This window comes from Lygodium microphyllum, chromosome 4 (genome assembly GCF_053477565.2).
Source record: "Lygodium microphyllum isolate KBCC chromosome 4, Lygodium_microphyllum_v1.1.10, whole genome shotgun sequence".
Classification (NCBI taxonomy): domain Eukaryota; kingdom Viridiplantae; phylum Streptophyta; class Polypodiopsida; order Schizaeales; family Lygodiaceae; genus Lygodium; species Lygodium microphyllum.
The window spans coordinates 15035432-15179610 of NC_141138.1; the positions used below are offsets into that span (position 1 = coordinate 15035432).

Genomic DNA, 144179 nt, shown 5'->3' on the forward strand with positions numbered 1-144179 from the left:
CATGAGGTACTGGTAGTAGGGTTTTGAGGAGTCTTTGTAATCACTGCATAAACAGGTTGGGCTGGTGCAGAGGGGTCTCTGTTCTGATTCTGATTCTGATTCAGAGCTCCTGTTTGAATTGTTGGCTGTTGGCTCCAGTTGGTAGGGTTCCACTGTTGCTGCTGATTTGGCATTGGGGAAATTGGTTGGGACCATTGGTGTTGTGGTTGAACCATCATCTGAGGCATTGATTGTGGCCACTGTGGATTTGGTGCATTGTACTGTGATACTGGGGGTATCTGTTGGTAGGGGTAGGGAACTATCCCTGGGACTGCATTTGGTGGGTACATCATTCCTGGCATCAGAGGAGGTAGGACTCCTCTTCCTGTATTCATCGCCAATCTAGCTTCCACTTCATCGTACAGTCTTGCACCTTCTGTTGCAGCTTGCAGTGTGGCTGGTCTTTGCAGCTCCACAAACTTACGGACTTCTAGTTGTAATCCTCTGAGAAACACCCCCTTCTGAATGCCATCATCTAGATTATGGTTAGTCCATCTCTTCAGGATGGATTCCATTCGTGAGACATAAGCTTCTACTCTTTCTCCAGAGGACTGACTTAGGTTCATAAATTCCTCTCGCATTCGCTCTTCAAAATCTTCACGCCTGAATTTAGTGAGGAAGGCCAACTTCAGGTTGTCCCATGTGCCAAAAGTTCCTGCTGCTTGTCTCTCATACCACTGAAATGCCGCGCCCTTGAAAGTGGCGGGGATTATTGCTAACCAATGCTCAGGGGTTCTGGCATTGTTAGCCACACATGCTACCATAAACTCTGCTACATGAAGATCGGGGTCTTCATTGTACTCTCCCTTAAAAACTAGCAACGGGATTACATTCGTTGGCCTGTGATCAATATTTCCAGGACGGATCTGGCTTGGAAGTGGACCTCCAGCACAGGAGGAGGAAGGGCTTGATGTGCCATTGGGACTTCTGTAAAGAGTTCTGCAAGGGCGTCAAAGGCGGCTTCTGCTGCGAGCTCGTTCTCGGCTCTGATTTTTGCTCTCTCTCTTCTCACGTACCTCTGGACTCATTCTAACGCTTGCCTCTTTATTGGGTCATTCATCAGAGGGTTGGCTCCACTATGTTGTTAGTGCTCCACAGAGGGTTAATAGAAGGCTTCAGTCTCTGGAGGACTGTCTTGCCAACATTTCTTCTACTTCTTCATTTTCAACGTCTCTGAATTCTGCTTTGATGCCACTGCACAGAGGAAGGTATTCGATTCTGAAGGTGTCAAAATGCATACGTCTGAGCATTGTGGTGGTGCCATCATCATAGTAATGCCAGCTTCTGATGGTCTCAACAGTGTATGTTGTAAAGAGCACTCTGTCTACCAACTTCCAGTGAGTTGCTAATTGAACAAACAGAAGATTATTAATGCACCAAGCATCCCATGTATCTTGCTGTTGAGCATCTACGAACAAATTCCAACTCTTTTCCTTCTTGTCTTTGTGAACCTCCACAGACCAAGACTCCTGAAGCTTCTTCACAATCTCCCACTTGATGATGTCTGGAAACTTCTCAATGAATGCCAAATTTTCCATGTATGGTCATTCTCTCTGTTTCTGCTCTTCAGTTTGTTCCCAAACAGTTTGCCACCAAGATGCAAGTTTCTGCTGCTTCAACAGGAAGAGGAAATTGTCCACTACATAGAGCATGCATCATGATGGTGATGTGTTTCCGCCATTGTGGGATGAACTTCTTGTGGAAAGTGGCTTTGATTATGAGAAATTCCAACTCTTCAGTGGAGGAAGAAACTTTCCAAACATCCATTGAATTCCTCTCTTCTTGGCAATGCCATTTCCTTCATTTTCAGCCTCTTCTGGTGCTTATATTGATGGCAAGTTTCCCCGGCTGTGCACCAAAAACATGGAGCCCCAAGAGGAACACCAAGGAAAAGGGAATTCTCTTGCAAGAAAATATATCTTGTAACATCAACAAGCTTGTTTATTATGTTTCATATGATCACAATGAAGAAAAGAACACCAAGCACAACAAATTTTCATGCAGCATCATGTAGATCTCCCACGGATTTGATAGAATCAACCATATTCTTCAATATCTTCATAAAATCCATCAATATAACAAAGAAAGCAAAGGAATACACCACCTTTGAATGGAAATACATCACATAGTATTCATCTTCAATATCTTCATAGTCTTCTCTCTCATTCTCTCATATACAATCACTCTGTTTTAGTAGAATTGGCTATCTCTGACTCTCTCTCTCTCTCTCCATCAATAATACATCATATCCTCACTACAATCTCTCATAATCATTCTCAATAATCCTTCTTAGGTCGTGGATACCCCTCCCAAGAGGTATGTCTAATATGAAAAGTCACCAGAGCCACTACAGTGTCCTTTCATAGCTTACTACTGTCACTTCACTTCAGTCTTTACTTGAGTCTTTAGCAGCTACTTCTTTCACTTCTTTTAGCTCTTTTGCACTTGCATTCATCTCTTTCCAAGGCTAGAAAACTTTCCCAAGCTATACTCTCATCCAACAGAACACATATAGAAGCATACAGAACAGTCTACAGTACAGTACCAGAACAGCTACAGTACAGAGACAGTACAGTTATAGAACAGAGACAGAAGCTCTACAGAAGACCTACAGAAGGTTACAGAAGGTCATCAAAACCACATAACTCATACTAAAACCATTCCAAAGCATCAAAAACTATTCAATAAGCTTTTACAAGATCTCAATCTTCATCAATCATCAATCCATCCCTCCTTACAGAAGACAATCAGAACAAACAGAACAAAACAGAAGGTATACAGAACCAATCAGAACCTATCAGAACATCACAGAACCTCATATCTCCACTGAAAATCATCATGAACTCAATAAAACCATTCCAACACATCCAAAACACTCTCAAACCACTTCCAAACCAATCATTCATCTCATAAAATCAACCATTCAGCTCTCAAAAATAACAAAAATCAGCCAAAAAACAAGTCATTTCAACACTCAACACTACATCAATATTCTTCTTTTTTAACTTTCTCAATGAGTAAAGATCCCTCTACATTTGAGCATTTAAAACCAGCGTTAGGAGCATTAGTGTTAATGGCAATACAAAAGGTATCCCATGACTCAGGTAGAGTGAGAAGGAAAAACATAGACTTAATATTATCATCAAAGATGATCTTCTATGATGTAAGTTGGGTGCAAATAAAGTGAAACTCATTCAAATGAGTAGACATAGGAGCACCTTCCTTCATACAAAGGTCCACAAGCTTCTCGAGTGAGGACAACTATGAAGTAGGGCTTTGCTTATCATAAAGATTGCATATTTTCTCCCATAACTGCATGCACTACGAGTACTCTCAATGACATTACAATATACTTGCTTAGACAAAGGCAAAATGATAGTGGAATTGTATAACTCATCAAGATGCTCCCAAACATCAATATCTATATCTTTTAACTTTATACCTTTGTATTTCAATGGCTTAACTTGCTTCTTTTGCACCAAAACTTGCCAAATCTAGGTCTTTCAGTTATTGCCATCCAACTTGTCAATGCTAACGTTAGCATTATCCTAAGAAGCACTAGAAGCACTTGCCATTATGATTACAAAATAAAGAAATTATAGACTATTGTAATTTCAGTAAAAAGTCCCCCAAAATTGAGCAAAAAAGATATGCAGCATGAGGATTACAAATCAACGCAGTGATGTCCACAAAGTAGAAGCATTAGAGTGCCTAAAACAAATGTTTGCTCTCAAGAAAATAGCTCAAAGCTCAATTACAAAAATGTTGTCCATAAATTTGTAGTAAATGGCTAATCAAGTGTATGCAAATGTCTAAGATATGATGCTCCCACTACCAGGGAAGTCTAAATAGCAATAGGACTTACAATGCAACTAGCAATGTCCAAGAAAGAGCATGCAACCTCAAGCACCAAATACTATCAAAGAATCCAAAGGTGTTAGGTATATAGATGCATCTGGTAACTAAGTACATAAGTTAACTATGCATCAGAGATCTCCAAGAAATGGTGAGATCTATCAAGTTGCAACCAACTTACTACCTATGAACAATAAAGCTTAGTACAAAACAAAGCATGTATACATGACTGAAAACCTATGTGATGAGAGGAAATACAAAATCACCAAATATCAAATAAAGATCAGCCCATAGTGATCAATGATTGCAAGGATAATCTCTACATAAACCAACGAGCATATAGAGAGATCCCACCTATCTCTAAGAGCCAAGCTCTATAATCAAGAACTGAGAGCTCTGGAGAAGATTGCCAGAGCAGATGCAAAGGTAGGAGCAATAGGGAAGCCCCCTAAAAATGCACTAGAGAATGTGAGGGGGGCTGCACCTAGGTCTTATTCTACTATGGCTGACCTTTAGAGGTCACTTGGCAATGGTCAAATGCCCTCCTAGAGCTAGGAAAGAAGCCGAAGAAGGTGGAGAGCATATGCTTATCTCAAATGGATGAAGACATGGCTGCCAAAGAAGCTTGATTGAAGCTCTCTTTCCTGTGCTAAAGTAGAATGGCTAAAGCTCCTTGAATACACACTCTAATATCATTGAAAGGGTGAGCAAGAGTGAGAGTGAGAAGAGCACAAGTGAAGCAAGAGCTATGGCTACGTAGGTTGAACTCAAGAGAGCAAGATTGGTGCATGGTAACTCTAATAGCCACAATGTGTGACTTGCCTTCCCTTTATTATTCTATCATAGTAAAGAACAAAGAATATAGATGACAATAATGGGTGGCCTCCATCTGCAGTGTATAGATGTGTGGACACTGAGTACAAGGTAAGTATAGGTAGCTAGGCATAGGAGGCCTTTAACCCCCAACATCTCATACCTACTTGTAGCTTGAAGGCCTACCACGATCTGTAACCATAACATTATCAAGAGAAGATATCTATCTCTCTACTGGTCTAAAAACTCACATAGAGCATCTCAACACTATCTCAACTTGAGCCCTTGGCTATCCCCAACTATCTATTGATCTCAATGTGAGGCTTACTTGTCTAAGCCCTAAATCGTGTGGAATTGGTTGTACCTTTTATTCATGTGATGGTTGTCAAAGATTTAGGATCTCAAAGATGATATCCTATCTCAGCTAAATCACCATATCCAAGAAAGATACACTTCTTGGGTTTAGGATTAAGCTTGTTTTGCATGTCCCTTGAAATATGCATATATGCCTCACAACCAAATAGCCACAAGTGATCATAAGAAGTTTTTTTACCAAACCACATCTCCTTGAAAATTTCCCCATTAAATGGTCTGCTAGGTAACATGTTTACCAAGTGAATAGTTGTACTTATAATTTTAGTCCAAAAATTGTGTACGAGAATGTCATTAGACATCATATTACAAACCCTCTCTTAAGTAGTGCTATTCATTTTCTCACCCACCCATTTGATCCCGGTTTTCTAGAGCTTTCAACTCTCTTATAATGCTACTCACCTCATTAAAGTTTTGAGATGCATGAGAAGTATACTCTCCACCATTATCAACAATTAGCAAAAGTTTAACTTCTTTCCTACTTGACTCTTAACATAAGGCAAACACTTTTGAAATATATTCAAGACATCACTCTTTTTATGAATGGGAAATACCCATACCTTTTTAGTAGCATCGTGAATGAAAGTGACCAAATAAGAAGCTCCACCCAAAGATACCATGGGTATATGTCCACACACATCACTTGTATCAAATCAAAACAATCCAATCTTATAGTACCAACATGCTCATGTGAATCTTTAGTTTGTTTAGCAAATACAGAATGCCCATAGACTCCAAAATCAAAAGAGTTAAAGGATGATAAGTATTGCAAATGAGAAAGATGTTTCATTCTAGTAGCTAATGTGTGGCCTAAGCAATGATGTTAGAAGGTTGTCCTATGATAGCTACAATATTTCCTTTTACATTACAAACCTGCAAAGAGTACAATGTGCCACATTTTGGCCCTTTAGCAACTATGAGAGACTCTTTGCTTATCTTCCATAAATTATCACCAAAAATAGCTTGGTAGCCATAATCATCTAGCTATCCAATGCTTACTATACCTTTTTTGAGATTTAGTACATGTTTCACATTCTTAAATACAAAGGAAGAACCATTGGCCAAAGATAAGTATATATCTCCAATGCCAATAATGCTACCAGTGTCGAAGTGTTTGGAGTCGAAAATCTACCACAGGGATAAGAGACAGTAGGGTGAAGGGAGATTCAGGGAGAGGAGTAGAAGGAAGAGAAGGGGTTTAAAGAAATAGAAGATGTAGAAGAATACTCATACTACTCAGATAGCCAATCTGATGCTTCCATTGGCTCCAAAAGGGGGGCAAAATACTAGGACACCTAGCTAGAATTCTCCCTGGTCACTCCTTCTTCTTATCCCAGTTCTGACTGTTGTTTACTACATGAAAATTGCGATCGTGCATTGCGCGATTTTGCCAATCCTTATTTTTGCATAAAATCCCCCAAAAATGGTTGAAACTCACTTGCTTTTTCTTACATGTCATCCTGTTCTAGAAGTTGTTCTACAGCTTTTGGATATTTACAAGAGATAATATCTAAAATATCAAAAATTGGCTAAACTTGTCCAAAAATCTAGTATTGTTGAACCATCCACACTACAAACACTGACATTAATGACTAATATGGCATTGGCTCTCTAGATCAATAAGAAAGCCGAACGACGATACACTCTAGAGTTTTTCACACTGTGACCGTGTAGTAGCACGACATCGGCATGATTATTGCCCAAATACACACATCCCTTTTCTACCACCATCACGTGGCAAACCACTCCTTATGCAAAGTAAGATGGAATGATGCATCAAAGTCAAGAATTGAATCCCAACATATCCCATCATGACTAAAAACCAAGAGTGCATCTTGAAATGAAGAGACATGAAGTAAATCACCATCATGATTGCTAATCATGTTCACATCTTCTACCTTGGTCTTCTTGTTCTCCTCTTTCTTTCCATCATTATCACCATTTTTCTCGCCCTTATTTTTTATTTTCCAATTGAAACAATCCTCCTTTATGTGACTCTTCTTGTTGTAGTAGTAGCACTCCACATCCTTTTTGTTGTGTGATTTGCTTCTAGAGTTCTCCCTGTCATGGGACTTCCCCCTTATGTTAAATCCCCCTCTAACTACAAATGCACTACTAGAGCTCTCAGTATTCATATTCTTTTTCCTGATGACCTACTTGCAACATTTGCAGTTATTGAGCCACTACCAAGTGCATAGATACACATGTTAGTCCTAAAGTATTCCAAGTTCCAGGTAGAGTGCAAGCATGGCTTTCATTGAATCATGAAAAGTAATCTTTTGTACCATCAACTAACTAAAAATAGTATTAAACTCATTGAGATGATTAGACATAGAGGTAATGAGTTTTTTCAACCAATATATCTATGAAAGTAGCACTTTCTTTTTCACACAAGTCAAGTAGCTTCTTCCATTGCAATATGCACCACCTTCCTATCCTTAACATTACAAACTACATAGATTTAGAGAGTATCAATATGATGCTAGAGCATGCAAGCTCATTCGTCTCATCCCAAGCATCCCATTCCATGTTCTCGGGTTTTACACCCCACAATTTGATTGTGTTGATGTGCCTCTTTTCAACCAATTCATTATAAATTTGATATTTTCAACACATAGTATCAAGCTTTTCAATATTGAACAATGCATTTTTTGAAATAAAAAGGAAGTAATAGTCATTGCAATATGTGCAAAACCACTAAATTTAACTACGAGTACATAGAGACAAGTATAATTGGAGCTAACCAAAAGCAAAAGCAGTATCAAAACAAACCGAGCACTTTTCATTACATACCAATCCTTTTGCAAATTTTATAGTAGTTTTTTTGTGTTTATGTCATGCAAAACAACCTTTGAACCACTTATATATTTTGTTTGCTATGTGAAAACAATTCTAGATTTTTTAACCTTGATCAAAAGGTTACACTAATAAAAGCAATGGCATATACCTTCCATAATATGAAATAAGTGGAAAAATAGCACGTATGGTCCAACTCATCAAAATACATCAAAATATGTGATTTTTATCAATAACTGATGAAAGTGAGAGAATGGTTGGAGCCAAGAGTGCAAAGTAGAGAGCTCACACACATTTCTTCATTATCCATAACACATAACTAAAGAGAGTACTTACAACCTAAGATCACAATAGGACCATTCACACCAAAGATGGCTAAGCTAAACACTGACTTATTCAATGCCAGCATGTGTACAGCTGGACATGCTAAGTATTGGGTATAGTCATACCAAAGATAGAGAAGTCAAGCTTGAAGTCTAACACTCCCCCTCAAGCTCAAGACATCATTTGTACACCAAGTAGCTATCTGAAAACACTAAACTTATCTTTACCCAAAAACTTGGTAAAGATATCTGCAACTTGTTCATCAGTCTTCACATGCATAAGATCAACTCTCCCTGCAAGAACCATCTCTCTGATGAAGTGGTAGTGTACCTCAATGTGTTTAGTCATGGTATGGTATAATGGATTTGTTGCCAGGAGTACACTACTAAGATTGTCACATAGCAAAGTCACTAGAGCATCCTCCTGTATGTCCAAATTAGCCATAAGCTTGAGCAGCCATGCAATCTCACATACTGCCAATGTAACACCCCTGTACTCAGCCTCAGTACTCGACAAAGCTATTGTAGATTTCTTCTTGTTGCTCCAGTTGATCATTTCGCTTCCCAAGCCAAAAGCATAGCCACTTGTAGATCTACGGTCATATGGGCATCCTGCCCAATCTACATCCATGTATCCAACTAGTTTCAAGGGCTTATCTCTCACATAGAACATCCCATAATCTATAGTGGACTTAACATATCTCATAATATGCCTAACATAATCTAAATGCGGTTTTTTGGGCTTTTGCATGAGCTGGCTTATGAACCCTACAACATAGCTCAAGTCAGGCCTATTGGTGGTCAAGTAGATCAGGATATGCATGTACATAGTCACATCCTCAATTTTAGCTCTAGTCCTCATGTCTAGCTTGACATTCTACTCAAAAGGTGTATCCAATGGTATGCATTCAGCCATGCTATACTTCTTTAGCATTTCCATGGCATAGTGCTTCTACATCAGCCATAAACCATTTTCAGCTTTGACCACCTCAGTGCCCAAGAAATACTTCAAACCACCTAAGTCTTTCATGTCAAATTCTGATTTCAGCATTTTCATAACATGCTGTATGCCCAAGTCATCATCCCCAGTAGTTATCAAATCATCAATATATATGACCGGCACTACCAAGCCACTGTCGGTCTTTTTCATAAATAGGCTATGATCAACCTTGCCAACAGTAAATCCCAAGCTCTGCAAGTAGTTATCGATCCTTGCATGCCAGGCTCTCGGAGCCTGCTTCAGCCCATCCAATGCTTTTTTCAGCTTGCACACATAATTTTGAAAATCATGGTGAACATACCCTTTGGGCTGATCCATGTAGACGTCCTCTGCCAAGTCACCATTAAGAAAGGCATTCTCAATGTCCATCTGCTGCAATTTCTAGCCTTTAGTAACAGCCAATACAATCACTGTGCATATGGTTGCCATCTTGGCAACATGACTGAATGTTTCCTCATAATCAAGTCCGTATTGTTGAGCATACCCCTTAGCAACTAGCTTGGCTTTGTACCTTTCAACACTGCCATCCGACTTGCATTTGATCTTGTAGACCCCCATTTGCAGCCAATGGTCTTTTTCCCTACAGGCAGTGGCACAAGATCCCATGTTGCATTTTCAGCCAAGGCATCGATTTCCTCATCAATAGATGTGCACCAATGCTCATCTTTCACTACTTCGGCATATGTACCTGGTTCTTTAATCTCCATCACCTTTTTTATATAAGCATAGTGCTTCGTAGAGTAACCACTGTAAGTCAACTTGTCAACAAGGTACCTGACTCTCTGCGAGCATCTAAGCTATGGCGCACTGCTCAATTCCCCTCTCTCATGAGGTGGAATGTACCTAATGTGCCTCGTGCCAGGCATATAGACAGCCGGAATGCCAAGCTCACTGTCTAAACTATCAGCATAGTCATAGCCCGAAGTCATGATACTAGGTGTCATCAAACCAGATGCATCCTCAAAGGCTTTTTCCTTCCCTTTGCTATCCAATACATCATGTCTCCCCCTCATTGACATAATGTCGTCAGTGGATGGTGTTACAGTCCTCCTCAATCTACTTGTCCAAGGAGACATATGAGAAGAAACATATGTCATTGTAGGAGCTTATAATGTAATACTCTACTGCAAATCAACTGTAGACACCTATGTAGAAGGCATATTAGGTGGCACTACAGTAGGTGATGCATACCAAGAGGCCATCTAATAAAAAATCACATCCCTGCTCACAAGTGTCTCACGTGTAGAGGAATCATAGCATTTGTATGTCTTCTTCTCCTGCGAATATCCAAGAAAGACACACTTATGTGCTTTAGGATCCAGCTTTCTCCTCTTCTCATCAGGGATATGCACATAAGCTATGCAACCGAATACCTTCATGTGACTTACATCTGGCTTGTAGCCATATAGTCTCTGAAAAGGCGTCACATCATGAATACCTGCAGTGGGAGTCCTGTTAAGAATGTACATGGCTGTCATAACAATCTCTGCCCAATAATACAATGGCATACTCTTCTCATTCATCATCACACGAGCAACTTCTGTCAACACCTTGTTCTTGCGTTCAGCCACTCCATTTTGTTGTGGAGTATCTTGCAGGTAAGCTGCCTGCGTATTCCATTTTCAGCCAAAAATTTGTCAAAAGCATTTGACACATACTCACCACTACTGTCTGATCTCAAGTAAGAGATATAGTAGTCAAACTCTTTCTCTACATGCTTCTTAAACTGCTGAAAAACAACCAGCACTTCATCTTTTTCCTTCAGTATATACACCCAAGTATAGCGACTGTAATCATCAATAAATGTCACGTAGTACCTAGAGCCTCCCATAGATGCATTATGGGTTGGCCCCCAGACATCAGAGTGCACTAACTGCAACGGACGTGTGCTCTGCCTTACATGCTTGACAAATGGCAACCTAGACTGTTTACCAAACTGGCAAGCATTGTAGACATGACCAATGTCAGAATATGCAAACTTGGGTAAACCTGTAACAAGTTGTTTTTTATGCATCATTTGCAGCCTCTGCAAGTTAACATGCCCCACTCTCTTATGCCAAATTTCCAAATCTCTAATAGTGCCAAAACCATGGGCAAACATAGCTGAATTCAGCTCTGGCAAAGTTGCATCAAGAGTAAACATCTTGCCATTCCTGTGACCGCGAGCAATCAACTTACATCCATTACCAATTTCTTCAATAAAGCACCCATGCTTATTGAACCTAACCTACAAGTTGTACTCGATCATCTGGCCCACAGACAATAAGTTCTTCGTAATCGATGGGACATGCAGTACATCATGTAAGTGCTTCTTCTTGCCATTATGAATCACAAGAGGCACTTTGCCTTTATGCTCAGTGCTATGTTGTGTGTCATCACTTGTGCATACATAGTCATTTCTCTCAGCCACCATGTCAGTGAACCAATCACTATGAGGGATCATGTGATTCGATGCCTTTGAATCAATGTACCATATTGCATCATCAGTGGATTTTTCAGCAGCCCTGTCTTTCACATACTGCATGGCAAATAGTCTATCTCTTGAAGCATCATCTGCCTGACTGGATGAAGCAAAGTGTCTATGCTGTTTGCCCTTCTGATTGCCCTACTTCTTCCGACAGTCCTTTGCAATATGACCATACTTTTCGTAGTAATGACAATCCTTACCTTTATTCGGATTGTCAGATGGGCACTACTACTGCCAAGAGCCTCTACCAGAGAGCTAGATCTTCCCTTGCCTTTGAAGTTTCCACCTCCTCTTGCATTTGATCCCTGCTGGTTATTATTGCCATAGGATGCATTTTGCTAGCCTCCTCTGCCAGAACCATAGCCTCTACCAAGGCTGCCATGGTCGCGTTGATTGGAATAAAAGACTGCATCCTTGCTTTTTGTATTGCTAGATCCTGTATCCAAGCCAAGTTTAACTTCCTCATGGATAAGAAATGCAACTAGCTCATTGAAATCTGGAATTTCAGCCTGCACAAACACAGAAGTATCAAAAGACTTATACTTTAGACCCAATCCATTCAAAGTCACATCAACCATATCTTCATCTTCAACTTGAGTACCAACAGATGCCAGCTGATTCGCAATGGTCTTGATCTCTGCCACATAGTCTTATATGGACATGCCCTTTCTCTCCACGTTGTTAAATTTTTGCTTTAAATGTATCTTCCTAGCACTTGTAGTGGTGCCATAGTACCCAATCAAAATGTCCCACGCATCCTTAGGAGAGCTACAATTCATTATCTGCATTACCATGGCATTTGATATACATAGGGACAGCCAGTGTAAATCCCTGCGTGCTCTCTCCGTCCATGCTCAATGAGCTTGTTAGCTGGTCTTGTGTCGGATGCCTGTCACCTGTAGACAGCTTGGGCTCAGCCTCACAACTCCAGTCACTAGCTCCTAGTAGCCTTTCCCTATTAAGAAGTTCTCCATGCGGAACTTCCATATGGCATAATTGTTGCTGTCGAGCTTTTCCCCCACAATCTAGGTAATATTGTCTGTCCTCTCAGCATTTGCCATAGTGTAAACCTTGCATGGCTACCTGCAAACCAAATCTTTTTGACAGTTTAGTTTCAGCCTGCAACTGTTTATGACAGTTTTCAGCACACCCTTCGCTTAGACAAGCAGTGTTTTAGTCCAAAAACAATGGTACATTCACCTCCTGTTAGTTGGCAATCACTTAGGTATTGCAGCATGCATATATAGACTGCATTCATTGCATAACCAACATGTAATCAAGTAGACTGTTAATGTGCAGACAAGCAGTCTCTATAAGCATCAAACAAGAGTGACCATCATCTTCTCTTCCAACCAAACAATAGAGTGTATGTGCCTCAAACAACCCCAAGACATCTCAAACAATTGCTATTACATGCAAGTATCCATACATGTCCAACTAGGCACACTACAGTGCATGTACATAATGTACAGAAGCTAAATATCCTTCCAACTAATAAAAACAATCAATACCCTACTATAACCGGTAGTACATCAGTCCAAAATTTGGGCATTTAATGCTCACAGTATCCCACAATACACCTATAGCTCAAATGGCATGACTCAAGCCTTACGGGTACAAGTGAATGTCAAAACAATTTAGCCTTCAAGTGATAAATGTTATACATTCAATTACAAATTTCAGCTTGTAATTTTTAGATCTGTAAATGCATTCCAGAACTGAAGTTTTAATCCCTTTTGGTCATGTCTAGGTGTACATGGGTGTTGCACATACATTTACCAAGCATTCTTGATGATCATATGCATCATTCCAAAGGCATTTGTGGACCAAACAGTGCCCTGTAGTAGTGCTGGAAACTTCTAGACAGATTTCAGCTTGTTATTCCCTTCAAAATCTGAGCATTTGATACTCCGAACCCAAGCTCAAAAGCATGAAAGATAACATTTGTACCTTGCCAAGTATGCCTATGCTTCAAAAGAGTTCATTGTACATGTTAGATAGCTTCCAAACTTCAAGAGTATGTTTCCTTGAAAGTTTAGCAACATGTCTGTCCCTGTTTTCATATCTATACATAACCATGTAGCTCAAAAATGAGCTCAAGACAAAGCATCGATACCATGGGTTCTTGCATACCCCTTGACAAGTGATTCATCAAGTAGTAGAGCACTATCCACCCTTCCTATGCCTTGGGTTAGACCAGCAGAGTGTAGGTAGCAGCCAGGCTCAAATACGTGATTTTGTCTGAAGATATTTTTACCTCTGGCTTGTTGGTTGTGAAGATTAGCATCCACTTTACCATGCTTAAACAAGCTTCTCCAAGCTTTACATAGCATTGCTCCTCCTTCATGCGCAATAGAGTGCACCATTGGATGACTTAAGCTATCCAATCCTTCCCATAAAAAAACATGCGTAAAAATTCCACCTCCACATCTGTATTCAGTTGCTCATGCTGAGCATGGATGACATCATACATAGGCTCTAATACATGTTCTTGATCCCTTGAGCAATCCCCAACAAGCTCTGACAGTTCCAGAGACTCAATTTGAAATGCATACCTTTCACATGAGATCAATGGTAGCCTGCTTCTTCAAGAGACATACTTTGTCTTCAAGCTTCAAGGTCTACTCCACCAATGCCATCCTCTAGAGAGCCCATTCATGGCTCTGATACCATGATGAAAGTGAGAGAAGGGTTGGAGCCAACACTGCAGAGCAGAGAGCTCACACACATTTCTTCATTATCCATAACACATAACTAAAGAGAGTGCTTACAACCTGAGGTCACAACGGGACCATTCACACCAAAGACAACTAAGCTAAACATCGACTTATTCAATGTTAGCATGTGTACAGCTGGACATGCTAAGTGTCGGGTACAATCATACCAAAGATAGAGAAGTCGAGCTCGAAGTCTAACAATAACAACCTCATGGAGCAATCAGATGCACATTATAGCCCATAGACATCACGATCTCACCAAAACATCCACTCCATCTCTCTTTCTTCTTCTCTGTTTAACAAACACAAGTAGATTCCCTACTTCAAAAAAGCAAACCCCTTCTTTTCCATTAAGCTGACCCCTTGCTTCTAGAATCACAATCCATCGTTGTGCTTAAGCAGTCTAGTGCTTGCATACATCGAATACATTATCCAAATTTTAACTAGAGCAATCCAAAACCAAATTAAATTGTCTTAAATCCAGCTACTATTAGTTGCCCAAATGCTTCCATATGAGGCTATGACAACCACCGAATTAAGCCTCAATGGCTCCTCAAACTTGACTTAGATGGAGGGCTTAGTAGTGAGATTAGTCCAATCTAGACATTAAGCATGAATGTTGCAAGAGAAGCTCAAACCCTTGAGTTTGCAAAGACAAAGCTTGACATTTAGTGCTCCTCGCTCCAACTTCTATGAATGCAACTTTGATACTAGTTGAGAGGGAAGCAACGGTGGGGTGTGGAGTTAAAGCTATGGAGTGCAAGAGGGTTGGAAGAGAAGGAAGCAAACACAAAGTTTTTAGTGGGTACCTAGTTACCCTTATTCGTCATTATCTTCACATACATATGATTGTACAATATGTACTATTACATGGGGTGCCCACTCGACCTTTGTCCATTGGCCTTTATCGTTACAAACAATGTTTCAATACATTGACGAAAACATCACAAAATTGAAAACATCACAGTCAAAACATTGTGATTAAAAATCATAATTACAAATGTTATAATCAAAACATCAATTAAAATTATCATCATCACAATGCAATCGAAAAACAAAACATTATCGTCTTAATAATGTACCACAATCATGTATGAACACTAATGAAATGCTACATGTCTTTCCATGCAAGCCTAGTAGCGCTACAAGTTTCTTCATGTGAGGCTAGTAGTGTTGGTGTTGCAAGTCTTTTTGTGACAAAGAAAGCGTTGACAAAGCAGGACTTTCTATGTGAGACAAAGCGCTAATGTGTAGGTCTTTTAGCTTTGATTTGTACATGGGTGTGAGGAGGCACCAACGAAGCACTATAGTTCATGTTGCGAGAGATGGAGCTCAGAAGGATGGCTATGGAAGATGGAGCTTGCGAGTGTGCTGTTGTTAGTGTGTCTAGGTGCCTCATCACTTTTTGACAACCTACATTCAGTTATTTAATCTAAATTGGCATAATCTTTCTTTAACTTTTGCTCCATAACATCTATACTATTAGTTAACGAGAGGTGGAGGGCGGGTGCCACGTGGCAGCCCCCACCTCCCCCACAAAAAAAAAAGAGAACGCAGGGGCAGGTGCACGCGTCCAGCACCCGCCCCGGCGAGTCTAGGTGCTAAGCGCCTAGTATTGTAGATGGGAAGGAATTACCCTCTCGATTTACGTGGCAAAAGTCGCTAACGCGTCGTGTGATGGGGTTTGTGGCCCTTGTGCAAATACCGAGCAAGAAGGCCCTCTTCGTGTGCGAGCGAAGTCGAGGTTATGGAATGGTGTCGACTCGAGGGTTACGTAACTAACACTTGTGCGAGCGAAGTCGAGGTTATTGAATGGTGTCGACTCCAGGGTTACGTAACTAACACTTGTGCAAAAAGAGTATTGTATAATGGTCGGCGCCAAAGCCTCGCGAATTCGTAAAACCCTCTCCAATACTTCAAGGGCCGATCGAACATGGCGTCCCGAGCTCTGCTTGCCAGAGCTGGGCGTCCTCTCATTCGACGATCAATGTCTAGCGTAAAAAGAACAGACGGCGTGAGTCCTCACGCACACTCTTTGCTCGCCTCCACGCACATTTCCGGAATTTCAAATCACTTCTCTTCTGCTTCCTCGGGCAGGGATCCTGAGCCAGGCGTCATCTTGTCACATAGGGGAGCTGAAGAGACAAGCCTTGGAAATGACGCCATGTCGGCAGTGTCGTCCACAGTGGAAGCTCAAGATACGAGCCTGAACTGGCCTTCTCCTGCCGATGGGATTGTTGCACTTTTAGACTCCCTGCATACATCATCTGGTCTCCCCTGGTGAGATTCTATTCATTTCTCGGAACTTCATAGTAGATTTTGGAAACAGCAAACACTGTACAACCAAACAAAAACAGAAAAGAAAAGCGCTAAAGTAACGTGAAAGAGTGGAAAATCGCCTCTGGCAGTTCACGTTGCACGTTGATGGGAGTTTGCATTTTTGGCAATGAAATGGATATAGACCATGGAATGAGAGTGAGCTTAGCCCTTCAAACTTGATTTTACTTTAGCTTTCATATTCACTCAAGTCTTTTCTCACAAGCGAAGCAATGATATGGATCCATTAGATGGAAAGAAGACAAATCGATAAGACTAAATGCTCACCATGCTGAGCCAGTGAAATTAATGGCCTCAATCAACACCAAATCACCATGCATCTTGACCTAGTCTGAAGTAAATTTAAGGGCTTCAATTAACACCAAATTATCATGCATTTCAACCTAGTCTAGCTCCTCAAAAACAGCCCCAAAAAGAATTTTATTAAGTAGCCATTTTATTTTCTGGCATTAACCACCAGCCCTACAATGGACCACCAAACTTAACATGCCACCAAAAGAGATTCAAACTCTTAAACACACTCTTCTTATTAAAGAGAAGAGGGGAGAGGGAAGACTCTAAGAGGAGTGGAACGAATATAATGATGAGAGAATCATACGGATGCCCACAACATGTTCTTACGAGGGAACTTTTGGGCATTTTTCCTACTATCATATGCTATTAAGTCAAGAGATTAAACGGTCTAAATCATTTCTATTCTTATCATTATTATTATCTTTTTATTTCATTTGAAAGGAGGTAGTTCAAGAAAGTGCATCATCCTTCATAGATTCCAACTTTCGCCTATAAAAGTGATGTTCTTTCATCTAATAGGAGAACCTATAAAACCATCTCTATTGAGCTGCCATGCCCTAATCAAGAGTTAGTGCTACGGAGAGGAGGTGTTCGTCAGCCATTCTGAGGCTGCCACTTGTTGTCCTAGCTACCCATGATGGGAGAGGTATGGAGATATGCTAGATTTGCATAGAGGAAACACAAAATGTATGAACATGACTAAACACAATAACTTAGACAGAACTGAAAAACGGAAACAAAGAATAGAGATAACTTTGAAGTAAATGAATGAATGTTGTAGATTAATGAAAGAATGATACTGTGTATGATGGGTGATTGGTGGCAATGTGGTCTGAGTTCACCACTACCCTTGGTTTTGCTAGTTGCCACCACCTTGCCTCTCTTATTGGGTGTTACCCGATTGAGGAGTGGAGGTTTGATTCTTAGGCTTGAATTATGTGCCTCTAGCCTTGGAGCAACACTCCTCAAAATGGCTAGCCTTTTGATAGTGTTAGCAATACCTATTTTTTAAAGGTACATTCTACCACGTGGGTTTGAGAGATGATTGGGTGTTCCATTGGGAATCGGTTTTGATTTTGTGTCCTCTTGCCTTTTCCTTGCTGCCCCTTGTGAGAAGTGGTAGCAAGAGCCCCTTCTAAAGAACAAGTAATGAAAGGGGGTGCCAAGCTTTAGGGCCAACAAGTGTCATGCATAGTGGAAGAGCCTTGTAGCTCCGGTTGTGTGGCCTTTTCTTGCTGAATTTAGTGTTTTTTGAATGAAGTTTTTTGCTAAAATGTGGATTATTGCCATTTTTGTTTAATTGTCATTATATGTACATTATTTGTCAAAAGACCTAGTGGTTTATACTCATAATGAGCAAACATGGGGTAAAAGGTATAGCATGTATGAGGTTGTTTACATACATACATACATACATACATACATACATACATACACACACACACATATATATATATATATATATCGGTAAACAATTTCAAGAATGTTGGTTGAACTTAGTTTGTTTCATCACTATCTCATGTCCATGCATATAACCTTGGCTTGTGTACCCTTTGGGTTAATGCAGATAGGGTCCCCCAAGTCTATGAACAACATAGCCTTGTTTAACTATGCTTTTAGTACATTTGTTTCCAAGATGATAGTTCAATTTCTGAGATTTTGGGGATGTTGGCATAACTTGGTCACTCAAAATGCAATTTGTTTTTGACTCTGCAGTTGGTGTTTAGAGACATATTGCTAGGCTCAAGGGTCAACTACCCCTAGGGAGGATTTGGGTCCTTGGCATACATCAATTTCTTATGTTTCTTTGCCATGAATTTATGTACTTGTTTTGTATTTTGATTGATATAATGTAATTACTCATTACAAAAAATAAAAATGAGAGAGAGAGAAAGAAGAAAGAAAGAAAGTTATATTAACGTCTAAAAAAGGCCAAATCAGCCTATGAGACCAAAATGTTACATCTGAAAAGTTGGGGAATTTTCCATGTCCCAAAATAGCTATCATCTAATGCTATGACTATCTAGGTTGAAAATAAACAATGAACAATACATCGCTGATGAGTACAAAATGATGTCTAAGCTAGATACAATGTGGAACTGCTCAGGAGGCACTCTCATCCCAATATATCTCTCATGGGTCTATCTAGCATAGAGAGGTTGACGTGGCGAGGAGGGGTCCCTTGATGATGGTGTAGTATCCTCTGTATATGCAGACGATGCCTCTTGCGAGGGCATGGGCTAGCTGTGTGTGGGCAACGAGCTCTACATCTCTCTGTGGCAGTGTCTAGGGCGGTCCCCTGTGGTGGGGCCGTAGGTCGGATTGATTAGAGCTCTATTGTTGAGGGAGTAGTGAATGCTTTGTAGAACTCCGTGAGTGCACGTTGGCACGTGGCTCCGTGTCTTTGCTGTTGGATTCGTAAGAGGGGCGCTCTGTGGTGGTGTAGCTCTAGCAAGAAGAGCGTGAAACATCTTTGATCTGGGAAATCCATAACCTTAGATAGTGGCCCAAATCCCTCTTTGAACAAGCAATGGAAGCGCCCTCAGATCTCGTAGTGTACTGGGCATTTGCATTAAGTAGTGCTCCTTTGTCTTTGGACTAAGCTGACAAAGTTGGCAAATCCTATCCTTTGGGGGGAGGGAGTTTGCACTATATCGACTTGTGTACGCAGCTGTCCAATGGTGCATTGTACACCATGAGACAAGTGTGCATCCATGTATCTTGGGCGGACAACAAAGCCATTGTGGGATATGTGGAGAAGATGCTTTTGGTAGAAAGCCATATTTGTCCCCAAATCCTCGGTAGTTGTCACCCATGTCGTGGCTGTGTGTATCTGAATAATGTCCATCTTGATGATGTGGTTCAGTTCGTCTCAGCTGAGCTCCAAGTGGGGTCAATCCAAGGTGTACTATAGTGGTGGAAGGTGATCCATGTGTAATCCATGTAACTATAACCATGCCTTTGTTTGAGCATACCGGCATTGAGTATCCCCTTGTAATGCTAGTTGTCTAGATGACTCTATTGCAACCTGGGAGTATCTCTGTCTTGGCAAGGCCCAAAGCCTACGTAGGAAAGTCATTGTTTGGAAGAGGGCCTTTGCTACTATGGGTGGTGCTCCCATCTTTGCTATGATAATCTCATGTGGTACAGAGGGCTTACTTCGAATCATCCGTGAAATCATCAATACTAGGGGTTTCTCCATCTGCTCCCACCCCTCATATATCTCCTCCTCCTTGGGTAGTGGCTGATCTTGTGTAGCTCTCTTGTGGAGTGAGAGAGAGAGAGAGAGAGAGAGAGAGAGAGGAGAGCGTAGGAAAGTGCTGCCACAGAAGGAACCGGCATGAGAAGGCTGGAATGGAGGAGTGGTCAACTACACTGCTGCAAAACAGGCTGTAGATGCTTTCACACATTGGAAAGACCACAAACAGTACAAAAAAGTTTGCATTTGATGTAGCTGGGGCTGAAATATGTTATTGCCAACAGTGATCACCAATCACCCATTGTTAAATTGCTGATGGATGTGTAAAACTTGCACAAAACAGAAAGATATGTGTGGTCTCTGCTTTGTAGAACCTCTGGATCCTCTCTTCTGGCAATGATACCATGTGAGTGTGCAATAGAACACAAACGCGGAGAGAGAAGGGAAGAGAGAGACTGATATGATTATAGAAATAGGAGAAATCTGCACTGATCTGAAAATGGAATGCTGAATACAATGTGGACTGATCAGTTCATGTGCTTAGCCCAAAACATCAGTGTCTCATGAGGGCATCGAATCAGGCTGATGGCACAGTAAGGTGCAGGCTGACAGGGAGAGAGTGCTGTAACTTGCAAAACTGAATGTGCTGCCAGGTCTGGAGGGGGCTGCTATATATAGTAGTGTAGTCCCCAAACTGGCTGACTGCTGCAAAAGCATGCAGTAAAAGTGTTTGACTGCATCTGGCAGCTGAAATTAATGCAGTTGATTTGCAGCTGCCTGCCCAAAATGATAATTGCCAGCCCTAATCAAGGCGATCTACTGTGAATGGAGGTGCAGATCAGCAAGATTGAAATGTGAACACACTAAAACTGGCTGAAAACTGATGCAAGGGTGCCAAAGCACATGAAATGACAGACAAACAAAATGTCAGAGCTCCTAATGTCCTTGTATATGACTCACATTAAAGTTCCTTTTGTACCCTCTCTCTTATGGTATAGAAGCTTTTTCTTCAGGGAAGTACATGGCTGTTTGAGATAGTGCAAAGTTATTTCTGATCAGTATATTCTAGGCAAACAATTGAATATTAATGTAGGTTGGTTTGGCTTAGAGTTTATCAGAGATGCATGAACTCCTTTTTGAATCAACATGCTGTCTTGATGAGAAATTAAAATAAGACAAATTCATAGTTATTACTAGCTATTGTCAAGTACGGATCTTACATTCTATTGTTGATTCAAGTAAATTTTGTATGATGGGATTTCCAAGTTAATAAGTGCCATTTACATGATAAGCCTTTTTCTATTACATCTTGTCCATTAGGTGGTTGACAATAACGGTTGCTGCTATAGTAATGCGAGCCTTATTAGTTCCATTGAAGATTGTTGAGCTCAAAAAATTGGCACAACTCAAATCTTTGTCCCCAAGATGTGAGTGGTTAATGTTTCCTTTTGACTTTTACTCTCTAGTTTTTCATTTGGATGCTATGATGCACCATCAAGTTTTTTTGCAAGTTCATGTTGATGAATTGTAGATGGATGATCACATATATACATACTAAAAGCTTGTTTTTAAAAAGCTTCTAGCTAACTGAATGACAATCGTAATTATCTGATTAGAAATGGGGAATTAATAAGTGGGAGCAAATCACAAGTGATTGCATGATGTTCCCATTGGATGCAAAACACTAGTTTGGTGCATGCTTTTGAATACATAGACTTCATGCACTAGGATACCTTAAGTTTTAAGCATTATTGACAGGTGAGTGTGCAAAACACTAGTTTGATGTGTGCTTCTGAATACATAGACTTCATGCACTAGGATACCTTAAGTTTTAAACATTATTGATGGGTGAGTATGCTGAAAACACAAATTCGGCTGAAAGAAGGCAGTTGACCAGTCTGAGGCATCAAGTGCATATGCTGGTGCTGCCAATTGATGGATTTCTCAGGATGCAGGCTTCCCTGAGTCAGCACAAACATTAACAGCATCTATAGTTTACTGAGGTTTACTGGCAGCTCTGTCAGCAAGCTTTGGAACAAAATCCTGTGAGCCTATGTTGGCTTTGGTGCATTCCAATGAAGGGCGAGTAAATTCTCCATGAAAACCACTTCCCTTGTAACTAGAATCATCTTTACGGTAAAGTATTCATCTCTTGCTCTCTGGATGTACAAATGTACAAACTTTTTGATGAAATGTGTCACAAATACACATTGGCACTTTGGTACACGACGTGTGACCAGCGGATACTGATATTCCACTTGATCTTGACCAATGTATGATGGTCAGACCAATGGATACAACGGATGTATGCCATTGTGCATAATTGAAGGTGCATTAGTGTATCCCATCCCATGTTGGCATAGGTGTGACTGGCAAAAGTGTATAGAATAGAATATGTCATGATGTGATTGAAGAGGTGTGTCCCATGTGTGCATAGGGAACTGAGAAGTTACTTGGTCTCAAGTTGTCTAGCCATCCCTCAATCCTCATCTCTTAGTTGATTGAAAAGGGTTTGGTCACTCTCAACCCCCCATTGTCTCATGCTTTGTTGAGAAATTTTGGAAGAAAACACAATTCCTTATATCCATTGATTGAGCTGTACATACTTTGTGTTGTTGTATACTTTTGCATTTTTGTGTTTGCCATACCATTTCTTTACATGAGCTATTGGATGCCCAAGGAGAATGCTATTGCCAAAAAAGGGAGCAGTTGTTATTCGGTTGGAAGAAGGGGGAAGGGAGTGAGTAGCAGCATAGTGGGAGAGAGATGTTAGTGATGCAAGAAGCAGTAGGTAGTTGTAGGTGATGACATGGTAGTTGGTCAAGTACTGTGGCAGTGCTTCAACATGTTGTATCAGACATGTAGCACGAAGGTGATAGCTAGTCAGATTGGGGCGGCATTTGTAGGCCATCTCATGGGCTATGTGTTGATGTTCTTTGATCCATGATCCGGGCTTCCTAGACATTCAAACATTAATTAAATATAGTTGTTTCTCCTAGTGTCCAAGCATGAAGTGATAGTAGGGCTTGGGTTAGGGTTTCATTTTACTATAAAACGACACGTGTGTGTCATTAGCATATAAGTGTGGCATTTTCATTGTAATTGCCTTGAGCATTGGACTCTCTCGTGTTCATTACTACATCATGTTATGGGAGTACTAGACTGCGCTCGAGAGACTAGACTAGATGCAATACTTGTTACAAGATAATCCCACTTAGGGGAACAAGGTATAATGATAACTTAACAAGATACAGAAAATCCCACAAAGTGAGACCGTAGGTATAGATAAGAGGACTTGATAGGATATGAAGGATCCCACAACTCGGGACCGTAGGTATAGATACAAGATATTAGAAGATCTCCCTTGACGGGTATGAACAAGATATAAGACAGTACTAGGCAAGATCTCATACTACAAGATTACAAGGTGACAAGATAACATAAGTATAATGGAAGACAGGACAAGACTAGATACCATGACTAGACAAGAACTAGAACTGGAACTCAAAATTACTTCTTTGGAGGTCTCGACTCCTTGAGCTCCCAAGATTGACATTGGCAAGATCGAGGAGCTCTATAGTGAGTCCCTTCTTTCATAGGTGTTGGAGAGCAGTTAAAGATCTTCTAGAATATTCCATGATGACACCATTGATGATGCAGGCGATGACATGACATATCTTCTGGAAGGTTCTATGATGACATGGCAAGGGTGGTTTCGCATGAATGGCTCGAGGATCTCTTGGTAAGGGTGCGTTCACATGGGGTGTGGATCCATATGACACGAGCAATAATTAATCTGTACACTTGATCATGGCATATCCGTGATATGACCCTCTCCTCTAGCGACGAGTTCCATGAGGAGCGGCTTGGTGGTTTGGTCCAAGTTTCATTGGATTCTGATTGTTAAATTTTTTAACTTTGAGAGGTGCTCTTTGGAGATATTTTGCAAGTTCCCAAGTGCAATCATTGATGTTATATCCTAGTGCAGGGCAGATGACCCAGAAGCTTGGAATCAGCCCAGGGAAGAGAGGCCTAGCTCCAGCATGCAGGCCCCAGAACCTGCGCCCCCCGTAGTTCCAGAAGGAAAATGCAAAGCACCCCTGCATCCCATCCCCACCCTCATGGCACTCCCCGCTGAACCCACTACGCCCACCCCTAGCATCCTCACCAGCTTGGAAGTGTCCAACCTGGTGGCCTGGATGCAATACTTCATCAGCAAGGAAATGACCCAAGGGAAAAATACGAAAACTATGACCACGGGACCAAAAAGGCCAGCTGCAGATGCTGAATCAAGGCAGGATCAAAAGCGCCCGTGCATGGAGGCCTCAACCACCCCCACCCACACAACAATGATGCCACCAGCCATGTGTAAGATCAATGTCTCTAAAATGCATATAGAAATCCAATGTAAAACCTTCCTATTTTCACATGTTTAGTCTTTGTAGGCCTTCTTTTACTCATTTGTGGGCTCTTCCAGAAGTTTAGGCCATGTATCTTCATCTGTTATGAGGTCCTATAGACATCTCCCCTTGAGAAAATTTTCCATGCATTCCATGTCTAGCCCATACTCGAATAATTAATGAAGTAATACAATATATTATAGTAGTTGTTGGCTGTGTGTGGTGAGACCCTTTGACAATGTTACATCTTGGCATGGTAGCCTATTTGGGCACATGGCTTGAATAGATCTAATATGGTAAGAGTCTAGGCATTATAGGTTTACGTGATCAGAAGATTGAGAGGGCACTCCCTTTGTTGCTAGTCGAAAAAGTGGAGATTGCAAGACGATTTACTACATTTGTGCAAGTGCAGCATACCCTCGTGTAATCTTGATCTTTGAAGCACGTCTCATGAAACAATTCTCCATGTTAGTAAAAGTATTGCCTAGGTATAGATCATGTCACTTTTAGTTGGCTGTCTCTACTGTCTCTTTCCCTACTTGGATGTTTGAAAGATCATGAGCTCAGTTTTGTTAAGGTCAATTGAGTCCCTATTTGTCTTAGATAATCATCTAATGTATCCATTTAGTTTTTAAGTTTCACTTTCTACACTGTAGCTGAAGCTGTGAAGCCTCGTGTGAGTCTAGCTTCAACAACTCTCAACTTGTGTGGGATGGATTGCTAACTCAGCTTGAGAGCTATTTCATGCACTTAATTTGCATCTGTTAGACAAAGGAGCACACACATGATTCTCATTAAGAGTGTTTATGTGTAGATATGCTTTATAATTTGGAGTATGTGTTATTGTATCTTCTGTGATTTGTCTTTAGAAAATTACTTTTCAATTGGTTGTGTTTTACTCAATGTAACTAGTATGTCTAAGATTGGAATTCCCACTTACGCAGTGCAGTTACATGCATTGGTACAAGGAATGCGGCATGGTAAATTTTATGAAGAGTATCGGAAATTGAAAGGACGTCAACATGAGCTGAACAGTCCAAGCTTGTTATGGATGATTGGTCCAGGAATTTTAGTGCAGGTATGGATTCTGACTCCCAGTGCACATTGATCTTTTTAGTGATTTATTGTCTTTTTTTTTCTTGTTAAAAACGAGTAGATCCCATCGACATTGGAAGAGGTCTCCAATGTGGCAATATGCCATATGGACAGGTTCAGGAGTTAATATCACCTTGTTATGTTCATATTCACAAGTGATGGTTATTTTTGGACTTGAAGATTGCAATGGTTTTTATTTTCCATCCCACATCCCATTGCATGTAACTATATGGTCACAAGTGACAGCAATTCCTCCCTGTTCCATGTCCCTGTCCTGTTTTGCGTCACTTGTGACTAGGGTTATGTTTGAATTTTATGCAATTGATATAAAATGGTCAATGGAAACTATAAATGATAATTTTTCTATATGACATAAACTTGACAGTTATGATATTAAGGATAAGTTTGTCCTTAGTCATCTGTAACTTCAACCTCCTGCAACTAGAATTCGACACTCTAGTGGCAAAAGGAACCCAATTAACCAACTGCAAGAAAAAGCATCAATGTTGGTGGGGTGGACAGAATGCTTACGTGTCCTACTTGGAAACTCTCTGTATTTTGAGAACTCCCCAAACAACATTAACAGGATCTGAATTGATAGTTTCCACATTGTGACACATGCCATCAATGAAGTAGTTGGTGCTTGATTGACATCTTTCTATCTTGATAATGGATTTTATAAATTTGTATTCTAAGGGGATCTTCGTTGTGTGCAATGGATGTCCAAACTGCACAGATTTGATTGGTTGGTCCTTATGTCCATGCACCTTTTGATGGTTTTGCAGATTCCACTTTTTCTTACAACGATCTATGCAGTCCGAAGAATGGCTTTGGAGCACTATTCTGGATTTGATGTTGTAAGATGTCCATGCTATGTTATTTCAACAATGCTGTTAATTCAATGGCTATGTTGATCTTATTGTTGTGTGTGAATAGCATTGTGGTTATTGTCTTGAATTTCGAAGAGTGTCAACTGTTTTGGATATCCAACCTTTTTAAATCTGGTCTGCTTATTAGTATTTCTTTTCAGTTTCTTCATAGATGAATTGTCTTCTGAAAGAGCAGCAATTTATGTTCCATCTTTCTGCTCAGGTAGCATCACTTGGCTGCATTGCTTCCCGTATTTTTGTTGGTGATGGGAGAGCTGAAGAAGAAATGGATGAGGATGAAGAGATGAATCGGAGAAGGGTTGTGAGGGAGGGGATCGAGAAGCTGCTACAAGGGGGAGAGAGGGCCCTGAGTGGGTCCAGGGGGTGGGGAGATGAAGAGGGAAGTGAGGAAGTAGGAGGTTGCTGTGCCCAGAGGTGGGAGGAGGTCACCGGAGGCAGGCATGAAAAGGCTGGGAGGCTCAGGAAGGCAGCATGCAGGGCTGAGACAGGAAGCAAGCAGGGCTGGACAACATTCAGGCCAGGGAGAGGCATGCAGGCTTAGAGGAAGAAAGGGGCAGGAAGCATGCGGGGTAGGGAGGTTGGTGGATTGATGGCAGGGTAGGGGATGTCATTGTGGGGCATCATGTAATGGTGAGGGGTGTCATGGTTGAGAGGGGTATCATTGTTGGGGTAAGTTAGGGGAGGTGTTATGGCTGGGGACTCAGAATAATTCTATTTTTGTGAAGTGTTCAAACCTGGGACTTACCAATCTGGTCAACATACACTGATCAATGTTGTTCCTGCCATGGGCTTTTCAATGTTTAGGTGCATGCGTTAATTTATGTGCTGAGGATTTGATACAGTGTCAAGTTGTGCCTAACCATTACTAAGCTACAAGTTACAAGAGCATTTAGGAGTGGTCTAAAGTGTCTTTGAATGCATTTGCAAGCGTGGTGTGTACACATCAATTTTCCTATGAACCATGAGGGTGTTGAGTATTCATCTTAGTCCTTATTTACCTTACTGATTTTCACTAATCCCTACTGTGTTTTGGTCTGACCATACATGCTTGCAGCTTTGAGTATGGTGTAATACAGTTCGAGAGGACCTTTAGCACTTAGCTGGATTTAGTGCCATCTGCTGGCTGTAGTGATTATGTCAAGCCATTTGTCATGTGTTGTAGGTCTTTTATTTTGTTTTGCCTATATTCTGTGTTTTAGCAAAGTCTTGCCAAAATCCTGCATTGTAAACCAAATAAAATGGCAAATCTTTTGCACAGCTGGTTCAATATTTGTTAAGGTTCATTGTTTGGGGCTCAAAAATGGTGTCTTAGTGCATGCCTGGGTTAGTTGGGTCACATAGGGCACTTTAAGTCATTAATATGTATTAGCATATCTTAATGTGCAGACTGCATGCAGCATATGAAAGTATTCATGGCTAATGCAGTAGCTATTAGCGGTAACCATGTTACTTTTGTGAGTGAGTTTGTTTTTGCAAATAAAAGTCATAGTTTTTGACTGATGAGCAAGTTTTGTCTGTCAAAAATCTGGTTGTCAAATGCAAAACCTTAAAATATGTTAGCACAGACCATGCCATTTTCAATTCCCTTCCTTGACTTTCTGTGAATTATTATAATTTATACCAGTGATAAGTTATTAGGAACAATAGCACACACTTAGAGCATTCTGCATGCCTCAAAAATCGCTATACTTACTGCGTGTGTTTTTTATCATAACTAAAAGGTGGCAAACTTACTTTTCTGTTAGTCTTGAAAAGTGTAATCATCTTTCGCATTTTGGGCAAATTGAGGTCAAGTAGCATACAGTTTCTGCTTTAGAGAGAATCCCAGTAGATCATATCCCCCTTCTGCTTGGTGTATTAGCTTATGTATGATTGTGTGCTTTGATTTGTTTTTGAAGTTCCTACGGGCTATATTTTGGTCTTTATATTTCTGAGATCACAACAAATTAACTACTGGTAGCTTGTAGTAATCAGACTGAGAAGGAAACTTTGCAAAAGGGTGAGCATAATGTGAATAATTCCAGTTGATGCAGCTTTGCATGACTATTAGACTCCAACCCTTGTAGAAATAAATTACTATTCTGATAAAGTTTGCAGTAGCTAGTTTAATAACTATTTCATGGTATGTTGTTTGTTTGCTTGGTAGGGTGGAGCTTTATGGTTCAAAGACCTTACAGTACCTGGAGATGGGATAGTAGGGGCTTTGTTGCCCCTCTTTGTTGCTGCAGCATATTTGGCCAATGTGCATGTAAAAGTCATGACTTTTTGGTTGTCCAAGTGTGATGCATTTCATTGGTGAACTATCGTCTGGTTTCAAAATTATCTTCTGTTTGGCTCAAGGACATTATTAAGAACTAATACCTTCAATTTTCTTTACAAACTAAGCAAGCAGTTTAAGCTATAAAATCTGTGAAATTCAGGTATCGTTACAAGGTCACCTTGCCATGCAAGGGATGTATGGAATGCTTGAAAAGGTAGCTTTATATCTCATAACATTGTTGATAGTGTTTGTCTTTTGCAATCAACCTTCTTATCATTCTATTATTTCCACAGATCTGGAAGCGATTGTTGCAGTTTTCCTCAGTCCTTGTGTTCATATCTCTCTACCAGTTGCCACAGGTATACAATTGATTTATCTAAACTGTGTTTTTGTTTGAGAAGATCCAAAGAATTTGCTATTTCATGGTTTTTTTTTTGTTTGTTTTTCCCAGGCTGTTCTCATGTTATCTATGCCACACAGTTTGATGACTCTTGGTCAGGTTTGATGATCATATAAGCCCCTGCTCTTCTGTTAGGCTTTTAGTGGCATGTTTTAGACCTGTTTATGTAGTGTTTTCCTACATATTCCAATCCTTTTAAGTGTTCTCTTGGTGGGAAATTTTATGTACACAATGGAATTACAAACTATGTAGTAACATTAAACATAATCAATGGAGTAACATTATAACAAGATGTAGACTACAGGATGGTTTACAATTACCGTACTGTAGAAATTAGCACAGGGAACACCCTGTTTTCGACAAGCTGTGATGAATCATGGCACATTATACATGAAGTGGAAACATCCAAGCAATTTTATCAAAATGCTGGTTTTTGGCACCTAGCAATGCATGGCTTATTTTATTGTTGACAATGCTTGCATCAAGTAGAAGTTGGTCATGTGACTAGATCTGTATGAGCTGCATGCATGGCATACATGGATCTCACTCCATCAGCCCCTTCCTCCGAAGATATCATATTATGGGGACCACTTTATGAGGACTCTGGCAGATGGGTTCATTGAGAGACCTTGATACCTAGACATATACATGCCGCATGAGATGCATCAATGAGCTTAGGATCTCTCATTAGCTCGAGATTGAGATAGGGAGAGCGATCCACATCCTTAGATCTGAGAGCATTTGCAGATTATATGAGGAGGAGGTGGAGAGTGAGGAGCACTGCATTTGCAGATGCAGGGCCTACCCTATAGTCCGAGGGAGAGATTCCACTCCACACATCTTTCTCACACTGAGAGAAACCTAGTCATGGGACAGGATCTCTACTCACATTATGTGTCACATGATGGAATAATTATTATTCCCCTCTGCATGCAGTTGCATTTGTGTTGGATCCTGAGTTACAAGAGAGTCATCAGAATAGGGATAATGAGAGTGTAGTTGGTTGGATGATAGTAAGGAAGATGGTCTTTGACTCAGATGAGAGACGCAAAATCAAAGACAATCTTGTAAGCTATACATCTCATCGTGGCATATATGGTAGCGAGGATATACAAGATGACAAGGGTAGAGTTGTGGCTGCCTTTATAGTGGGAGGACTATGGAGCCGAGGGGTTTGGGTTGCAAGCATTAGCTATCCGAATTTTGAGTTTTTCTATGAGCTCCTCTTGTTTGGACCAGCTATGGAGCTTCTATTCACATATTGCTTCAAAAGAGCGGAATAGTTTAGGTGTACAAAAAGCAAATGACTTGGTATTTGTGAGTGCCAATTTGCGCATGTTGGGAAAGAGAGTGATTGCACTTGCAGACCCATTTGTGGTATGGGAGAAACAACAGGAGGAGGAGCAAGAGCACCAAGCAGAGCAGGCCCCGGCAAGGAGATTTCTAGGAGGATGATTATGTCATACATGAGTTTGACATTACTCAATTTGTATCGTTTCAACTTTCTTGTAGTCTTTAGTGACTATTCTCAGCAGCGAGTAGTCATCCTTGAGTGTGACTTCTACTTATATTTGCTACTTGTATTTATTCTGAGATTCGACTTCTCATGTTGAAGTCACCATTTGACATTGTCACTTCTACTCTTCAATTTGAGTATTCACTGTTCATTTAATAACTGTTAAGTTTTAGCTTTCAAGTTTCATGAGTCAATGTATTGTTTTGGTTCTTGGAATTTAAACTTTAGTTTTTTATGTGACATTTTAAGAAGGTTTTTAGTTAAGGTATCATATTTGTTTAGTTTCATTATAAAGTGTCTCTATTAAGATTAGTGTCCCGATCCCTTGTACCCCGTTCCCTTGTCCCTCCCCTACCCCCCATCCCCATCTCGCATTCCGCGTCCCTGGTGACTATGCCAATAGGGCCATTGAGTCCTATAAATAGGATTTGGTTGCCCTAATCTCAAAGTGTACTTAGTGCAGTTGCACTAAGTCACTTCCTAACTATTATGACAATGGAAATCAACTGGTGATGTAGTGTAAAGTTTCTTAGGAGGGTGTCCAACAACATTGGCCCCACCTTGGAGGCGAGTGGAGACCATCTCTAAGGTGGCTCTATTCTCCACCTATAGGATGCTTTATTTGTGCTATAGAGAAGAATTTGCTCTCTATTTCTTCTTTGGCACGTTGTGGATTGCAGGTCACCTTTGATGATGACAGATGCATGGTGAGAGATAAGGAACACGAGTTTGGTCTTGACTGGCACTTTATGCCATGGGTTATATGAGCTGGATGCTCTTTTAGTTGATCAGTCAACGTACTTAGTATCCACTCTTACTCCTATTATGTTACAGGCAGAGTTATGGCCTGCTCTCATGGGGCATGTGAACTATGGTAGCTTGATGCTCTTACAACGTATACAGATGTTAGATGGATTACCTCTTTTGGAGAGACCTCCTGAGCACTTGTGTAAAGATGTATTTTAGGAAAAATGCATTGGTTTTCGTTTCCCCGTGATGTTGCTTTCAGAGTCATAGCCAGAATACTTGTTAGTGCATTCAGATGTATGTGGCCCTATGCAGACAAAGTCCTTGGGTGGATGTTACTATTTTGTGACTTTTATTGATGACTTTACTCGCTTCTGCTGGGTCTATTCTTTAGTGGGAAAGTCAGAAGTGTATGATGCATTTTTGGCTTTTGCAGCACTTGTTGAGAACCAATCTGGCTGTAAAATAAAGACTCTCCGTTCGGACCGAGGGGGGGAATATATGTCCTCTATGCTGAATTCCTTTTTGAAGCAAAAGGGCATTGTTCATCAGTTCACTACTGCTTATATTCCACAATAGAATGGGTTTGTAGAGACGAAGAGTTGGTCACTCATGGAGATGGCTAGATGTATGATGAAAGCAAAGAGCTTGCCATATAGTTTTTGGATGGAAGCCTTACTGTGTGCTTGCCATGTTTTAAACAGATGCCCCACCAAAGCATTAAAGAATGTCACGCCTTTTGAGGCTTGGAACAGCCGGAAACCTTCTGTTGGGCACTTTCGTACCTGGGTGTCTTGCATATGTATACATTCCTTAGGTATTTAGAAAAAAGTTGGATAACAAGGCTGTCAAATGCATTTTTGTGGGATATAGTAGTCAGAGCAAAGGCTACAGGCTCTATGATTCTGTCTCTAAAAAGGTATTTGTGAGTAGGGATGTACTCTTTGATAAAAAATCAGAATTATCCCTTACTGGTTTTTACACATATCAGGCTGCCCATGATGTATTTGAAGGGCTGCTGCCCATTTCATTTGGTGATTCAGCTGGAGCTTCAGCAAGTGAACTTAATGTTCAGCCAGCTGCTCCGTTAGAAAATCAGCCATTGGTTGATTTGAATATTCAGCAAAGTGTTGAATTTACAGTTCAGCAAGAACTTGTGCACAGTCAGGAGGCAAGACAAATGCCTAGATGGTATTTACAGACTATGAAAGATAGTCATCTGGATGCACCCATGGCTGGTTGTACTAGAAGGCAAGCTCGTATGCATGACATTGCACATACCATGGAGTTTGTTATAGTAGCACAAGTACAGTTGATGATGAGGAGCGTGAATGTTTTGAGGATGCACAACATAGTGTGCATTGGATGGCAGCAATACAAGCTGAATTTGATTCTATCATTAAGAATCAAACATGGAATTTAGTGTCTTTGCCCATTGGAAGAAAGCCATTGGAACAAAATGGGTCTACAAGCTGAAAAGGAATGCAGATGGATCCATCGACAAATATAAGGTAAGGCTTGTAGGCAAGGGCTATGCTCAGAAGAAAGGCATTGACTATGAGGAGACATTTGCTCCTACCTCCCGAATGACTATCATCAGGGCTATGGTTGCTTTGTCTGCCCATTATGGATGGACTGTGCATCAGTTAGATACTAAAACTGCATTTTTACATGGGAAACTTCATGAGGAAGTATATGTATAGCAGCCCATTGGTTTTGCAGTTGAGGGATTTGAACACTTGGTTTGCAAGCTGAAAAAGGCTTTATACGGCTTGAAATAAGCTCCTAGAGCTTGGTATGCAAAGATTGATGCCTTTTTACTCAGCCAAGGGTTTATAAACAGCTCATCTGAGTCTACCCTTTACGTATGTAAAGAGGGGGGATCCATGCTGATCACTTATCTATATGTTGGTGACCTTTTGCTTACAGGGACACATGTTGATCAAACTTCAGCATTTAAACAAAATTTGCAGCAAAATTTTGAGATGCCAGACTTGCGGTCTATTATTACTTGGGCATTTAGTTCATATTTGATGCTAGAGGTATTGGTTTATTATAGTCAAGATACATTGGTAAACTTCTTGAGAAGTTTGGCTTACAGGATTGCAAGCCAATTTGTACACCAATGGACCTGGACTAAAGCTGTCATCACTACATGATGACAGTGATTTGTTTCATATATACACACATGCTCCAGCAGTTGGATGCCTTATTTACCTATGCAACACTAGGTTGGACATACAGTTTGTAGTTTTAGCCCTGAGTAGATATATGCATTAGCCACGCATGTCACATTGGCAAGTTGTTAAGCGTTTCTTTCATTACCTGTAGGGTGTTAGATTCTTGGATTGCTTTATGCCAAGGAGAGACCACTGTAGTTACATGCTTATAGTGATTCTGATTGGGCTGGTGATTATGATTCACGTCACTCCACTAGTGGCAATTGTTTCTTCTTAGCTCATCTTGCATATCTTGGCTTAGTAAGAAACAATGTGTGTTGGCACATCGTCATGTGAAGTTGAATACAAGGTAGCTTTCACTACCACAGTTGAATGTGTATGGATTAGACGTTTGCTATCTGATCTAGATGTATTTGTTACGGAGCCTACTCCTTTGTTCATTGACAGTCAAAGTACCATTGTAGTGGCATGAAACTTAAAGTTTCATGCACGCATGAAACACATTGCGATACATTATTACTTTGTTAGAGAGAGGCTACATGCAGGTGATATCAGCCTTGTCTATTGTCCTACCACCAATAATGTGTCAGACATCTTCACCAAAGCTTTTCCTTGTGAGAAATTTGAAGCATTTCGCAATGCTTTAAATTTGATCTCCTTTGGTAGCGGATGATCCTTGTACTTTTGATCACTCTTCACTCCAGGAGGGTTTGTTGGGTTTCATTCACGCCTACGCTCACAGAGGAGTGTCAGTGATCAGTAGGACATTGGGGCACTTTTTACTCTTGGTGTGAGAGGTTTTTTCCCCCAGACTTATTCTCTTCTTTCGTATGTGCCTATGTTACACACTTACGAGCACTTATCATGTTTGGGTGTGAACACCCCCTACAACTGTAAGGTTTAAGGGTTGTACTTTGTACTTTCAGCTTACACTCTTTCAATCTATTGCATTGGGTGTTGTGCTTCACTCTCCACACTGTCTACTGCACTCTCAGCTGAGCTTCGATCCTCAGCCTCTCACAGGGTGTTAGAGATTAGTCATCCCCTCAACTAGCATTCTTAGGATACAATTGGCGCAGTTAGTTCTCTCGGGTGGACTTACACATTTTTTGCTAGTTATTGGGCCTTTTCAGCAGTCAAAGTGTACAGGCAGCTTATTAGGGGTAGTGGCAACACCATGTGGTAGATTGACATCAGATCACTAATTTTCTTGGGCTGTGTGCAGCAGTTGGCTGCATTTATGATGGCCGCCAGCTGGTTGGCCAACTTGCATATTTTATTGCTATCTTTTTGTGCTATATATGGCACTTGCAGCCTGCCCTCCATCACTTGTGTTTCAAGTATTGGTGAGAGAGACTGGCTCCAAGAGATACATCGACAACCCCTTGTACATCTTCCCTTATTTCAGCATTCATTGACTACAGATTTCTGCGTTCTTATGTCTCTTTTCTCTTTCCCTCTTCTCTAGTGTTCATTGTCTTTTAGTCTTGTCCATACGCTTCTGCATTCACTGCACTTTGACATGGTATTAGTACAGTGTAGAAGGACTGATTGATAATGGGCGGACTTGATCAGGAGGATTCTTTGCGACAAAAGGTTGCATTTTCAGCCTTTGGAGGCTGAGGTGAATAGATACAGCGTGGAGGAGGAGCGAAGTTGCTGTTTTTGGCAGGTTCTTGCTGTTGGTGAAGGAGTAGAGGCTGCAATTTTAGCTTTTGAAGCAGATATTGAGTTTTCATTGCCTTGGGCAGGCGAAACTCTGAGGACGAGTGGAGGAAACCCTAGTAAGCACCGGCATTGTGTGTGGAGAGGGGATTTCCCTTGTTTTTGTGTAAGTCATTCCATTTACAATGTCGATCGAAATTGATGTGGAGTTTCGGGCTATTATGGATCATAAGGTCCTTGTGTTGTCGGCTCTTCCTTTGGATTTGAAGCTTGATAGGGAGAATTACTGCATTTGGCGTGTAATGATGCTTGCCATATTGGAGTCTTGATTTGGTGGAGCTCGTGAGTTGTGATCGAGGCTATAGACCGTTCTATAGCTCATGATGCCTCCAAGCTTTTTGCAGATGAGAAAACTGAGTTAAGATATATGCACATTGGGACAAATTGAATGCTCATATTCGTTATTTCGTCTCTCTCTCTCTCTCTCTCTCTCGCACAACTATCATTGCTCATATCGAGCACTTGACTGTGGCTCGAGAGATATGGCGGGAGCTATATCAAATGCACAATTGGATGGCCAAGATGAAGCCGGTGTCTTTGGAGGTTCAGATGAGGACTTTTAAGTCCTAAACGAGACTTTTTCTATGTAGGAGCATGCCAATAAGTTCAACAATCGCAAATGCAAGTCTAAAACACAAGGAAGGCAATTACCTTAGAGGGCATGGCAATAACACTTCTCTCGGAGTTACCGTTCCGATTCAGTGCATTCTACTCCACCCTAATTGCTTCAGGGCGGGACAGAGACCCTTAAGCGGGAGGAGTTGGTTCCTATGGTCTCAGACCAAGAGGAACTACTTAAAGGTCAGAATGCTTCTAAATCGGAGGCTTTGATTGGTTAGTCTTCCCAACAGAAGGGAAAGAACAAAAATAAGAAGAAGCAGGATGAAAAGTCCAAACATGACAAAGCCAAGGAGTCTACTTGCCACATCTTTGCAAGATAGGTCATCGGAAGAAAGATTCCCCCAATAAGGACAAAAAGGACACCAATAAGGAGAAGACTACAAAGGACTCAGGAGAGGTGGTTGCTTCTTCATCGGCTGCCTTCCTCCATATAGAGGTGATAGAGAATGTTCCTCCAACGATCACTGATGTAGCGATGATGGCCCCACAGTCTCGTGAGTGGATTGTGCATAGTGGTGCTTGCTGCCACGTGACTCCTTCAGATGGGATTGCTCGTATGTGTCCGATGCACAAGCAAATTCTCATAAGTGATAGTTCTTCGTTTTCCATCAAAGGCAAGGGTGATATGCAGCTGATTCTCGATGGGCAAGATGGTGCCTACAGATCAGAGGTGCTCTATATGTCGGGTCTAGGGTATTATCGCCTTTTAGTGAGTAAGATCTGTGCTCTTGGTTTGACAATCGAGTGTGATAATGAGGACTCCTCCTGAGTTCTTAATGGTGTATCTTGATAGGTTCTTTGTGGAGGACACGAGGAGAATGGAGTCTACAAGATGTGGTCCTCTTTTGCCTTTTCTTCTCTTCTTCTTTCTTCACAAACTTAGATTGAGTTTTGGCATGCTCAGTTTGGCCATCTCAACTACGAGTACCTTTGGAAGGAGCACATGGTCGGTTGGTATGTGGGTTGATAGAGATTGGGGTGAGCCACCCACCATGTGTATCTTGCATTCATGGCAAGCAACATAGAGATGCTATTCCTAGCAAGGCTTCACGATAGGCCAAGAAGCCCTTGGAGCTTGTTTCGATGGACTTATGTGGATCCATGAGGATGGAATCTCTTAAGGGGAGTTTGTATTTTATGCTAATTGTTGATGATTTTAACAAGATGACATGGGTGTATTTCTTGGCCTTGAAGCTTGAAGCATTTTCACATTTTAAGGATTGGTTGATCTTTAAAGTGAACAAGACTAACAAGAAACTCAAAACTCTGCGTTCCAACAAGGGAGGGGAGTTTGTCTTCCAAGAGCTAACTCGTTTTTGTGTAGATCGTGGCATTAACCAGAAGTTTACTAACACAAATATCCCTCAGGAGAATGATATATTGGAGTAGAAGAATTGCAATGTGATTGAGATGGTGTGGACTATGATGGAGCATTGACAGACACCTTAAGTGTCTATGGGCCGAAGCAATGGCCACCGCTGTCCACATCCTTAATCGATCCCCTACCTCAGTCGTGGTTAGTATGACTCCTTTTGAGGCTTACTTTGGGCAGAAGCTGGATGTCTCTTATTTCAGGGTGTTCGAGTCTCTAAGGAGTGGCAGCTGCAAGATGGCTCGTGGTTTTCTCGGAGGAACTAGGCAAATTCCACCAAGTTTGTTTGTACTAACTATTGTTTGATGACTTGTACCATACAAGATAGGCAGCCCAGCTCCGTGAACAGGGCTTTGTAGTCATAGCATCGAAAAAAGGCTATGGAGCAGGAGTTGAATGCTATTGAGTGCAATGGCACTTGGGCTCTTGTGCCTCGGCCCGTTCACAGGAAGGTAATTGTTGTTAAATGGGTCTTTAAGACCAAATATCATAGTGATGCCACTCTGGATAAGCACAAGGCACGGCTTGTTGCAAAGGACTTTGCACAACGGCTAGGGTTGGATTTTCATGATACCTTTGTACATATAGCTTGGATGGCTACCATTACAACCATTCTTGCCTTAGCCAACCATAGAAGATTGTTGATTTATCAACTTGATGTGAAGTCTACCCTCCTTAATGGTGATTTGAAGGAGGAGATCTATGTTGGGCGGCCTCCTTGCTTTTTCTCATCAGATGGTTAGGTGTATAGGTTGAAGAAGGTTCTTTACAGCTTTGAATAGACTCCACATGCTTGGAACGAGAAGATGGACTTGTTCCTCTAGGGGAAGTTGGGGTATTAGTGTTCATCTTCCGATCCCTAGTTATATGTCCACACCTCACTTGGAGGACATGCGTTGTCAAAGAGTTTATTGTTCATAATATAAATCATGAGATTCTTATGAACACAGAAGAATTTTACTAGGATTTATATGAGGAATTTTCATACATAACTCAATCATTGTTACCCAACAACCAACTAAGATATCACTTAGTTACATAAGTTCATTTGAATTTGTCATACAATTTTTAGTTGTACCATGAATATTGATAAAAAAATTAAGTCTTTGGGAACTTGCAACTTGGTCAGCTGGAAGTAATTGACAGACTGCAGGATAAATCACATTGATTCAAGTGAAAAATATGGTTAGAACTCAAGAAAAATGCCAAAAGTCCATTAGGTTCATGGGGAACCTGAAGTAATGAACTAAAAGTGACCTAAGTAGGTCAAAAAGCGAAGTGGAGCTGAGCAAGATGCAGCCCGCATTTTTCGGCGCAAAATGCGGGCCTGCACACCTGCAACATCTGGAGAAGATTGGGAGCTATGGTGCATGCTTTGGAGCATGCAAACTGAAGACAAACTGGAGCTGAAGATGAAGATACAAACAAGAAAGGTGAGAGCTCCTCTTACCCGTCCATTTGGTCTGACAAAAATGCATGGAATGACAGTCTCTAAAAGGGGGAAATCTAAGAGAAAAGTATTCAGCCTGCTCTTATGTACGTCTTCTCTCATTTTATTTACCTTATTCATGGTCCAATGAAGCCCGACTTGTATCCAAGTACTTGAGTGACTTTGGGGCAAGCAACGGAGGAGGATTTTGAAGGTGTATGGGCTGTTATGGGTTGAAAAAACCTGTCATAAACAGGGCAGCCCACTGTTCTTGTCCATTTTGATGAGTAAACAAGTGATCCATGTGGTTGTAATAGAAGAAATTGACCTCTTATCATTAGGACTTCATTCATTAATGATTAGAGGAGCTTATTCTTGAGTTTATGTACACTTTTTGAGCTTGATTATGGGTTGGAAATTTCTGTTTTAAAACAGGGCTGAAGTTAAATTTATGCTCCATCAATGTATTTCATGAACTATTGATCTATGTCTTGAATGTACTTGAGTCTACCATCAAATTACTTGTTTCCTGGAGTTGTAATCCGTCTATGAACATGAGATAAAAGCCATTTGAGCTTGCATTTGGAATATGCATTTGGATTAAAATCTGAAAATATCCTCTCTCTAAAGGCTTATTTTTCCAAATGCATTTGATGTAATCAAGATAGTGACAATCATTCCATTCATGTATGATAAATACACAGAAAAAGCTTGATATCTTCTTCTTCAACTAAGTCATTTCTAAAAACCGAATCTTGTCAAACCCCATTTTTTTCCCCTTCTCCAAACCTTGAATCCCACACTTTTCTTCTGCTCTAAGCCTCGGTGGTAGACCTTCAACCCCTAACACGACGACAGTGGTGAACCCGACGTGAAGGTCCGCTGCGGAAGAGGAAGTACAATGGGAGAATCATCAAGTTCGGGAGGAGATGCCTTGCAACAGTTGGTTCGTCTAATGTAAGAAAGCCAACAACAACAATTGCAATTTCAGCAGCAGTTGCAATTGCAACAACAACGGAGACAAGAAGAAGAGCGGAATGATGCCGCCGCCATTAAAGCTTTGGAAGCAGTTGGGCAAGAGCTCAAGCAATTTAATGGGCAAAATGTGTCCTCTTTTATCCGCCTCTATACTGACAAGATGGTCTTCTTCGGAGTTCCTCAACATGCCTGGAGCCGATATTTTGCCCGTTTGGCCATGCATGGTCTCCAGGACCGAATTCATGGTCTTTTCCAAAAAGACGCGGGATGGTCCGCGTTCAATAAGGCTCTTCGAGAAGAATTTTTTCTTGAAGATTCTGGCCTTATGATCAGCAAGGTATGGAAAGCCAAAAGATTGAATTATTTCTAAAGGCTGCAGATCCTTTCCTTCAAGAGAAGCTAACTGATCGACTTGAAGATCCTGACTCTGAGACGGGATTAAAGACTGCCTGGAGTGATGTCACTGAAGCAGTTAATATGATTGCTCGAAGAGAGCGGTTGCGCCTAAGATGGGGATCTACCCCTGTACCAACTGAATCCATAAAGGAGCCTGTTCCTGTTTCTTGACCTCCTGTCTCTATGGCTGAGCAACCAAGAAATTCTGCTATTCCGTCTCCAAAGAAGGATGTCATGGACGAGCTAATTAAAAGCATGCGGGATCTCCATCTTAATCTAACGGAGATTAATTCCAAAGTGGAAAGGCTTGATGTGAAAGTGGAAGAAAGGGGACGGTCAACTGCCCAAAGACCTGTACGAGAAGGCTTCAAAAGACGCTGTATCTGGTGTGATAGCCTACAGCATGATAAAAGGGAGTGCGGTGCATTCCGTGAAGTTGAAGCACAAAAATTAGTCTTTTGGAAGGATGGTAAAATTCATGCAACCGAAATTGGGCTTCCTCTTGAGCCAAATTTCGGCAACGGTGGCATGAAGAAAAGATTGGAGGATTTGGCAACAAGAACAGCCTATGCAGCTGTTGATGCAGCAACCTATGGGTTACAAATTGAGCCAACTAATGAAATTGTTAAAGCATGTAAAACTGATGCAAAATCTAAAGTGTGGATGCAGGCCTTAGATCACATGGAGCAAGGCAAGGCAACCAAAGATGATTTAACTAGTGCCAGTCAATGCATCCGAGGAAGAACCGGATGGACCGAGCCAGTTGATTCATTTTCAGCTTTTGCTCGGTTAGCTGAAATTAATAATCACGAAGCCATGATAGAAGAAAGGAGAAGAAGAGATGAAGATGTTGCCGGTCCTTCTTCTTCGGGGCCAACTAAACGCGTGACAAGAAGTAAACCAGACCAGCAGAAGGCTGCTGAAAATCCATCACCGCCAGAGCTTGACATGGGAGATGCCCCTCAAGCAAAGAAGACAGAATGAAAAAGAAAAAGCAAACATCCCAGCTACAAGTTGCAGTCTGACATAGAGACCGCAACGGATCTTGAGCGGATCCTAGAAGAAAGGATTCTTGGAAGTAGAATTGAATTTACATTAGGTGAAATTCTCGGAATTGCAAAACGAGGATTTCATGATGTAATAATTGATGTAATTAAACGAAAAAGACAATACGTTGGTAAGGAAAGTGAAGAATCCCTGCATGCTTTTTTGCAAGCACTTCATGTGTATTTGTAGGATGAAGAGAAGCTGAAAACTCAAGGGATTCGATTGGAGGCAATCAAGGAATTGATTGTAACTATAGAAGTCAAAGATGAAGACATCTATGAAGCAGAAACTGAAGAAGCTATTATGGTGGGAACTTCTCAATCCAAAGTGCAGCCTATGCATAAGAAAGAAGCTCATCTTCACAACATGCAAGAAGAAAGTGATGCTCACTTTATCCCTAGTAGTCACTACTCCCGTACCCATTGGGCAAGGGCGACCACTGAAACCGTTGTTAAGATTGGAGAAAAAGAGACTCCATGCATTGCCCTTATAGACCATGGTTGGAGATTAATGTCATGTCAAGAAGTCTTTACGAGAATGGCGGATGGCCCATTGATGTGGACCCAAGATGTTGCATGAAAGCAGCCAATAACTTCTCTGGCGATCTTTATGCAGCATGCCCTTATGTACAAGTTACTATTGGTAATGTAAAAGATGAATTTCATTTCTTTGTTCAAGATTCCTGCAGCTATCCTATCATTCTTGGACAACTTTTTATTTCTGAGTCTCGTTTGGAGACAAAGGCCCTTGATGATGGTTCATCATATGCTCGGATAAGAAGTAAGGATAATGACAAAGCTGTCCAATTCTTGACTGTATGTGTAAATCATCACCGGAATAGAGATCGATTGAGAGATCATCCTGTTCCTCCTAATGCCCGAGAATTTAAGGGTTTTCGGGTAGCACTGCTATAAGCAGAGGCTATGGCAGTGCATCATGTTATAAAAAATTGCCTCCACATATAAAGGAGGCAAGGCCAAAAGCTGACTTGCAGGTTTTTACGGCCAATAGTGTGGGTTGTTATAAACAGTTTTCAGCTATGAATAGGGCTGAAAGAAAGCATTTATGTCATGTGGAACAAGAACTAAAGCAAATTGATGTTTTGCCTAAAGATGATGAAATTTCAGGGCTATTTTATGGGTTGATTTATAATGACACAATGGCTGAAATACATGCAGCTGTTTATGCAGAAAATCAAGCTGAAAATCAGTCGACACAGGTATGCACATTGGATATGTATGACATAATTCAAGAATTTGTAGATGATGAAGCTATTGGACAGCCAAACAAGGATGATAAGAGTAGAAACAAAATATAAGACAGTTGATAAAAAGGTCAAGCCAGTGGCAACTCCTCTACCACCCGAAAGCGAAGGACTGGCAGAAAGCGTATCCAAACAGCCAAGCCTTCGTGAACCCAAAGATATTGGTCACCAATTTACAACAGAAAGTCTACAAGAGCTGAAAATTGGTGGAGACTCTTTTCTCTTGCCAGCTGAAAAGCAAATCTTCATGCAAATGTTAAAAAATCACGGTAAAGCTTTTTCATTTCAGCCGCATGAAATTGGCTGTGTGGATCCAAGTGTTGTGGCACCAATGGTGATTTTTACGGTCCCACACGTTGCTTGGAATCTTAAACCAATTCCCGTACCAAGGGCTCATTTGCCTAAGTTATTGGAGCTTCTAAATGAAAAGATAAAAATGCGAATATTGGAGCCATCTTCAACTCCATATTCCAACCGATGGTTTACCGTGCCTAAGAAGAGTAGATCTTTGCGATTCATTCAAGATTTACAGCCTGTCAATAAAGTCACTATTAGAAATGTTGGTTCGGGGCCGATTGTTGATGAATTTGCAGAAGCTTTTGCAGGTAAAGCAATTTATTCCATGGGAGATTTATATTCAGGCTATGACTAATTTCAGCTTGCTTTGGAGAGTCGAGACATTACCACAATGAAGACACCCCTTGGTTTAGTCCGCATGTGTACTCTACCTCAAGGAGCTATGAATTCAGTAGCTCACATGATGAATGCCATGCATAAAGTGTTGAGAGATTATATTCCTCAATTAACTCTTCATTTCCTTGATGATGTACCAATCAAAAGATGTGAAGTTCATGAGAAGAATGAAGAACTCAATAAACTTGGATGTCGCAAGTTTGTTTCCGATCATATTAATGATTGTGCTCAAATCTTGTCTAAATTAGAAGAAGTCCATCTTACTCTTTCAGGTGCTAAATTTGTTTTTGGAGTCGAAGAAGTTCTTGTGGTAGGGCATATGTGTGGTTCATACGGCCGAAAGCCTTCTCCATCCAAGATTGATGCTATCAGCAAAATGCAGGAAATATGTACAAATGTTTCGGAGGTGAGAAGATTTCTTGGTGCATGTGTCTTCTACCTTATTTGGATCCCACATTTTGCTCATGTTGCTGAAAATCTTTATCAACTGCTAAGAAAAGGCCAAAGGTTTATATGGAAAAAAGAACATACTCAAGCTATTCAGAAACTGAAGAAATTGCTGATTTCAGCCCCCACCTTAAAGAGGGCTAATTACTCTAATGGACAGCCTATTATACTCACAGTGGACACAAGTCCTATTGGAATAGGATGGGCAGTTGGTCAAGATGACGTTGAAGGCAACAAATATGCAATTCGCTTTGGAGCGAAGGTTCTTAATGAACGACAAAGAAGGTATGCTCAAATTAAAAGAGAACTTTGGGGAGTAGTAACTGCATTGAAATGTGACTGGGAGTACTTCATGGGCGCACATGTAATAGTTGAAACAGACTGCCTTCCACTCTTGGGCATGATTGCCAACTGTTCCACTCCCGACATAGCTATGCTAAGATGGATAGCCTATATTAAATCCTTAAATCCTGATTTAAAACATATTGCAGGAAGAGATAATCCAGTTGCTGATATGCTTTCGCGTGCCAGATATAAGGATGAAGAAGAAAAGATGGATGAGGAAGAATCAGATCTATATTTGCTAAAAATGATGCTGTAAATGTAGGTTCAAATCTGAAAACAGCAAGTACAGCTGTACCTAATGATGGTTCAGCTGTCAAAAATGCAGGTACAACATTAATTACAACAGGTTCAGTTGCTAAAACAAATTTTACATCAGCAAGGAAGAAAGAAACAACCAAAGAAGGACAGTGGACAGCTGATAGACAGCATGCTCAATGTTTTGTTATGGTTTGTTCACACTTTAAAGAAGAATATTATGCAGATGATTGGCTAAAAATTGACCAAATTTTTAGCACTATGACAAAGAAGGAAGATTGGACTAATGAAGAGTTCAAGAGAATCAAGAGAAAAGCTTATGGCTTTTTTCTTAAAGATGGCTACCTTTGGAGGCATGCGAAAAAGAAAGGAAGGGCTTCTGTTCGTGTCTTAGGAAACAAAAAGACTCAAAGACAGGTCATGTAAGAATTTCATGAAAGCCTATTGGCTGGTCATAGAGGCATATGGGGCACTTTTGCCAACATAAAAGAGAAAATTTGGTGGCAAAACATGTATAAAGACATTGAGCATTTTGTTGAGTCTTGTCATGTTTGTCAAATGTACTCTATGGTTAAGCATAGAGATGGGCTTCAGCCTACCTTTCCTTTATCCATTCACTATAGATGGGTTATTGATTTAGTAACCATGCCTACAGGAATTTGGAACATGAGATATCTAGTACTTGCTAGAGAAGATCTCACAAATCAAGTGGAAGGAAAAGCCTTGACAACAAAGTCTACTCAAGCTATTTGTAGATTTTTACTTGAAGAAGTATTTTACAGGTATGGCTGTGTAGCCAAAGTAACTGCTGATAGAGGAGAATTGGATGCTGATGAGGCTCGCAATTTCTTTGCTCAATTGGGAATCAAGCTATCTCTTACATTAGCCTACAACCCTGAAGGCAATGGTAAGAGCGAAAGAGGTCATCAACCAATTCTTAAAGCTTTGGCAAAATCTTGCAAAGGAAAGATGAGGGAATGGCCTAGAATGCTACCATTCTCATTATGGGCTGATAGAACTACCCATAGTGCAGTAACAGGTTATATGCCGGCTGAACTAATATATGGACAGCCACCTATTATGCCTATTGAGGAGTCCATTGTCACATGGAGTATCTTGCCTTGGGATGAAGGCATGAATAGAGAAGAGTTGCTGACTTTGCGCATAAGGCAACTTGAAAGAAGGCCAGAAGATGTCAAGACAACCATTGAAAGGCTGAAAACAACAAGATTAAAGAACTAAGAAGAGGTTTGACAAGCATCATCGACTCCGTCCAAGAGCTATTCAAGAGAATAATTGGGTACTTGTCTGTGCTCATAGAAAGCTAGCCAAGCGATGGTTTGGACCATATGTAGTAAAAGTAGTACATGATAATGCTACTTATTCTTTGGCTGAAATGGATGGAACCATGGTAAAAGTGCCAATAGCCGGAAAACGTATCAAGCTCTTCAAAAGGAGAGAATCTTCAACTTATGAGCTTGATGACTTGGATATGAGCCATCTACTTAAAGACAAGCAGGAAGAAGAAGACTTAGAGGAAGAAGATGAAGACATGTCAGAAGAAGATCCTCCTTAAACCTGTAATCTTGTGAAATGGCACATGCCGGAGGATGTGCAGGTTAGGAGGGGGTGAATGTCAAGGAGTTTATTGTTCATAATATAAATCATGAGATTCTTATGAACACAGAAGAATTTTACTAGGATTTATATGAGGAATTTTCATACATAACTCAGTCATTGTTACCCAACAACCAACTAAGATATCACTTAGTTACATAAGTTCATTTGAATTTGTCATACAATTTTCAGCTGTACCACGAATATTGATAAAAAAAATAAGTCTATGGGAACTTGTAACTTGGTCAGCTGGAAGTAATTGATAGACTGCAGGATAAATCACATTGATTCAAGTGAAAAATATGGTTAGAACTCAAGAAAAATGCCAAAAGTTCACTAGGTTCATGGGGGACTTGAAGTAATGAACTAAAAGTGACCTAAGTAGGTCAAAAAGTGAAGTGGAGCTGAGCAGGATGCAGCCCGCGTTTTTCGGCGCAAAATGCGGGCCTGCACACCTGCAACATTTGGAGAAGACTGGGAGCTATGGTGCATGCTTTGGAGCATGCAAACTGAAGACAAACTGGAGCTGAAGATGAAGATACAAACAAGAAATGTGAGAGCTCCTCTTACCCGTCCATTTGGTCTGACAAAAATGCATGGAATGACAGTCTATAAAAGGAGGAAATCTGAGAGAAAAGTATTCAGCCTGCTCTTATATACGTATTCTCTCATTTTATTTACCTTATTCATGGTCCAATGAAGCCCGACTTGTACCCAAGTACTTGAGTGACTTTGGGGCAAGCAAAGGGGGAGGATTTTGAAGGTGTATGGGCTGTTATGGGTTGAAAAAACCAGTCATAAACAGGGCAGCCCACTGTTCTTGTCCATTTTGATGAGTAAACAAGTGATCCATGTGGTTGTAATAGAAGAAATTGACCTCTTATCATAAGGACTTCATTCATTAATGATTAGAGGAGCTTATTCTTGAGTTTATGTACACTTTTTGAGCTTGATTATGGGTTGGAAATTTCTGTTTTAAAACAGGGCTGAAGTTAAATTTATGCTCCATCAATGTATTTCATGTACTATTGATCTATGTCTTGAATGTACTTGAGTCTACCATCAAATTACTTGTTTCCTGGAGTTGTAATCTGTCTATGAACATGAGATAAAAGCCATTTGAGCTTGCATTTGGAATATGCATTTGGATTAAAATCTAAAAATATCCTCTCTCTAAAGGCTTATTTTTCCAAATGCATTTGATGTAATCAAGATAGTGACAATCATTCCATTCATGTATGATAAATACACAGAAAAAGCTTGATATCTTCTTCTTCAACTAAGTCATTTCTAAAAACCGAATCTTGTCAAACCCCATTTTTTTCCCCTTCTCCAAACCTTGAATCCCACACTCTTCTTCTGCTCTAAGCCCCGGTGGTAGACCTTCAACCCCTAACACGACGACAGCGTTGTTCGTGCTTCATATGGATGATCTTATCTGGACAGGTGACCATGTCCAGAAGGTCAAGCAGACGAAGGAGGCACTACATGATGAGAATTTTGTGGTTCCTGAGGGGGACCCGCGATCTTTGTATTCATTATCCACATGTACTGGATAATGAGGATTTTGTGGTTCCTGAGGGGGACTCTCAATCTTTGTATTCATTATCCAACATGTACTGGAGATATACTTGTTGACCTAAAAATGTATTAGCTTGATTTAGACAACCCCAAGACAAGCTTAATTAATGAAGAAAATCTTTTATCTCAATAAGAAGCGCGATCCTAGAGAGTTATTGTGTCCCATATGCAAAACCCTGATTTGGGTGTCCCAAACTTTCTATCAATAGGCATATAGCTCACCACTCTCTCCTAATCTCGTTTTTGTAGATTTCAGGAGCTGTATCTTTGTTGCCTACAGCTCATTCGCTGGGAACATGGTAGTCAAAGCTTCCACTAGCCATCTGCTACCATTTGGCACTTGATTCCAGTCTGCCTCGCCTGTTTGTAGTTATCACTAGATCCTAGGTACTGTCGTCTACAGTTTGGTGCTGTCGCCAGCTAGTAGTTGTCACGTTGATCTTCTCTCTCCTTTGAATGCTGCATTTGTAGTTTCTGGCTGCCATCCTGACATTCATTTTAGTCTTTCTCTCTCTTGCACTCTGTCTGCATCAAATCCATCCTTTGTTGGCTATGTTTGTTGGTGTTTGACACTCAAAGGTTGCCTTTGCTATGATTCGGGATTTGTTCGGAGTACGACACACTTTACAGCTCATAGTCTTTGCCTTGATCCTAGAGATACAAGAGTTCGAGGTTCAGTATTCACTGCATAGTGTGTTTGTTGCATGAGCATTGTATATTCATTATTCATTATGTTCACTGTCTTTGAGTTACCCTAACCCTAACCCTAACTCTAACCCTAACTGTATTCTGAGTTTATCAATTTGTGCTTTGTCGTACGATTGGTTTCATGGTTTTTGCGTTTAGAGCATTTTTTCACATGGTATCAGAGCTAGGTACTCTTTGAGAAACCTTGGTCTTTGATCAAAAAGCTCATTCGCGAAAGAAAGAACAATAGAAGGGTCGGATGACTTCGAACACATTCACAACACCACTTCAATTTTCACAGCTAAACACTGACGAAAACGATTAGGAGTGGGCCTTCCAGCTTGCTACTGTCCGATTTGACATGGGCGGAGAACCATTAGACTACCATTGAGTTCATAGACTATATCACATTTCTGCTGATGAGTATGATCTTATCCTTATGCATAGGGCTCAACACGAGGTTAAAGATAAACCTAAGTTCTCTCCTTTAGATTCGGTGCACAAAATTAATGACCTTGCAAGACCTTTAGAATCTCCACTACCGACCGACCATCCATAAGTGAGACCTGGCTTGGATTACACATAACTTCCCTAGTACTATTTTTCTCCAATGCTAGGTACTAGGTACGAACCCTATTATTTTAGATTCTATGCCAACTGATTTTGTATTTTCTGTTGGATCGAGAGATGCTCATCAAGAAGAGACTCTTCAAAACAAGCTTTGGTTTGTGAGTAATGAGGAAGACAAGTATTTCTTCATGAACTCAAAACTAGGTAAAAAGCTAAAAGAAGAACTTGTAAGTATTCCTATGCTTCCTTTTCCTTCAAATGATTTTATTTCTCATGGTCAATATGGAGTAGGTACATCTTCATCTAGTGCATTAAATGGACAAAAGGAACCTGCGATGTTTGCCACAATAATATCCATCACAAATCCATTTGGGCTTCCATTCATCCCTCCCTCATCTTTTGCTACACCTTGCTTTCCGCTTCCCTTAAGTGCATCATATTAACCACCACACAGTACACCAAGGGGTTTTGCACCTTTAGACAACCTTTAGAACCTCTTTTGCACATTTAGACATAACCTTTAGGACCTCGACATACCCGCTTGCGAGTGGTGTACCTATGACAGAGGCTCGATCTTCCACACACACACTTTTGGGATATTTCTTTGAGAGTGCATTCCGACGTACTGGAGTGTGGATTGTTTAGTATTGCAGTTTGGCTCTATGGCATTACCAAGTCGACTATCTGATCATTTGTAGTGTCCCAGCTGACATTTGAACAAGGCTTTCATGTCCTAGTGCCTCCACCTACATCTACGGTATCATATAGACCTATGCCCATTTTGGTACCTTCGCAGCAATTGGCACTCATTGGACATCAACAACCTATTTCTACCTATCCATCTTTACCCCCTCCTCCTTCTTATCCACCACCACCACCACCACCACTATCATCTTATTCTCCATCTTGTCCCATCTATCCATCTTCCTAGACACCTCATGGTTCTAGCTCCTCATCTGCCAAGTACGCATTTAATGATAAGACTCGTTTTAACGGGTCAAACTACACCACTTGGTGAAATTTGATGAGGTATGTCTTAGACTCTTAGAATGTATGGGATTTAGTGCAAGGGTTGGAACCCCAATCCAATCACTCTTGTTCCATACGAGGTCGTCCGCTCATGGAAGGCTCGTAATGCCTCCACTATTGTCGAGCTTATGTAGGGCTTGTTGCTTGAGTTTCACTCAGAGCTTCAACATTTCGACTTAGCATCTAAGCTAGGTACACTTAACTAACTGCTATGCGGCTCAGGACAGGACCTGTTGCATCAATTTGGATTATGAGCTCCAAAATTTCAAAATCACTGACGAGGATGACCTGAAAGTCAAGTTGACTGAGTATTGATATCTCCTCGCCGAGTTCTCAACCATTGCAGCTCCTAACTCCTCTGACGATAAGTTTACCTTGTTTCTTAAGAAGCTGCTAAGAAAATATTTCCATTTTGTGGAACATGTGACTTTATATCCTTAGATGCCCACATTTTATGAGTTTGAGTGTCAGCTGTTGCATTACGTACGACTGTTTGAGCAATTTCATAACACGTCCTTGATAGAGGGGTCTCTAGTTGCATCTTCTCATAGGGGGCAACAGGGTAAGGGCACACCAAACTTAAATCAAAATCAAAATCAAAATAGGGCTAGTGAATCCCAAGGGAACAATCAATCCACACTTAAAGCGGGATGGCAAAATGTACCTAAAAAGAATGGGTATTGTTAACATTGTTAAAAGGCTGGCCATTATTACAAGGAGTATTGATCTAAGTCAAGAGGCACACAACCAAAATCCAAGAATTAAACCCCTGCACCCCAGTTGAGTAACCCCTAACAAGGGAAGTAGGGTGGTGGCAACCCTCAATAAGTGCAATGGTAGTGGCGAGGCCAGATCCACACTGCCATCTGTCCCCGTCATCATAGTTAGTGAATTACTCAGCTCGAGAGGGTTTGTTTGGCTAGTCTGCAGAGGCCCACATTGTCTCCTTAGAGACATCGGATGCAAGTCTCATTCACATTTGCGAGTTGCCTCCTGATGAGGTGTCTGTAGAGGCCCACTCGTCACAGCCGAGCGCGTGTGTACCTGTTTGGCTTATGGATAGTGGAGCTACCCATCACATGACTCTAGAGTGGACATTTTTTTTATTTGAGCCCCTGTAACCAAGAGTCTCCATGGAGGAAACAACTCCTCGAAGATTTAGGCCTAGAGTTGCATCGATTTTCCCATTGATTTGGATCCAGATCGTGAAGAAAACTGCTAGGGTTTGCATTGAGGACACACAGAGTGTACAGCCATGACAGAAACACAAAGAGACAAATGTAGACACAGAGAGCAAAACTCAAACCCTAAACGCAAAACTCAAAACTCAAACATAAACAGAAGAAGGGAGAAAGAGAACACAACTCTGAAGTGAATGAATGCTCTAAATGAATGTAAGAGTGTGCATTGTGCTCATGGGTAGAGCAATGTATGAGTGTGACGTCCATCGGAGACGGATCCCAAGTCTGTGAGACCACCAGTCGGAGTGCGAAGAGAGAGGAAACTGCAAAACGATGGTACCAGAGGCTGTTGGAGAACCAAACACAAGCTTTACAAGATGCAGAGGGCAAAGGGCGGCCCTAGAAAGCTGCAAACAGAGCAAACAGAGTGTTGCCTGATGGAGGAGAGCATCAACCAGCAAGCACTTGGCAATGGAGGACCAAAACGCAGGGTACTAAAGGTCGCCTAATGGAGGAGGAGGGCTGCCTACTGTCGCCAACAGCTAGAAGCTGCAAATGCAAAGAGAGCAGACGAGAGTGGAGGTGTTGGCGATGGGGAATAGGGCCAAACGCAGCAAGAGGGATGGTGCTAGATAGTGGGCGACAGCTGGAAGAAGGCACTAGGGCACTGCAGCTGGAGGGAGAGGTGGCAGCAATCGTGAAGGCTGGACAGCCACGTGTAGGTAGACTGATGGCTGAAATTTGCACTGGAGAGTGTGAAACCTGCACAGACGGAATGAGGCTGAATGGGGGCAGCCTGTCTATTTATAGATGTAGAAGGGTGCCCTAAAAATTAGGGTTTTCGGGAGACCACTGAAACTCTCTCAGGCCGCTCCCCTTTTTAGAGTTTTTCATTAATTAAGTGTGTTTTGGGGCTGTTTAAGAATGCTAATCAGCTGAAAAGCGTGTTTTAGCTCAACACAGATCTCGCTTCGCTAGATGATGTCTATCATGTTCCCCAGCTTGGGGTGAACTTGTTGTCTATTCAGCAACTTTGCCAGTTGGGGTGAGCAGTTTTCTTCATAGTGACACAATCGAGGTCCTAAACTCTCGGACTGGTTTAGTGATTGCTCGTGGCATGGCACAAGCTAATGTCCTTTATCACTTGATCCACTTTCTTACCGGGCTGATTGTCGATGATTCGGAGTTCCATTGCTTCTAGGCTTTGGCCACCACACAGGAGCCCACGGACTCTGAGCGTCTCTGGCATTTTCACTTAGGACATCTTGGCTATGACTCTCTTTATGAATTGTTGCGTGAGGGGATGGTTGAGGGCCTTCCATGCGCAGCATCATACACCCTTTCCTCAACACTCTATGACTCATGCTGCGGAACCCCTAAGGGTCATTCATGTCAATCTTTGTGGTTCCACATCCATTGCCGCCTTGAATGGCACACTATACTTCTTTATGAGCTGTCGCGATAGGGGATGATTGAGAGCCTTCCACGCCTAAAACTCTCTCGAGATATCTGTAAAGCATGTTAGCTAGATAAGCAATATCGTACACCCTTGCCTCATCAATCTAGCACTCGTGCTATGGAACCCCTTAGACTCATTCATGCCGATCTTTGTGGTCCCATATCCATTGCCGCCTTGAATGGTGTGCTATACTTCTTTTTGATAGTCAATGATTTTTCTAGATTCATGCATGTGTACTTCTTGGAGCACAAGTCCAATGCTTTTACTTATTTTAGTATTGCTTGGATGCTGCTAGTTCATAACCAGATTGGTTGTCATGTGGGTACTATGAGGAGTGATTTTGGCAGCGAGTTTACCTCCCATGAGTTCTTTGAGTTTCTATAGGAGCAGAGCAATGCATGCCAAATCACCTCTACCAACTCCCCTGCACAGAATGGAGTCATAGACGTAGGACCTGGACTGTCTTGAATATGGCACGCTCTATGTTGTTTGCAAAAGAGCTCCTTGAGTGCCTTTGGGTCGAGGCTGTTAACACTTTAGTATACATCCTCAACCGATGCCGACAGCAGTGGTCCCTAAAAAGACTCCAAATGATGCATTGTTTGGCTCTCGGCTAGTTATTTCTCACTTCAAAGTTTTCAATAGTCATGCTTACACGCACACTCCCAATGATTGTTGGGGATAAATACGCCTGTGCCTAGGCGCCCATTGTTACTTACATTGACAATACTTGCACTATGTATTAGTTACTTGCACACCTGTACATTGCAGGTGGCGGGCGCCCATTATTATCACTTTATTCTTTATTCTTTTAGTGACATTTGAATAAAGGGAAGGCTGGTCACACATTGTGACTACTGGAGTCTCCACATCTTGTGTCTCTTTCTCTCTTGCTCTTGCTCCTTTTACCATAGCTCTTACTTCCGCTTCGTGATTCCACTTTCGGCTTACTCCCTTCAATTGGTATCAAAGCCATCTTCCTGGAGAGCTTGAGCCTGACTCGGCATTGCTTCATCAGCTTGTGGAGAAAAGCTTCAGCTCACAGTTTCAATGGTAGCCATGGATTCTTTACCTTGAGGTATGCATTGACCCCTATTTTCTACCTGGCTTCTTCCCCCCTTTTGAGGCGTGATCTAGGGCCTTGTTAGAGGCCATTGAGCATTGCCACAAGGCCTATTGAGGCCAGTATTTGAAGCACCCCCTCCATCAGCAGTCCACGTGTTTGTGCCTATTTAGGCAGTCCTCCCCCCTACTAGATTTGGCACCTCTCCCACCTCCCGTGTGGCTTTTGGCATTTGGGTAATCATCTTGGGCATCCTTGGCATCAAGATTATGCATTGGACATGAATTTTGAGCTCATACACTTCAATTCCCTGCTGTATGCAGCAGTAGACATGCTGCTTACAGGTCTGTGAAGGCTTTATTTCATTGTTTGAAGCCCGTACATGCTTTCGGGGATGCTTGTATACATATGTATTGATGCCGAATACTTGGGGGATGATATGGCATTGGACTGATTTCAGAACTCATTTTCTCAGCTTTACGGAGGTTTTTTACTGCTGGAATAAGTAGCACTGAATGCTATTTTATCAGAGAAACTTCATGCCTATTGCTTGTTGATGCTTCCCGAGAACTTTGGATGCTACATTGGGGTATACCATTGAACTTACATACTTGGTTATGCTCCCGGATTGCTTTTGAGTTGAGATTGGAGCATTGAATTTGACATTGGCTGTCATTCACTGTTACGTATGGTCATTTGATGCTCAAGTAAGAGCTTTGCAAACTTGGGTTGGATGCTCTCGGATATATGTTACTTGGATCTTGGATGTATGGATGCCTTCCACATGATGTTTGGAGCTTCGTTTGCTCGTTCGGCATTCGGCTTTTGTTCTAGTGCGAACTGCTACTTGAGACTTGGATGTTACATTGAGCATTTGGTTACGTAGTTGAGCTTGAGAGTCTTCCAGTGAGACTGTGGGACTTGGTGACATGTACATGCTCTTGTCATGCTTTATGTATGCAGTTGATGCTTAATGGGCTGATTTGACATTACTTTTGGGCTGGCATCTATCTCTGTCATGATATTGTCAGTGATGTATGCATCCTGGCTGGTTATGTATTGAGCTTGTGTTACATTGCTCAATTTGTTGTGTCTTTGGTTGTTTTCCTCTGTTACCCCCGAGACCTACTCTATGCATAATGGTTGTGCCTATGGGATGTATCTCAGTTTGACACATTGATCCTTTGAGAGTTCTTGGTGCTGATCGCATATTCACTCATTGCTAGTTGGAGCTATTTCTTGGCAATTGTAAATTTTTTATATTAGTGATGGTCCCTCTTTGGCAGTGAATTCTTACTATTGTACTTCATTTTCAGCATGCTGTAATTGCAGTTTATTGCACTATTTATGCGAGCAGTCAACCCCCCTTTGACAGTTCTTTGTATTGACTTTGTGGACAACTCATTACTTGGTTAGTACCCCTTGTTTCAGCTTGATCTGGCAGTGGTTTTGGGGCTGATGTGCAGGTTATTACAGCAACCTGTTGCCCTTCTGTGCGTTTACTTGGTCTTAGTATGGCTGGTGGTTTCAATGATAGTGCTATCTTTAATATTGACAAGTTGGATGGCACCAACTATAGCTATTGGAAGGCCCAAATTTGGCAAGTTTTAGAGTAGAAAATGCAGATTAAGCCTTCGAAGCATGAGGGTATTAAGCCCGAATGTATTGATGTAGAGGATTGGGCTGAATTAGATGAGCTATGTAAGTCCACCATTATATTGTCCATCTCTAAGCAAGTGTTCTGTAATGTTGTCTTTGAAGGGCAGTCCATATGGGACTTATGGGATAAGATTCACAATGTCTATGACAAGCAGAGCTCCGCTTCTTAGATGTATCGGCTAAAGCAACTCATGGACCTTCGCATGAAGGAGGGTACTTTCATGTCCACCCACTTAAATGAGTTTCATTCTATTCTCAGCCATTTGTCTTCGCAGGAGATTGAATTCAGGAGCAATCTTCCCCCTTTGTTCCTCTTGGTTACACTGCCTGAATGATAGGATACATTTCGTATTGCTATGTGTGTAGACATGCCTACTGATGGGTTGAAGTTAGAGGATGTAGAGGGTGCACTCTTGAATGAAGAGGTTAACAGAAAGAATGTCGATGCGTCCTGCACATCTTATGCTTTGACAGTTAGAGGAAATAATGGCAGGAGTGGTAATGATTGCCGTGGGAGAGACTCTCAGCAGCCTCGTTCTTAGTCATGTGGGCAGTCTTGTCGTAAGTCCCGTGGTTGTAAGTCTTCTTTGACTTGTTATTACTGTGGGAAAGCAGGACATATTTGGGCATAGTGCCATAAAATACACGAGGACAAGTGCAAAGAAAAGAGCAAGGGTAAAGTACAAGACAAAAATGATGATCGCAACATTGTCCCTAGCAGGTCCAGCGTTAAGATTGAAGAGATTAATGTCATACAAACTGATTTTGATGATGATTTGATACTTGCAGCTTCTTCTCTTGATACTTCACAGTTGACTAATGCTTTGTCAGGGTATACTCACTGTTGGTTGATAGATTTAGGGGCTTCCTTTCATGTGACCCCTCATAGAGAGTGGTCTCACTTCTATCATAGTTTGATTGGATCTGTCCGTTTGGGTGATGACCTCGCATTAGAGATAGTTAGTATTGGTAATGTCGAGCTGCAATTTCATTCATATAGCATATTTAGTCTTCATGATGTATGCCATGTACTGGCTCTCACGAAGAGCCTTATCTCTGCTTGCACTTTGGATGATGCAAGTTATGTAGTTTCTTTTGGTGATTCCTCATAGAAAATTACCAGTGGGAATCTTGTCATTATACGTGGTGCTAAGTCCAATATTCTCTATCCCTTACTTATATTTGGATCAGTTGACCATATTTTGACAGTGGATGTAGTTCCACATGTATCTCGTTGGCATTGTCGCCTTGGGCACATGTCCTTGAAAGGAATAAAAATGCCTACTCGTTTGTAGTATCTTCTGTCCCTTGGCTATAAGTGCTTTGAGTCTTGTGATCATTGTTTATACGGCAAGTAGATACGTAATATGTATAAAAAGTTTGGTATGACACGCATGGGTAAGTCATTGGCTCTCGTTCATTTGGATGTATGTGGTCCCATGCCTTGCAAGTCGTTAGGTGACGCGAAGTATTTTGTCACCTTCATTGATGACTATACGCATAAGGTTTGGGCATATCCTATTAAGTAAAAATTGGAAGTCTTGGCTATATTTTAGCGTTGGCTTGCTTGGATGCGCATTACACGTGATCGCTCTAAGAGGCTCCTTTACTTGTCACAGGAGCATATCCAAAAGGTCCTTGAGTTGTTTCATCTGCAAGATGTTAAGCCTATTGGTTATCCTTTATCTTCTCATGTAAAAGTTAGTTAGATTGATTGTCCTCACTTTGATGAGCAAAAGGCCGAGATAGCCAATATTCCTTATGCATGCGCAGTGGATAGTTTAATATATGCCATAATAGCCATTCGCCTTGACATAGCATTTGTAGTGGGAGTTGTGGCACGCTATATGGTTACACCTAGTAGATGGTATTGAGATGCCGTCAAAGGTATCCAAAGGTATCTAAAGAGCACGTCAGCTATGTGCATGTGTTATGGTGGCCAAGATACAGGAGTCGTGGGATACACTGACTCTGATTATGCAGTATATGCAAACAGTAAAAAGTGCACCTCTGGCTACGTCTTCATCTTTGCTGGAGGTGTTGTTTCTTGGATATTCAGGGTGCAGCAATGCACGGCCCTATCTATTACAGAGGCAGAGTATGTTGCAGCCACTGAGGCTTGCAAGGAGGCTCTTTGATTAGGCCCTTTGGTGGCAGACCTTGGCATTATTGATGTGGTCCTACACTGCATTCGGATTCTATGAGTGCTATTCAGTTGGCCAAGAATCCGGTCTTCCATACGAAGACAAAGCACATTGAGGTGTATTACCACTTTATTCGAGAGGTCATTGAGGACAAGTCCATTGAGCTTGTCAAGATCTCAACTAACCAAAATCTTGCAGATCCGCTCGCTAAAAGTCTCTTAGTAGAGTGTTTTGTCTTTCTTTGGACATTGGATGAGATAACATCTTTTGTCATCCTATTATATTTAATTAGATTTGTACTGTCACTTTTTTTTCTTGTTCTCTCCTCAGTAGGGGTACATTTGCCTTTAAGTTACACTGATAGTATCCGCACCGTGTATTAGTTACACTAATAATATCCGCACCATGTATTAGTTACACTGACAATACCCACACCGTGTATTAATTATCCGTACACCTGTACACTGCAGGTGGCAAGCATCCATCACTTTATTATTTATTCTTTCAGTGAAATTTGAATAAAGGGAAGACTGGTCATACATTGCGACTGTTGGAATTTCCGCATCTCTCTTTCTCTCTCTTTTTTTTTCGTAAATCTCTCTCTCTCTCTCTCTCTCTCTCTCTCTCTTGCTCTTGCTCCGTCCACCATAACTCTTGCTTCAGCTCTGTGCTTCCACTTTAGAAAGCACTGCCTTCAATGACAAGATAGAAAAGCTCACCCCTCGAGCTAATCTCTTGATTTTTGTGGGCTATTCTTTCGAAGCGAAAGCCTATCATTTGTTTGATCCTTGGATGAACAAGGTGATTGTTAGGAGGGATATCATATTTGATGTACACTAGACTCTTCGTGCTTACTTTCGCTCACATCATTTGAGTAGGCACGTAGATACTTTAGCTCTCAGTTCTCCTTTGCGAGATCCATTACCTCATTGGAATCAACAAACCATGTGGGATTGGGACCAACAAACCATTGCTGATTCTATCCACCTTTGTAGGACTTGGTAGGCCCTTGGACAATTGACACACACCCTTGGTCCATTGCCTTGGCCTCTCTAGGGTGATCATTTAGGCTCCCTTGGTAAGATAACCATCGCCTCTATAGTCTTGGTAGGTTTTTGGGTAGCCAACGTGCACCCTTTGCCTGATGCCTTGGCTACTTTGGGGTAATGTCACGAGGACGTGAAAATTTGATGCTTTGCTTATGTTTAATTGACATTTGATTAAAGGATTAATCAAATGTGCAATTAAAAGATGCACATGTGTTGCACATGTGGGGTGCAAGCTACTTTTTCATAGTTGAAGACCGAAGGACCCTGTGAAAAAGATGGGTGTCAAAGGCAAAAGTTGTAACAAGTTACACTTGTTAGATTCTAGGTGAATTTTGGTGTCAGTTTGCCCCTAGGACCATTAATTGGCCATTAAGTGTCAGTGGTGGCACTAGGGACTAGGCATTAATTAATGGATTAATGCTTGTCCAAGGGTCAATTAATGCATGGGACCACTTTGGGTTGCAAATGGCCTAGCCAATTAATTTTTGGATGGGCAAGGTTAATTTTTTGGACATGGATCAAGGGCTGAATTAATTTTCAGAATTAATTAATTCTGAAAATTAATTAAATGACTGAAAATTGCTGAAAATGGATTAAGAAAGCTGCCACTTGGCAAAACTTTCCCATGCAAGTTGGGGAAAGGCTAAGCTGTTGATGTACTTTCTCCTGAAGATCACAGTCTCTGATGCTCCTATTGTTGTTGGTGCATCCGTTTGGGGCTGGTACAGCAGGGCAGCAGCAGATTTTGATCAATACTCCGCGACAAATCTCAGAATTTTCTCTCTCTACAGCATTCTCTCATCTCCTTCAGCTTATGCTCAGCCATTCTTAGTAATTCTTAGCCATTCGGAGGAGATCTGAGCCATTTTTGGTGGGCTGATCTATAATTTTTACAGTAAACCCTAATTTATAGCAGAAATTAGGGTTTAGCAGCCACCTTGGGATCCGTGAGATTGAAGGCTCAAGGGACTGAAATCAGCAGCTGATAATTGAAGGTTATCAAGGGATTTCAGGAGCCAGCCATCCCGAATTGATTTGGGGCAGCATTTGGCTAGCAAGGATCAAATTGGAGAAGAAGTCCTGGGTGAATCAAGGGGCAAATGACCCAAAAGGCTTGTTGGTCATTTATGACAGCAAGAGCAATTGGTCAGTAGGAGGAGATTGAAGAATCTCAAGTTGTACTCCCTCCAATTGAATGAAGGCCTAAAGAAAAACCGCAAGGGGCGCCAGTTTTGGGGCCAACAAGGAGTCTACTGTCCAAGAATGTTATGGTAAAGTGTGTATTTCATTTTTATGTGTATTTATTTATTGCTGTAATTAACTCTTAAATCAGGTTATTACCACCCATTCCAAGAAGGAATGCTGATTTTAGGTAAAATAAAATATATCTTAAGGGCTTATTTCTTATGGCTCAATTTTGGGCTTGAGAGAGTGTGTTGAGCTAAAAACGCATTATCCTGACTAAAACAACCCTAAAACACGCTTAATTAATGAAAAAACCTTTTCTCTTAAAAAGAAACATGATCCTAGAGAGTTACCGTGTCTCACATGCAAAACCCTAATTTGGGTACCCCAAACTTTCTATAAATAGACATACAGCCCACCACTCTCCCCTAATCTCGTTTTTGCAGGTTTTTGCAAGTTGTATCTTTGCTGCCTCCACCCCATTCGCGGAGGACATCGCGGTGAGAGCTTTACCAGCCACCTGTTACCATCGGGCGCGTGATTCCAGCCTTTTGTGGCCTATTTGTAGCTATCACCAGCTCCTAGGAGTTGTCGCCTACAGTTTGGTGCTTTCACCATCAGCTAGCAACTATCAGCCTGATCTTCTCTCCTCTGAATGTTGCGTTTGGAGTTTCTAGCTGCCGCCTTGATATTCTCTCACCTCTATCTACTGTGTTTGCATCTAACAGCTATTATCTAGTTTTTTCCCCCTCAAGTATTTGTGTTTTTAGTCTTTCTCTCTCCTGCACTGCCGTTTGCATCAAATTTAGCCTGCCTTTGTTGCGTTTGCTGGTGTTTGACACTTGGAGGTTGCCTTTGTTGTGATTCGGAATCCGTTTGAAGTACGATACACTTTACAACTCATAACCTCTTCCTTGATCCCAAAGATAATGAGAGTTTGATAGTGTGTTTGCTGCATGAGCACTGTATATTCATTATTCATTCACTTTATTATTCATTGTGTTCACCGTCTCTTTGTTACCCTAACCCTAACCCTAATTGTGTTCAGAGTTTATCAGTTTGTGCTTTGTTGTACGATTGGCTTTGTGCCTTTTGCGTTTAGAGCATTTTTTCACAACACCTTTGGTTCTTACTGTTAGCGATTCAGATCTTGGTCAGTCGGACTGCCACGTGGCAGTCCGACCTGGTACAGTACAGTCGGCTGCATTTAATGCAGCCGACCTGCAGTTATTTTGCGCCCAGTTTTTGGCTATTTATAGCTGGGATTTCCAGCAGTCTCCCACACACTTCTGTACGCAGATTACAGGCTAGAGGCTCGTGCAGATTCTGTCTCTGTTCGCAGATTTTAGACAGGAGATCGTGCAGACTGTAGCGGACTTCGAGGTGAACAGCAGGTTGCATCGTCGAGGTGGAGACACGCAGTCCAACGCACTGCGCCCGTGTATATATCTGCATATCTTTGTATACAGCACACTTTATACAGCAGATCTTCGTCTTCCACTGTCTCTTTCTCTCTCCTCTCTCTGTGTTCTCTCTCTTTCAGTCTTACGCTTCCTCACCGCTGCACTCTGACATGGTATCAGAGCAGTGTAGAAGGGTTGACTGAGTGAAGAACCAACCTGAAGAGGAGTTTCCATCGTGACGCAAGGCTGCGTTTCTAGCGTTCGAGGGCGAGCAGGAGGGCTGCGCCTCGGAACAAGGCTGAAGCGAGCGTGGGCACGCGGGAAAGGAGTCCAGGTGGTGGATTTGCTGCTGTTTACTGCTGTTTGACAAGGAGGAAGTTTGAGTTTTCAGCTTTCAAGTACAGGTTTTGCTTTTTCATCGCCTCCGGTGGGTGAAGAAGTTTCGGGACACGGAAGAGCCCTAGCAGGCTGCGTTTTCATAGTCAGAGGGGGCTGCTTTTGCGTTTGTAAAGGCATTACAGGTGAAGATGTCTACAGAGATTGACTTGGAGTTCCAGATGATCATGGACCGGAAGGTGCCTGTCTTACCGGCTCTTCCCGCAGATCAGAAGCTCGATGGCGACAATTACTGCATTTGGCGTGTGATGATGTTGGCCATCCTTGAGTCCTACGATTTGGCGGAGCTTGTACAGGAGGAGATCGACCGGCCCTCGGTGAGAGATAAGTCCAAACTCTCTTCCAATGCTCGTGCGGAGTTGGCCAAGGCACAGTCTCACTGGGACAAACTGAATGCCAGGATTCGTTCCTTTCTTTTTCTGTCTTGTACTACAGCCGTGATAGCCCATATCGAGCACTTGACGGTGGCTCGGGAGATGTGGCTGGAGCTTGATCAGATGTATAACCAGATGACCCTTATGAAGCGGGTTTCTTTGGAGGTACAGATGCGGATCTTGTCCGTGAACAAGTCTTCTTCATTGCGGGAGCACATCAACAAGCTTAGACAGCTTCAGATGCAGGTTCAGAATGCGGAGAAGCCGATTTCCTCCGAAGACATGGCGATCACACTCTTGTCCCAGTTGCCGCTACGATTCGGTGCTTTCTACTCCGCCCTTATTGCCTCGGGGCGAGAGTCCACTCTTCGGTGGGAAGAGTTGGTTCCTATGGTCTTGGACCAAGAGGAACAACTGAAGGGACTGAATGCTTCCAAGTGGGAGGCACTGACAGGTCAAGCCTCTTAGAAGAAGGGGAAGGACCAAAAGAAGAAGAAGGGGGATAACAAGTCAAAGAAGGACAAGGACAAGGATAAAGAATCCACATGCCATATTTGTGGAAAGATCGGCCATTGGAAGAAGGATTGCCTTGACAAAGACAAGAAGGATACCAACAAGAAGGACACGAAGGATTTTGGAGCGGTGGTTGCACCCTCATCAGCTGCATTTCTTCATCTAGCTGTCATTGAGGACTCTACACCGAATGCTTCTGATGTTGCGATGACAGCTCCCCAGGCTCGAGAGTGGATCGTTGACAGTGGTGCCTCTCGGCACATGACTCCTTCATCAGATGGTGTTGCCTAGTTGCGACCTTCGCGTGGGCAGATTCTCATTGGAGATAGCTCTTTTGTGTCTATTGCAGGACGGGGTGAGATGCAGCTTATTCCAGATGGACGTGGTGGTACCCATACCTCAGAGGTCTTGCATGTACCAGGTTTAGGGTATCATCTACTGTCAGTTCATAAGATTTGTTCCCTTGGACTTATGGTGGAGTTTAACAGTGATTCAGTGCGAGTCCTTGATCGTGGGTCACGGAAGGTTCTCTCATCAGGATATGAGAACGGCATCTACAAATTGAAGTCTTCTACTGCCCTCTCTACTCTTCTTCTTACCTCTTAGACACAGTCAGAGCTATGGCATGCTCGATTTGGTCACCTCAACTATGATTATCTTCGGAGTGCGTCAAGTGGACAACTTGTTCGAGGGTTGCCGGATATAATGGTGAGCCAGCAGCCATGCGTCTCCTGCATTCGTGGGAAACAACATAGGGATGCGATTCCCAACAAAGCTTCGCGGCGGTCTACTTCACCGATGGAGCTTGTATCTACTGATCTTTGTGGCCCTATGAGGAACGAGTCCTTGAGAGGGAGCTCGTACTTCATGCTGATCGTAGATGACTACAGCAGGATGACATGGGCCTATTTCTTGGCATTGAAGTCAGAAGCTTTCTCCCACTTCAAGGTCTCTTTGAGGAGAACTGATCAGGCCGGAGATTGAAGACCTTGCGATCCGACAAGGGTGGTGAATTTGTTTCTAATGAGTTTACTCGTTTTTGTGCAGATAAAGGTATTCACTAGGAGTTTGCTAATACCAACACTTCTCAAGAAAATGGCATTCTTGAACGGAAGAACCGAAGTGTGATCGAGATGGCGCGCACCATGATGGAGCACCGACAGACACCTCAGTTTCTGTGGGCCGAGGCTGTGGCTACTGCAGTTCACATCCTTAACCGATCCCCCACTTCGACCGTTGATGGGATGACACCTTTTGAGGCTTACTTTGGGACTAAGCCCGATGTTTCTTATTTTAGGGTTTTTGGGTGTGATGCCTATGTTCACATTTCCAAGGCCCATCGTGATAAATTTGAAGCAGCTTCCCGAAGACAGGTGTTTGTTGGCTATAGCTCTAAGTCCCAAGGCTATCGTTTGTATGATCCTGTCAAGCGGGATGTGTACACCAGTTGAGATGTGCGGTTCATGGAGGTTCCGGCCATAGCAGCGGGTGAGGAGCATCCCGTTCTTGGAGATCCAGGGGAGAGTTGGGCTCCCGCTATAGTTTCTTTGGAGTCCACGCCTTTTGATTTTGATTCTGTTTCTGATATAGAGTCTACTGTTCCACCGGTCACCTACCTCCATGTATTTTACACGTGTATTGTTATGTTGTACATGTGAATGCACCCTTACGGGCCCTAAGTATAAATACATTTTATTCTTTGTGTACCAACACATTGTTGGTACACCCAAATCTGTTCGTCACTCTTACTCTCACTCTCACTCATCTGTTCACTTCCTCTGCTGCAAATCTTCACGCTTCCGCTACCCGCGCGCTCCAACAATACGTACAGTGAGTCCTTGGTCTGGGAGACTAAGGAGTAGCCTCATATCTTCAGGTGGATCTATAAGTGTTGTAGGGAAGGACAAAGTAAAGAAGAAAGTGTTGGATGGTAATGATGTATCTATTAGTCATTTGGGATTTGATGGAGATTCTAGTGGTTCAGATAGTTTGGATGATGAGCTTGGTATTTCTTCAGTCAGGACACCATGTGTATAGAGAACTCATAGTAATGTAAAGGCTCCATTGAGTGATCCGGTGGTATGCAGATCTAGCAAGGTCAGATACCTTGTTAAAAGATTTGGTTTTGAAGATTATGCAGCTCACCATTATGCGTATATGGTGAAACTAGTTGCGGATGTTGAGCCCACTTGTTTTGAGGATGCTGTTGGTCATGCTCATTGGGATGCAACAATGGATGAGAAGATGGTTGCATTAGAAGCCAATAAGACTTGGGATTTGGTACCCTTACCTAAGGGTAATAAAGCTATTGACTGTAAGTGGGTTTACAAAGTCAAGCATAATGCAGATGGTTTAGTTAGCAGGTATAAGACTAGACTGGTTGCAAAAGGCTATGCTCAAACACATGCCATAGATTATGAAGAGACATTTAGTCCAGTTGCTAGGATGGCAACTGTTAGGTGTGTGATTGCCTTGGCAGCAGCCAAAGGTTGGAGTTTGCAGCAAATGGATGTTAAGAATGCCTTCTTGCATGGTGAAATGGAAAAATAAGTGTATATGGAGCAGCCAGCAGGTTATGAGGATTTAGAGCATTCCACATGTGTGTGCAGGTTAAAGAAGGCGCTCTATGGGCTGAAGCAAGCACCTAGAGCATGGTCTAACAAGATTGGAGAGTATCTTTTCATTATTGGAATTTGTATTTCTGATACTGATCACTCACTTTATGTGAGAAAGGGAGATGCAGGTTTTGTCATTATAGTTATCTATGTGAATGACTTGATTATTATAGGCGACAGTGACAATGGGATTGTTGAAGTTAAGGACTTCTTGAAGAAGAAGTTTGAGATGAAAGATTTGGGTAAGCTGAGATACTTTCTTGATATTGAGGTGATCAGATGTGATGATGGCATAGAGCTATCCAAAAGGCAGTATGACTTGGATATGTTATCCAAGTATGGCATGACAGCATGTAAGCCTATTTCAGTATCATTGGAGCAAAATGTGAAGTTGAGTGCCTACTTTGGGGATGAGATAGAATACCCTACTATGTTCAGGAGGATAGTAGGGAGTTTGATTTACATGACTATCACAAGGCCAGACTTGAGCTATGCTGTTGGCCTTGTCAGTCAGTTTAAACAGATGCCTAGAAAGCCTCATTTGGATGTAGTTAGACGTATATTGAGATATGTGAAGTCCACTTTACATTATTGACTTTTTTATGAGGCAGGTGAGGACGTATAGGTCTTTGGATATACAGATGCAGATTGGGCTGGTAGCATGTCAGACAGGAGATCTACTAGTGGATTCATGTTTTCCCTTGGTAGTGCAGCAGTTACATGGAGTAGTAAAAAGCAACTTACAGTTGCTCTATCGAGTACAGAGTCTGAATATAGAGGTACTGCTATGGCAGCATGTGAGGTGGTATGGCTGCAAAAGTTATTAGGTGATTTGGACGTGCAGGGAGATGGTCTAGTTGTCATTCATTGTGACAATACGAGCAGCATATAACTAGCTAGGAATCCAGTGTTCCATGCTAGGACAAAACACATTGAGGTGCACTACCACTTTGTAAGAGAGAAGGTACTTGCAGGAGAGATTGACTTGGTATATGTCAGCACATAGGATCAGATAGCTGACATTTTCACAAAGGCATTGGGTGCAGAGAAGCTTCGAAAGTTTCAAAGCTTACTTGGAGTTGCAGAGATAGAGATGAGCTTGAGGGGGAGTGTTGAGCTGGCAAGTTCAACACGTGTGGACAGTGATGATGGACCACCTGGCTAGATGAGTCCGCACGTCTACACTTAGCACGTTGGTGGTCATTATGATACTCACATGGCCATTGACTTATCACTTATTATATTTAGTTTATTACACCTACCTACAGCTGGCAAAGATATAACGCCAGTCGATCAGTGTAGTCGGTTATGCACTGTTTGACTTAGAAGGCCACTTTTCTTTATGTTGTATCTTATCTATACTTTGTGTACATTGTATAGTGTGTGGAAGAAGAAGAAAGAAATTAGCAAGAAAACGTTTTGGCCTTCATCTCTCTTCTTGTGTCCTTGAGTGAGCTTCCTCTTGTGTATACATTGTATGTTTGGCGTAGCAGCTCAAGCAAAGTCCCCCACCACGTGATTCTTGATAAGTCACTCCAACCTGCAAGAACCAGATTGGAAGCATCTGTACCTGCGGGATAAGAAATCCCTAAGTCAGAGGTCCCCCTCAAATAGTGAAGAATCCTCAAGGCAGCCTGCCAATGTACCTATTTGGGTTTAGTCATGAACCCTGCCAAAAGACCCACAGTAAAACAAAGATCAACACAAGTGTTGAGAAGCCAAATCAAGGATCCAATCAACTGATGGTAGCGTGAAACATCCATCACGGGAGAATTTGAGTGTGAAGTGGCCTTTCAATTCGGATCCATAGGAGTAGTAATGGGCCGATAAGTCTCTATCTCAAAAGTCACAAAGAGCTTCTGAATGTACCTTTGTTGAGAGATGAGAATTCCCCTCTGAGATTGATAAATCTCGTGACCCAAGAAGAAATCAAGAAGCCCCAACTCCGTCATCTCGAATACCTGATGTAAAGCTGTCTTGGTTACTCAGACCTTCTGTGCATGATCCCTTGTCAGAATCAAATCATCGATATATAACACAAACAACACTCGACCAATCTCGGAAGTGTGAACATAAAGCTGCGGATCAGCCTTGGAGCGTCGATATCCCAACTTCGACTGAAGAAACGAGTCAATCTTCTCGTTCCATGCACGGGAGCCTGCCTGAGGCCATACAAGGCCTTCTTCAACCTGTAAACTTTCCCATCCGAGGATCCAAAGCCAAGAGGCTGCTCAACATAGATATCCTCCTGCAAGTCACTATTCAGAAAGGCCGACTTCACATCCAATTGATAAACAGGCCATCTCCTATGGCCAGCCAAGACAAGAACAGCTCGAATAGTCGCCATATGAGCAGTGGGGGCAAAAGTATCATGGAAAACAATGCTTGGGCGTTGAGCAAAACCTTTAGCAACAAGGCGAGCCTTGTGCTTGTCCAAAGAACCATCGCTAAGGTACTTGGTCTTGAAGACCCACTTAACACCAATCACCTTCTTGTGAGAGAGACGAGGCACAAGAGACCAAGTGCCATTCCTCTCAATAGCCTCCAACTCGGCTTCCATGGCGTTTCGCCAATGATTAGATTGCAAAGCCTTCTTCACTAAAGTGGACTCTCGATCCTGCATAACATGGGTCAGCAAATAATAGTTGGAGCAAACAAGCTCCGAAGAATGTGTCTAGTTCCTCCGTGACCTCCGCAGTCCATCTTGCGGTTCCCACTCCTCAGGGACCCCCTCGATCTGGGAATCTCGGAGTGTGTCACGGGCCCAACGAGAAGGAGGACGAACCGCTTTCCGTCGCTCTCCATTTGCTGAAGACTCATGAACATCCACCGGCGAAATCTCCTCGGGGGTGGCCGGTGGAAGAGAAGACTCTGAATCAGAAGAAGAATCTCCATCAAGAGGCTCTGGCTCCAAAGGAACTGTCTGGGAAGCCCAACTGTCGCTTGGATCTCCAAGGACAGGGTGCTCCTTACCCCCCTCTGTGGCCGGAACTTCCACGAACCGCACATCTCGGTTCGTGTAGACATCTCGCTTGATGGGATCAAACAAATGATAACCTTGGGACTGGGAGCTATAGCCAACAGAAACCTGTCGTCGGGAAGCCGCCTCGAATTTATCACGCCGTGTTTTCGGAATGTGCACATAAGCCATCCTGTCAACAGCCGAAGTGGGAGATCGATTGAGGATGTGAATTGCGGTAGCCATTGCCTCGGCCCACAGAAACTGAGGTGTCTGTCGGTGCTCCATCATGGTGCGCGCCATCTCAATCGCACTTCGGTTCTTCTGCTCCAAAATGCCATTCTCTTGGGGAGTGTTGGTGTTAGAAAAACTCCTGGTGAATGCCCCTATCTGCACAAAAACGAGCAAACTCATTAGACATAAATTCACCTCCCTTGTCTGAACGCAAGGTCTTCAGTCGCCAGCCAGAACGGTTCACTTCAAAGAGAAGCCAATCCTTGAAGTGAGAGAAAGCGTCCAACTTCAAAGTCAAAAAATAGGCCCAAGTCATCCTGTTGTAGTCATCTACGATCAATATGAAGTACAAGCTCCCCTTCAGGGACTCGGTCCTTATCGGGCTACAAAGATGTGTAGGTACAAGCTCCATGTGTGAAGTAGACCGCCTAGAAGTTTTGTTGGGAATCGCATCCTGTTGCAGTTTCCCACGAATGCAAGAGACACATGGCTGATGGCTCTCCACTATGTTCAGCAATCCTCGAACAAACGACCCTCGCGACACCTTCCGAAGATACTCGTAGTTCAGGTGGCCAAACCGAGCATGCCATAACTCGTAACTGTGTCTGAGAAGTAAGAAGAAGAAAAGTAAGAGCTGAAGAAGACTTCAATTTGTAGACGCCATTCTCCTCATACCCTGTAAAGAGAACCTTTCTTGATCCACGATCAAGGACTCGAACAGTATCACCGTCAAATTCCACCAAGAGGCCAAGAGCACAAATCTTGTGGACCGAAAGTAAATGATACCCCAAACTTGGCATATGCAACACCTCAGAAGTGTGGGTACCACCACATCTATCTGGAATAAGCTGCATCTCACCTCGCGTAGCAATAGACACAGAAGAGCTGTCTCCAATGAGAATCTGCCCACGCGAAGGTCGCAAATGGGTGACACCAACGGAAGGAGGAGTCATGTGCCGTGAGGCACCACTGTCCACAATCCACTCTCGAGTTGGAGAGTTGTCATTGCAGCATCAGAAGTTTTCGGTGTAGAGTCCTTAATGATTGCTAAGTGTAGAAAAGCAGCTGATGAGGGTGCAACCACCGCTCCAAAATCCTTCGTGTTCTTCTTCTTGGTGTCCTTCTTGTCTTTGTCAGGGCAATCCTTCTTTCAATGACCGATCTTTCCATAAATATGGCAAGTCGATTCCTTCTCCTTGTCCTTCTTGGATTTGTTGTCCTTCTTCTTCCTTTGGTCCTTTTCCTTCTTCTGAGAGGCTTGACCAACCAAAGCCTCCGATTTGGACGCATTCTGTCCCTTCAACTGTTCCTCTTGGTCCAAGACCATAGGAACCAACTCTTCCCACCGAAGAGTTGATTCCCGCCCTGATGCAATAAGAGCGGAATAAAAAGTACTGAATCGTGGCGGCAACTGGGATAGTAAAGTGATTGCCATGTCTTTGGAGGAAATTGGCTTCCCCTCATTTTGGACCTGTGTCTGAAGCTGCCGAAGCTTGTTGATGTGTTCCCAAAGCGAAGAAGACTTATTCATGGACAAGGTCCGCATCTGCACCTCCAAAGAAACCCTCTTCATCAGGGTCACGGTTATACATTTGATCGAGCTCCAGTCATGTCTCTCGAGCCACCGTCAAGTGCTTGATATGAGCTATCATTGCTGTAGTGTAAGACAAACAGAAAAGATCAAATCCTGGCATTCAGTTTGTCCCAATGAGACTAGGCCTTGGTCAACTCTGCGCAAGCATTGGAGGAGAGTTTGGACTCATCCCTCACCAAGGGCCTGTTAATCACCTCCATCACTAGTTCTGCCAAATCATAAGACTCCAAAATGGCCAACATCATCACTTGCCAGATGCGGTAATTGTCACCATCAAGCTTTTGATCTGATGGAAGAGCCGATAGGACATGCACCCTCCTGTCCATGATCGCTTGGAACTCCAAATCAGTCTCTGTAGACATGCTAACCTAAAATACCTGCATAAACGTAAAATCAGCCTCCTCTGACTGTGAAAATGCAGCCTTATAGGGCTGGTTCCTCCGCTGCCCAAACCTTCTTCACCCGCCGGAGGCGATGAAAATGTAAAATCTGCAATGGAAGGCCTCAAATGCAGCCTTCCTCCCCTTCGAACAGCAATAACCTGCAGCAAATTCACCAATTAGATTTCTTTCCCGCACGCCCACGCTCGCTTCAGCCTTGATCCGATGCGCAGCCCTCCCGCTCGCCCTCGAATCCTAGAAACGCAGCCTTGTGTCGCACTGAAATCTCCTCTTCAGATAGGTTCAGCCCTCAGTTAGTCCATCTTCACCGCTCTGATACCATGTCAGAGTGCAGTGATGCGGAAGCGTAGGAGAAAGATTGAGAGAGAGTGAACACAGAGAAAAGAGAGAGAGAGAAAAGGAGACGGTGTAAACGCAGAAAATCTGCGGTGTAATATGCTGTATAAGAGTGCAGAAATACACAAGGGGGACATAGGAAATATTGTTAGACAGATCATAGCCTGCACAGTCAGTCGGACTGTGCAGTCGGACTGCCACGTGGCAGTCCGACTGTCAGCAGCCCAGTCGGCTGCATTTAATGCAGCCGACTTATTCAGGCTGCGCCCTATTTTCTGGCGCCCCATTTCAGGCAGTTTTTCGACTATTTATAGTCGATGTTTCCAGCAGTCTGGTCACTATTCTCTGTCGCAGATTACAGACCGGTGCCGTGCAGATTTCTGTCTCTGTTCGCAGATTTCTGACAGCAGACAGTGCAGACTGCAGCAGACTTCGAGGTGGACAGCAGGTCGCATCGTCGAGGTGGAGACACGCAGTCCAGCGCACTGCGCCCGTGTATATCTTTGTATTCAGCATTCTTTATACAGCAGATTTTCAGTGTACACTGTCTCTTTCTCTCCCTTCTCTCTCTGCGTTCTCTCTCTCTCAGTCCTACGCTTCCGCACTGCTGCACTCTGACATGGTATCAGAGCAGTGTATGAGGGCTGACTGAGCGCAGAATCAACCTGAAGAGGAGTTTCCATCGCGACACAAATTTGCGTTTTTTGCGTTTAAGGGCAGACAGGAGGGCTGCGCCTTGGAACAAGGCTGAAACGAGTGTGGGCGCACAGGAAAGGAGTACAGGTGATGGATTTGCTGCTGTTTACTGCTGTTTGTCGCGGAGAAAGTTTGAGTTTTCAACCTAAAAGTGCAGGTTTTGCTTTTTCATCGCCTCCGGCGGGTGAAGAAGCTTCGGGACGCTGAAGAGCCTTAGCAGGCTGAGTCTACTCAGTCAGAGGGGGCTGCTTTTGCGTTTGAGAAGGCATTGCAGGTGAAGATGTCTACAGAGATGGACCTGGAGTTCCAGGCGATTATGGACCGGAAGGTGCCTGTCCTACCGGCTCTTCCTACAGATCAGAAGCTCGACGGCGACAACTACCGCATTTGGCGCGTTATGATGTTGGCCATTCTGGAGTCCTATGATTTGGCGGAGTTGGTACAGGAAGATATTGACCGGCCCTCGGTAAGAGATGAGTCCAAACTCTCTTCCGATGCTCGTGCGGAGTTGGCCAGGGCCCAGTCTCATTGGGACAAACTGAATGCCAGGATTCGATCCTTTCTCTTTCTATCATGCACTACAGCTGTGATCGCTCACATCGAGCACTTGACGGTGGCTCGTGAGATATGGCTGGAGCTTGATCAAATGTACAATCGGATGACCCTGATGAAGAGGGTTTCTTTGGAGGTACAGATGCGGACCTTGTCCGTCAATAAGTCTTCTTCGCTAAGGGAACACATTAACAAGCTAAGGCAGCTACAGATGCAGGTTCAGAATGCGGGGAAGCCGATCTCCTCCGAAGACATGGCGATTACACTCTTGTCCCAGTTGCCGCCACGATTCGGTACATTTTACTCTGCCCTTATTGCTTCAGGGCGAGAGTCTACTCTTCGGTGGGAGGAGTTGGTTCCTATGGTCTTGGACCAAGAGGAACAGTTAAAGGGACAGAATGCTTCCAAGACGGAGGCGTTGACAGGTCAAGCCTCTCAGAAGAAGGGGAAGGACCAAAAGAAGAAGAAGGGGGATAACAAGTCCAAGAAGGACAAGGAGAAGGACAAGGACAAAGACTCCACATGCCATATTTGTGGAAAGACTGGCCATTGGAAGAAGGATTGCCCTGACAAAGACTCGAAGGACACCAAGAAGAAGGAAACCAAGGATTCTGGAGCGGTGGCTGCACCCTCATCAGCTGCATTTCTACATCTAGTTGTCATTGAGGACGCTTCACCGAATGCTTCTGATGCTGCGATGGCGGCCTCCCAATCTCGAGAGTGGATTATTGATAGTGGTGCCTCACGGCACATGACTCCTTCATCAGATGGTGTTGCCCAGCTGCGACCTTCGCGTGGGCAGGTTCTCATTGGAGACAGCTCTTCTGTTTCTATTGCAGGTCGGGGTAAGATGCAGCTTATTCCGGATGGACGAGGTGGCACCCATACCTCAGAGGTTTTGCATGTACCAGGATTGGGGTACCATCTCCTTTCAGTCCATAAGATTTGCTCCCTTGGTCTTCTGGTGGAGTTTGACAGTTCTACAGTGCGAGTCCTTGATCGTGAATCGAGGAAGGTTCTATCATCTGGATATGAGGAGAACGGCATTTACAAACTGAAGTCTTCCACTGCCCTCTCTACTCTTCTTCTTACCTCACAGTCACAGTCTGAATTATGGCATGCTAGGTTTGGTCACCTGAACTATGACTATCTTCGGAAGGCGTCACGGGGACAGCTTGTTCGAGGGTTGCCGGATATAGTGGTGAGCCAGCAGCCATGTGTCTCCTGCATAAAGGGGAAGCAGCATAGGGATGCCATTCCCCACACCGCTTCGCGGCGGTCTACTTCACCGATGGAGTTAGTATCTACGGATCTATGTGGCCCTATGAGGAATGAGTCCCTGCGTGGGAGCTCGTACTTCATGCTGATCGTGGATGACTATAGCAGGATGACATGGGCCTACTTTTTGGCACTAAAATCAGAAGCTTTCTCGCATTTCAAGGATTGGCTTCTCTTTGAGGAGAACCGATCAGGCCGGAAGTTGAAGACCTTGCGATCCGACAAGGGAGGTGAATTTGTCTCTAATGAATTTGCTCGGTTTTGTGCAGATAGAGGAATTCACCAGGAGTTTGCCAATACGAATACTCCACAAGAAAATGGTATTCTCGAACGGAAGAACCGCAGTGTGATCGAGATGGCGCGCACCATGATGGAGCACCGACAGACCCCCCAGGTTCTGTGGGCCGAGGCTGTGGCTACTGCAGTCCACATTCTTAACCGATCTCCTACTTCGGCCGTGGAAGGGATGACTCCATTTGAGGCGTATTTTGGATCGAAGCCAGATGTTTCTTACTTTCGGGTCTTTGGGTGTGATGCCTATGTTCACATTCCCAAAGCTCACCGTGACAAATTCGAAGCGGCTTCCCGCAAATAGGTATTTGTTGGCTACAGCTCCCAGTCCCAAGGCTACCGACTCTATGATCCCGTCAAGCGGGATGTATATACTAGCCGTGATGTGCGGTTTGTGGAGGTTCCGGCTTCTTCAACGGGTGAGGAGCATCCCGTTCTTGGAGATCCAGGGGAGAGTTTGGCTCCTTCTACAGTTCCACTGGAGCCTGTGCCGTTTGATTATGATTCTGTTTCTGACACAGAGTCTACTGTTCCACCGGATCCTTCTGAGGAGTTACCACTGGTGGACATTCCAGAGTCTTCTACGGATGGAGAACGACGAGGGGAGGTTCGGCCTCCTCCTCGCTGGGCCCGTGACACACTCCGTGATTCAGGGATCGAGGGGGTTCCTGAGGAGTGGGGACCGCAGGATGGTCCGCGGCGGTCACGGAGGCACTAGGTGCATTCTTCGGAGCTTGTGTGCTCCAATTATTGTTTGATGTCCCGAGTTATGCAGGATCGAGAGCCCACCTCCGTGAAGGAGGCTTTACAGTCCGCCCCATGGAAGAAAGCTATGGAAGCTGAGTTGGAGGCTATTGAGAGGAATGGCACTTGGTCACTTGTGCCACGCCCCCCGAAGAAGAAGGTGATTGGAGTCAAGTGGGTCTTTAAGACCAAATATCTCAGTGATGGTACTTTGGATAAGCACAAGGCTCGCCTTGTTGCTAAGGGTTTTGCCCAGCGCCCAGGGATTGACTGTCATGACACCTTTGCCCCTACAGCTCGTATGGCAACCATTAGAGCTGTTCTTGCTTTGGCTGGCCATAGGAGATGGCCTGTTTATCAGCTGGATGTGAAGTCGGCCTTCCTGAATGGTGATTTGAAGGAGGAGATCTACGTTGAGCAGCCTCCTGGCTTTGGTTCTTCAGATGGGAAAGTCTACAGGTTGAAGAAGGCCCTGTATGGTCTCAAGCAGGCCTCGCGAGCTTGGAACGAGAAGATTGATTCGTTCCTTCAGACTCAGTTGGGATATCGGCGGTCCAAGGCCGATCCGCAGCTGTATGTTCACACTTCCGAGGATGGTTGTGTGCTGTTTGTATTATATGTTGATGATTTGATTGTCACAGGTGATGATGCACAGCAGGTCCAGGAGACAAAGTCAGCTTTACATCGGACGTTCGAGATGACGGATTTGGGGCTACTCCATTTCTTTTTAGGACATGAGATTTTTCAGTCTCAGAGGGGGATCTTTCTCTCCCAACAGAGATATGTTCAGGAGCTCTTGGTGTCTTTTGAGATGGAAGATTGTCGGGCCCTCTCTACTCCTATGGATCCGAACTGGAAGGCCACTTCCCACTCAGCTTCTCCTTTGGCGGATGCTTCCCGCTATCGACAGTTGATAGGGTCTTTGATTTGGCTTCTCAACACCAGGGTTGATCTATGTTTTGCTGTTGGGCTCTTGGCAGGGTTCATGAGTGAACCTAAGACGGTGCATTGGCAGGCTGCTCAGAGGATACTTCGGTATCTGAGGGGGACGTCTGATTTGGGGATTCATTACCCCGCAGGGACAGATGGGTCAGATCTTGTACTTGCAGGTTGGAGCGACTCGGATTGGGCCGGTGACGTGGACCACAGGCGGTCTACAACAGGTTACTGCTTTACTTTGGGTGCAGGTGTTATTTCATGGAGTAGCAAGAAGCAGCCCACGGTAGCCCTTTCGTCTACTGAGGCGGAGTATCGGGCCGCGTCTTCCACCACATGCGAGGTTGTGTGGCTTCGGAGACTGTTGGAGGAGCTTGGGTGCCCCCAGACTCGTCCTACATTGCTGCGATGTGACAATGAGAGTTGCATTGCCTTGGCAAGGAATCCTGTTTTTCATGCCCGGACGAAGCACATTGAGATCCAGTACCACTTCATCCGAGAAAAGCTTTTGGATGAGACCATCACTGTGGAGTATTGCAAGACGGAGGATAATCTTGCGGATTTGTTTACGAAGGCGCTTCCTCAGGCTCTACTTCGGCAACATTCCAGATCCCTCAGGCTTCTGCCCTGTCCAGGCTCTGAGAGGGGGTGTTAGACAGATCATAGCCTGCACAGTCAGTCGGACTGTGCAGTCGGACTGCCACGTGGCAGTCCGACTGTCAGCAGCCCAGTCGGCTGCATTTAATGCAGCCGACTTATTCAGGCTGCGCCCTATTTTCTGGCGCCCCATTTCAGGCAGTTTTTCGACTATTTATAGTCGATGTTTCCAGCAGTCTGGTCACTATTCTCTGTCGCAGATTACAGACCGGTGCCGTGCAGATTTCTGTCTCTGTTCGCAGATTTCTGACAGCAGACAGTGCAGACTGCAGCAGACTTCGAGGTGGACAGCAGGTCGCATCGTCGAGGTGGAGACACGCAGTCCAGCGCACTGCGCCCGTGTATATCTTTGTATTCAGCATTCTTTATACAGCAGATTTTCAGTGTACACTGTCTCTTTCTCTCCCTTCTCTCTCTGCGTTCTCTCTCTCTCAGTCCTACGCTTCCGCACCGCTGCACTCTGACAAATATCTGCGTATGTTCTGACTTGATAACCTTGATCTTCGTCAGCCCGAGTACAGTCTGTCTCAGCCAACAGATCTCAAGATCAGTATCTAAAATGAATAACTAGATTGGAGGGTGTGCCACAACCTGACTATAAATAGCCAGGAAGGGTGCATTAAATGCAGCCGATTGCAGAAAAAATAATAAAAAACTGTCCGACTGCAGGCTGCCACGTGGCACCTGTGCAGAATTGCTGACATGGCTGCTGACATCCGTACTGCTGATGTGGCACTCTGCCGTACTCTGCTGTCCACCGACTGTCCAGGAAATGACTGTCTAACAATAGGGTGGCACATTTGGAAGGTGCACTGTGAGATGATTTTCAGCGCTAGAGGTCATTGATTGTTCACGCCCTTTGTGCCTGGTGGGAGCAGATATAAGGAGATTTCTGACAACTGTGGGAGCTTCAGAAGCAGTTCCTTCACACTTTGCGTGAGCATGGTGTGTTCTTCACCTTATTGAATGGCAACCTCAGTGGTGCTATACTTCTCCACCATGGCTTTTGTCCCCCATCCCCCCCAAACCACCTTAAGAGGCCTTGTATATATTATTTGATTTGATTTGTAGCAGCTCCAGCTAGACTGTTGAGTTTGAGCATTTGTACTTGATTGTATCTTATTTTGAGTAATATAACTAGCCCAAGTGGCAGGGGTCATGAGTTTGCTGAGGCCCTTGAGTGAGTTCATGCGGAGTCCTTACACAGAAGAGAGGAAGGCTGAGAATGAAAGAGGAAAAGGGCTGATACCCAAGTCTACTGAATACAGAGATGCTCCAGCTGGTCCACCATGGATCCAAAATCTAAGAGTGTTCCCTGAACAGTAGCCAAGGGTAGCTGCATATCACCGCATATTCTCTCGAATATATTGGACCATGTTGTAATGGCTTAAATAATGTTTTTACCTAAGTATTCTAGTATTACTACTCATGATTGAAAAGTTTGACCTTGGTGTAATGAGCGTAAAATTTTAGTTATTGCCATCTGTATCAACCAACTAGCATATGTTAATTTGTCAATGGTTTGGAGTCAATCGTTTCATATGCTTTCCACCTAACATCTGGGAGAAATCTGATTTGTGTCAATCTACAGGATAAGTTTTATCCTTGACTTTAAACTTTCTTTAATTTGCATGTCTTTTGAGCTTCAGACTGTCTTGCTGAAAAAGCACCAGTTCGTAGCTTTTCTTATTGGCACAGAGGCAGCAAATATGTTGAAAAAAGATGCTAAGAAGGTTGAGAATTTGAGAAGCTATGAAAAGCTGTTGAAGGTAGCTGCTATTCCGTTCTATTATTTCTTTCTTGTTATAATACATACTGAATCACAATATTACTATTTTTCCAGGATGCAGGTATGAATTTTTCTTCTGGGAAACATCAAGAAGCAATCCATGTTCTGGAGTAAGTTTTACCAAACACCAATGATTAAGTTTGTAATGATGAGGCTCTAAAAGGCCCCTCTTGTTACTTGCTTCATGGTCTGCATCTCATTTCAGTATGTTTTTGGCTTGCTAATGTGTGATCTTGTGTCCTATGCTTTTGATAGGAATGCCATCAAAGAGGAGCCGGATAAAGAAGAGGCTTATGCCCTATTAGGGTGGGTTTACAATCAAAGCAAGGACTGGATCAATTCTGCTACATACTACAATCATGCTATTTCCAAGGTCTCTTGATACTGCTGAATATTCCATTACCATGCTTTTTTTTTCAGAGAAGATAAAAAGAATTTAATTAATAAGACTCCTCAGGACAAACTATCCCAAGGCAAAATGCAAAATACAAAGCATCCCTGTAAGGGATTTCTGTATCAAAAAATATGTAACAAGGGGGGAAGTCTATTACAAAGCTTGAATATACAACTAGTCGGGTGGTCTATAATGCCAGACCATGTGGGCCTGGAAAAGGATATTTCATTACCATGCTAGCATAGGCATACCTTCTAAAGTAAGTCCACATTCTGCATCCTCACAACCATCTTGTTGAGATGCATAGAAGTGAAAGCTCTCCTAACATTTAGCATGAAAACCTTTGCCATTATCTGTATTCTAGGTGTTGAACCCTGATAGTTTACCCTTTAAGGAAGCTGCCAAAGCTGAGATTTGTAACTCCTGGAAAGACCTGATCTGCTGAGCTTTCTTTGGTGAATTAATGCAAGTGTGGCCTATACTGTTTTAGATCTAAGATGATAGAATCCGGAGTATCTTGCACAAAAAGATGGACTCCTTGGCTTCATGCACAATTGGGAGATGCGAAGCAGCAATGATTTCCAAGTTGCATATACTGCTAGAGGAGCTCTGATTTCAATAAAATAATTGACAGACTACTTACGCATTTTTGAGGCATTTTTGACATAGAGCTGGACAATTCTCGTCCTACTTCACTTTCCTTTGGCTTTTCTTCTGGTGATGCTTTTGTGTGTGAGAGAGAGGATGTGGGCTGTTGAAAAGACAGTGGCCATACTGGATAATCTATAGGTAGACTTGTGCAAGCCACAGGCAGGTTATAGAAACCCTAAGTCTCCATCTGAGGTGTCCTTTTTTTGCAAATAAAGTGTGGCTAATTATATTACTTCAGAAAAACCTTGAATACATAGAAGTGCTCCTGCTCAGCAGACTAGCTGGAGCTGATACAGAGTCACAGAAATATCAAATATACAGGCCTCTCAGGGCAGTCTAGGGGGGATGGGAGCAAGAAGCCATGGAGGGGGGGTGTATCGCCATTTGGGACTGCTTGCTTGCATCATGAAAAACAAGTCTTGACAGCCCCAAGTGCGGATGAAGTGAAGACGGAGCTCTTGACGAGCTCGAGACTCGCCTTGCACCTGGTCCCATCGGCCACAAAGGGAGTGGATGATGGAGGTCCAGAGCTCTACCAAAGTCGCCTATACAGAAAGTCTCTCTCCTCCAAAAACCTCCTGACATTGTGCCTTCCAGATATGCCATCCAGTGAGACTCCCCAGGATCTCCCATACCTCAGAGCGGTCTGTTGTGGGCTCCAGTACTTGGCAGATGGGTAGAGCCTCCAAGCCGGCTACTGCACACGTCCTAGCCTCAATAAGGAAGATTGTGTTTTGCATCCCAGCCTCATACAGAAGGTGACGACCCTGATTGACTGCTTGCCAGCAGAAAGCTCCCCATGAGATACATCCAAGGCTGGGTGCTATGTGGCAGAGAATGCGGCATACTCCTCTCTACACTAGTCGCGCCGCCTCACACGACTAGAGGCAGTGCTTTGGAGTTTCCAGAAGCTGCTGTGTGCAGCGTTTACATCTTCCATCCTTTTGCATCTGGGGTAACCAACTCCCTATTGCTAGGTCTCCATGTGCCACCAGGCATACAAAATACGATACCCTCGGCCTCCAACTGTCCCATAGGCGACGCCAGAATGTCCATCGGAAAGCATCTGTGATGCTGTGCTCCGCCCAGTACCTGCTACGCGATGGTGCCCAGTCCATGTCCTCTTGCATCAGCACGTGTTTGCCAATCTTGGCTGTGTATTCTAGAAACCTTTGTGGCTTCTTGGAGACCGCAGTGGCCGGCCATAGCCACTCTCTCAGCTCATCAAGTGGTCTACCCTCCCAAATCCAAAGGCGCCACTCTTGGAGCTCCTCCCAAAAAAAACATAGGGATCCAGTCGCCATGTCTTCCCCTGAAGGCCCACCATCCTCCTCCTCCTCCATGAAAGGACAGCTATCCCCTCATCCTGTTGCCCTCTATCAAGGGCCAGATGCCCCCCCTTCTGAACGGTGAAGAAAGTCTCATGCAGGGCGCTGCCCGCTCTACTTGCCACCTGTAGGGGGATACCTATCGGTGAAAACTTAGCGGCCCATACCTCCCCGAGCGCTACCGACTCTCGTATCGGGGGACCAAGCCACTCCTGAGGTATTGTTGCGTCAATCTCCCTTCTCCTCAACTCGACTCCTCTTTGGCAACCTGATGCCCGCTGCAACACCTCCTCGTCCACCAACCTGTACACCTCCCACCGGGTTCTGATGGTGCAAGTCGGGCCAGCCTCCCAACCAGCCCACTAGATGTGGGGGCGCTCGCCGATCTGTACCCCCTCTTGATCTCTAACCTAGGGGTTCCAGATCATTGGCTGACGGTCTATCTCCTCCTGGCAACCTGGGGGACTCTAAATTAGGGCCCTACGAAGGCCTTGCCACAAACGAAGTAAGCTACGTAGAAAGGGAGATCTGGGAGGCATGATTTGGGCTTTCGTGAAGATCCATCTCAAGGATGGTCTCCAATCCCTGCCAAGCCTCGGTTTGCACTCTTGGAGACCCTCCTACAGTAGGACCTTCCAGGTTTGCCCTCCTGGTGTGAGACTGTGGACTACAAGCTTGCCCAAAAGAACCATACTCTGATACTCTGGGTTAATGATCCCAAGCTCTCCCTCTGACCGATGCCGGATGATGGTCGCCCATGCCACCTTGGCCTGAGAGTCCTTGGAATCGTCCGACTCGGCCTAGAGGAAATCTCGCACTAGGCGGCGAAGGTGAGCAACAGAGGATGAGGAGAGGCACCAACATGAGGCGATGTACCGAGCCGTCGCTAAGAGGACTTGGTTGACCACTAGGGCTCGGCCTGCTAGGGAGAGACGAGTAGTACTCCAATAGGTCAGCTTTCTCTGAATAGAGTCGAGGACTAGGAGAAACTGCTGGGCGGGGGTGATGTCGAGTCCCACCTAGAACCCTAGGTAGCGGACGGTCTACCCTCTGCACACCCATCTAAATCCCAAGTGGACATCCCACTCCGTACTAGAGTTCAGGTTTGTAAGGAAACCAACCGACTTCTGCAAGTTGATTTTCACTTGTGTTGCAGTACAGAATACCTTGAGAGCTAGTCTCGCTCTTTCCAGTATCAACTCATCGTCCTCTATGTAAAGTGCTGTATCATCTGCATACTCTTGAGTCTAACAGCTCTGTCTCCTCTCTCACTGGAAGTCGGATGCCGCCTAACCCACTCACACGTGATCTGAGGAAGTGAGACATCGCCTCTGCAAAGAGTAGGAACAGATACGGGGCCAGTGGGCAGCCTTGCCGTACGGATCTCTCCAGCTGAAACTCCTCCCCTCTCCTGCCACCTATGAGAACCCTGTTGGTAGCCGGTCTGTAGAGTGTAGAGACCCCATGGATCCATGTCTGGGGGAATCCCAACCTCTCCATGGTTTCCTCCAAGAAGTCCTAGTTCACTCTGTCATAGTGTTTCTCAAAATCCAGGAGTAGTATAGCCAATCCCTACAGCCAATCCCAGACCACTGTGCTGAGCTCACTTTGTCGCCTCAAAGAAGGTAACGACATTGTCTAGGATGCTCCTATCCTGGACAAAGCTTGTCGGTGTGTCATGAATGATGTTTGGAAGCACAGGGTGGAGTCGCGTACCAATCATATTTGCGAATGCCTTATAGGCAATTGGCAACAGGGTGATCGGTCTCCACTGGGATAGCTCCAACCAGTCTCTCCGTTTGGGGAGGAGACTGATAAGACCTGCCGATAAACTCCTTGGCATCCGACCTGAATTGAAAATCTCCTGGAAAGCTAGCAGTAAGGGGTCCTTCACTACCTCCCATAAGGTGGTGAAGAAGGCCTTAGAGAGGCCATCCTCTTTCGGACATTTCTACCGGACCGTCTTGTGTGTGAAAAGCTGCCTCTAATTCCTTCTCTGTGAGGGGGCCTAGGAGGGAGCGTCCCATCTCCTTTGTGACGAGGGACGGGATGTGATCCTAGACCTGCTGTCTACAATGTTGTCCTCTGGCTGAGGCCGTCTCCTGTTGGAAAAGGCGTCTGTAATAGTCGGTGGCAATCTCCATCACCTCGTTTGGGCTAGAGCGAATCCTCCCATACTGATCTTGAAGGCTGCATATTTGCTCTCCTGAGGTGCGGGGCTGTTGTGTCTGAAAGAACTCCCTGCACATCGTGTCTCCCTTCCGCGCCCAGAAGGTTGCTGAGGTGCGGAATAAGAACTCCAAGCGCTTGTCCTCTAGACCGGAAATGGTTGCTCGTGCGCACATCTCCTATGCGTGGAGGATGGGATCCCCTGGTGTCTCCTGTAAGAATCTCTGCGTGGTTGCTAGGTCCCGCCAAAGTGCTCTCTTCTCCTCCCAGCACTATTGCCTGGTCTATAGGGCTGCCTCGTGGCAGATACTGCTTGACTTGGCTTGGATCTCTGCAACCTCCTCTACAATCCGGTCCCTTCTGCTCCATTCCCTAGTCCAAATCTGCTCAATGTGTCTCTTCACCTCCTCTCTCTTGTAGATCAAGTCAGGGATCTGACAGGATCGTGTATCTAAGGAAGATGTTGGGGGATCAAGTGTCAGGAGGACCGACGGATAGAGTGGTGCCAGCCAACTGCCCTATCACCTGTATCCCCACGAGAAGTCCAACAACCTTTCCCTCCTGTGGAAAGCTGGGTCTCTCCAAGCATCGCGAGCTGCTACTTCTAGTAGGAAGACCTCCCATGCCTCTTGCTCCTCCCCAGCCATGTCCTGGTAGTTTCTACCTGTATCCTGTTGGTCCTCTAAGGCCTTTAGGTTGTTGAAGTCTCCTCCAATAATCCAGGAGTCCACCTTTGGGAGTCCTGTTGCAGTCTCCTCCCAAAACCTACTGCGTGCCTTGACCTCAGTGGGGGCATAGACATTGAGGACTCGGAGGCACAAGTCCCCAATATCCAACTTGACCCATAGAGTCCTCCCTGCCACAATCGCCCCTTGATCCCATACGTAGGTGATAAGGCTCAGGCCAATAGAGGTGCATACGCCTCCACTCCTGTCGTGGGTACCGATGGCGTACTCCCAGTAGGTGTGTGACCTGCCTTGGAGAACCTTCCCTACCCGATGGGCTTGGGCGGAGGTGAGCTTGTGCTCCTGCAGAAGTAGGATGTCTATCCGTCCCGAAAGGGCCGGCTGTAACTCCTGCTGAACAATCAACTTCTTGGAATCATGTGCCTCACTGTAGTGGAGACTATTCACATTCCAAGATACAAGGTGTAAGCTCATGGGGAAACCTGTGATTGACCGAACAGGCATTTGTTCGATGTGGAAGCTGCTGATGAGGAGGAAGAACTATGGGGCATGTAAGTACACTTTGCCGCAAGCTTGGACGGCGAACTCCAGTCCCCCATGGTGGCCCTCGGGTGGACCATAGGGGTGATAGATGCTCAAGGTGGTACTACCAATGCATTTATCAGTCATGCTGAGAGTCGTGATTGTGTACACTAGTAGAAACGGGCCGCTTGTGCCAGGGGCCACTCCATCACATCCATAGGAGCTCTCCATTGTGGAGGGGCTCGAAAGATAATGCTCAAGTGTGGGACCTCGGCACTAGCCCACCGGTTAATGTCCATCATGCAACCTGGCCACTGCTGTGCAAAGAGTGCTAGTCCTCCCATCCATTGGGAGATGTGGTTCACCACCTGACTCTTCACCTCCTTCTCTATCTCTGTCGTCGTCCAATCCCTCGAGTGAGAGGATTGAAGGAAAAAGGCGTAGTTTGGTCCATCCGATGGTGCTAGTAGATGGACCTTGCCCTTCCTTGACTTACGAATCCGGAAGATCCCTACCTCTAGACGTAGTGGAAACTCTCCGCGCTCCGCAACTCTCAGGTAGGAGCACGGGCCATTGCTGAAGAACTCGTGGTAATAGTTGCGCCTGTCTCGGGAAAGTGTGACGGGCGGCAGGGATAGATGAGCTGGTGGCTGTGGGGAGGGCAAGACTGCTGGTGCGAGGAGGATGTAGGCGTGTGTGGCTCATTACCTCCTGTGGGAGGAGGGGGGTTGGGTCTGGGGGGATCACCTGTACCGGGTGCAGATCAAGGGGGGGGGAAAAGAGGATCGAGGGATGGTGGGGTGGGGTACATGGCGGGTGTTGGGGGGGGGGACTAGTGGCCTTGGAATGGGGGAGCTGTGGGCCAGGGTCAGTGGGGGATCCATGGGAGGTGGGTGTGGGGGCTGTGGGATCTCAGGTGAGGTAGTCTATGGAGTGGGTGGTGGATGTGGGGGACTGCAGTCGTGCTGGGTGGGGCGGGCGGTTACGGAGTGCTTTGCCAAGGGGGCGCCGCTTGCCCACCTGCTCCCTGCTGTCAAGGCTGTGTTTGAGGAGCTGGCTGTGGCTCGCCTTGCCATCTCCCTCTCTGTCATCTCTAGACCCATGTGAAGCCGCCAGCAACAACCTGCGGGCCTGTTGGCGGAGCCGCCTTGGCACCGTAACGCGTGCAATCTGTTGCCTGATGCCCAAAGTTTGGCAGCGTAGGCACTGCCCTGGTTGCCTAGTCACAATGACTTGTTGCCTAAAGGAGTGATCTCTTGCCTCAATCTCCAAGAACTTTGGTATACTCTTTGTGTCTTTCATAGCCACTCGTACCTTTGGGACTCTTGCAGCTGTCACTGCATCCGCAAAGGAGGCAGGAAGAACTGTGCGGAAGAGCTGTTCAAAGTCCTCCACTAACTGGTGGTACTCTACCGCCAGTCCGGGGAAAAGTAAGGTGACTGGATGTCTGAGAAATCTGTTATGGAGCACAAATGTCTCCACTGTGAAGTCACTATACCAGGGAACCATGTAAATGACCCCCTTCATGGAGGCGTAGGGTGAGCTCTCCACTAACTCATGAGCTGTGTCCATAGAGGTGAGTCGAGAACCATGAAGATCCCTTGGCCCATGAGGACTGCCTCCGCGATCTGCGCTGTGCCAATGCGTAGCGTGGAGTGGAGCCAATCCCGGAGCTGGGTCCTCGATAGGGAGTGTCCAATGACTTGAACTCCAGCTCTGTGGCACAAACGGCTAAGAGTTGTTCCTCAGAGAGGATGATGCGCAAGGTGTTTGATTGGGCGGCACTCATATAATGCGTTGGCGTCTGACCAGAGGTTTCCATTGCGCATCCCTGTTGATAACCTACCTATTACTCTTCTGTGCTATTGGAGGGGGGAGTTGCTGCAGGGGGAGGGAGCAACTGGAAGGGGGGGGAGGGGAGTTGCTGTTTTCAAATCAGGTGGTGTGTCTGCCTGGCTGGGCCTCAAGGTGGAGGATGCGGGGGCAGCGCGCAGGGGGGGGGGAAGGGTGGGGGTAGATGGGAGAGTCTTGCTTGGTGGTTTTGGGGGGGGGGGGGGGGGATAACGGGCGGGGGATTGGTAAGGGGACAGGCGGGGGGAAAGAAGGCAGAGTAGGGGGGTGCAGGTCGGGGGCGTAGGTGGGCGCAGGGCGGGGGGGGGGGGAGGTTGGGCGTAGGTGACGGTACAGGCAGAGGCGGGGCAGCTTCGCGACACGACGGCAGGAGTTGCTTAGGTGTTTGAGGTCTTTAGTTGCAACATACCTCTCGACAATGATCCATCTGAGGTGTCTAGGGTGAACACTGCTGACACAAGCAAGGTACTGACGGATATAGACAGTGCCAGACCTCCAAACATCCTTGGCTAACTCATTGCGGCTCACAACCAGGAGATGGACACAGGAAAAGCCATGAATGCCAACAAATAGGGGGATGGCAGAACCCCTTCAAACATCTGTTATTTTTGAGTTCCAGGATATTAGCAGCATGTAGTGAGTTTTCCATACAATGGAAAAACAGTTCATCTCATCTAGAAACAAAATTGCTCAAAAATCTGTAGATTTCACACTAACAAGACAACTTCACAATGAGAGCACACTTCCTCTTTCTCTTGATCCACTGTTGTCATCTTATCTAGAAACAAAATTGTTCAAAAATCTGTATAATTCACACTGACAGAACAACTCAACACTGAGAGTGCGCACGCATGCGCGCACACACTCTCTCTCTCTCTCTCTCTCTCATGTGTGTGCGCCCCACTGTTGCTGTTTGGGTAGGACTAGTCTCTTGGTGATGGGTTGTAAAACTTGTATCTTCTATGTCCAAACGTTTGAGGCCATGGGACCATGCCCTTATTTTTTACAAAACTTGCATGTCAGTTCCATGTTGTTTCCAAGCCCATTATCTTCAGCCTTTAAATGCATGCTGTAAACCATTTTATGTCAGCAACTGACACCTAAAATTTGTAGCGTTTCAGGGAAAGACAGATGAGTTTAAAATTGCAGCATATGCAGGTGGTGGGTTGGCATTGTTGAAGCAGGTCTCCTCTCTCTCTCTCTCTCTCTCTCTCTCTCTCTCTCAAGTATGAATTTATAAGGTAATGACTCTTAACAGGGTAAGACCATGGAGTGCGTGGAATTGCTGAAAGGAGTTAGAAAGTACCAGGCACCCACAAATGCTGCTGCTCTACAAAGTTACTGCTCATGTCTGTTGTTACTAAGCAGGTTGGTTTTGTTACAGTTACTCGTGAATAGAGTAGCTGCTGTAGGTATGCCTGACAATGATGTATGTGGTTCAGAGCATTGGCAGATGCAGGGTTAGAAGATGATGCAAAGGAAGTCATGGCACAGTTGAGAGCAGTTGCACCGCAGAAGCCAGTGTGATGGAAGAGGTTTTCAAGCAAGGGATAGCTACTCCTGCGATTATGCATTATTTTGGGAGCTCAGATTTAAGGACCTGAAAGTATGAAAGCCTATGTAAATGGGTTGATGCTTTCCACATGGTCATTGTTGTGTGAAGCAGTCTGTCTTATAGGTTGCCCACATGATCATTACACAGCTGCCTTCGGGTCAATAAGATAAGTTGGAAAAATTGTGCAGGCAGCTTCCTCTTCTTCTCCTTCGGTCGAAAAATAATGAACTGTGGTAGTCCAAATTTGTGTATCTGTCTGTAACAGTGGGATGTCGAGCAAGTATCTCGAATGGGAAATGTAGTGACAAATCCCCGTGAGGAACTGTAAGATTGGGCTTTCCTCGCAGTTGCAGGGCCCGTCTAACAGTATTCTGTGCCAGTTCAGATTGACCTATTGACAGTAGCTTGAATCACACATTCTTCAAGAGCTCGTCACTGCTTCTGTACCAGAGAGAGAGGTTGGTCTGCGGAGGCTGTTACAATTGAATTGTCTTCCAAGAAAGATTGAAACATGCAGTTTGCTCTTCAATTGCACAGTTATATTTTTCATTTTCGAGAAAAACAGAATTACCCAAAAAGATATTGTAAAGCTATCGTCTTGACTTTTGAGCTACAGTTTTAGCCATGTAAACAGAGCAGCAGCTTTCTCAAGTGTCGTTGGACTCCTTTACGTACCAGCAAATGCATTTTAACTTAAGTCATATACAGAAGCTCTTTCGAGTGTCCCTGTGCTCGCTGTTGACACTGGGTTTATGGTGTAGATTAAGGCTGGTACGTGTAGGAGCTTTTCTTTTGAAGTAATAGAAAATGAATAAAAGTAAATTTTAGCCCGTCAGCTTCTATAGCACAGTGGTAGTGCAGTCGCCTTGTAAGCGAAAGGTCGTGAGTTCAAACCTCACTAGGAGCTTTTATCGCTGCGTCCATTTTGGATCCGAGTAAAGCTTTCTAACGATCTTCATGTTGATATGAAGAAATTAGAATGCGGGTTGTATGAATGAAATATTAATCTACATCATCCACAAAAAGGAGACGGTTCTAAGTGATAAAAAAACCCATGCAATACCCACGCCAAGATTGCATGGGCCTAGTACTTTTACACATCAAATGAATACAATTTACAAAAAAGTAAATAATAAATTTATAAATGTTTTGAATGAACCCTTGTCCGTCACTTTATGAAGTGGGCGAGGGAGACTTCCCATTTGAAAATGGGTCAAGTGTTCACTTTTTTAATAGGTAAACAATAGGCCATGTCCTCTCTAGTATGTAAATAACTACAGATGTCCAACTCCTATGTAAATGTTTTAATTGATTGAAGCTTACAAAGAGGGCGTTGTCATTTGGTGTGTAATTAGCCTATGGCACCTGAAGCGTTTTGAGTTATTCATATTTTTTGCAAGATAGTTGCTTTATTCCTCACTATCTAGCCTCAATAGATAGTTAGTGTACAAGAATCTTAATCCTTAATATATCATCTTGTCTACCTTGCCCTTTGATGTCTATTTGATATGGACAAGCTTGTGCTAACCACCTAAATCATTTTAAGTTATTCATACTCTTGTAAGCTCACTATCTACCCTTGTTAGGGATTCAATGTACAGTAATCTTAATCTTCACTATATTATATTGTCCACCATGAACATGCAAGAATTTATTAGGTTGAGCAAAGTTAAAGAACTACAACCCTCAAGAGGGAGTCAATGTGTAAGAATCTATCACGTTGAGCAAGCTAAAGAACTACAACCCTTAAGCTAAAGTCAATGTGCAAGAATCTATTAGCAAACCAAAAAAATTGTGTGTTGAGTTATGCTAATTTCAATGTTTTCAAAAATAATATTTTTATTTTTTTCTCAAACATGTAACTCCTATTTTTTTAATAAAGAAACATGCTATGAAGTTTAAACTAGTAGGCAATTTTTAGTGGTGTAAGAATTATTTGATAAAGAGCATAACAATGTCATTTTCCCCTTATAAAATAACATTTTGCAACCTCACCTTAAAAAGAATGTTAAATTTTCTTAAACAACTAACTCTCATTTCTTTAACGAGGAAATATGCTTGTCTTTGATTTTCTCCAAACTCAAGTCCCCTTAACATTGAAGTGCCATGATGAAATCCCCATGCAATCTTATTTGCCTCTAGAAATTTGCGAGAGTTTTTCAACTCTATACCATGATGACTGATTGAAAACAAATGTTGTTGCAATAAGAAATCAAGGTTGGGATGAGGATGGCTACTTTCAAACACCATCACCATCACCATCATCCGAGGGAAGGCGGCCTTTGAAGTGCACTAGTTTGCATCTTATTTTTCTTCTTCTCAGTTTTCTTCATAAGCCAATCAAGTAGTTGCTTGGAGGTGGTTTTTTTAAGAGGGCATTGTAAAAAAAACTATCACATTAATTTGAAAGAAAAAAAAAAACAAAAAGAGGGTTGGTAATCATTGCAAATAGTAAGGGTACAAGGGGGACTCACCTATCTCCTTAAGAGAAGTTATAGAATAAATCCCATTAACAAAACCATTTGCTTTAGTATATGAGAAAAGAGCTATTCTAATGAAGTTGGAGCGATTGGTTGCCAAGATAAAATTCCACCTTATGATTACCTAATTTTAGAGCATCCCCATAGATCTTCAACTTGCCAATGTTTTAGCACTCTAAACTCTACCTCTCTCCAAACTTTCAATGTAATCTTCAATATTATGCAATGACCTATTTTGAATCTCATCCTAAGGATAAAGGCTAACATTATAATGAAGAGAACTTTTACATGTGCTATTTCTTTTGTTTCCTATAGTAAGCTTTAACCTTGCCATATTGTTAGTGCCATTACGTTCAACAAAGGATCCTAGGCCGCAATCCACACCTCTTTCACTTTTTACATAAGTCTTGAGTTATTGAGAAAGAAGTGCTAAATTTAAAGGGTAGTGGCCCCTACTTAGCACCCTTTGTTATGACAACTTGAAAGGAAGTAAGAATAGGAGAGTGATTTGATGATGCAATCTCAAAGAACAGCTTCATATTCATATGCCTTCAAGCCACCAAGCTCTATGTCTTATTTATTGTGCTAAGTGATTTATAGTAACAAGCAATCATTCTAGATGAAGGCCAAATCTTGCAATTGATGTTCTAGTACCACGATGTCCTCAACCAAGAGAGTACATTTGATGTTAACAATAGCTTGTTACTTGATCCATTTGACCTATCAACTTAGATAATGTTATGTTCCAATCCTCAACCAAGAGAGTACATTTGTGGGGATTTTTTCTTTCATTATTAATAAAAGCTTTGCATGTGTAAAAGAGACCTTTGGAGCGTAAATAGGCCATGCATCTATCTCTTCCCTATCAAATCACCAACACCAACCTAATTGCCAATGTCAATCTACATTCATCTACTTAGAAATGCACATGCTGAAGCTCAGTTATACTTGAAATCAAGGTATTGGCCCACCCCCTTTGGTGTCCTCCTAACAAAGACCTCTAACCATCAAGAAAAAAATCACAAGCTTCCTCCTTTTCCAGCTCGAATTCTTGTAACATAAGGAGATTGGTTTGTAACATCTTTAACTAGTCTATGAGAGACTTCCTTCTTCCTATTCGAGCATAGACCATGATATAACATTAGTCTATTAGCATTACTGCCTATCATGGGTTTCATTGATTGTATTTGGGAATTTAGGCAGGCACTTGATTCCAATCCATTTCTTGTTGAGAGCCAACCCATTAGTTCCTTTCATGGGCTTCATTGGTTATGTTTGGGAACAACTAAGAATCCGGTCCATTTCTTGTTGAGAGCCAAACCACATAGCAAGAGAATTCCTTGCCCACGAAAGGGGATTGCTATAGCATCGCTCATGCATATGATAACTTTGCAAAAATGATTTTTGAAATTTCTCTTTTATAGGGGGCTTCCCCATGATGAAGGCAACATGTGCTTTGGTAACTCTTTTTTCCTTGACTAGCTACTCCATAGGCATGGCCCATGGGAAGTTCAATCCATTCTCTCATCGATCGTATGCTACTTTCCATTACCTTTGAGACCCTCTTGCTGATTGAGATCCTAGTGTTGACAAGAAGGAGGTTGTTGTATGAATGTAGCCATGTGAAGGGCCATATGGATTGATTGTGAAAGCTTCCACTTTTTGATTGCTACTTGGACGCTAAATAAATCACATTAAAAGCCATTAATTCTCCACTTAAGATACCAATTTATGATTGCACCACTCCTAAAAGCCTTTGGGCTTTACCAAGTAAAAATGGTAGTGAAAGCACAAAGGCCACCCCTACTTTGACTACGCTAGGAACCCCACCTATGCCAATAAGGAGAGAGACAATGTTTGAGGTGAGAAAGATCCATATGAGAGAGAGAGAGAGAGAGAGAGAGAGAGAGAGAGAGAGAGAGAGAGAGAGAGAGAGAGAGAGAGAGAGAGAGAGAGAGAGAGAGAGAGAGAGAGAGAGAGAGAGAGAGAGAGAGAGAGAGAGAGAGAGAGAGAGAGAGAGAGAGAGAGAGAGGTTTTGAGGAGATAGAACATGACTTCTACCAATCAATGATTGCCAAGTCTTTAGACTACAACACATTCATGGAGTACCACCAATTTTTAGAGGTACTCCATGAGCTTCCTCCTTAAGTTCTAACTCAAAGCTAAGAGTGGTCAAGTAAACTTAGCTATGCAAACTTGTGTAAGTAAAATTTACTTAGGCATGGGTTAGCTCTTAGAGTCAGCTTCATACAACTTGTGAGCATTTGATAAGGCTCTCCACAAATGACATATGTACTATCTATACCATATTATAATGCATGGATCTCCCAACTTGAGACCACCCAAGCATATATGGCAAACATACAGATGCTCTTGAACAACAAAATAATAATTTTTAAAACACATTTTTTAAAAGATTACTAAGAAAGGAAAAATAATGTACAAAAGAGACATCCTTTGATCCCTAAATAAGATGGAAGTAACTCTTGCATTCAAAACAAAAGACATTACAAAATATCTAGAAGAGTAAGAGATTTTCTTAATATATAGTGAACTATCAATTACAATAAGCACATCTTAAGAATATGATGCAAGTTGGCACTTACTTTTTTGAATTTTAGAAAATAGGATTTACAAAATATAAAATAAGAATATTATTAAGTCACCTAAAGCACATGAAAGGTAGAGCAAATGGAGGTTTATCAATGGAGAGAGTTGGCATCATTGGATGTATCCTAAAGTCACTATGCTAAAAATTCTTTGGTAGTACCCACAAAACGAAGTATGCATGGATGTTTTTAGTTTACATGCCCATTCTTCGACTATCACATTAGCTTGTGATTCCATTTGCAAATTTTAATTTTTCCATTTCTTTTTATCTCTATTTGGATTGCTTATCCTAGCATTGTGTATTTAGGTGTGCTCAAGTGCAATAGAGGTACACATAAGGAGTATAAGCTTCAATCCACATTTCTAGTCCAAGTTCACATTCTATGGTTCCTACAAAAACAAACTAGATTGATAATCTCTCTCTCTCTCTCTCTCTCCATATTGTAATTCCATCAATCCATGCATAAAAGAAACTCATGGATTAGACTCTTGCAAATGTGGTAATGATTAACCTCTTCACAGTTACTCCATTAACACGGTAAAGGCCAATATCACTCGAGAAAGTTTGACTCAATGGCATGAACATCAAACACCTAAAGACTTAGATCATTTGACCTAAGCACTTAGATGGCATGGGGAAAATAATATGTGGCATAGCATCAATGGGGTTGCTTGCCACATTAGTTTTTGTTTTTCCCACCTTATAGAACTTTTGTCTATCTTCAGGTGATTGGCTTGCATGGTTAACATGATCTTATTGCATTAGAAAGAAAGTCAAGTCAAAGATAGTGATACATCACAAACTAAGTTGAGAGAGAGAGAGAGAGAGAGAGAGAGAGAGAGAGAGAGAGAGAGAGAGAGAGAGAGAGAGAGAGAGAGAGAGAGAGAGAGAGAGAGAGAGAGAGAGAGAGAGAGAGAGAGAGAGAGAGAGAGAGAGAGAGAGAGAGAGAGAGAGAGAGAGAGAGAGAGAGAGAGAGAGAGAGAGAGAGAGAGAGAGAGCCACTAGCATGGGCCTCCAAGCCCTCTCTTAGGTCTAGCTACCTATTGGCATGGCCATCCAGCCCACTTATAACACTAGCTGCCCACCTACAACATTAGTTAGGAGGTTTGTAACATTGTACACCCACCATAGGGCCAATCTCACACATTAGCATGGTGGTACAAAGAAGCAAGTCTTATCCATACTTTGGCTACTGTCTTTAATTTGCAAACGTTGTAATATACCCATTACTTAGTTTATTTTAATAAACAATGTGCGTATACATTCCAAAGAAAATTGATTTATGTTGCACATCCACACATGGAAAAAACTGCAAAATCTTTACAAGATTTACAAGAACTAGGATTGGTTTACTAGAATAGTCTAAAATCTATAATATCATGTTTAGATAACTTAATTTCCACTTTAGATGGATTCAAATATATACCGTGACTTATTTTGAAGAAAATAAGTCGTCCAAGACAAAATATTGATAAAAATAACACAATTTATAAAAATCGTTAATTTTTTGATGGATTTTTTGCAATTCTACTTGTGTTGCCTTGTTGATTAGATGCGTTCCGATCGTTTTAAGTACCCAAACGTCTATATTTGGAGTTCATACGACAAAGTTATGATCTAAACAAGTCGCAGGGCAGAAATAAACGAAAATCTTTGTCATCAATGATGTCATAAAAAATGCCAAAAAACAGGCAACCTCCCTTTACCCCCCCCCCCCCCCCCCCCCCCCCCCCCCCCCCCCCTCACTACTATATAAATAGGGGTAGAGCGCCATGTGAAGGACACACAACAATCCATGCAGATGTCTCTCTGCTGCTATTGACCCGACGAAACTCTGCTGCAATCAGCCGAGTATCTCTCTCTCTCTCTCTCTCTCTCTCTCTCTCTCTCTCTCTCTCTCTCTCTCTCTCTCTCTCTCTCTCTCTCTCTCTCTCTTTCCAACCCTCTGCGGAAGCGCTGCCCGAAACCATCAACTTCTTCCATGGCTCCCAAAAGACGTCGAGGTGCTGAGCAAGGTCACGCTCAGAGACCTCCCCAACACGAGGAAGTGGTCGTTGCTGCTGCTGACGAAACTCAGCACGATGCTGAAGCACAAGTGAAAGTTAACCCCGAACCCTTTCAAACTGAAGAACCAGCCATCCCACAACAAATCGAGGACGCGGCTATAAATCGTAAGCATGATGGATGGTTAAACGGAGATAATCAGGTTAGTACATAAGAAAATGATTACGATTGGTTAGAACTCACTTAGACTTGTAAAAGCATATTAATATTAACAAATGCTTTTTAAGAAGGAATACTGAAATTGATGAAGAGGATATATTCTATGCATCGCATTGACAACTGGTAAAAATGTCTTATGGTTATGACTGCTTTTGGATTTGTGAATGATGAGCTATGGCTCTTATGATTCCGTGCTTGCACAGATAGATGAGATGTGGATTGTGGTGGTTTGGGACATTGAAGTCCCCAACCCAATGCTCCCGTACCCTCTGTGGAGTGTGGAAAAACTCACATGCAGGTGGGGGTCCTACGCTCCTCCCGAGGGAGGTAGGTGTTTTTGATTTTGATCACTCGAGCACCTGAGAGGGCAAAGGGCCGAGTGGTAAGTGCCCCTTTCTGTTATGTAGGACAGCTCCTGAGGCTCAGGGAAGCTTAGAGGGGCTCTGAGCTAGTAAATTTCCCTGTTGACCCCGCGGACGGAGTGCGATCACATATAGCCCAATCCTGAGGGATTGGAAGGTCTTATCCTAGGCTGGACGGTGTCTTTCTGCGGAAAGATGGTTTTGTACCACTCTGCGGAGTGATGGCTCTGGATGTTATTTTGAAATAAAGTATCTGATTTTTTGAATTATTTGTTATGTGCTAAAGGTTGAGTTTAATAAACCTAGTCTAACGGTGTAATAAAAGGAAGCTGATTTTATATGTCAAAACAGTGTGGTAGTATGCTTTGCTATTAGAAAACTAAGCAAACCCATCGAGGAAAGTGGAAGGCTTCGATCCTGACAATTGTTGGATGCATGTGGCTGGGTGGACCCGATTAGTCGGGTAACTTTCCAACACTAGATAGAGCTGATTAAATCGTGACCCTCCCAATACTGGTAGAATTAGCTACGAGGTGGACCCGATTAGTCGGGTAGCTTTCCAACACTAGATAGAGCTGATTAAATCGTGACCCTCCCAATACTGGTAGAATTAGCTACGAGGTTTAACACCATTTTAGGGGGCCGGAGCTAAGATTTTACCTTATGGGTAGGGGGATCGAGTTACACTCTCCCTTGTCTCTCACTCTCTTTGAACCAAGTGCGGTGTTAACCTCACTCCTATCTTTGATTGATTACAAAGTGGTCTTTCTTAGGTGGGCGTTAGATTGCTGTTAAGGGTGACTTGTCCACGCTTCCCCTGTGAAGTAGAACTGAGATTCCCATGCTCAACTAAGTCCAAGGTTTCCCATGGGGAGACAGGATGGTGATGTGCATGGATATGAATTTCAGTCGACTACTAGAGGACTCCTTCGGGTCTGTTGGAAGAGGCACCTCACATGTGGTATCAGAGCTGAGGTTTCAAAAGAGCTTTTAGTGTAAGGTTAAGTAGTGAACATATGAAAGGGATTAATAAAATAACCACATGTTTGAAGAAAACTGTTGTTGAATATCTAGCACTAATACTAGCATATATATTGTGTTCACGAGGAACTTAGTGATGAGGAAGCTAGATGTTTGCAGGATATTTTCCCTATCATGTATCAAGTAGCCTTAGGGTCGAATAAATTCTCATACCGTGAGGCTATATTTGAGATGATGGAGACGATCTTTATTTCTCCAATTGTATTGCAACCTTATCCTAACTCATGGTACATGAAAGATTTATGGCCAAGGAATGGGTCACATATGGAGATATATTGTGAGCATAAGATTCTTCTTGATTACAAACTATGGAGGATTCGATGGGCTGAACAACTAAGGATAGTTAAGCTATATCTTTTGTTCAGTGCCTTTGCTGAATGGTTACTAGACATTGGGGATGAGCCTGTATCTGAAACCTTGTGGGTATACCGGAAAGTGTTACAAATAGTACCACCCGAGAGAGTTGTTGTAGTGCCAAGAAGGCCTTATTTTGGTATTGGATGTTTTGGTTATCCCCAAGAGCCACCGCATTATGTTGTTTGCCATGTACATGAGAATCCCCCAAGATATGAGAATATAGACCCTGATACTTTTCATGAGGAAAGGATCCATGAGATGATGTATTGGTAGATCATAGTATGATCAGATACATCTTTGAGGAAAGGATCCATGGGATGATGTATTGGTAGATCATAGTATGATCAGATACATCTTTGTAAGTACTTTTCATAGATATATTGTCTCATTATTGTTTTTGAAGAGCGTGAGTTATGAGCTTATGATGATAATTGAGCTGTTTTGACAAGTTAATGATGAAGTACGCTTTATGCGAGTTATTTTTGAGATCATGTACTCCACTACTTGTGTGCCAGTCAAACATGTTGGAATTAAGAGAAAGCGTAATGGCTATCTTAGAGAAGACTAGTCTATGGAATTGCTTAAGCTTACGAAAGGGCTAAAACTGGAGCCCAAATCTGGGTAAGGGACAACCCTTACTTGTACTCTATGCGAAGATGTGAAAGTCCATCTCAAGTTGTTGAAATGGCTTGAAAAACTAAAACTAGTTCAATGTTTCTTATTTGAAGAACATAGGGCTAATGATACTGTGACAATTAATGGGGAGCCAATAATTCTACATCATTGGGTGTATGACTAATATATAAAGGTTATTTCTCCCAATATGTTAACCCTTACGCAGGAGTGTAAAATCAAAAATTTATGAGCTTCCAAAGTATCCCAATCTCCCAAAGTCTTATCGATTCCTAGAGACACCTCATTTTGTAACAAAGAAGTTATGGAGATAATCAGAATTACCAAACTAGTGCGAATTGATGAAACATAGAAGGAACTCTAAGAGAAGAAGTTTCTTCTCAAGTAGACACCAACACCTAGGTTTAGTGATGAAGGACCCAAGGTGGAGTAAGATGCAAAAGTGTGGATTGAGGCTTTGGACGACTATTTCCTGAAACTACTACTGTAAATCAGTCCATGACTGTTCGTCTTCATCTTACTAGCGAAGCTAAGCTTTGGTGGAAACAATTTTGCTGAGATAAAGGGATAACAGAAGCTTCCTAAACTTGGGAGGAGATCAAAGAAGCTGTGAAAGGACGTTATCTTCCCCCATCTTTTGAATCAATCAAGATGAATGAATTATACAACTTACGACAATTAAGCCTAACCTTGGAAGGATACTATTCCAAGTTTGTGAGTCTGCGCAAATATGCACCCCCAATGACAACATCTCAACAGATTGCAAGGTTTTGCCAAGGACTAAATCCACCTTTGGACACTCGCCTTGAATCAATGAGACCAATGACTCTCGAAGATGCTCTTATACAAGCAAAACCTATGGCCAAGGAAATCACTCGAAATGGCCAAAGGAACCATCCAATAAACAACTATGGAAGGGGCTACCCAAACCGTGGTATCGACATGGCCAATGCCAGAGGAAATGGTAGAGCTAATGCAATCACCCAAGGACCAAATGGGATAGGAATCAGGCAATCCTACCAGTGCGGAAGGACTGGACACCTAAGGGCAAATTGTCCTAACCGTCCTCAAAATCATAGCCTAAACCAGGTTGGCCGAGGAAATGGCAACAACAACCCAGACCGTGGACGTGGAAGAACAGCTGGTGCCCGAGTAAATACCATGATTGGACAACCCGAGGAATGCAAGTTAGGTGAATAATTTGAAAGAGGATCCATTCATGCTACAATGGAAAAGAAAGGAGCGAACCACCAATGTTCAGTAATTCAATCTCTAGCTACTTACAAGGGTATGCCATTCATGATCTTAATCAATTGTGGTAGCACACATTCCTTTCTTGCACCCAGGATAGTTAAAAGATTGCATCTAGAATCCAGGGGGACAAGGAAAATGATAGTAGAATTGGCTAGTGGGAAGGAAATTGCCTCAACGGAAACTGTAGCGAAACTTCAATTTGAGTTAGACAGCCATATAACTGAAACATAATTTTGAATCCTACCACTAGGATGCTACGATTGCATTGTGGAAATGGATTGGCTCAAGAAGAACAAAGCCCAGATTCTATGTGCTGAAGAGGAAATAATCTTTCAAGACTTGGAAGGGGAAACCGTAAAGGCATATGGGAAGGGGAAACCGTAAAGGCATATGGCCAAGGTAAGTCGACTCAGGAAGGGATTGAAGAAAGGTCAACCGATCTACATGATCCGATTGAATAAGGTCGAAAAGACTAATGAAGGCACTCTACCTTCGTGGATCAATGACTTCGAGGATGTCTTCCTAGAAGAATTGACTCAACTGCCTCCAAAGTGTGAGGTTGATCATGAAATAAAGTTGATTCCTGGAGCCAAGCCAGTGTCAAAACGACCATACAAAATGTCTATTCCTGAAGCTATTGAACTTAAGGAACAACTGAGACAATTGATAGAGCAAGGATTTATCCACCCCAGTAATTCACCTTGGGGAGCACCTGTCCTCTTCCGGAAAAAGAAGGATGGAACACTTAGACTCTGTATTGACTTCAAAGGACTAAACTAGGTTACGATAAAAAACAAGTACCCTATACCTAGGATAGACGAATTTTTAGATCGTTTACACGGAGCCAAGGTTTTTTCCAAGATTGATCTAAGGTCTGGATACTATCAAATTCGAATTAAGGAACAAGATATCCCAAAGACTGCCTTTAGCACTAAGTATGGTCATTATGAATTTTTAGTCATGCCATTCGGATTGACTAATGCCCCAGCTACATTCAATCGTCTAATGCAAGACATCTTTCGACCATATCTAGATGATTTTGTGCTAGTATTTTTTGACGATATACTAGTATACTCCAAATCAATAGAGGAACATGAAGGTCACTTAAAGATCGCCCTAGTAACACTTCGTGAAAATCAGCTCTATGCCAAGATGAATAAATGTGCATTTCTCACTAATAGGATTGAATATCTTGGATACATTGTTTTTGCTAATGGAATGAATCTCTGTAGACCCTACCAAAGTAAAAGATATCCTAGAATGGCCAATACCTAAGACAGTAAAAGAAATCCAAGGATTTTTGGGACTGAGAGGATGGTATCCAATGTTCATCAAGGATTATTCCCTCATTGCTACACCCTTGACAAATATTTTGAAGAAAAATACAGAAATCCTTTGGACCATTGAGCATCAAGGAAGCTTTGATAAGCTTAAAGAAGCTGTAACCACTGCACCTGTATTAAAACTCCCTGACTTCAATCAACCATTTGAAGTGATCCAGTGATGCAAGTGGACTCACAATCGGTGGGGTGCTAGTACAAGAAGGAAGACCAGTGGCCTATACTTCGAGAAAATTGAAACCCTACGAATCCAACTATGCTACTTATGACCTTGAGTTACTCGCAGTAATTCATGCCTTGAAACTGTGGAGACACTATCTATTGGGAAGGGAATTTCTTTTAGTGATAGATCATAAAACACTTAAGTGGATCTTCACCTAAGCTGAACTAAACATGAGACAAAGAAAATGGATAGAGATACTACAAGAATTTGATTTTAAAATCAAATATCATCCAGGAAAGGACAATGTTGTTGCAGATGCATTAAGCCGAAAAGCCTTTCTTAATAGCGTTGTAGAAGTTCGAAGCTTAAGAACTGTATCCATACCTGATAACCCTGTACTTGAGCTTGTACACCAAGCTATGTCTCAGGATAAAGAATATGAAGGACTCATGGCTGAGGTACTTCAAGGGGGAAGCTCTGGCAAAGAAAGGTCTAAGATTAAGGATTATCGTGCTACTAATGGTTGTATATATTACCACGACTGCCTTTGTATCCCAAAAAGACCAGAAGTGAAGGCCAAGATCTTATGGGAAGCACATGACAGTCCCATTGCAGGACATTCGGGGTATGCCAAGACACTCAACGCAGTTCATAAGAGCTATCACTGGCCAGGATTAAAAAGGGATGTATTAAAGTATATAGCTCAATGCTTGACTTGTCAAAGAGTCAAGGCAGAAAGGATCAAGATGCCTGGAGAGTTACAACCCTTGGACATTCCACAAATGAAATGGGAGTCAATAAGTATGGACTTTGTTGTTGGATTACCTACTGCTGCTGGTGGATATGACTCCATCATGGTAATGGTTGATAGATTGACAAAAGTTGCACACTTGATTCTAGTCAAAACAACTTATAAGTCATGTGACATTGCTCAAGTCTTTATCAAAGAGGTATTTAGGTTACATGGATTGCCAAAGAGCATAGTCAGTGATCGAGACTCCAGATTCACCTCTAAGTTTTGGACTTGCCTATTTCAAGCAATTAGAACATAGCTATGCTTCAGTACTGCTTATTATCCTCAAACTGATGGCCAAACTCAGAGGGTGAACCAAACCATTGAAGATATTCTAAGGTCTTATTGTGGCAAAGAACCAAAACGGTGAATTGAACATTTACCTTTGGTGGAGTTTGCTTATAACGCGGCCTTTCAACAAACAATCAAGATGTCACCATTCCAAGCCTTGTATGGGCAAGAATGTCATACACCTCTAAACTTCTCAGATCCCACTCTCAAAGTAGATGCTTCTAAGGCTATGCTTGAAGAGATGGACGAACAAATCCAATTGATTCGACATGACATCCAAGCTGCTCAAGATCGACAAAAATCCTATGCAGATCTTGAAAGATCCATAAGAACATTCAAGGAAGGTGACATGGTGTTTCTAAGGGTAAGACCCCAAAAGAGCTCATTATCCTTGGGGAAATACAAAACGCTTAGTCCAAGGTACTCTGGACCATATGAAGTAATCAAAGTAATGGGAAGGCAAGCCTACAAGCTTAAATTTCCACCTTATCTCAAAATTCACAATGTATTTCATGTAAGCCTACTGAAACCTTATGTACCAAATCTCGATAATGTGCTTAATGACAAACAAATAATCATGCCTGCCCAAGGAATTTTGGAAATGCAACCCGAAAAGATTCTAGATACAAGCGAGAAACCTCTAAGAAACCAAATCCTAAGAGAACACCTAGTACAATGGAAGGATTATCCTAAAGAGGACGCCACGTGGGTTGATGAAGCAAGCCTTATGAAAGAATACCCCCAGTTTCTCTCGAGATGAGGACATCTCAATTTCTTTAAGGAGGGGAGAATGTAATGTCCCCATTACTTAGTTTATTTTAATAAACAATGTGCGTATACATTCAAAAGAAAATTGATTTATGTTGCACATCCACATAAGGAAAAAATTGCAGAATCTCTACAAGATTTATAGGAACTAGGACTGGTTTACTAGAATAGTCTAAAATCTCTAGTATCATGTTTAGATGAGTTAATTTCCACTTTAGATGGATTCAAATATATACTATGACTTATTTTGAAGGGAATAAGTTGTCCAAGACAAAATATCGATAAAAATAACAGAATTTATAAAAATTGTGATATTTTTGATGGATTTTTGCGATTTTACCTATGTTGGCTTGTTGTCTAGATTTGTTCCGATCGTTTTAAGTACCCAAACGTCTATATTTGGAGTTCATACGACAAAGTTATGATCTAAACAAGTTGCAAGGCATAAATAAATGAAAATCTTTGTTATCAATGATGTCATAAAAAATGCCAAAAAACAGGCAGTCTCTCTTTACTCCCCCCCCCCCCTCCCCCCTCTCACTATTATATAAACAGGGGTAGAGCATCATGTGAAGGACACACAACAATCCATGCAGATGTCTCTATTGCTATTGATGCGACGAAACTTTGCTGCAATTAGTCGAGTCTCTCTTTCTCTCTCTCTCTTTTCAACCCTGTGCGGAAGCGCTACCCGAAACCATCAACTTCTTCCATGGCTCCCAAAAGACGTCGAGGCACTGAGCAAGGTCACACTCAAAGACCTCCCCAACATGAGGAAGTAGTTGCCGCTCTTGCTGTTGACGAAACTCAACATGATACTGAAGCACAAGAGGAAGTTAACCCCGAACCCATTCAAATTGAAGAACCAGCCATCCCACAACAAATCGAGGTCGCAGATATAAACCGTAAGCACGATGGATGGTTAAACGGAGATAATCAGGTTAGTATATAGGAAAATGATCACGATTGGTTAGAACTCACTTAGACTTGTAAAAGCATATTAATATTTACAAATGCTTTTTAAGAAGGAATACTGAAATTGATGAAGAGGATATATTCTATGCATCGCATTGACAATTGGTAAAAAATGTCTTATGGTTATGATTGCTTTTGGATTTGTGAATGATGAACTATGGCTCTTATGATTCCGTGCTTGCACAGATAGATGAGATGTGGATTGTGATGGTTTGGGACATTGAAGTCCCCAACCCAATACTCCCTTACCCTCTGTGGAGTGTGGAAAAACTCACATGCGGGTGGGAGTCCTACGCTCCTCCCGAGGGAGGTAGGTGTTTTTGATTTTGATCACTCGAGCACCTGAGAGGGCAAAGGGCCGAGTGGTAAGTGCCCCTTTCTGTTATGTAGGACGATTGCTGAGGCTTAGGGAAGCTTAGAGGGGCTCTGAGCTAGTAAATTTCCTTGTTGACCCCGCGGACGGAGTGCGATCACATACAGCCCAATCCCGAGGGATTGGAAGGTCTTATCCTAGGCTGGACGGTGTCTTTCTGCGGAAAGATGGTTTTGTACCACTCTGCGGAGTGATGGCTTTGGATGTTATTTTGAAATAAAGTATCTGATTTTCTGAATTGTTTGTTATGTGCTAAAGGTTGAGTTTAATGAACCTAGTCTAATGGTGTAGTAAAAGGAAGTTGATTTTATATGTCTAAAATAGTGTGGTAGTATGCTTTGCTAATTATAAAACTAAGCAAACCCATCGAGGAAAGTGGGAGGCTTCGATCCTGATGATTGGACGCCTGTGGCTGGGTGGACCCGATTAGTCGGGTAACTTTCCAACACTAGATAGAGCTGATTAAATCGTGACCCTCCCAATACTGGTAGATTTAGTTATCATGTTTAACACGGTTTTAGGGTGCCAGAGCTGAGATTTTACCTTATGGGTAGGGGGATCGAGTTACACTCTCCCTTGTCTCTCACTCTCTTTGAACCAAGTGCGGTGTTAACCTCACTACTACCTTTGATTGATTACAAAGTGGTCTTTCTTAGGTGGGAGTTAGACTGCTATTAGGGGTGACTTGTCCACACTTCCCTTGTGAAGTAGAACTGAGATTCCCATGTTCAACTAAGTCCAAGGTTTTCCATGGGGAGACGGGATGGTGATGTGCATGGATATGAATTTTAGTCGACTACTAGAGGACTCCTCAGGGTCTATTGGAAGAGGCACCTCACAAACGTGAATAAGGATAGAGTCATGAAGTCTCATAAAGAGAAGATTGGGCTCGAGAATAGAGCCTATCCTAATGGGTTGCACAATCCATAGATGAGTGAATAGGGAGATCCTCCACGGGCTCAGGAATAGGGGTAGTGATAAAAGCCCAAAGATCAAAGTTATCTAGGATATATTCCACTTTGCAAGACCAAAGGGAGTAATTTGATCCATTCAAATGGTCTTCTTTGGGGAGAGAAGGAAGAACATGCACTTGAATAGAAGGTATTGTAATAGGCATCCGAGGGCCATAATGATGGGTCCAATGGGAGAGTTGAAGAGAGGGGGAAGGAAAGGGCTGCTTCGATGAATGTGATTGGTCAAGAGAGGGTTCCCATTGAGAATGGGGCTTGGACCTTTGATCTTCATGATGATCACGCCGTCTCTCAAAGGGAATAGGAATAGACTTCTTATTTGAGTCATCAAAGCCTTGGAATTAATGATATTCCATGCCTTTAAACTTGCAAATGCACTAAACTTATTGTGTGTGGCTGAAGAAGAGCCTCAATGGAGAAAGTAAGTAGCTACACCCGCAAGGTGAAAGGGAAGTGGAACCCAGGAGGAAGAAGCTTGGCGATGAGAGCTATGGTGGATAGAAAGCAAGAGCAAGAGAGAGAGTGAAACTCAAAGTAGGAACTCTAACAACCACAATGTGTGGCCGGACCTTCCTTTTATTCAAACTATCACTGAAAGAATAGAGAATAAGTGACTATGACGGGCGCCCGCTATCTGCAGTGTGCAGTGGTAGGTACTGTCAGTGTAGTAAAGTGTAGTAATACATGGGCGGCTAGGCAGAGATGCCTTTACTCCCAACAACCTCCCACTTAAAGGAGAATTTTCCCCAGTGAGAGAGAAAAAGAAAAGACAGTACGACATGTACACATGTACAATAGCATGAGGAAAAAGATGTCATCTCATCCAACAGCCATCAATCTCCTAAGGAAGGCAAAGCGCTCTGTAGTGAGGCTCTTCGTGAGCAAGTCTGAAGGATTCTGCTAAGTTGGAATCTTAACAAGGTTAATAGACCTGTCCTCAACGACCTCGCGAATGAAGTTATACCTCACCTCAATATGTTTTGTATTTGCATGGAAGACTGGATTCTTGGCCAATTGAATGGCACTCATAGAATCCGAATGCAGTGTAGGCATAACACCTGTCATATCAAGGTCTACAATCAAACGGCCTAACCAGATAGCCTCCTTGCAAGCCTCTGTGGCTGCAATATACTCGGCCTCTGTAATAGAAAGGGCTGTACACTTCTACACCCTGGACATCTAAGAGATAGCCCCTCCAGCATAAGTGAACACATAGCAAGAAGTGGACTTCCTACTATCTACATGTCCTGCATAATCAGAGTCAGTGTACCCCACGACTCCTATATCTTGGCTACCATAGCAAAGACACATATTTGCTGTGCCCTTTAGGCACCTCATGATACCCTTCACGGCATCCCAATGTTTCTTGCCATGTATAGCCATATAACGTGCCACAACCCCAACTGCAAAAGCAATATCTAGACGGATGGCTATCATGGTATACATAAGACTGCCCACGGTTGATGCATAGGGAATCTTGGCCATCTCGGCCCTTTGCTCATCTGTCTATGGATAGTTGGGCTGTAAAACCTTCACATGAGAAGGTAATGGACAAACAATAGGCTTAACATTCTGCATACGGAAGCGTTAAAGGACTTTATGAATGTACTCCCTCTATGACAAAGATAGAGGAGTCCCTGAGATCTGTCGTGCATAATGCGCATACCAAGTATGTGAGAGGCCTATCCCAGATCTTTCATCTCAAATCTCTTCTTGAGATGAGCCTTAAGAGCATCTAGCTCCTCATAAGATGTCCCTGCTAAAAGCATGTCATCCACATAGAGTACCAAAATCAGTAAAGAACTGTCACGGGCTTTCTTCTGTACAAGCACGGATCCATAGCACTGCGGCTGTAGCCCTATGACCGCATGAATGCATCAAACTTATGGTACCATTCCCTAAGTTCTTGCTTCAAGCCATATAGACTCTTCTTTAGCTTGCACACTAGGTGTTCCCTGCCAGGGTCTGCAAAGCCCTTAGGTTGCTCCATGTAAATCTCATCATGCAAGTCCCCATGTAAAAAGGTCGTCTTGACATCCATCTGGTACAAGTCCAGGTCAAGCTGTGCAACCAAGGCCAAGACTAAGTGTAGGATGGTTATCTTGACCACAGGAGAAAAGACTTCATCAAAGCCAACACCATGCTCCTGCTTAAAACCCTTAGCAACCAATCGAGCCTTATGCGTATTTCTAGTTTGCCTGCCATACAAACAATGATCACAAGAATCAAAATGCAAAGAGTCAAAAGGTGGAAGATATTGCAAATCACAGAGCATTTTCATTTCTTTAAGGGACATATGCCCCAAACGAGCATGCCAGAGGGATACATGGGGGATAGAACCCACAAATAAAACATGATCGAAGGTAGCTCCAGATACAAGTAAGGGATAGAAGCTGCCAGACTTGGCATCTCTTGCAAGCACAAGCTTGCCACGAGTAATCTTCCATGCAGAGTCTTCAAAATACACAAAATACCTTGCATCATCAAGCTGCCCAGCTGACATAAGGCTGCGAGTCAACGCAGGTATAGAGCGTACATCATGCAAAACAAAAGAAGTGCCAGAAGGAAACTGCAGCCTAACATCTTCAATGCCCACAATGTGAAGAGACCTGTCATCACCAAGACACACAGAACTAGAGATGGTACGATAGGTATGAAACCAATCTCTACAGGGTGTCACATGAAATGACGCACCCAACTTCAAAAGCCAGCATTGCGCATACGTAGAATGTATCTTAGAAGCCTGTAAGGCATCACATGAAGAAGCTGCAAGTATGTAATCTTCCTTTGAATCAGTGGCCTGCATGACATTAACTTCTTCTATCTGCACACTGGACTTTGCAGGTACAATACTACGCTCAGAAGACTTTTCCTGCACTTTTCCCTTTTCCTTTCCCTTGCGCTTATCATCGCGCATCTTATGGCACTGTGGCCTCATATGTCCTGCTTTCCCACAATAATGACAGGTAAGATCAGAATTTCGTCCACGGGACTTACTTGTGGCCATGTGACTTGGACTTGGACTTTTGAGAGTCCATGCCCTTATGATCATTATCATGCCTGCCATGTCTGCCACCTCTAATGGTCAATGCATGTGAAGAGAGGGAAGCATCATTGTTTCTCTTGTTGATTTCCTTAGTCAATAAAGCACTCTCAACATCTTTGATTTTCAGCCCATCAAGCGTGTTCGTGCATATGGCAGTACGGAAGACATCCCATGATTTAGGCAAGGTGCCAAGCAGAAACAACGAGTGCAAGTTGTCTTTGAACTAAATACCCTATGACAACAGATTTTTCATGATAGCATGAAACTGACTGAAATGAGATGATAGGGGTGTCCCCTCCATGTGAAGGTTCATTAATTGCTTTAGCCAATATATATGTGACACAGGACTCTGCTGCACATAAAACTCCTGAATCTTCTTCCATAAATTCCATACACTCTGATTCTCATCTTCAATAACATTATGATGGACCTCTTCTGAGAGTGACAAGATAATGGTAGACTTGCATAGCTCATCAACTTCCATCCAAACATCATCATCCATATCCTTAGGTTTAATACCTTTGAAACACAAGGGTTTAATTTGCAACTTCTGTACCAAAACCTGCTATATCTGGAACTTCTAATACCCATAGTTGGTACCATCCAACTTGGCAATGTTAAAGAGAGCTATGTTTTTCAGATGACTAGCCATACTGTCCCAAATCAAGACAAAAAAGCAAAATTGCAGGTTGTTGTAAGTAGCAGAAAATGCACTTAAACCACTGGTAAAATTGGCTAAAAGAGTGGATATCACCAAGAGAACCGCCTATCCACCAAATATAACAACAGTAAGCATTACCCTCATAGAAGTGCTCGAAATCTACAGATTTCAGCTTGCTAGAATAAATGATAGGAGTGTGTAAAACTGTCCCAAAGTGAAGCAATCACTGATACATATGTCACTGCAACTACCAGGTAGCAAGATACATCCAACAATGAGTGTCAAGGGGCAATAAGGTACCAATAACTGTCTGTTGAGAGTGGAAAAAGACTGAATTTTTGACCGATTTTTGTTGTTTTTGAGGTTTGAATGATTGATTTTTGATGGATTTAGAGTGATGTATGGTTGTTAATGGAAGTGTTTGAGAGTGTTTTGGATGATATTGATTATGTTTTGGAAGCTCATGATGATTCTTAGTGGAAATACGAGGCTTTGTGATGTTCTGATAGGTTTTGTTAAGGTTCTGATTGGTTCTGATACCTTCTGTATAGCTTTTGTTTTGTTCTGATTTTCTTTTGTATGAAGCATAGATTGATGATTGATGAAGGTTGAAATATTTTGAAAGCTTTTTGATAGTTTTTGATAGTTTGGAATGGTTTTAATATGAGTTATGAGGATTTGCTGTTCTCTGATGACCTTCTGTAACCCTATGTAAACCTTCTGTAGAGCCTTTGTCTCTGTTCTGTCTCTGCTCTGTTTTCCTATTCTATTCTGTTTTGTAGATCTTTTGTAAGTGTTATGTAGAATGTATGTGTGACTTTGAAAAAGTTTTCTAACTTTTAGAAAGGATGAATCTAAGTTCAAAAGAGCTAAAATAAATGGAAGAAGCAACTGCTGAAGACTGGAGTGACAATAACAGTAGTGAGCTATGAAGAGACACTGTAGTGGCTCTGGTGTCTCTTCGAATCAGAAATACCTCTTGGGAGGTGCATCCATGACCTAAAAGAAGGATTATTGAGAGTCATTATTGAGTACTATAGTGAGGAGATGATATACTATTGTGAGAGAGAGAGAGAGAGAGAGAGAGAGAGAGAGAGAGAGAGAGAGAGAGAGAGAGAGAGAGAGAGAGAGAGAGAGAGAGAGAGAGAGAGAGAGAGAGAGAGAGAGAATTTCCTTCATTTTCAACCTCTTCATATGCTTGTTGATGGCAAGTTTCCCCGGCTGCGCACAAAAAACATGGAGCCCCAAGAGGAACACCAATAAAAAGGGATTCTACTACAAGAAAATCTATCTTGTAACATCAACAAGCTTTTATTTCATTCTTTTGATGACCAAAACAAAGAAAACAACAAATCTTTACGCAGCATCATAGTAGATATCTCCCACAGATTTGATAGAATCAACCATAATCTTCAACATCTTCATAGAATCCATCAATAGAACAAAGAACACAAAAAAATACACCATTTTTAAATGGAAATCAATCACATAGTATTCATCTTCAATGTCTTTATAGTTCTCTCTCTTAATCTCTCATATACATATACACTGTTTTGATAGAATTCTCTCTCTCTCTCGTACGTAAGAAGAGAGAAGATAAGAATCAAGGCTGAGAACGAGCTCGTAGAGTAGAAGCCTCCTTTAATGCCCTAAAAGCACTCTTTACAGAAGTCCCCATGGGGACTCAAGGTCCCCTTTCTAGTTAAGTTCATCCTGGAAATATCGATGACAGGCCAGCAAATGTAGTCCCATTGCCAATTTTAAAGGGGGAGTACAATGAAGACCCTGATATTCATGTAGCAAAGTTTATGGCAGCATGTGTGGCTAACAATGCCAGAACCCTTGAGCATTGGTTAGCAATATTCATCGCCACTTTCAAAGGCACGGCGTTTCAGTGGTGTGAGAGACAAGCAGCAGGAACTTTTGGCATATGGGACGACCTAAAGTTGGCCTTCCTCACTAAATTCAGGCGTGAAGGTTTTGAAGAGAGGATGCGAGAGGAGTTCATGAATCTAAGTCAATCCTCTAGAGAAAGAGTAGAAGCTTATGTCTCACGAATGGAATCCATCCTGAAGAGATGGACTAACCATCATTTGGATGAAAGTATCCAGAAAGGAGTGTTTCTTAGAGACCTACAACCAAAAGTTTGCAAGTTTGTGGAATTGAAAAGACCAGTCAATCTGCAAGCTGCAGTGGAAGGTGCAAGATTGTATGACGAAGTTGAAGCAAGGTTGTCAATGACTCCAGGAAGAGGAGTCTTACCTCCTCCCATGCCAGGAATGGTATACCCACCAAATGCAATCCTAGGGATAGTTCGCTACTCCTATCCTCAGACGCAAACAATGCCGTAGTATAATGCACCTAATCCACTGTGGTCACCACAAACGATAGTGCCTCAATGATGGTTCAACCACAACAACAGTGGCCTCAAACAGTTCCTCCAATGGCAACTCAACAACAGTGGAACCCTACCAAATGGAATCAACAATCCCAAGTCTCAGCAGGAGCTCTGAATCAGAACCAGAACAGAGGACCTTCTGGATCAACCCAACCAGTGTATGCAGTAATTACAGAAGCTTCCCAAAACCCTACTACAAGTACATCAGGAGGTGAAAATCTGAAGGACTACTTATCCAACTCAGTTGCAAGTATTAAGAAAGAGCTTATGGATGTGATTACAGAGCAGCTACAGATGCTGAAGGTGAATACCGCCAATATATCCACCCCTACTAGAGCTGGGAGAGATGTGATGCATTCTAATACATGGTGCGGAAAGTGTCATCAAGCGGGACATTTAGCCACTGAATGTACCCAAAAACCAACCATTCTTGGAGCCTTCTATTCCTATTGTTTGCGGAAGAACCATACATAGGATATTTGCTCTATGAAAGAGATGCATGAATGAAGACAGAAAGATGAAAATGCAAGATTTGCTAGAGTCCAAAATGACAACACAGGACATTAGACCAAAGCCTAGGGAGTTTGGTCCTAATTTCGGTCCAAGGAGGTTTCCCTCTCAAAGTTACAGAGGACGATAGTCAGGTGGTGGTCAGAGATCAGAAGTGGAATGTTATAGGTGTGGAGAAAAGGGTCATATCTCCCCCAATTGGCCAAACCCTAGACGGTCTGTGGATTACAATTCCTTATGCAACCGATGCAAGGGAGAAGGCCACATTGCAAAGGACTATCCAAGTCCAACCCCTGTAAAGGCCAATGCTACTGATAGCCAATTGAAGGTACAAGAGTCTGCCTCCAATTTGGTAGAGTTGAAAGTTGTTGCTTTCATGTGCGCCAAGAAGAAGGGACCAGTTGTCCAAGAAGAGAACAACTCTCCTGCCAAGACTGTGAAGTTCAACCTACCAACAGAGGGACAAAGCAGTACATGATAGAACAATGCAGTACAGAGCACTGCAGTGCCATAGAGAGTCATAGAGATAGTCCTAGAAACAAGACCGGAGGTCTAGGAGATAGATGATGTAGAAGCACCTCCAGAAACAGAAGAAGTGCCGCCAAACTTAACATTCTGACAGTTGCTGATGTTGTCTTCCAGCTGCCAAAAAAAATTCAAAAGCATCTTGACAAGAAGACGCAGACTAAGGATTGTTCCCCTAACAACAATAAAGTCCAACAGAGCCGTAGATTCTGCGAAGGAAGTAGATGTGGCTAACGCCTTCCTAGATCTTGGAACACCAGAGATTAGTGTATGGATAGAAAGATGCTTTATTTCAAATGCATTGATTGATGGAGGCTCATCAGTAAACATAATGACGGATGTGACAATGAAGGACTTAGGGTTGTGAGGAATTCAACCTACACAGTGGCTTATCAGATTGGTAGACCAAAGTAGAATTAAACTATTGGGCATCCTCCCATATGTAAAAAAAACCCTTGCAGGAAGAGACTATTGGCTGACATATTTGGTGGTTAAACTAAATTCTTATGGGACCTCATACCCTCTGCTATTGGGAAGACCTTGGCTTTTTGAAGCGAGAGCTAGGACGGATTGGTTCAAAGGGACCCTAACCCTAGGCAGAGGACCCAACAAAGTGGTGCTGAAATTGTATGGATCGCAAAAAGGCAATGAATCCACATCCATCGAAGCCATAACTGACTCCTCCAATGAAGTAACAGATGGTACATCAGGGGACGAAGAGGCTGTTAAACAGATCTTTCCCAAGAAAACTACCGTGGGAACTATAAGTCAACTACCAAGGGAAGCAAAGTCCTACCTCCTGTGTCAATTAGAATTGACTTCTAAAATCACCTCTGACAGTGAAAAGCATGGATGTACTGTTCTCCCTGTTACATGGCAGTTGCAGAGACATCAACAGAGATAGAGACAGAAGCAGAAACAAACACAGAGGTAGAAGATCTGTTCTTCTCCTACTACAGAGCCTCTACAGAAGCAGAGACAGAGCCTCTAGAGGAAGAGGATGGACATGATGAGGAAAAAAAAGAAGTAGGTTATGAAAGTGCAGTTGAAGAAGATCCTTTGATAGTGGATGATCTTGTTGATGTCCCTACAGAGACCTAAGAGGCCGAAGATCTCTGGGTGTTGGATGGAATGACCATGGTTCCATTTGCATTGGCCAATGGACCCACAAAGTATGCAAAATTTGCATAAGCAATGGATCAAAAGCATAAAAATTAAGTTCACCAGTGGCTCCTGTCACCCTGAACATTCAGTCCAGAGAAAAGATGATGATGATGCCCCTGCCAAACAGAAGCCAGAGCTATTAAAGCCTCGGCTTCTAGAAGGTCCGTGCTATGTGACATTCTTGGACGCATCCTCTGAAGAGGAATCTCGAAGTCCAGAAGAAATCACTACTCACACAGAAGTAAACAAATCTTTGATACCCTTCCAGCAATATCAACAGACAAATGAGTCATCTGTTTCGAAAGAGGACAATGGTTCTAGTGGAACATAAGACGATGACACTACTCCCTTGAAAGAGTCAGACCTCTATCCACAAGCAATCCGTGGAACATTTATCTGTGAAGTGGAAGGTGAAAGACAAGTGACGTTCTTGGATACTGATGATACTGAACATCACCTAAAAGCGGGTCTCAATCTTCCAGAAGCAGAACTAGTGGTCCTGCGAGACTTACAAAAGGAGAACTTAGACGTGTTAGCTTGGTCATATAAAGATCTAAAGGGGATTGATCCCACAGTATGCCAACATCACATTGCCCTAGAGCCTGATGCCAAACCTGTAAGGCAAAGACAAAGGTGTATGAATCCTAATTATTCTGCTCTGGTGAAGGCTAAATTATTGAAGCTTCTTGAAGCAAAGTTCATTTATTCCATGGCTAGCAGTGAATGGGTTTCGCCCATTGTGATAGTACCCAAGAAGGACGAGAAACTTTGAATATATGTAGACTTTCAAAATCTCAATTCGAATATGAAGAAGGATCATTTCCCTATCCCTTTTATAGACCAACTGTTGGACACAGTGGTGGCAGGCCATGAGATCTATTCCCTCTTGGATGGATTCAGCGGATATAACCAAGTCCAAATTGTAGAAGAGGACCAATCCAAAACAACGTTCACCATAGAATGGGGGACCTATGCCTACCGAGTGATGCCATTTGGGCTCTGTAATGCTCCTGCCACCTTCCAATGAGTAATCATGACTGCCTTCCAGAATCATCTTCATGATTTCATTGATATGTATCTTGATGACTTTTGTGTCTATAGCTTAATCCGTGAGCACTGGGGATACCTAGAGCAATGTTTTGACAGATGCCAAGAGTATGGGATTTCTCTCAACCCCGACAAATGTGTCTTTGGCATCTCATCAGGAGTTCTTTTGGGCCATATTGTCTCTGTACAAGGTGTTGAGATATCGAGCTCCACTCGTGATATGCCAGGGTGACCATTGTGCATTTATGTCACCGACTTGTCAGTTGTTGCAGATGCGGTTGGTACACCGCCCATGAATAATAGCTAGATGACAGCTATCCTTATCTACTCTAGTTCGTGGCTCAGTTAGTATGCCACCTTAGTTAGTTGAGTTTGGTTTGAGACCCATATATAGGGTTCTTCTATTTCTATGTACTAGAGTTCTTTTTGGCTTACACAACTAAGAAGAGGAAAACTGTTTTCAGCCTCCACCTTTGTGTGTATTCCCCCATTGTGCAACCAAGAAAGCTACAAGTGAGACTCCTTCCTTCTCTCCCACAATCTTGACATGGTATCAGAGCCTTGTTTGTGGTAAGGAGCTCAAGAAAGCAAGCCAAGTTCGCGGTGTTCTGGTAAGAGGACCAGTATTGCTTTCATTCTTCTGTTTTGGGAGCAAGTCTCTGCAGGTAGCACAGCTGGAAAGTGCAAGAGTGCATTGTCTTAGATTGAGACGCCCTTCGCGGTGTAGGAAGAGGGCAGTATATGCTGTGGGTGAGGGCTTTAGCCCTCAGTTGCTCTGTTTTTTTGATTTGAGGCCATTTCGGGGCCTGTTTTGGAGGCGAAAGTTTTCTGCACGCACTCAGAAAAAGGCCCAGTTTTATGCTGTGCGACCACTGTACTACAGGTCGGTGAAAAGTTACTGTAGAAATTGCATCATATGCCTGTGCGCAGAGACGTTGGGAGTCACAGAATCATCCTTGTTGCCTGTTGATGCAAAATCGTCACTAGGAAGTGACTCTGTGGTCAAATACCACTTTCATCAGTTTTGCAGATTTGCCCTTGTGAGGCTGAAGCTGTGTTCTTTGCAGTGACAGAATTTTTTGCAGTGTTCTGTAATGGCGTCTGATTCTCTTTCACAGATTGTCACTGAAAAGCTTGACAAGAACAACTTCCAAGCATGGAAGTTTAGAATGACGAATTTCCTTATGGGAAAAGGATATTGGGAATTTGTTGCAGGAAATGAAGAAGAACCAGTTCTTCCTGATGTTCCCAATCAACAGTAAATGCAGGCATTTAAAGCATGGCATGAGAGAGCTAGAAAAGTTATGTACTGGCTGTCTATCAGCATTTCAGACTCTATGATTGTGCATATTCAAGATGCAAGTACGCCAAAGGAGGCATGGGATACTTTGTCAAAAATGTATAGCACAAATACTCAAGCCAAGAAAATGCAGCTCAAGCAAGAGTTGCATAATGTGCAAAGAGAAAATATGAGCATCAATGACTACCACATGAAGGTGAAGAAGATTGCAGATGCACTTGCTTCCATTGAGTCGCCAGTGGAAGATGATGATTTAGTTTCTGTGACCTTGAATGGTCTAGGAAAGGATTATGCACAGTTCCAAACATCCATTTCCGTTCGTGAAAGATTTCCTGATTTTGAGGAGTTGATTACTCTTCTAATTTCTGAGGAGCAGAGAAATGGTGGTGTATCTTCTTCAGGAGGAGGAACTTCAAAAGAAGCTGTCTTCTACTCAAATGCTGGAAGAGGTAGAGGCAGAGGTAGAGTAGGCCGATCTGGAGGCCATGGTAGAAATCAGAATATGCAGCAAACTCAAGAAAACCAGTCCTATGGAGGAGGACGTGGTAACTCTAGAGGCAGGGGGAGCCAAAGAGGTCATGGTGGAGGCCAAAATGCAAACATCAATGTTGAATGCTACTACTGTGGTAAAATGGGTCATATGGCTAAGGACTGCTATAAAAAGCAGAATGACATCATGAATGGAAAATTGCAACAAGGGAATTATGCATCTTCTAGTAGACAGGGTGATGACAGAAATGAGCATTTGTTTATGGTGCAGCACATGAACAATTCTGTGACAAGTGCAGAAGAAAGCAATGATGTATGGTATGTTGACTCAGGTGCATCAAACCACATGACAGGTCATGCAGAATGGATGGAGGATGCAAGGAAAATGGAAAAACTAGGATTTGTGGAGACTGGTAACGATACTGCACATCCTATTGTGCAGATTGAAAAAATTCCTTTGTCTATGTAGGATGGTAAAAAGAAATACCTGTCCAATGTATTTCATGTCCCGAATATCACCAAGAATCTGGTTTCTATTGGTCAAATGGTTGAGCAGGGCTTGCAGGTCAGATTTAATCCTCATGGATGCTTTGTTGAGGATATGAAAAATAAAGGTCGCTTGATAGCAAAAGGAAAGAAGAAGGGCAGAATGTTTACGTTGGATGCAGACATGTCTGAATTGAGTGCAGCAATGTTTGCACATGGGACCGGTGTAGTTGCAGACATTGATATCTGGCATAAACGCATTGGTCATATTAATGTACATCGACTTAAATCAATGCAGGCCCAAAATATTATTGCAGGATTTTCTAAATTCAAGGTTGCAGAAATGCATAAGGTATGTGAAGCCTGCCAATTTGGAAAACAGGCAAGGAAACCATTTCCTAGACATGTTCAAGAGAGTAAGAAGCCATTGGAATTAATCCACTCTGATCTGTGGACTACTAAAGCTGCATCTCTTGGAGGCTGTCATTATTTTGTTACTTTTATTGATGACTATAGCAGAAAAGTTTGGGTGTATTTTATGAAAAAGAAAAGTGAAGTTTTTGGGCATTTCAAAACTCTTAAAGCTATGGTTGAAAAAGAAACAGGCCTGCAAATAAAATGCCTAAGGTCAGATGGAGGGGGAGAGTACCTCTCAAATGAGTTTGCAAGGTTCCTATAGGAGCATGGCATAAAGCAGCAATATTCATGCAGTCATACCCCACAACAAAATGGTATTGCAGAAAGGAAAAACAGGCATATTGGAGAGGTATCTCGTGCCATGCTCAACGAAAAAGACTTGCCAGATTTTTACTGGGCTGAAGCAATTGCTACAGCAGTCTACATAATGAACAGGACTCCCACTGCAGCAATACATGGGATGACTCTAGAGGAGAGGTATACTGGTAGGAAACCAGATATTTATCATTTGAAGATTTTTGGTTGCATTGCCTATGTTCATGTGCCAGATGAGTTGAGATCCAAGTTGGATCCAAAAGTTGAGAAGTGCATCTTTATTGGTTACTCTCTGCAGCAGAAATGGTATAGATGCTATAACCCTTCTACTCGTAACTTTACAGTGAGCAGAGATGTTTTTGATGAGATGAGTAGCTAGTATAAACCAGTAAATATGATTGATGATGTAGATGCACAAAATGGTAATGCTGCACAGAATTCACAGCAGCAGTCACAAAATATTAGTGGACCTGGAACGTCCTCTAGCAGTGGTTCACATTCTTCGCCATGGACAGGCAGATTGAGATCAGGAGAATCTTCTCAAAGGAATGCAGATAGTGGTATTCAGGTATCATGAAAAGGAAAAGAAAAGGTAGATCAGCCCATGTTTGATGTGAATGCAGGTCACTCTTATGTGGATGGTGAATCCAGTGGCTCAGAACAGAGTATTGATGATGAGTTGGGTATTCCTTCTATTGTTACACCTGGAGTAAGGAAGACCAGGGATGTTTTGAGGGCACCTAGGAGTGAATCTACTTTGTGCAGGTCTACCAGAGCTAGGTATCCTGTGGATAGGCTGAAATATGATGGATTTACAGCCATTCACTATGCCTATATGGTCAAAGTGATACATGAACCAGAACCCACTTCTTTTGAGCAAGCCATGGGAAAAGAAAAATGGGAGAAAGCCATGGATGAAGAAATGGATGCCTTGGAAGTAAATGCTACATGGGAATTGATACCTTTGCCTAAAGGTAAGAATGCAATTGGGTGTAAGTGAGTTTATAAGGTGAAGCACAATGCAGATGGTTCTGTGAACAGATACAAGGCAAGATTAGTAGTCAAGGGGTATGCACAAACATATGGCATTGATTATGAAGAAACATTCAGTCCGGTTGCAAGGATGGCAACCGTAAGAGCAGTCATTGCTATGGCTGCATCAAAGGAATGGTCTTTATATCAGATGGATGTAAAGAATGCCTTCTTGCATGGTGATTTGCAAGAAGAGGTATATATGGAGTAGCCACCAGGTTATGTGCATGCTATTCATCCTGAGTTTGTTTGCGGGTTGAAGAAAGCATTGTATGGCTTGAAGCAAGCACCTAGAGCATGGTTTGACAAGATAGGACAGTATCTTGTCACTATTGGCTTTCAGATTTCCAAGGCAGATTTCTCACTTTATGTGAAAAAAACAGAGAAAGGTATTATGCTGCTTGTCATTTATGTTGATGATTTGATTATCACAGGTGACAGTGATGAAGATATCCTTCATGTAAAAATGCTATTGAAGCAGAAGTTTGAGATGAAGGATTTGGGAGAGCTGCGTTATTTCTTGGGCATTGAGGCGATTATATCACCAAGTGGGATATGGCTCTTACAGAGACAGTATGGATTGGACATGCTGCCCAAATATGGGATGACAGGCTGTAAGCCTATTTCAGTTCCTTTGGAGTAGAATGTGAAGCTGAGCGCAGATGCAGGTGAGCTTCTGGAAGAACCTACTATGTACAGACGCATAGTAGGAAGTTTGATTTATATGACTATTACCAGGCCAGATTTGAGCTATGCTGTTGGATTGGTAAGTCAGTTTATGCAGGCTCCAAGGAAACCGCATTTAGATGCGGCTAGACGCATATTCAGGTATGTGAAGTCTACATTGCAGTATGGATTATTTTATGAGACTGGGGTTCAGATACAGTTGCATGGATACACTGATGCTGATTGGGCTGGTAGTACTTCTGATAGACGATCTACAAGTGGATATGTGTTCTCTTTTGGGAGTGCTGCAGTCACTTGGAGCAGCAAGAAACAGCCTACAGTTGCCTTATCGAGCACAGAGGCTGAGTATAGGGGCGCAACAATGGCTGCATGTGAGGTAGCTTGGTTGCATAAGCTACTTTATGATATGCATCAGCCTACAGATGGGCCAGTTGTCATTTATTGTGACAACATGAGTAGTATACACTTGGCAAATAACCCAGTCTATCATGCTAGAACAAAGCACATTGAGGTGCATTATCACTATGTGCGGGAGAGGGTTTTACTAGGTCTTATTGATCTATTTTATGTCAGCACAGAGGATCAGGTAGCTGACATATTTACGAAGGCATTGGGCGTAGAGAAGCTGCGCAAGTTCAGAGACCTACTTGGTGTGCAGGAATTGGGATTGAGCTCGAGGGGGAGTGTTGAGATATCGAGCTCCACTCGTAATATGCCAGGGTGACCGTTGTGCATTTATGTCACCGACTTGTCAGTTTGCAGATATGGTTGGTACACCGCCCATGAATAATAGCTAGATGATAGCTATCCTTATCTACTCTAGTTCGTGGCTCAGTTAGTATGCCACCTTAGTTAGTTGAGTTTGGTTTGAGACCCATATATAGGGTTCTTCTATTTCTATGTACTAGAGTTCTTTTTGGCTTACACAACTAAGAAGAGGAAAACTGTTTTCAGCCTCCACCTTTGTGTGTATTCCCCCATTGTGCAAGCAAGAAAGCTACAAGTGAGACTCCTTCCTTCTCTCCCACAATCTTGACACAAGGGATTGCAACAGACCCGGTGAAGATTGAGAAGATTGTCCTCTTGACAGCACCAACAAACCTCGAGCAATTGAGAGGATTTCTTGGTCATGCGGGCTACTATAGAAGATTTATTGCACATTTTACAACCAAGGCAACCCCTCTACACAAGCTCCTGAGGAAAGATGCGGATTTTCTTTGGACTGATGACTGTGAAGAAGCCTTTAATACCCTAAAACAATGCCTTATCAAAGCACCTATCTTGTAGCCTCCTGACTGGACGAAGGAGTTTCATGTGCACACAGATGCATTAGTCAAAGGGCTAGGTGTTGTCCTATGTCAAAAGGGCCCCTCTAAATTAGATCAACCAATATATTATGCAAGCCGGAAGGTCACTGATAGGGAACGGAACTATACAGTGACAGAGCTTGAGTGCTTGGCAATGGTGTTTGCACTGGAGAAGTTTTGACACTATCTACTATCCATGCATTTCAAGTTTTATGTGGATCATGAGACCCTGTCCTTCTTTATGAACAAAGCAGATGTTAAAGGACGATTGATGAGATGGTTGCTTCTCTTCCAGGAGTTCGATTTTGAAGTGGTCACTAAGCTTGGTCGTTCCCATGACCTAGCCGATCATCTATCACGGATCCCTCAAACTGCAGAAGAGGAACAGGATGATCCAGACCTTCCTGATGCTTCCTTGTTTCTAGTTGAAACAGTTACTCCCTGGTATGCAAACATAGCCAACCTCTTGGCAACTCAACAGTATCCTCTTGGCATCTCAAGCCATGAGAAGAAGAAGCTTCTGTTAGAATCAGCCCCCTACACTTTGCTAGGCGGTGCACTATACAAGAGAGGCAAAGATGAAGTGCTACGAAGATGTGTTGCAAGGGATGAAATCGACATGGTATTGAAAGCATGTCATGACGAACCATGTGGTGGACACTTCGCAGGATAAGCGACAACCAGGAAGGCTCTGTTGGGTGGCCGATCCTCCACAAGGATGCATATGACTACTGCAAGAGATGTGATGCTTGTTAGCGAATGGGGAAACCCACTAAAACAAGTGCCATGCCACTGCAACCTATTCATCCCCTAAAGCCGTTTGAGAAGTGGGCTATCGTCTGAAGAAGTACTTCCCTCCTTGGGGAACTTGACAATCACAGTCGACTCACCCTTTCCCTTTTGGGCATTGCACTGCCATTCTCTTCGTGCTTTTGATAGCCCTTATGATCTTCCTCATGAGGCGATCTCATTCTGCTAGTCCCTCACAGATACCTCTCAGCCCTACCTTGTTCTCTTCTCGTTTGATTCAACAACGATGGCGAGGTTGGTCCTGACACATGGTGTTTCTGCCATTCTGTTTAGTAATGAAAAAAATGAAAAAAAAACAAAAAACAAAATAGAAAAAACTGTTATGGGAGAAAATGAAGAAATTCCATGTCATAACAGGCCTTGTTCTAAGAAAAGGTAGAAATACCCTTGGGCAGGAAGCTGACTATGGAAAAGGTTGTAATACCCCACAGTTCATGATAGCTGACTCACCAAGAGAACCTTTCCAACAAGTAATTTGAAGCCACCTCCCTTGGTGCACTGTCTTTGCAATATTAGTCAGTCTGCCCTTCTTAATAGGTGTCATTTGTTATAAATCATTGAAGTACCAGACTTGTTGTTTGCCTCCCTGGGTACGCCTCATCTTCAATATCCTGATGACAACAGCCGACACGATCTTCATCACCAACCCCTTGAGTGATGCAATCTTTCATCCTAACAGGATGGGGATGTGAGTATGGGCTGCCCTCTGTACTTATCAGTGAGCGTGAGACCGAGGGTAGGGCTGAGTGACCAGTCCTTTCCCTTCAATTCAAATGAGAGGTGAGATGTGTGGCTGGAGTGTTGCATGCCCATGATGGGCCTCTCAATGCACAACGCACGATCTGTTCCTATGCACTGCACCATAAGGCTCCCTGGCCTTCCTTCTTGCACTGTATGCTGGCACATGGCAGAATGCACAGTTGCACCATCAAATACGCACAAGGCATACAATCTCTGCACAATTGATAGTGAAGATTATATCAATGGGTTTTAAGAATGGGTTGCCGTCCTATATCTTTCAACAGAGAGTGAGACAGAGGGTAGGTTGAGTGTGACTGGTGTTTCTTCAATTAAGTATTGAGAGGTGAGGATTGAGGGATGTTACAACAATTGGAGTTCGGTACATTCTCGTTTCTCTCTGCATCCACGGGATGGGTCTCTCCTATCAGCACATGACACATCACTCTGTTTTGTACACTGCACTACAAGGCTCCCTGGCCTTCCTACTTGCACCTATGCCAGAGGGGTTAGACGCACTGATGCGCTATCAATTGTGCACCCTGGCATACTCCTTCTACACCACCCCCTTGTCGATCCCTAAACCGGGTGTGAGATCTGGGTTTTATCATTATTCACTCGAGTGATGTAAGTTATGGGGCGAGTGACTGTTCTCTCATCCCATCTGAGTGCCAGTGACTTGAGTGACTCTCCTTCATCAAGGACACCTCCCTCGACGGGCTTCATTAACCAGCTACCTCCCTGGGTGCTACTGCATGGTCCCTGCCATGCTGACTGAATGCTGGAGCGAGTTGTGGTACCTCCTGTAGAGTCGACTCCAACCCTTCTGTAGGAGTGACGGTTCCTTCGACCATACGCAACGGGCCAAGTGTTCCTAACCCTACTTTTCTGTTTGCAAGTGTGTGCAATGTCTTAAGTGTGGGGACGCCAACGTCCAGTTGATTGACAAGTCTATGGTCGTCTCGATCAATCTACTCTGTCCGTTAACGTTTTAAGTGTGGGAACACCTCCCTATGCGTCTGATGTGCATACCCCCTGCATATGCCTCAAATTGATCATATGCCATGACCTCTTTTTGCCCTCATGGGGTCCCTTTTCCCCCCACCCGTCTCACTTTACCCCACCCTTTGGGACCGTTCCTTCCCTCTTTTCCTTTATCCCTTGTTTTGACATTTTGCATGTGAACGCATCCTACATTCTCGAGAATCCCAATCCAACCTTATAGCCATGTTCGTCCCTTTGAACTGCCCATTTTTCCTCTTTACCAACCCCTGTTCCGACCGATGGTACTTGAGTTATTAATTTTTGAAGCAATTCTTATAACTTGGATGTTTTTCCATGTGAACGCACCTTTATTGCTTCAGAACTGTGATTCAATGTGCCCGCCCTGACAATCACCTTCCCATTGATATTTTTTGTTTTTATTTCGTGTCCTTCTGATGCATGGTTAGTCTAATTTTTGCAGATTTTCAGGACCTTTTCATGCATGATTTTCACATTTTTCCCATGTGCATATGCCCTGTTTGCACCAGACGTCTCGTTTAATTTGACAACCGTGTTTTGCCAGCCTTTTCCCCACTTTTCCTTTTTCCTCCCTCCTCTTTCAACTGTCGGATTTTTAGTTATTAAATTTTCCATGTGTTTTCGGGTGTCTTTTTTGTGTTTTTTGCATGTGAAACCCTCCTCACTCTGCTAGCAGTGCGTTTTGACGTGACAGTCCTGTGACTTCCCTTCCTCCGGATATTTTTCCTTTTTACCGTCCTCTCTTCCGGTGCACGGGTTATTCCATATTAATTTTTGTATTCCTTTTCGGGTACGATTTTTGGGTTTTTTCCATGTGAACGCGTCCTTTCTCAATCGTAACCGTGTGTTGACATAATAGGTTTGTCGGGCACATTATTTGGCATATTTTGCCTTCTTTCCGCCTTGCGTTTTGGTGAGCGGATTTTTCCATATTAATCCTTGTATGTATTTTTGGCACAGTTTTTCGTATTTTTCCATGTGAACACCCTGATTTTACTCCGAAACCCATGTCGCATTTTTCTATCATCTTTCCCTTGTCTCATGACACATTCTTCCTTTTTACAGTTTTTCAATCCGGTGTATGGTTTGGGTTTTCTTAATTTTTCTTCCTCTTGCTGTGTGGTCACGTCTCTCGTGCCGCGTGTGAACACGCATGTTTTTGGTTTTCAGCGCCTTGAAATGCCCTCGTGGCCTTTGTGCCTCGCGTGTCGCCGCCTCTGCCCCGTCTAATCCCGCCGATGCAAATTTTTTTACTCCCACCCTGCACATGCGTGCAGGACGGGGGTGCGTTCACTTTTTACTGGATTTCGCAAAGCACAAACACCAACAAAAACAAAAAAACAAAAATAGGAACAAACTGAACAAAACACACACACACACACATACACACACAAATCAACAAAAAGAAAAAGAATAAAAAAAACGCACAAACAAACACAAAAACCAACACAAAAACAAAAATCCCAAAAACCGAAACAACCGTAAACAAATTAATTAAAAAAAACCACCAAAACGCACCACAACAAACATAAACAATCAAAACTAACAAAAAAAAACACACGAAAAAAATAAAATAACGAAACAAAACCATTAAAAAAAACAATTTTTTTTTTAAAAAAAAAGCAAAACAACCCAAAGCCCAACCCCAAAAAACAAAGCAAAACAAAAAAAAAACAAAAACACAAAGACCAACCACAAAAAACAGAAATTTAACATTAATTAAACAAAAAAAAAACAAAAAAAACCACACAAATTAAATAAAAACAAAATAAATATTAAAAAACAAACAAACTACTTGTCGTTCGGTCGCAGCTTCTACCATCACGCCTCCTCCAACCTCCTCTCTCTCCAATCTCCTCTTCCTTCTCTCTTCGCCTTCTCCTCTTCCTCCCCCCTTCGCTTCTCCTCAGTGCTTCCCCCTTCCTCTTCCCTCCACATCTCCTCCCCTTCTCCAACTCCGTCCTCCTCCCCGCCAGCCTCCCGTCTCCTCCCCTCGTTGCCGACACTGCCGCCTCCCCTCGCCGGCTTCGTCATGCGCGCCCTTGTCTAGGGCGAGGGCATGTCCAGCCAACCGCACGTGCAACTCACCTCCTGCTTCGTGTCCTGTATCGAGGACGCCATTGTCTTTATGGCTTAGGCGGCCGCCGTCGACCTCAGCATGGACACCTGCCTCCCCTTCAGCAGAACGCTGGGCAAGTCCTTTCGTACCGGCCTTGGCGGTTCCATGTGACCCCTCGCCACCTCCGCCACCATCATCATCGCCTCCTCCACGTCCTCCACGCCCCGCCACCCCTCCTCGTGGGCCTCCTCCATGCCCCGCCCGCCCTGCCTACCCCCCCTCCTCCTCTCCTCCTTCCGCCACCCGCAGCGTTCGCGGTGTCTGCAGCCTCCGCTCCCTCCAACCTCCAGCGCTGCCGTCTTCTTGTCCCGCCGCCCCTCTCTCCACCGTCTCCTTCCACATCTCCTCCCTCTTCTGCCCGTTGCCCCGCCGCCTCCTCAACTTTCTCTTCCTTCCCCCTGGTAATTTCCCTAACTTACCTAACCTCCCTCACTTACATAACTTCACTAACTTACATACCTTAACTAACTTAATTAACCTAACTAACCTACATTACTTGACTAACTTAATTAACCTAATTCACCTAACTAACTTAATTCACTTAATTACCTTAATTTACTTAACTCACCTACTTCACTTAACTTAACCTAACCTAACTTAACTCACATAAGTAACTTACCTAATTGTACTTAATTCACCTACTTGACTAGCTCACTAACCTAACCCCAGTTTCCCCCGTTCTAGTCCCCTTTCCTACCTCTACCCCACTCTACCCCCACCCTCCTCACGCAGCTCGGGCGTCCAGGTGTGCGTGCACGTGTACGGGCGTTGCCAGCGGGTATTCATGCGCGAGGACGCGCGCTTGGTTTTCTTCGTGCGGTGGTGCGTGCCGTCCCCGAGCACACACAGTTGTTCACACGCAGCTTGGGTATCTCTTTTGATTTTCCACAAACCCGAGAAAAATACTTAAAAAAATACCTAAAAACACTTAAAAATATTAAAAAATTCAATTAAAAAACAAAAAATTACTAAAAAATTCCTTCCTCAATTGGGTAATTTTTTGGTTGATCTTGTTGATTATAATATAAAGAATTAATTGTAAAAAAATTAACAATATTTAAAATCATTTTAAAAATCACTAAAAATTGAGAAAAATTTATTAATTTTTTTTAAAAAATCAGATATAAATTTAATAAAATCACAAAAAATTCCATCAATGCATTTGATTGCTTTTGGAATATTTTAAAATAAAAATTATACCCAAAAAAGTTTAAAAATTTAAAATAAAATATAGAATCAAAATATACCTAAATTACAATAAATAAAATATAATAATAATCTCACCCAAACACTAATCAACATTGCCTAAACTAAATGTGATGCCACTAACATTGCCTTGATATTTATTTTGTTTTAAAAAAAATAAAATAAAAATACTAAGGTGATTTATTTTTTCCAGTCAGTGGTTTTTACTTTTTTGTTGGATTCCTTGCATTTGGGACTACTAAGTGCACCCTCAGTCTCTTGGATACACACCCCTACTAGGTATCTATTTTTCGTGCTTTATTTATTTTGGTCATTCGCTTAACCACAATTAATTATTAAAATGAACTTTAGTCACCCACTTTTCCATGCGCGCTTGCGCTAAATACACATTTTTCTAATAACTTAAAATCAACTCGTCGTTCGCTTTGCACGCGCTACGTGCGCTTCAGAGGCACTTTAATTTTAAATAAAAATGAATTAGCTGTCACAAAAATGCACGTGTTGAAAAAGAAGAGCGCTTCAGACACATTAAATTTTTAATTAATGAATATGCATTTAGAGACTTGAGTCTGGGGATTGCAGTCCGAGTTTTGTTAAAAGCACCGTTTTACATTAATAAATTGTAACTAACAATTTAAAAATGAATTGCCGTTTTCTTATTAAGGTTTACAACCTAATAAAATTTCAACCATTATTAATAATTTATTAAAATAAACCCTTCACTAAAATCATTCCCCTCACTGCACTTTTTCCCTTTTCAATAAATATGCTTCGTAGGATGGGCACGTATAGTCCTTTAAGCTGATATTGTTTATCAAAGTTCTCGTTATGTCCTGATTAGGTTTTTGAGGTATTATGGTTTGATTGTGTGATACGATTATGGGTGCGGTCTGTAGTTTTTTTTTAAAAAAAACCTGATACGAGGTCTTGGGTGTCTGGTTGTTGCATAGCATGAAGCTTTCGATCGCATATGTGTAGGGGTCATGCCGAATTTTTTCTAGGATGTGGGTTGTTTGGGGTGGTCAATTGGTTAGTTACGTCTGTGTGTGCTTCTTTTGATCGATTTTTTTTTGATAGCTATTTTGTTGTTTTGCAGGTATTCTCTGTGATTGTCTATGTTTGTGGTGTGTGTATATTCCATCTAAATGGCGCCTCAAGCTCCTCCTCCTGTTTAGTATGTCCCATTGATCAGTAGGGATTATTATTCTCTACTGACTTTGAGCCTATAGCGAAAGCTGGCCTTGCTTCTTTCGTGGCTGCTTCACTCCCTTTGATTCCAGACGATCCAGCCCTATGTGATGAGTTTCTTACATTATAAAGTAAGAAATCGGGCTTAGTTCGTGGTACTTCCATGGTTTTGACACCTAGAGGGTTAGGGAAGGCTTTATCTCTTCCCTACAAAGGAGAACCCTTTGTTGTAGCCAGACAGTTATTCTCAAATGACGAGATTCTCAAGCTGTTACATAAGCAGACCAAAGAGGTCCTTGATGTCAAGAAGGTGATTAACACTTCAGGAGTGTCTTTCTCAATGATCACTGATCCTCTCTGGAAGCTAGTCTGCCAATTTCTCCAAGACAGGTTCATGCCTGCCAAAACACCATTCCACTATTTGTCTAAGGAGCTCTTCAAAGCTTCCAAGATGGTATTAAAAGGGGTTTCCATTGACTAGAGTACTTACCTTCTTACGAAGATGGACCAACATTTTGTCAAAGTAACCAGAGGGAATATTACCAACGTAACTTATGGTTCATATTTATATGCTTTCTTGATATATTTAGGCCTTAAGAAGGGTGTGCTACCTCCTCCTCCATCTGATCAAGTCCCTTCCCCTCCACCTTCAGAAGATTCAAAACCCATTGACTTAGAGGATCTTGATTCCCCTCCTCCATTAGTTATTCAGCAGAAGAGCTTGAAGCGTGTGGCTTTGGAAATATCAGTTCCTTTGCTGAATAGTTTAGTGTTAAGGGATGCCATTCCTTTCCTTTGTAACGACATCCAAAGTTCTATTGAACTCTCAGTGTGACAGCTTGTGTTCAACAGTTATATGCTTCTTTCTATGAAGAATTGATGCAATCCAAAGACTAGTTGCATAAGGCAACCACAGAGTTAGCCTCTGCTAAAGACACTCTTGCCGATCTGTTTAAGCAGATAGAGCAGTAGACACAAATTATTAAGACCCAGAGAGAAGAAATATCTTCTTTGAAAATTCAGTTAACAGAGGCTCAGTCAGAGGTCACTAGAGTTTCAGAAGAGAAAGAGAAAATGTCTAAAGAAGCTCAAGAGTTTAAGACTCTTTTAGATACAAAACTGTCAGCTTTGCAGACTACTCATAATACATCGGAATCCCAAGCTTCCCAAATTAAGCAGTTTGCAGGACCAACTATTGCAGTCACGGTCCATTCCTCCAAGCCCCAATGGTCCTATGATTCCTTCTATATCTCAGACTTGGCAATTCTCCAGAGACAGGCCACATTATGTCCATTGTTTCAAGATAAAGTGGAAAGATTGCAGTCCAGAATGGATTTATTATGGTCTACATTTGAGCAATTTCAGGAGTATGTTCCTTTGAACCATTCCTTCTTTGTCCACTATCAGTTTGCAGAAGTTGGCCTTCTATATTAAGCTCTCAACGATGGATCTCCCTCTTCCAGAGGATGGTTGAAGTGGGGCTTGGTCTTCTGATTTGCTGACAGAAGTTGTCCGTATGGTCTTTGAAGATTCCATGACAACGGATACCATGTTGCTGTCTTATATGTATCTACGAGGTGATCTGTTAATTTCAAATGATGTAGATCTGGCTTGGTATGTGGGGGATGTGGTCTTATAAGCTGCCTTATATGTCAACTATTTGGAGATGAGGATAGATGATATGTTCCAGTGCTATTCTTCTAAAGTGGCTACTTGCCTTGACACTTCATGGCATTCAATGATTGATTCTGTAGTCCTGAACCAATGCCAGAATACAGTTTCTATTTATGTGCAAAGAACTAACCAACTGAGGGTGGATCTCCTAGCTTATCTTTCCAAGAACCACCCATTTGATTCATCCTTCTTTGATGCCTACTATCGATATGTTTTAGGTCCCTCTGTTCCTAAACTATTGTACTATCAACAAATGGCCCATCGCTATGATGCTTATTTTTCCCTTTATAAATCCAACTCAACAGCTATCTTATCTCTCCTTTTCCAACCTCAGGGTTTTCCTCTAATTCCAATCTTTACCTATTGTTCTTTCATTGAAGATCGAGTCTTTTCCCCTTCTCTGCCATGCCCTTCTCCATCTATCCGTATACCTTCTACTTTTCCTGCTTATCAATTGATACCTTTATTAACTGATTCGCTTAAATTTTCAGCTACTCCTTTAGCTTATTCCTCATTTTATGATTTTGCCTACCCATATCTTCATCCTCTTTTACTTATTCCACTTCCATCTTCTGCCACTTCTATTTCTCAACCCCTCAGTTGGTTAGTGGGTACGAAGGATTTGATCAGCAGATTCCGAGAAGAAGAGGATGGAGCTCAACTGATTCTCTTATGGGACCATAGATTAATTGGCCCTTAATTCCAGGGGACTGGACAATTGCTAGTCAAGCATACCAAAATTACCTCCATTTTTCTCAACAATATTCATAATCTCTAGATCCTTCAGTGAGATTGATGGCCCATTTTGCTTGGTACTTAGCATATATGCATAGTCATTCCCATAACGATCAAAAGGCCATTCCAAAGCTTTGTATAAATGTCAATGTGAACATTTATTCCCAATAGTTGGATGTCCTATATTTTCATGCCCTTTGTCTACCTAGTAGATACATTGTTTTGCTAGAACGGATGTGCTGCCTTCAATTCTTTCAAAATCCTCCAACATCTTTTGTAGATGAGTCTTTATCCTTGGATCAATTTCAAAATCATCAAGCCTTCAAGAGGGATCATCTTCATTGATATCCCTGGATGTATCTTCTATGCTTCTTAATGAGACATTTTTTGGAGGTGCCATTCAGATGGTTGTGTTTGTGTGTGTGTTGTAATAATTTGTATACGGTGAGTTCGTGCTGGTTGAATAATTTGTTCGAGAGCTCTCTTCTCAACTATTGATAGTGATGGTGGATGGCAAGCCTACGATGGAAAGCTGAAGAACCTCTTATATCCTTTACAAAATTTTTATGACTTTCTATTGATTATCAGATGTGTTAATGAATAACGAAGTTTTCCTTTACTAGTATTCTTTTCTAGAGATACAAGTGCTAAGTTGGGGTCGTGGTGGAGTGATTGTTGAAGATACTAAAGAAGATCAAATTGAGCTCTTTAGTGAACTTATATTCTTCTTTTCCTTAGGTCACGAGGACACTTCCTTTCTAAGTGTGGGATATGTTAAGAGTGGAAAAAGACTGAATTTTTGACTGATTTTTGTTGTTTTTGAGGTCTGAGTGGTTGATTTTGATGGATTTAGAGTGATGTATGGTTGTTAATGGAAGTATTTGAGAGTTTTTTGGATGATATTGATTATGTTTTGGAAGCTCATGATGATTCTTAGTGGAAATATGAGGCTCTGTGATGTTTGATAGGTTCTGTTAAGGTTCTGATACCTTCTATATAGCTTGTGTTTTGTTCTGATTTTCTTTTGTATGAAGCATGGATTGATGATTGATGAAGGTTGAAATATTTTGATAGCTTTTTGAATAGTTTTTGATAGTTTGGAATGGTTTTAGTATGAGTTATGAGGATTTGCTATTCTCTAATGACCTTCTGTAGAGCCTCTGTCTCTGTTCTGTTTTTGCTCTGTTCCTGTTCTATTCTGTTTTGTAGATCTTCTGTAAGTGTTTTGTAGAATGTATGTGTGACTTTGGAAAATTTTTCTAACTTTTGGAAAGGATGAATCTAAGTTCAAAAGAGCTAAAACAAATGGAAGAAGCAGCTGCTGAAGAGACTGAAGAGAAGGCTGGAGTGACAGCGACAGTAGTGAGCTATGAAGAGACATTGTAGTGGCTCTGGTGCCTCTTTGCATCAGACATACCTCTTGGGAGATGCATCCACAACCTAAGAAGGATTATTGAGAGTCATTATTGATTATTTTAGTGAGGAGATGATGTACTATTGAGAGAGAGAGAGAGAGAGAGAGAGAGAGAGAGAGAGAGAGAGAGAGAGAGAGAGAGAGAGAGAGAGAGAGAGAGAGAGAGAGAGAGAGAGAGAGAGAGAATTCTATCAAAATAGTGTATCTGTATATGAGAGATTGAGAGAGAGAACTATCAAGACACTGAAGATGAATACTATGTGATTTATTTCCATTCAAAAATGGTGTATTCTTTTGTGTTCTTTGTTCTATTGATGGATTCTATGAAGATGTTGAAGATTATGGTTGATTTTATCAAATCCATGAGAGATATCTACTATGATGCTGCATGAAGATTTGTTGTTTTCTTTGTTTTGGTCATCAAAAGAATGAAATAAAAGCTTGTTGATGTTACAAGATAGATTTTCTTGCAATAGAATCCCTTTTCCTTGGTGTTCCTCTTGGGGCTCCATTATCAAACTAATAACTTGTCAGACAAGAGACATCTCATAGGTCTAGAAGTCATGCATGTAATGGGTCTCGGGGTAAGAGAAGAGACCAAGCACAAGCACAACTGATAGAGCAAGAAGCTCAATGCATAACCATCCAAGATGCATACAAAACTAACAAACCTGTGACAGAGATAGATGCCTGCCCGAATAGGTGTATCAAATCAACCCACTATAGACTAATTGCAGACATAAAGCTCTCAAGAGAGAAAATGCATGTAACTGTCCCACAACCTCAAGCTCAAGTGTAAGTAAGACTCTGTGTACATCCAAATATACCAAGAGGCTCCCACTGGAAGTAAAGTTAGATGCAAATAGAGCAAGCAACGGTCAAATAGATTGGATACATAGCATCAGACATGCCAAATCCCAGTAGGGTACATCCGGAGCATAAATCCCAAGCTATCTCAAACCCGTAAAGCATAAGCCTGAAAGCATTCAAATAACATGTAACTGACAACCAAATGTAATGCCCAGTAGGTCCAAAATGCTCAAATACATCTGAAGACGAAGCTCCAAGTGACGGTCAAGCATGGGCAAGCCAAGTAGCATCCATATATGACCAAAGCATAAATGCAAGAAGCCTAAATGTCAAGCAGTGACAATAGGCATAAAGCAGTCCAAAGCATGCCATTGAAGCCAAATGCCAGTGAATGACGACCAACGCGGAGCCTGATCCAAGCTCAAAAGCATGCCAAAACAAAAAAAAAGCATTTGACAATCTCCAAATACATCGGTATGATCATTCAAATCTCTGGTAAGCACCCCAGATCTAAGAACCAATGCATACACCAAGTAAATAAGCTTCAGCCCACTGTATTACAGTAGCATATTTACTATTAAATGAAGCTCAATCAATGCCTAAATTTGCTTCAAATCAGTCCCAAAACATAGACGTAGCATCCCATAACATCCGGGCATCATCGAGCATCAATAGGCATCAAATGGGCAATGCCAAGAAGTATCAAATAGTAAATGTCAAGTGCTGCCCTGTTTTGATAGTCTTGGGACTGTGTATACAGCAATGGGTGAAGATGGAAGCACTCAAATCGATCGCCTGGATCCAAGAACTAATGCCGAGGAGTTTAACAATGATCAGGAAGGTTGCCAAGAGTGCCGAAAAGCCCTGGAAGAAGTGAGAAGTGCCAAGAGGAGATCAGCCCAGTGCCCTAAAAATGTGCCGCATTTTGCATTGGCTGTTCCTGGGGGTTGGGTGGTCTTCAGCAGTGCTCTGGAGCACTTGGCAATGTTGAGGGGGGTCCTATGCAACCTTAGAAGGTGCCAATGGAAGGCCAGAAGCTTGGGGAGGAGGCGGGAGATCAAAACATACCTTCAAATGTAGGTGCCATGGCTACCATTGAAGCTCGGGTTGAAGCTCTTCAAATCTCGGCTGAAGAGAATGCCGAGCAAGCTCCAATGCCTTTGCTCTGATACTAGTTGAAAGGAAAGTAGAACCCAGGAGGAAGAAGCTTAGCGGTGAGAGCTATGGCGGATGGAGAGCAAGAGCAAGAGAGAGAGTGAAACTCAAAGTGGGAACTCCAACAACGACAATGTGTGGTCGGGCCTTCCTTTTATTCAAACTATCACTAAAAGAATAAAGAATAAGTGACTGTGATGGGTACTCGCCACCTGTAGTGTACAGTGGTGGGTACTGTCAGTGTAGTAAAGTGTAGTAATACACAGGCAGCTAGGCAGAGGTGCCTTTACCCCCAACACAAGGAAATAGTTGTACATATTTTACCTTTATTGAAAGCATTTGTAAAAAGCAAAAAATTTGCATTATTTGTAGCATGCTAAAAATTTGTGTTTGCAGTAGTAAGGTGGTCTTCTTTGTAGGAAACCCACATGTCCTCTCTTAGGGGTGATGATACCATGTAAGAGTGCACAATGGAAGAGGTACATGAATATAGAGAGAAAAGGAGAAGAGAAAAGATAGCAGGAAGAGAAGAGACATCTAAACTAAATTTGAAATGAATGATGAATACAATGGAGGACTCATCAGTCCCTACACATAGCCCAAATCATCAGTGAGGGCACCATATCATACTTAAAAATGATGATAGCATTGAAGACGGTGATGGAAGCCAATGATGGTGACAGAGACAGAGTGTGAAACTAGTAGTTCTTGATAGAGATAGAGAAGAATGATGCAATCAAACTTTCATTCAATTAATCGATCCATTTTTTTCCACTAGAAACCAATCAACATTCTCCCCCCCTTAAACTTATTTTATTTAAAGAAGCCAACTAGACTAATTGCTATTCCAATATACTCCTATGACTCTCTCTTTATCCTTCTTCATCTCACTTATGAATGCCATATGTCTTATCTGGGAGTGCAAGAGTGGCATCCTTGCAAGATGCTCTTCTATTGCTCACATTCTCCACACTAAGGTCTTGTTGGATAAGAAAGGAGGAAGGATCTGCCCCTATGGGGGGTTGATATCAAGCCTACTTTTTCATGCTCCATCAAGCTTGTTGCTCTTCAAACTTTCAAGTCTTTCCCTTTAGACAACACTCATAAATCTACAATTTCTTTCAATATTCCCAAATTTGTAGGAAACCAACACTTTGCACAAAAACATATAGTTGCAACTATTTTCCGGCCAAGTTTTACCAAAGCCCCTTCCATTGAAGCAACACAATCAGCTAAAAAGACATGTCAATGCATTTAGCCCCCACAAGCCTCAAGAAAATTAGAGATAAGAATTCCAATCCCCTAAAATAAGGAAGGAAGAAACTCTGATACATTGATTTGCTTATCTATTGAGTTGAGGTGATAGGCTATTTCTCTTGCATTGATTTGCCAAACTAGTATCTAAATTTCTCTGCAAAAACATGACTTTGTGTTGATAAAGACAAGAATGCAAACTTGCATCAATTGTGGCAATTTTGTCCATCGGGAAGAGAAGAAGTAGAAGGGGATCGTTTGCACCTTTTAGCAGATGCTCACTCTCGCAATACCAATAATGCATCCAAGGGGTACTCCTGCTATAAACTAGGAGACAAATGCTCCATTCACATGTGAGGAAACTAGAGATGCAACTCCTATACCAAGGCGTCACAACAAAAGATGTGATTTTCCATGGACCAAAGAAGACATGTCAAAGGCTATGATTGCCCATAAAGCTAGCATGTCCATAAGAGAATGTTGTAGACAATTTGGCATCAGTTTTGGTAGTCTACTCTCAAAATATGGGTTGAGGGTTTTACCAAAAAAAAAAGGAAGGGCCCAACTATTATTGAGCCAGAAGAAAAAAATATTGATAGATTGGACATTTCAACAATAAGAACTTAGGCAAGGTTTTATGTTGAGGTTTTTAAAGTTCCAACTTGTAGAAATTTGCCAACAATGAATGATGCCCTTTACAAATGGAATATCTAAAAAGAGTTGGTGAATGGACCAATCAAGAGCTATCCACCTCTTTCTAGAGATTATCAAAGGCTTCCATGACAACTTACAAACCATGTATAATTTACATGGATATCTTTCCACAATTTATGGAATAATGATGAAATTATTGGGGGTTAAAGGCTGCTTGTGCCTAGCCACCTATATTTACTTGTAATTACCACCTACACACCTGTACATAAGAGGTGGTGGTTGCCCATCACTATCTCTCTATTCTTTATTCTTACCATGACAATAGAATAAGGGAAGACAAGTTACACAAATTTGTGATAGAGTTTCCACATACTATCTTGCTCTCTCTTGCTTGTACCTTTGTAGCTCTTACTTTCGCTTGTGCTTCCACTCTCGCTCCTCCTTTCAATTGGTATCAAAGTGGGCCTTCAAGAAGCTTGATCAACATCGCATTCAGTCTCGAAAGAGAGCTTGACTTATAACTTTCATGACAGCCCCATTTTAATCCATTTGAGATATACATTGGCTTCCCTACCTTCAATAATTACTCTAGGCTAGTTGATGAGCTTCCCGAGGCTAAGCTAAGCTTTGTGGAATGCTTATTGAGTTGAGAAGCAACCAGGCTATCCATTTTGGGTGGATCCACAACATTTTGTAGAAGCCCTAGATATCTATGGCAACTTGATATCACTTTTGTATTTTGGCAATAACTTTCGCATATGATATCAAATTGAGGTGTTTTATAGCTAGAAATGAAGAGCACCACAAGAGCTAAATATCTAAGTACTCATAGACTTGATTCTATGTAAAATTTTAATTATCTATTTTACACAGAATAAAACAGTTCTGGTTTGGCTAGTAAGCTTACATGTTACAGAGCTTTATGTATTACATGGCTACATACTATTCGGGTCTTCCATAAACACTATATCAGGGAATTTGGGAATTTCTACTATAGTTATTATTTGGCCACATGATCAAATGTTTTCCCCTTACTTAAAGGTGAAGTCTACCCTAATTACTATATAGGTTGTCTTTCCAAGTTCCACTTTGAAGCATGGGTTAAGATTTAGTCACATGGCCAAATCTTTACCCCTTATTTGAAAGTGGGACTTGGGAGATTCCCAAACTCTCTAATATGGTATTCATATACTTATGTTGATGCTTGCCATTGATATCTATGCCTAGATATGTTTATGGTGACCTTTGAAGCTTGGATTTGAGTTCCATTGGATATATTTGGATATTAGCCATTTTCTTTAGTGATTCTTTACTTGCGAGTTGAAGACATATTGAATGTCTCAGGGAAGTTACTATATATATATATCCTCTACATTACGTGCGTTCAAGGCCTATTTATAAATATCCTTATTTGTGAATTTTTCGTGAATAAAACATAACCCTTTTTTATTCAATATGTAAATAACCCCTTTGTATGACACCCTTTTGTATGTAAAAAATGTATAAAAATGGTATTTTAAAAATACCTTATTTTGAATGCACGTGATGTACACATATATTCATGAGTAACTTACCCGAGTTGAATGTATATACTCTCGAATATATCATTGATACACTTGGGCTTCCTAGATGTTATGTGCTTGATGTATTGAGATTTGTTATGCTCTTGGGCACTCTAGATTCACTTCGAATGGGAGCCATTGGTATTTATATTGTAAAGCTTTGTTCTTTAAGTCAGCGTTTCTAACTCTTTATGCTCTTTTAGTTTATGCTACATTATTCATTGCAAATATTTATGATTGTGGATTGATTTGCTTTTGAGCACTAAGATATCTTATACCTATTGTTAGTGGGTTGTTAGTGGTGGATATATGCTTGATATGCATTGTTGTATACATCTATGTACTTGACGCCCTATATGTTTTGACAAATCTTGGTACTTGATTGCTACACTGCTAGTTACATTTGATATATTCGGGTCGCTATTAGGATATTCCTAGCAGTAGAATCTTACTCCTTTGGTCATTTGCCTATAGATGTATGGTTATTTAGTATAGTTTATGGATAGCAATACTGAAAATTGTATACTAGTAGTTTCTTTGAGAGTAGACGCCTTGTAATTATTGAGAAACCCCTTTGCAGCCATTTGCAAGGCCTCCATAGCTACAGCAGTCCACTTTCCTACAGGTGGGGCATCACGCACTCATGCCCAAAATATTCCCATCCCTTTCAGCTCCAAGTCTTATATAACTTCCCGAACAACCTTATGAAAAGATCTTTTTGGGATGAGAAGCTCGTATGTGCGCTGGATTATCCTTACCTCCAGAAGGGCGACAATGCCTGGTTTCCATCTCCTCTTCTTCTATGGTGGTTGTTGTGCTCTATGGGGAGCACATGTTGATGCACTAGAGGAGGCTCCACCTTGTGCTCTAGGTGGCCGACCTTGGCATGAGGCCTTCCCGTGGGCCGAAACGGTGACATGCTTGCTTATGTGTACCATGCAAGCTCGAGGAGGGCAAGATGGAGAAGAGAGAGGTTTGGGGTATGAGAATTGAGGAAGCAAAAAAAGAAAGATGTGAAAATGAGAAGAAGATTGAACTTTTAACCCATTTAAACCTCAAAATTGGATTAATGCAACTTCATATGCACTGTCTATTATGTGATCATAAATCCATAACCTTTTATCAAAATGCGATGAAACTTCACATGCGCACTTGGAAAGTGGCTCAAGACGCCAGACTATAGACTAGGGGTCTGTAGACTTTTTTTTCTCAAATTTTTTTTTGGGGCTCTTGGCCATCTAATGAGCGTGCGTGTGAAGTTTCGTCTCATTTTGCTAGGAAAGTGGCTCCAGATGCTAGACTTCAGACCAGGGGTCTGTAGGCATTTTTTTTTCAAAACTTTTTTGGGCTCTTGGCCATCTAACGAGTGCGCATGTGAAGTTTTGTCACATTTCGATACAGCTTATTATTTAAAAAAATATCCCACAACAATATTATGGATGGATGATAATCGAGAAATCAACATCGCGACTACTGGCCCTTTGAAACTTCGCACCACATAGACTATACAGAGACATCAAAAGTAAAGTCTGCAACAAGAAATGACAACTTTTTGCATGTTTTTCCTATTAAATTTGACAGTGCTAGAAAAAAATATAAGTAAAAGTTGAAAATACAGCGAAGATGCAGTCAAAGTTGAGAGTGAAGGACGATAGTAAAAATTTAATTCATATTTTAAGGGTGCGTACAATAGTTTTGCATTGGGACATAGTCATATGTCTAATGCACGAGGAGAACACTATACCAAAAAAGATAACATTACAAACTTTATTCATTCCATTGGAACGAATGCATCCTTCACTGCTTGAAGATTTCTTACAAGTTGGAAGTCCTTGGGAGTTACAGTGATGTGCTTTGCATGTATTGCACAACGCTGAGCATTAGTCATCAAGTCAACTAAAAATGCCTTTGTAGCACACTGTAGAGCATGAAGATATTCTTTTGTGAAGCAATCAGGTCTATCTTGACCATGTGCCAAAAACCACCTCCTGCTTTCTGTGCAGTAGAGGTCTTGCACAGTCTCCTGAACAAGTCTCGAGAAGCTTGCCTTCGGAATGATGAGATCAAAAGAGCGCTCACACCTCTCCTGATTTCTCTCAGAGCCACTATACCTGGCTTCCACTTGTGTTTCTTGTGGGGATGCTGAGGAGGACCCTTGTGAGGGCGGCTTGAGGAAGTTGGGTTAGGTTGAGAAGGGGGTGCATGTGAGCTAGTATATGCTCCAAGGGATTGGACACGATATGGGGCTCTGAGCGGAAGCTTATTTGCAACTACCTTAGGCTTAGCCATCTTTCTTACACAAGACATGTGAGAACTCAATGAATAAGATAGAAAGTGAAACCCTCTTTTATATAAGCCTAAACCGTAAGACTCGTTCACATAGATGCACACACTCTCTTTCTCTCTTAAACTATGAATTGCATTCACATTGAACACATTGTTCATCTTACTATCTTAGCTCTATTCGAACCCATTTATTGCCTTGTCAAAGCCTTGTTTCTAGCCACTTGGCATGGTTTTGTTTGGCACTTGAGGCTTCATAACACACTCTTTTAGTGACACGACATGATTCCATCATGTTTGAAACCGATTCATCAGCACTTTCATTTGCTCTCTTTTGTGAGAGTTTAGCTTCATCCGCTACTATAATCCTATACCACCAAGATAGCAATTGGATCATTGAATTTCTACCATTCACTTCTCCACCATGATCGGTTTTTCTTTGATATGCACCACGTGCTAACTAATGTGAATTTTCAGCCCCTAAGAGTGATTGCATATGATGCATATCCCAAGAATATGTGAGCCATGTTTCATATCCTTCATCTCAAAGCTCTTCTTGAGCTGAGTTTTCAATGACACTTCCACTTCACCAAAGAGCAGGTTGAGCTAAGCACCATTTGCCTAGAGTTTCTGCCTTAATCAGACACTTTTGCAAATACATTGACCAAGGTTATCAATCAGACGTCGATACTTTAGTGTTTGTTACCCAGGATCGGCTTGGGTACACCCTTCCCTACTTCTTGAAATTTATGGGGAGAGGGTGATTCCTTCTAGCTTTCCTTTCCACATTGAGAGAGAATGACTTTCTTCTCTTGGTGGTGACAAGATGTTGTTTATAGTTTATTTTTTAGACATTATGTATATTATACTTTGTATCTTCATCCAAATCATCAGGATGATACAATTATAAAAGGACACTTGGGCAAGTGAATAATTTACCTACAAGTATACTCTCCAACTGGCACCATTACGTAGCATTTTGCATGAGCATGATTACATCTACATTGCCTCTTGCGTAACTCTAGTGCATTGGCATTCTATTTTGTAAATATGCATGTGTGTGCATTTATTCAATTTCGATGTTTTGAAGTGATCAACTCTGGATCCACTATCATGGAATTACACCTGGCAGTCTCCAAGATAGTCTCCCTTGCTTGCTTAGCTTCGCTAACTTACTTTTTACTCATCTTTTTGGTCTCTCCACATATCCACCATATTTGCTTCCCATGTCCTTAGTCTATTCCTTCGTCATCAACACCCAGTAGTGGTAGGGATAGCTTGCTTATTTTGTGAAAGTCTTTGGGTCTTCCCCGTAGTCTCTCATTGGTTACTTTATTGATGGCAATCCATATTTTTGAAACAAACACTCAGACCCACCCAAAAAAAGAGATAAAAAAGTTCATTGTTGTTTCATTCGCCTTTGCAAGACTTGGTAGGCCACTGGGCAGTCAATGTCTACCCTTTGTCATATGTCATCATTGCTTTTGGGATGACCGCTCGGACTCCCTTGGTAAGATAACCATCACCTTTGTAGTCTTGGTAGGCCATTGGGCAACCACCATATACCCTTTGTTTGATGCCCTGGCTACTTTTGGGTGGAATGCTTTTAGATAAAAACACATAAAAATAACAACAAACATAACATAACATTGGGTTGGCCTTCCTTTCTAGCTCAATTTTTGGACGTGAGAGTGAGTGTTGAGCTAAAATAAGCATTGCATGCTAATTAGCCTCTTAAATAGTCCAAAAATGCTTAAATGATGAAAACCTTAAAACGAGACACAATTCGAGAGAGTTTAAAATAGAGAGAGGTTTGAGGTCCTGAAACTTTATATAAATAGGTAGATTGTCCTCCATTCAATCTAGTCTGGTTTTTGCAAGTCTCGTGCCTTCTAGCTTTGCTGCTCACTCCCCATTCGTGGAGGATATCTCAAGGGAGGCTGCCCAACATTATCCACATCCATCCAGGGTTTGTTTCCAACCTTCATCACATAGTTCACACCATTGACAACTATTGTCCAGCCCTAGAAGCTACAACTTGCCATCCATTTGATGTCATTAACTGCCATGTGGCACTCTATTATTGCACTGGTACTCTCTCCTCTGTGAGTCAAATACTAAGTATATCACCTACTACATTTGCTACTATCTAACATCTTGGAGGTTGCCTTGCTACATTTTGGGATCCATAAGGAGTACTACACTCGATCCTAAAGACACAGGAGTTCAAGGTACAATTTTCATTTCCTACTCAGTTTGTTTGCTACATGAGCATTATATATTCACTATTCCTTCATTCATTTAGATTTTCACCATGTTCATTGTCTCTAAGTTACCCTGACCGTAACTGTGTTCTATTGAGTTATGCTTTGTCATACGCTTTCATTTATGTTTCTATTGCCTCTATAAAAGAAATACTTCAATCCAGCAAATTGTGAAAACGGGCAAAACAAACCCCTTAAGCTTAGGATAGGAGATATTTAGAATTGATTATATAGCTGAGGCGAGTTTAATAACATTTTGTGAAATGTGATCCATAGGCTTGCAAAACGCATACACGTTGTGCAATGCGATAACCTCGTTGTTTTCTCGGCCACCTTTCTTCTCGTGAGACGTGGTTAAAGACGAAGCTTGAGTTCGTTTGCAGAACTGTAGATCATATGTTGATTGTGATTATAGAGTTAGGTAGGGGAGGTTTCATTGAACGAAGCTGAAGTCAACACATCAAATCCCCGCTATATTTATGAGGAAGAGGGCATTATAGCTCTACCTATGATAAGGGCTATAAGTAAGCAGCGGCAAGAAGCTGTCCAGTTTAGTATGACTCGACAATATTCTGTTCCATTCGTCATGCCTGATTTGAGGAGTAACAGACGCTGTGTATCGTTAAGATGCAACGAAGAAACTAAAGAATCGACGTGCGAGCGAGGAGCCCAATCGGAAGTGGCAGCTGGTGGTCCTGCACATGACGCTCCAGCTGCAGCTGGTAGTACTGAAGCTGATGAGTGGAGCGCCAGCATGGATGATGAAGAGGAATTAGGCGGTGATGAGGTGGCGGCCACGTGTACAGCTGGTGCTGGGCCGGCGCTGATACTCGGGATGGGGACGGCGACGCCCGAGAGAGCAGTGAGCATGAAGACGTACGCCAGCAACCTGGGACGCAACCTGGGCTTCGCCCCTGCGGACATCCAGTTTGCGGAGCGCATATGTGAGTGGTCGTACCCTCCAGCTAATAATTGCGATTATGTATAAGAAGTAAAGACATGGTCTGCGACTCTGGCCGGTACTGATCAACATGCCTTTATTGATTATTATAATCTAATATCTATTGGGTTTGTGTAAAATTAAAAACATAGGCCAGAACTCGCAAATCAGCACCAAGTACTTGGCGGTGCCATTCGAGCGGTACAGGGAGGAGGGCGGCAGCAGCTGCCCGTCCTGGGATGTGCGGCTGGGCTGGTACGAGGAGGAGGCTCTGGGCCTCGCCGAGGCCGCGGCTCGCCGGGCGCTGGACAGCTGGCGCGGTCCTCGCCGCCACATCACCCACCTCCTGCTCTATTCCACCAGCGGGGCCCTCAGCCCAGGCCTGGACCTGCGCCTCCTCAAGCGCCTGGGCCTGCCGCGTGGCACGCGACACTTCGCCGTCACCTTCCACGGCTGCCACGCTGGCGTGCTGGGCCTGCGGACGGCGGCCGAGATCGCTTCAGGGGCGCCCACCTACCTGTGCGGCGGCCGCCGAGGCCACGCCCGCCCAGCGTGCGTGCTGGTGGTGTGGGTGGAGGTGAACTCGTGCCACGCGGCGCCGCCCGAACCGGGCGACCCTGCCAACAACGTGGTGGTGGCGTCCATATTCGGGGACGGCGCGGCGGCCGCCGTGGTGGGCGCCGCCCAGTCTCCTCTTGCTGCCACCGACGTCGTCGTCGAATCCCCGGCTCTCTTCGAGATCCGCCGCTGCTCCTCCTCCTTCATCGACGGCTCCGAGGACGGCATCGTCGCCCGCGTCAGGCAAGCCGGCCTGCAGGTTGGCCTGTCCAAGCAGGTCCCCGAGCTGGTGGCCCGCCATGCCGGGGAGTTCGCACGCCACCTGCTCTCTCAGGTGAAGGGCTTGACAGCCGATACAGTGAACTGGGCTATCCACCCGGGCGGCCGGGCAATCATAGACGCAGTCCAACAAAGCTGTGGCTTGCATGCACACCAGCTGCGGCACTCCAGGTTCTCTCTCTCTCTCTCTCTCTCTCTCTCTCTCTCTCTCATAAACAGAGGTAAATTGTCGAGACTCGAGAACCCCCAAAGGGCTGAGTGGACCAATGTGTTTTTTGTGTGTACACAAACCTCGAAAACACATTAATGCTAAAAAGAACAAAAATGTTAGGAGCACCTCGATGGACCAAGGTCAAAAGGGCTTGCAAAAATTTTGGGCAAGGTTTACCCAACCCTACAAGATAAATGGGCACATTGAGGGGGTGTGGAACAAAGGGCTAACACCAAGCTCAATACCTAGAGATCCCAATCACAATTAAGTACTAGAAAAAGGTTTAAGGCATCACTTCACGTCACCCAATACATTCATAAAAAAGACGCATACAAGCAACAAGAGGTGTGTGACCACCTATAGACAAGTTAGCATTGAGGATTACTTGAATAAAAGCTGTGACAAACATAATGACTTCCATCAATCTTTGTCAAAATCCCCTCATATTGCATATATATCCTTGGAAAGCTGTTGAGTGTTCAATACTACTCTCGAAATAGAGATTCTTCAACAACTTTGGATTTGGTGTGCTCAAGTTATATCCTTGAAAAGCTCTTGAAGAGTAGGCTTCACATACAAACTCTCAAACAACCTTTATAACTTAAGCATATGAACGTGCACAAATATATTTATATATGCATTGTAAGTAGATATGCATACAAATATATACCCAATATATATAGCCTTTCTACAGTTTATAACACCAAAAGAACCAATATGTTACACTTACATGACACAGGGCAATACTTGATCAATATTCCAATATGGGGGCTCCTACAATCATCTTTGTTCTTCAACTCTTATTGCAAGAGTGTGAACATGCGGATATTATAAATGTATGGACACTTGCACTAGCATTTGGTCCTGGGATTTCAATTGAAGGAGCACTCCTACGACGCTTGTAGACATCTGATCATTGAGATTCAACATACCACTCTCTCTTTGTAAATTAGTTTTTATGTACTAAATTAGGACATTCCCACAAAATTCAATGACTATAATAATGGCCATGATTTTACTTCAAATTAGTCACAATGCAAGTTTGCAAAGGTTCATGTTAGTGGGATGATCATGGAGACCAATTTGTTGTGTGCATTATGTTTTTTGAAAGATGTGTATTCACTTTATGTTTTCAAGTTCATGATTGACGCTCTACCTTGCTATCCTATACTTGACGTCTTAAATTTGGGTTAAGTATCACTATAGACTACTATAGAAGGTTATCAAATAAGAAGACAATGTTACCAAACTCCTTCTTACTACCAATGCTACAAAACTACTTCATATTTATAATTTACTTGTGTTTTCATACCATTCTCATCATTCTCACTAGTGCTTGCAAGGAAAAAGTGTACTCGCCTCATAAAATATGATGGTATAAAAGAATGAATACCATATATTGGACATGACTTGGGCTTAAGAAAAATTTATATGACCTTCAAGTGCACCCAAATGTGATCCAAAGTTGCATGGATGTGTGAGATTATCATAAGATTAGGATAGAGTGAGCAAGAGCACGTTATATTTATGCAACAAAGAATAAGCTCCCTCATCTAACTAGGTATTCATACAAAGTGTAACATCAAATTTATATTGGACTAACATGGTATAAGGAGATAATCCTCATATCATCTCTTTCTAAAACATCCTATCTAATGTTTCTCATTACCCAATTATATGGGATTCCTTCTTAGACTAATTATCAAGCAGCATCCATGTCAAAGAGATGTCAATAAGAAAGGAAAAAAAGTTCCTACTTTAGTGATCACAAACTTCCCTTCAAGTTCCCTACTTCCCTTACATTGTCATCGTGGCTTTTGAGCAGCACTTAGAATGGTAGACTATAGTCCTCCATACATTAGCTCCATTAATATTGAGCTCAACCTTTTGGTACATATCGAGTTTGCAACATACATACACCACTTAGCCTTCTTCCTCAAAAATCGAAGAATAATCTATGCTCTCAAACTTAGGCTATTTCCTCACTTATCCAAATTACTAAAAACCCCATTGCTCTCAAGAGAAATTAACAGCTATTGCTTAAGCTTGGATCATTATATAGCTTCACCTAGCTCAACTCAAGTATTATGCACATGGTGTAAATGGAACAATAAAGGAGGTGGTCTCGACGCTTGTGACCCATAATAGATATTAGTGTTGTGTTATGTTTTCACTTTTAGGTAATAGGACTACCTCTTCATCATGTTTTTGGTACTTACATTCTTGCAAGCTAGTGATCAAGTGGTTGCATGACTAACATGTGTTAATTCACGCATATTTATCAATTTGATGATGGTTCAAATCCCTTTTATGATTTGCCAAAGATTTAGCTAATTTTTATAATAATGGTTTTATTTTCTATACAAGTTAACACTATTACTAAACTTGAAAAATAAGTTCTACTTTGCCATTGATTTTTTAGAATAGATTATATCTTTTTCTTTTTATAACACCCATATACTCATGATTAGAATGCCAAAGTGCAACTATGATCAAAATGTTCACTTATGATGGATTAGGGCATTGATTTTGTTTCAAATACGTGGCCATTTAACTTGCTAGTTGTGGACTACCGAGATATACACCTCCTAAATTTGTGCAAGGGTTATTCACCTTTGTTAAGGATGTTGATTCCATCAAACCCTCATCAATTTTGAATATTCTACTCTTGCCAATGATCTAGTCCCAGAGGCTCTACTACTCATATAACTTGATAGAGCTTGATGGCTAAAAAGAAAATGCGTGTTGATTGGCTTGAATCCTCAAGGAAGGTGCTAAAAGATGTGCTTACTATTAAGAAATTTCATTTTACTTTGGAAAATACTAAATCACGACCAAACTTGAAACTCTCTCCCTAGCTCCT

The 144179-nt window shown here is 42.5% G+C and overlaps 2 protein-coding genes and 1 non-coding gene across 9 annotated transcripts; all 3 read left to right on the plus strand.

The window, feature by feature from the left end:
- Window positions 1–16180: 16180 nt before the first annotated feature.
- LOC148036819 (ALBINO3-like protein 2, chloroplastic) lies at window positions 16181–87219 on the plus strand. Of its 7 annotated transcripts, XM_087675719.1 has the most exons (15): window positions 16262–16396; window positions 16480–16662; window positions 21533–21639; window positions 25557–25690; window positions 26493–26564; window positions 28744–28845; window positions 29018–29071; window positions 29151–29216; window positions 29309–29356; window positions 77125–77244; window positions 77319–77374; window positions 77520–77637; window positions 85987–86049; window positions 86124–86233; window positions 86308–87217. In XM_087675719.1, exons 2-15 carry the CDS (start codon window positions 16547–16549, stop codon window positions 86390–86392), a joined length of 1251 nt encoding a protein of 416 aa, XP_087531845.1. In that variant the 5' UTR covers window positions 16262–16396; window positions 16480–16546; the 3' UTR covers window positions 86393–87217. The 7 variants fall into 7 exon arrangements, 6 of the variants coding, with proteins under 6 accessions (XP_087531844.1, XP_087531841.1, XP_087531843.1 ...); XR_015690521.1 differs by having other exon boundaries at window positions 16181–16662; window positions 85979–86049; window positions 86308–86332; XM_087675715.1 differs by having other exon boundaries at window positions 16185–16662; window positions 85979–86023; window positions 86308–87219.
- Window positions 87220–87255: 36 nt separating this feature from the next.
- On the plus strand, window positions 87256–87327 carry TRNAT-UGU (transfer RNA threonine (anticodon UGU)). The gene has a single exon. It is a non-coding gene; the product is annotated as a tRNA-Thr (tRNA).
- Window positions 87328–130918: 43591 nt separating this feature from the next.
- On the plus strand, window positions 130919–142303 carry LOC148036821 (type III polyketide synthase 21-like). Its single transcript, XM_087677040.1, has 4 exons — window positions 130919–131102; window positions 139754–140272; window positions 140421–141276; window positions 142056–142303. Exons 1-4 carry the CDS (start codon window positions 130919–130921, stop codon window positions 142219–142221), a joined length of 1725 nt encoding a protein of 574 aa, XP_087533166.1. The 3' UTR covers window positions 142222–142303.
- The last annotated feature ends 1876 nt before the right edge of the window (window positions 142304–144179 follow it).

What these genes read in the sequence shown, in the direction of transcription:
- LOC148036819 (XM_087675714.1), top strand. Translation starts at nt 16,316, where the DNA reads ATGGCGTCCCGAGCTCTGCTTGCCAGAGCTGGGCGTCCTCTCATTCGA. An exon ending in CTCTCTACCAGTTGCCACAG is followed by an intron (nt 29,217 to 29,308) that starts GTATACAATTGA and finishes TGTTTTTCCCAG; the next exon opens with GCTGTTCTCATGTTATCTAT. An exon ending in GCTATGAAAAGCTGTTGAAG is followed by an intron (nt 77,245 to 77,318) that starts GTAGCTGCTATT and finishes CTATTTTTCCAG; the next exon opens with GATGCAGGTATGAATTTTTC.
- LOC148036821 (XM_087677040.1), top strand. Translation starts at nt 130,919, where the DNA reads ATGGGTGAAGATGGAAGCACTCAAATCGATCGCCTGGATCCAAGAACT. An exon ending in TGCATTGGCTGTTCCTGGGG is followed by an intron (nt 131,103 to 139,753) that starts GTTGGGTGGTCT and finishes AGAGTTAGGTAG; the next exon opens with GGGAGGTTTCATTGAACGAA. An exon ending in CACCAGCTGCGGCACTCCAG is followed by an intron (nt 141,277 to 142,055) that starts GTTCTCTCTCTC and finishes TACATGACACAG; the next exon opens with GGCAATACTTGATCAATATT.